General features: G+C 36.9%; 1 protein-coding gene across 2 annotated transcripts; it reads right to left on the bottom strand.

The window, feature by feature from the left end:
• Window positions 1–64,106: 64,106 nt before the first annotated feature.
• Window positions 64,107–119,805, bottom strand: WASHC3 (WASH complex subunit 3). Of its 2 annotated transcripts, none has more exons than XM_003771077.4 (7): window positions 119,641–119,805; window positions 115,958–116,056; window positions 106,492–106,557; window positions 100,387–100,509; window positions 96,463–96,573; window positions 77,895–77,959; window positions 64,107–66,505 (listed from the first exon to the last, which is right to left on the bottom strand). In XM_003771077.4, the coding sequence occupies exons 1-7, from the start codon at window positions 119,689–119,691 to the stop codon at window positions 66,421–66,423; spliced, it is 600 nt and encodes a 199-aa protein (XP_003771125.1). In that variant the 5' UTR covers window positions 119,692–119,805; the 3' UTR covers window positions 64,107–66,420. The 2 variants fall into 2 exon arrangements, with proteins under 2 accessions (XP_003771125.1, XP_012406059.1); XM_012550605.3 differs by having other exon boundaries at window positions 96,463–96,570.
• Window positions 119,806–122,773: the final 2,968 nt, after the last annotated feature.

The raw sequence follows: 122,773 nt of genomic DNA, 5'->3' as shown, positions 1-122,773 counted from the left end.
ACAATAATATTCCATAACATTCATATACCAGTTTACTCAGCTATTCTCCAACTGGTGGACATCCACTCAGTTTCCAGTTTCTGGCCACTACAAACAGGGCTGCCACAAACATTTTTGCACACATGAGTCCCTTTCCCTCCTTTAAGATCTCTTTGGGATACAGACCCAGTAATGAGACTGCTGGATCAAAGGGTGTGCACAGTTTGATAACTTTTTGAGAATAGTTCCAGATTGCTCTCCAGAATGGTTGGATCTGTTCACAACTCCACCAACAATGTATCAGTGTCCTAGTTTTCCTACATCCCCTTCAATATTCATCATTTTTTCCTGTCATCCTAGCCAATCTCAGAAGTGTGTAGTGGTGTCTCAGAGTTGTCTTAATTTGCATTTCTCTAATCAATAGTGATTTAGGGCACCTTTTCTTATGATTAGAAATGGTTTTAATTTCTTCATCTGAAAATTGTCTGTTCATATCCTTTGACCATTTATCAATTGGAGAATGGCTTGAATTCTTATAAATTTGAGTCAATTCTCTTATGTATTTAGAAATAAGGCCTTTATAAGAACTCTTAAAATGTACAAATGCTTTCCCAGTCAGATTCTGAGACAAATCTGGAGGATTCGGCTGGGGGAGAAAGCCAGCCGAGGATATAGATCAGTAATGGGTTCCATCATCAGGGATGTGGTGGGCTAGGGGCTCTATACAGGGCCTTTTCTGATACCTGTAGTAACTGACATTGTTCTGGAATTGAGCCATGGCAAAAAAAAAGGGAATCCAAGAAGCAGCTCTTATAAGACAGTGGCAGAAATCACTTAGAGGGAGGGCTTAGAAGGAATAGCTTGGAAGCTTTCATTGTATGAGGAATACAGAGAAAATAGAGGCTAGGTAATTTTAGGGATCATGAATCAGAGAATGAGGTTCTAGGGTAGACAGAAAGGGAATATGGAAAATGGAGAGGGAGAGAAATCCTATTTTGGAATGGGGTGCAAAAATGGAGGAGAGGAAGGGGGAATCTACTTGACTGAGAGGAAAAAAGTGATGGGAAAGAATTATAAAATCAAGAGAGAAAAAAGAACTAACAAGCAAAACCCCAAAGACAAAGGGGTAACAAACAAGAGAAGGGCATCAGAGATGAGGGGAAGAGCCAGTGGGAATAGAAACACCTTAAAAAAGATTAAGGTAAAATAACTGAAGAAACATAACACTTTCTAGCAGAAGAGTTGTAGAGAGGATAATTCAAATCCAGGACCCAAATAACCCAATGTGGATTCTGTCTATTTACAAAATGAGAATGTGGAAATCAAAGGATCTGAGATTTGAATGGGATCCCTGAAGTCAACTAGTCCCGATAATCATGAATCATATAATCCTTTCTAAATTGACAAATGTTCAACCATCTTTTGTTTGAAGAGCTTGGTGAAGTGATTGAGAAGTCATCATGTACTGAACCATAAGCACTCTTCGAAATAAATGAAGTGCAGGTGGATGCTGGTTTTCCCATCACCATCAAAAGAACAGGCTTAGATTCTATTTTTCTGTCTATCAATGTTTTGTTGTCAAATTTTTAAAAACTTAATTTTATTGATCTTTTGTTTTTACATTAATCTAAACCTCTTTCTGGGCAGCTGGGTAGGCTTGAAAGCAGGAAAACTCATCTTCCTGAAGTCAAATCTGGCCTCAGATACTTCCCTTCTGTGTGAGCTTAGGCAAGTCACTTAATCCTGTTTGTCTCCGTTTCCTCATTTGTAAAATGAACTGGAAAAGGAAATGGCCAACCACTCTAGTATCTATACCAAGAAAACCCCAAATGAGGTCATGAAGGTTTAGAAACAACTGAACAAAACAGGAATTATTATTAATGTGTGTGTGATAGACCCCTCAGGAAATCTGGTCAAGTTTGTGAATACTTTCTCAGAATGATGTTTTAAGTGCACAAAATTAAATAAGATTAGAAAGGAAACCAATCATATTGATTATCAAAATATTTTCTCATCCAAATTTATGGACTCCTGGATTAAAACTCTCTAGCCTTATAACAAGGAATTTGTTGCTTGCTTCCAATAACAGATCCCATTATAAAATTGCCAAATGCTTTATATATGTGATCTTTTTTGAATCGCACAACCACCATTGAGACAGAAACGATTATCTTCATTTTCCGGATGAAAAACTCGAGCCTAGGTTATAAAATTAGTAACTAAGCTAAGTTTCAAATTCTGTCTCTCTAACTCCTGCGTCCAAACACTATCTCTTTACTACCCATCTCTTTCTGAACTCCCTCAGTATTTTTTAATCTCCATGGTGACACTAAGAGGTGAGTCTCATGGGATAAAAGACCAGGGGAATATGGTGGGACAGACCTGGTTTGACTTAGGCACTAGGAACAAGCAAGGAGAGAAGTAGGAAGCAATAGACCAATGGGAGCATGGGAAAGTAACTTCATAAATTCAACAATTCTCTTGCTTAAGGTCAGTCCTGCCTAGAAGGTAACTGATACCAACGGAGGTATCTGATTTAGGATGAAGAGTGATATGTTTAAAGTTGGCCAAAGTTTTGACAGATGTTAACATAACCTTTAACTTGTGTATTAGAATTAATTCAAAGCTTAGCTCAGTCTGTCATTTCCTATTAATACTTGTCAATGCCACCGTTTTCTTTTTTAAAATTCCCTCAAAAGGCTTTATTGGAAAGATTTATCCTTTCACTTCATTGCATTTGGAGCCTTGATTCCAGGTAAGATCCACCTTGAAGATCCAGCGGAGAAAACCTGGGTTTCTCTGGCTAAGAAAAGGAAATGTGGGCAGGTTTGGAGATTGATTAAATAATTAGAGTTGTTGACATAGTGTGGAGAAAGGGAGTTGGAAGTAGTTGGCCAGGATGGAGGAGAGTGTTAGTAAGACTCTTGGGTCATGAGAATGAAGAGGAGTAAGAAGGCATTGAGGTGTTCTTCTGGCCTCTAGATCAAGGCAACAAAATCCAAGGTCATGTGCCTCCAAATGGATTAATCCAATCTTGAGATGGAGCAGACCAGTGGTTCTCAAACTTTTGTTTTCAGTATCTTTATCCTATTAAAAATTATTGAGGATCTCTCCAAAGCGTTTTTGTTTATCTGGATTATATTTATAGACATTTACCATATTGGAAATAAAAACTATTTTTGAATTTGTAGACCCTCTAAAAGGGTTTCAGAGATCCCCAGGATTCTCTAGACCATACTTTGAGAACCACTGGAGCAGACAGTTATTGTGAATGGCCAACTGCAACACAATTCATAATGATGAAGTCACGTCTTCATGGGATGGAATGGAGAGTCAAAATGAGTGGAAGATGAAAATTTAGGGAGAAGGTAGCAATAAACTCCCTAATGAATTGGATTTTTCAATCCCTTTAGTTCAGAAGGTTTGTATAGCATTATTAGGATAAAATTCTTAGCTCCATAAGTGATTCTGAAACTACTCAACTTCAAGTGCTCATTTAATCATACCTTAGGTCACTGGTCTTGAAAGTGGTGGCCATGGTATAAACGCAAGAGGTTGTGGTTCACTATTAAAGGGGTAGCAAAATGTGATGGCTAATTACATCGATTGTTTTCAACCTCATCACGCTGTATCCTCCTCCTCCTCCCAGCTTTCCTTATCTCTAATGCCCACTCTGCCCCACTGTGCGCTATTAAAGCTCCTACTCTCTCTAGGGCAATTATAACCTAACCTTGACCTGGGCATCCACAGCTATCAATCAACAAGCATTCATTAATGCAGCTGCCCAGTAGCTATCAGGAAAATAACCTCCTTCCCTTTCAGGGCTTACACCCTGAGGCCCAACAGCTCACAACAGATAGTCTCAATCTTTTCATTGAAGAATAAGATAAGGTCACCTAGTTAGAGAAAAAGAGGGACAACCTGAATAGGTCTTTTCAGAAGTCATCAAGTCCAAACTACAGAGAAATGGCTTATCTAAGAGCATACAAATAAGTAGCAGAACTGAGATTTTGTCCCAAATTCTCAGGTTTAGGTGAGACACTTACCTAAGGCACACAGGTTATAAAGTGCTCAGCACATAGTGGGCACTTTCTCCCCCTTACCAGAGCTTAGATTCAATATTGAATTCTCTTACCCTGTATCCAGTGTCCTATCCAGTCCACTGTACTGACTCTCAGAAGTCCATCCATCCATCCATCCATTCATCCATCCATCCATCCAAGAAACATTACGTGCCTACTATTAAGTCACTGTCATTGCAAAGACAAAAAATAAAACAATTCCTGCACTCGAGTTTATGATTTAACCTGGAAGGTAATAAAATATACTGTCAATACAAAGGAATTTATAATTTATAGATTAAGGCAGTAGCAGCTGTGAGGAAAGAGGGGAATAATGAAAGACTTCATGGAGAAGGGCATTTCTGAGACCCTGTGAGTGACTCTCAATAAAGTTCTGAACTTAATTCTGCTTCAGACTATCTCTTTAATCTCTTCCTTGTCCTTGTCCACCCCTAATCCACTATTTGTGGATTAGATGGTCTTTGAAGTTTCTTCCAATTCTGGATCTAGGGTTCCATGATCCGTGGGCCAAATCCCTCAACTTGAACTCCTGCAGGGGTCCTCAAACTACGCGGGCCAGATGCAGCAGCTGAGGATGTTTATCCCCCTCACCCAGGGCTACTCTTTATTTAAAGGCCCACAAAACAAAGTTTTTGTTTTTACTATAGTCCGGCCCTCCAACAGTCTGAGGGACAGTGAACTGGCCCCCTATTTAAAAAGTTTGAGGACCCCTGCAGGGTATTCTACAATGATTCACTAAGGGCAGCTTTCACACCTGGAGTTCTCCACACCTGTGGTAGTGGGACTGACATTAGAGAAAGAGGATCTGGGTTCAAATTCTACTATTTGATGCTTACTAGCTGTGTGATCTTGGGCAAATAAATCACTTATATTCCTTGGGACTTGGTTTCCTCATCTGTCAAAATTGAACTTTATGGCCTCTGAGTCCCTTCCTGGTCTAAGACAACGAGGCTATGAAATCATAGGTCTAGACACCCCCAAAATGAGATACTTTGCTGCCTTTCACTGTTTCATTGGGGGATTTTTGAGAATTCTGGAGCAGGGAAAGGAAAAGACTTTACTCCGACTTGCCCAGAGCTGGTAAATAGCCTTTCTATTAAGTCACGTGAATTTGTAGTTCAAATAATAATATTTTCCAGAAATATGCTTTAGGGGGCACTGAAGGACTGCGTTCATGTTCAGCAGCTTGCTAAGTGTTCCTGGCTAAGTCAGAAGGACTTGCTCAAGTCTTAGTAACAGCTGTGCCGGGGATTTCTTTAATAACGGAATGGAAATCTACTGAGATGGAGCTCTCCTCCCACTTTCTTAGCTTCTCTCTTCCTTCCCTGATTGTTCCCCCAAGACTCACTCAGCCCCTTAAAAAGAAGGCATTTTCCCCTCTGTTTTTCTCCTTCCCCCCCAGGCAAGGGTAGGATCTAGGCAGTTGGCTCCCAAATCCCCAAACATGCCAGTGTCCACATACCTGCTCTTGAAATTTCTCTTTGACTCAGGTAACCAAAGGACATCGAAACTGCTCTTTCCAATATTCCACATTGTCAGTCAATCAGCAAGCATTGAAGTGCCTACTATGCTAAGCACTGTAAATAAGCCACAATTTCTCAGCTTCTCATAATATTCTTTCTTTTGTGCTTCAATGATGGTCCTGGTCTATAAGAGCCAGAAGAAATCTCTGAGATCCACCCCTCTTACTTTAAAATTTTATTTTAACATATAATTATTATGAATTTATATTTCTTCATTATATATTACTTATTAATATATGAATATATGATTTATTTATGGTTTTCAATTTCATATCTTATTTTACAGATGAGGAAACTGAGGCTCAGGTAGATTTGGTTGCTCAAGGTCTCATATGTAGAAAAGTGGGATTTGATTCTACCATCCTTGTGATTCTCTCCTCAGATGGTGCAGTGGATAGAGCACTGACTTCAATCATTTAACACTAGCTGTGTGACCCTAGGCAAGTCACCTAACCCCAATTGCCTTGCCAAAAAAAGAAGGGAGGAGGAAGAATATGGTCTATTGAACAGGTAGTTAAACTAACTGGTCTCCTGCTTCCTAAAACAAACTCTACTGCTGATCCTGGCTGATTGAGTCCTTTTCACCCATTAGTCATCTCACTCATATTAGAGAAAATTAGATAATCAGACAGCAAACATTAAGTGCTTACTATATGCCAGTCCTGCTCAAAACCCTAGGGATGCAAAGAAATAGACAAAAATTGTCCCCTTCTTCAAGGACCTTACATTTTAATAGGGGAAATAATGGATACATGCAAGATATATACATATGAATGAGAGGTGATCTCAGAGGGCAGCTAGGTAGCACACCTTTATGTGATCATGGGCAAGTCACTTAACACTATTTGCTTCAGTTTCCTCAACTGCTAAAATGGAAATAATAGTATCTACCTTACTGAGCTGGTGAAGATCAAATAAGTTAGTATTTGTAAAAAGCACAATATTTTGCACATAGTACTATGTAAATGCTTATTCCATTTCTTCTTATTTCCTTCCTTTTCCTTTTCTTCCCTTTCCTAAGTACCTTCTTGGGGCTCAGTTTCCTCATCTGTAAAGTAAAGGGGTTGGACTAGATGGTCTCTGAGGTTCCTTCCTGCTCCAGCATTCAATGTATTTTACAACTATGGAACTGAAAAATTCTCCCTACTGGCTAATCTAAATCTCTGCAGCTGCAGTTAAGAGCCTATTACCCTTTCCTCAAGGAACATGGAAAACAGTTCTCCCTGCAGCCACCAGCAAGTCCAGCTGTAATTCCAAACTGCTTCTGCTACAAATATTGTTCATTCAAAACACCTGCTGCCATTGGGAATCATTGCCATTGTGGGACTATCAGCTCTAACTATATTTCCTTCTTTCCTTCCTTCCCTCCCTCTTTTTCCCCCTGAGTTTTAGATTCTCTTCTCTTTTCTCTCCTTGCTTCCTCACCTTCCATCCACATTCAGCTGTCAAATCTTGTAATTTCCTTCCTTCCTTCCTTCCTTCCTTCCTTCCTTCCTTCCTTCCTTCCTTCCTTCCTTCCCTCCTTCCCTCTTTTCTTCTTCCTTCCTTCCTTCCCTTTTTCCTTTCTTCCTTCCTTCCTCCTTCTTTAGGTACTTTCATTGGGCTCCAGATCAAATCTCACATAGACTGATTTGCTTCACATAAAGAAACGCTATTCTGTAGTCATTGAAGGCCCATAAATTTCTTCTTCCTTCCTTCCTTTCTTCATTAAGTGATTTGCCCAGGGTCAACCAGCCAGGAAGTGTTAAATGTCTGAGGCCAAATTTGAACTCAGGTCCTTTTGACTTCAGGGCTGGTGCTCTATCCACTGCACCACTGACCTGCCCCTAAATCTTATAATTTTCTCTACAAGTGCTCTCACACACATTCTCTTCTCTCTTTTCCCACATGCTTCATTGCAGTTTAGACTCTCCCTATTTCTGGCTGGGACTATCACACTGCCTTTCCAGATGATCAGAGAGAAACATTCAGAAACAAAAGGTAGTTTAACAATATGAAAGGATGTTGCCAGGTCAAGGAGGAGAAGTCCTAAAAGAAGAAAATCCACTGGATCTGGTAAGCAGGAGGTTGCTGGTTATAGTAACAGTTTCAGCCAAGTGGAAACCAGATTTGAAGGAACTGAGGAGTGAGGGAGTAAGATAGTCATGGTGGGTGTAGACCATTTTCTAAGAAGCTTGATCATTAAAGGAAGGCTGAGAGGTTGAAAATTAGTGTGGAAGGCTGGAAGAGAAACTTTTTTTTGAGGATATGCATAGGCTTATGGGAAGAAGCCAGTGAAATGGGAGAAATTAAATGAGTTTGATAACTGGTGCAAAGACATAGAGATGGGAGGCTTGGTGACATAGTGGAAAATACGCTGGCTATGGAGTCAGTGACTTTGTTCATAATCCACTTCTAATGCTTGCACTGTCTGTCACTTCATCTCCCCATCTTCTGTAAGACAAGATGTTGACCTAGAAGGCCTTCCAGGTCTCTTCCACTTTAAGATCTATGATTCTCATGAAAGATGACGGAGTCTAATGAGGGTCTGTCGTTGTTCACTCATGTCTGATTCTTGTAACCTTGGCACACCAACATTGTTCATGGGATTGTCTTGGCAAAGAGACAGGAGTGGTTTGCCATTTCTATCTCCATTGGATTAAGGTAACTTGCCCAGAGTAACACAACTAGGAAGTGACTGAGGTTGGATTTGAACTCACAAAGATAAGTTGTCTTGACTCCAGATCCAGGGCTCTGTCCACTGAACCAGCCAGTTTCCTCCAATGGAGACCTCGATAGTCTTTCTGGTGAAATTCTTTCCAGGTCTGGGATGTTTCCTGCCCTTGGTCAGATTAGACAAAGTGTTTTGTCGATATGGTCTGGTCATTTCTGAGCTTTCAAAAGAGATTTTATTCCTCTTCTGCTGGTGCTCTAGCTGGATCTCCCCCAAAATGTATGAAATGCTATCATGTAACAAGACATCAAAAGCACCCCAAGAGGCCCTCAAGGAGCAAACCAGCTGTGAGGGCATGGATAAAGCCCCCCACACAGCTGGGAATGCCAGTGGGAGCCCTTGATTGTGCACTCTTCCTTTCCAGCCTTCTCCCTCCACTCCTATCTCCACTTTACTTCCTTCTCACACTCACACTGGGCTCTTTTCAGTCACAGGTGGGAAATGTTTTCTGGTTCCCTTCTCTGTTCTTTGTTGACATTTTCCAGTCGACACACAGAGCATCCTAGTGATATATTTATTTTAGCATTTGTTCTTGAAGTTTCTAATCTCTTCTTCTTCCCTTTATCTTTGGGATTGAGGTCAGAAGCCATCCATCCAATCATTCAATTGACCAATCAGTTAATCAATACATGTTTATCGAACCCCTGTTATATACTGGACACCATGTTATATGCACAACAGTGTGGGTGTAAATAGAAAAACAAGACAACTCCCACCCTCAAAGAATTTATATTCTGAGAAGACAAAAAAATAGAAGGTTTCAGCTGTAAGTCAGATGAAAATTCTTGTAGTTCTTAGGGTATAGTGGCAAAATAGATGAGAATATTGCTTTTTCCCTCCTTTGGACAGTGGGTTTCCCTTTCTCACCCAGGCTAGAAGTTCAGAGGGCACCCATGGGATCAACAGCCTAGATAACTTTGATTTCATTCTATTATCTTCCTCAGAACAAAGCCAGTAGCTCTTTTAAAAGATCATGCATTGACTTTTACAGTTGTCCCACCTCAATCAATCATTTGATCAACAAGCATTTATTAAGTGCCAACTCATGGGATCAACAGCCTAAATAACTTTGATTTCATTCTATTATTTTCCTCAGAACAAAGCCAGTAGCTCTTTTAAAAGCAGAGATCATCATTGACTTCTATAGTTTCCCTACCTCAATCAATCAATTCATCAACAAGCATTTATTAAGTGCCAACTCCATGCCAGACACTATGGTATTTTGGACGGGCTAATGGACCCATAGCACATACATATGTAAATAAATACAGAATAAATAAGAAATAAATATGATAGCTTAGGGAGGGACAGCTATGTGGTACCATAGTGCATAGAGCATCATAGTGCATAGATTGTAATCAGGAAGTCATCCTCATGATGACTCTAGGCAAGTCACTTAACCCTGTTTGTCTCAGTTTCTTTTCTATAAAATAAACTATAAAATGGAAGGAAGTTGCAAACCACCCTAGTATCTTTGCCAAGAAAACACCCAATAGGATTATGAAGACTCAGACATGACTGAAGATATTACAATAATATATTAGAGAAGATGAAAAGACCTCAGAAAAGGCTTCATATTGATGAAATGAAACCTCAGAGTTGTTTTGATTTGCATTTTCTTCTTTATTACTGATTTAGAGAATTCTTTGTTAAATATACCAAGAAAGCTAATTTGACTAGATCTGAAAGGCAGGAAGGCAAGTCAAATGATGAAGTGACATCCTGGAAAAATAGGCTGTAGCCAGATTGTGAAGGGTTTTAAAAGGCAAATAGGAGTTTATATTTGATCCTAGAGGTGACTAATAGGAAGTCATTGCAGTTTGTTGAATAGGATCGTGAAATAGGTGAGACCATACTGTTTTGGAATGTGAGTGGAAGGTGGACTGAACCGGGAAGAGGCTTGAAGTCAGGAAGTCAATTAGAAGGCTATTATGCCTGGCAACAGATGAGATAAGCCCAAGCTAGTGGGGGTGGTTGTGCTTATTAAATTTGGTTGATTGACTGATTATTCTTGTAGTACTGAACAAATGACAAAAATAGTCCTTTCTCTAATTGTAACTTCACTTCTTCAATTGCACAGATAAACCTTTAGTTGTTTTTTATTTTCCTGCTCATTGTCTAAGGCAGCAAAATGTCTGCTGATATAAATGATGTCCTAGCTCTGAGATCCAATGGACGTCCCAAATAGAAAAAAACATGCTTATTCATTCATTTTACTTTGATTGTCAAATTTAATGGCACACAGGCAAAATAGCTCCTAATTATTGCTTTAATTTCCTCTTCAATGGTAGGGAATTCCCCCTTTTCTTTTTTTGGAGAGAAGGCAGTTGGTATTCCTATTCTCATTCAGTTTTCTTCAGAAGTCTATGATACCTAACTTTAACTTCTTTCTTGTTTATATTGTGGTTAAATTTCTCTAGTTCTGAAGGGGGAAGTTGAGGTCCCCCACTATTATAGTTTGCTACCTATTTCTTTCAGTAACACACTTAATTTATCCTCTAAGAACCTGGATACTATGCCATGTGATGCATATATATTTAGTATTGATAAGACTTCATTGTCCACGTTACCATTTAGCAAGATGTAGTTTCCTTTCTTGTCTTTTAATTAAATTTTTTCTTTTTCTTTTTCTGAGATCAGGATTGTAACCCCTGATTTTTTTTTGCTTCATTTGAAGCATAATATATTTGGCTCCAGCCTTTTATCTTTACTCTGTATGTGTCTCTCTGCTTCAAATGTGTTTCTTGTAAACAGCATATTGCAGGGTTCTGGTTTTTAATTCCCTCTGCTATGTGTTTGGTTTTATGGAAAAGTTTATCCCATTCACATTCATAGTTATGGTTCCCAGCTGTGTATTTCACTCCATCTTATTTTCCCCCCTGTTAATACTTGTCCTCTTGTCTCTTTTCATCCCTCCTTACCAGTGTTTTGCTTCTGATTACTGCCTCCCTCTATTTGTCCTCCCTTCTATCATCCCATTCCATTCTTCCCCCCCTCCCCTCCTATTTCCAAATAGGATAAAATGGATTTCTTTATCCAACTGAGTGTGATGCTATTCTCTCTGAGCCAAATCCAATGAAAGTAAGGTTCAATAGCAAGGTAATTCAAGCCAGTTCCTATAGTCTTGTGAGCCATCTGTACCCAGAGAGAGGCCTGTGGGGACTGAGTGTGGATCACAACATGGTATTTTTACTTTTTTTCTTGTTGTTTGCTTGCATTTTGTTTTCTTCCTCACTTTTTCATTTTTGATCTGATTTTCCTTTTTTTTTTTTAATTACAAATTTTTTTTTTTTAACTGGGGCAGCTAGGTGGTACAATGGATAGAGCACCAGCCCTGAAGTCAGGAGGATCTATCTGAGTTCAAATCTGATTTCAGGCACTTAATGCTTCCTATCGTATGATCCTGAGCTAGTCACTTAATTGCCTAAGCAAAAAATAAAAGAAACAATATGAACATATCTAAATAAATATGAAATCTATAAAAAAGTAGTATTAAAATTTTTATTAAATCTTTTTATTTTCAAAACATATGCATGAAATAATTTTTCAATATTGACCTTTGTAAAACCTGTGTTCCAAATTTTCCTTCTCTTCTCTGTCCCCCTCACTCCCCTAGATGGCAAGTAATCCAGTATATGTTAAATATGTTAAAATATATGTTAAATTGAATATCTGTATATATATTTATACAATTATCTTGCTGCAGAAGAAAAATCAGATCAAAAAGGGAAAAAAATGAGAAAGAAAACAAAATTCAAGCAAACAATAACAAAAAGAATGAAAATGCTATATTGTGATCCACACTCAGTCTCCACAAACCTCTCTCTGAGTTTAGATGACTCTCTTCATCACATGATTATTGGAACTGGCCTTAATTATCTCATTGTTAAAAAGAGCCATGTCCTTGATCTGACTTTTCTTGTGCAGAATGATAAATGTGAAAATATATATAAAAGAATTGCACATGTTTAACATATATTGAATTACTTGCCATCTAGGGGAGAGAGTAGGGGAAGGAAGAAAAAAAATTGAAATATAAGGTTTTGCAAGGGTGAATTTATTTTACTTTATTTTTTGCAAAGGTGAATGTTGAAAACTATCTATGCTTACGTTTTGAAAATAAAAAGCTTTATTTAAAAAAAAGAAAGGTTCAAACAATACTCATCCCCTCCCTTCTTCCCTCTATTGTAATGTCTTTTATGCCTCAACATGTGATATAATTTATCTCATTGTCTTCTCTCAGCACAATCTTTTTTTTACCCCTTAATAAAATAAAATTTTTTATCACCACATCAAAGCCAAAATACCCACACCTATTGTCTAAGTATGCTCCTTATAACTGCCCTTATAGAGATACGGTTCTTAAGAGTTACATGTATCATCTTCTCAATTGTTTTCCAATGACATATTTTACATTTTCTTCTATTTTTCATTTCTTTTGATTTTGTTTGACTGGTTCAAAAAGTCATTAGCTTCAACTTGTCCAATTCTATTTTTTAATGAATTGTTTTCTTTGGTTAGCTTTCATTGCCTCCTTTCCCATTTGGCCAATTTTATTTTGGAGTTGTTTTCTTCAGTCTTTTTTTCACCTTCTTTTCTAAGCTGTTGACTCTTTTTTTTTTGTAATTCTCTTGTTATAACCCTCATTTCTTTTCTTAATTTTTCTTCTCTCTCTCTTAATTGATTTTTAAAATCCTTTTTGAGGTCTTCCAAGGAGACTTTTTTGGCTTGAGATTAATTCATCTTCTGCTTTGAAGTTTTGCATGTAGCATTTTGACATTATTGTTCTCTTTGGAATTCGTCTTTTGATCTTTGCCCCAGTAGCTTTCTATAGTCAGGGCTCTTTTTTCCCCTCTCATTTAAAAAAGTTGAGCTCTGCAATTGGTGTTCAGGGATCACTGCCCCAAACTTCTTGCACTGGGGAAGGGGGTTTTCAGCTCTAGAGCCTCTGGGATGGCGGTTTGCCCACTGGGCTAGAGTGGCCTGGTCTAGTCATGATTACTGTGCCCTGGGTTCTGGGTCTGGGGGCCTCCCAGCTGGCCTGCTGTACCACTGGCCTGCAGAGCTAGAACCACAGGTTATTGTGTGCTGATCCATGCTGTGCTTGTGTTGGGCTCCACTCCCCTTTTACCCAAGTGACATAGACTTTTCCTAAAGTCCTTCTAAGTTATCTCAGGCTGGAAAACGCTTTCACGCTTGTCTTTTTGTGGGTTCTGCCATTCCAGTGTTCTTTTACAGGCTTGATTTAATGTTGTTTCTGATAGAAACTGGGGAGAGCCCAGGCAACTTCCTGGCTTCTCTCTGCCATCGTGGCTCTATACAGTTATGTTCTATCCTATTTTATGGTGAAGTAGCAATTGGAAAGAATCCTCTAGGAGGCATATGGTCAATTATCTTTTTAATGTGCTCCCCAGAACAAACTCTCCTTCTTTAGGTACTTTCATGGGGCTCCAGATCAAATCAGAGAATGGATTTTGTTGGGGAAGGGGAGCATATGCTCTTACCACAACTGTGGTAGCATTTATGCGTATTAATAATCACAAATCTCAGGCTGGGCTTTGCTTCATAGGACCAAATGTTTTCCTCCTCCTCCTCTTCCTCTTCCTCACTCCATCCCATTTCTCCAAAAAATACTTTCCTCCATCCCCATCCCAATTAGAGACCAGTTTTGGTCACTTGCCACTTAAAAGTAATGGGCAAATCAGAAAGAAAAGGCAGTCAGTTTGAAAAGCCTTGTGTTTGCCATCTCATTTGTCCTTTCCTTGGGATTCATTCTTTATAAAAAAATTTGTGTGTCTGTATATGCACACATACACACATATGTATATATACATCTTTATATGTAGACATATATGTATTTATATAATGTATAGATACATATAGGTATATAGTTAGAAATGCATACATGTATATATAAAAATATATGTATATATACAGATATGTGTATGTATGTATTAGACCATGTTTACTTTAATTCAAATGTAATACTACAAAAGAAATGTAGAAAAATGCCTACCAACTTAAAAAAAAAAGATCTCCATATATGTTGCAGAATACAGTCTCCAGAAGATTTCTGCAATTCCACCAGCAGCAGGAAAATATTTATTTGACTAGAGACTTATGTGGAGAGGTTTATCACATAAGAAACACATTTGGAAAAAAAAATAAAACACATTTGGAAAAAAAAAATACATTTGGCTGAGTTACTCGCTGTTCAAATGTCTGTATATGCACACATACACATGCAGATATGTATATATACATCTATTTGTGTAAGCATGTATATATAGGTAAATATATACATGTAGGTATATAAATATACATATGTATATGCATGAAAATATGTGTATATATGCAAATATGTATATGTATGTATAGACCATGTTTAATTCAAATGCAATACTACAAAAGAAATGTAGAAAAATATGTCTACCAATTTAAACAGAAAAATATAATCTTATATGTTGCAGAATATAGTCTCCAGAAGATTTTTGCAATTCCACCAGCAGCAGAGTGAATCCACAAAAGGAAAATATATGCTGGCAAACTTATGTAGAGAGACTTATCACATAAGAAACACATTTGGGGGAAAAAATTGGCTGAGTTACTCACTCTTCATGTGCTGCATATTGACTTTTAGCATATTGACAATAGCATCATAACAATGCTGTTATTCTCCACAATGAATTAATGCCCTCTTCTGGGTTTCTCCTCTGAGTTCTGCTGTTTTCTGTTCATCTGTTCAAAACCAGAGTCCTTCTGTCTTTTAGTGTTGTTTTTATTCACATCATTGTGTACGTGATTCTCTGGATTCTGCTTCCTTCCCTCTGTATCAATCCATACGAGTCACCCTATGTTTCTTTGAATTCTTCCTATTCATTCATCATTTCTCATATTCCAATATTCCATTACATTTAGATATCAATATTTATTCATCCATTTATCAATTTATTGTTTTTATCTTTTGCCATCATGTACTTTTGTGAATACTTTGGAACACAGGAAATCTTTCTTTCTGTCTTTGACCACTTGGAGCATATGCCCAACAGTAGTGGTGATGGGAAAATGAACATGTCACTGAATTGAATTTTGGACTTTTTATGTATAATTTGAAATTATGTTCCAGATTCTTATTAAAATAATAATAAGTATTTTTTTAAAAGTATAAAAAATTTTATAGGGGCAGCTAAGTGGGGCAATGGATAGAGCACCAGCTTTGAAGTCAGCAGGACCTGAGTTCAAATTTGGTCTCAGACACTTAATATTTCCTAGCTGGGTGACCCTGGGCAAGTCACTTAACCCTAATTACCTTAGGAAATATATATATTTGGGTGTCTACCATTCCACAAGCCTTGCACACTGGCTATTTCTGCCTTTTATCATTTTTCTAATTTGACAGATGTGAGGTTAAACTTCAGAGTTGTTTTAATATGCACTTCTCTTATTATTGGTGATTTGGCACAGTTTTCACATGGTGTAGATGGATTGAAACTCTTTTGACCCTTTGTCTAGTAAGGAATGCACTTATATATTCGTGTCTTGAATGAATTTTTAAAAAAACATGGATCTCTATAGAAAGAGAGACACTGAATTCTTTAAGACCTGGTCATGAATAGCTGCTTTCTCCTCTTTTCCAATTGCCTTGCTATCCCTCCCATCTCCGAGTTCCAAGGAGTAAAATGTCACCAAGGCAGATTTTTCCAGGAGTGAGATTTTCTTTCTTCAGTGGTAGAAGTGTGGGCCAGATCATGAACTCTGAGGTGAAATTTCTGCCTGCCTTAAAACACCAGGCTTTATTTTTGGCTTTTAGGTAACCTCCCCCTCTTCTGGACACATATTAAGCCTTTTGGCCCAAACGCAGGTAAAGATGACAGAACTCAGTTCAGTTCCTTTTCCAGAGCAGAAACTGTGTATCATTGTAGGATAGCATGTCATGGCTCAGAATTCCCCATTCAACATGGCTTCCTTTGCCTTTCAGCACTCCAGGAGATGGGCTCACTGGGGATGTTCATAAACCATAAATTTCCATTCAAATGATACTAATCTTAACTCAAATCATGTGGGCCAGATAATTCTCCTCCTGACCCTGTCGAAAACGGCTCCTCCTGCCGAAAATTAGGACGCTGCTATGGGGCCAACATCATGAGTTTAAAAGGATATGGCCACTGCAGGGACCTTCCAAATGGTAGTGGGAAGGCACCAGGCCCGGAACTTAGCAACATCTAGGCAGGAGTTGAAAAGCTGAATTATATTACCCGAGATCATCACATTATTTGTGATCTCTTACTAGATAAAAGAACACACACACACACACACACACACACACACCCCTTCTCAAAGTGAATGTGAATGGAACGTACTGTAAACTGAATTTCCAGAATTTCAGAGCTTAGAATCCTAAGTTCAGAAACTACCTCAGAGACCATTTGACCCAAGCCCCTCATTTTATAAAGGAGATGCTGAAGCTCAGAAAGATCAAGAGATCAAAAGCTCTGGAGCTTATTTTGATATTTTTCTATAAATATAATGTAGAGAGTCAGCAATGATGAAGGGCAGATAACTAGCAGGCTTCAGAGTCAAAAAGGTCTGGGGTCAAGGCTCATCTCTGATATATTGAGATCCTTGGCAAATTCCATAACGCCTAGTACTCCAGTTCACTACAGTGTAGACAGTAGACTTACCTGCTTTGACAGAGAGTTTATGTCTATCTATCTTTCTATCTACCTACCTATTCATCTTCCCTCCTCTCTCTCTCTCTCTCTCTCTCTCTCTTTTTCCTTCCCCTCATCCATCCATCTATCCAAATATCCTATTTCTCTATTTATCCATCCAAACATTCTGTCTTTCTATTTCTCCATCTATCTACCTACCTATTTATCTACTTACCTACCTACTTACTTATCCATCCATTCATCTATCCATCTATCTGTTCAATCATCTATCTATCTATCTACTTACCTACTTACCTACCTTTCCATCCATCCATCCATCCATCCATCCAATTTGCTTATCCATCTAGCTACCAATTTTCTTTCTTTCTGTCTATCTATCTATCTATCCATCCATCCATCTATCATCTTTCTATCTATCCATCCACCTATCTACCTCCCCTCTCTTTTTCTCTCTCTATCTGTCCATCCAAACATTCTATTTATCTATTTATCCATCCATCTATCCTATTTCTCTCTCATCTATCCATCCATCTATCCATCCAAACAGTCTATCTTTCTATCTGTCCATTCATCTGTCTGTCTGTCTACCTGTCTATCTACCTATCCATCTATTCATCCATCCATCCATCCATCCATCCATCCATCCACCTACCCACCTACTTATTTTTTCCATTTCTAATTCCAATTCTGAGATTGCAGAGGTGTTAATCTGCATTGGCAGAAAATTCTTATCTGGGAAGTTCCCTATGGAAGACCCAGTCTTCAGTCTAGCTGCATTTTTTATATTACTTATATGAGTAAATATTTTTTCACAGCAGATAGAATTCTGGCCTTTGAGTCGGGAAGACCTGACTTCAACTCTAGTTCCAGACACTTGCTACTTTTATAACCCTAAGCAATTTACTTAACCTCTGTCTGACTCATGTAAAATATAAAATGAGGGATAATAATAGTCGACTCTCAGAGCTGTGAAGCTCAAATAAGATATTATATATAGAGCACTTTGTAAATCTTTTAGGCATGAGATATAACCATTGACTACTGTTACAGCAATATTAATATGAACAATTATAATAGAAGTGAGTTTCTTGAGGGAAAGGACTGCTCCATTTTTCTTTTTATATTTACATTTTATGTTTTTTATATGATATTTTTATTTTTATCTTTAGAAGTTAACAAAATGCTTAACACATAGTAGGAGCTTAATAAATGTTTGTTAATTGAACTGTTAATTTTCTGTCTCTCAAGAGGATGATTTATATTGATTAAAGAAGGGAATGATTTAGGATAGATAGTTTTCTACAGATGTTTAACAACATTAATATGTGGATATTTCTTGCTCTAAGAAACAGAGTATGTCAGAATTCAAATTCCTAAAACTCTTTAGCTGTATTACTGGGAGAGCATTAATAGTCATTCCCATTACAGAAAGATCCTTTCTCTGCATAAGGAATCAACATGTTTAAAGGCTAGAGGACTAGCTCTGGGGTCAGGAAAACCTGAATTGAAATCCTACCTTTGATGCAGACAATAGATGTAAAGCTGAATGGGACCTTCAAATTTACCTCATTTAACCTCTTAATTTTACAGATGAAGAAACTGAAGCCCAAAGAGATGAGAAAGTGGCAAAGCTGTGATCTGAATCCAGATTTTTGGAATCTAAATTGTAAATCTAAATTTGGAATCTAAATGTTTTTCTATGACCAAAGGGCTATAAAACCGTGCATACCCTTTGATTCAGCTTCTATTACTGGGTTTGTATCTCAAGGAAATCATAAAGAAGGGAAAAGGACCCACATGTGCAAAAATGTTTGTAGCAGCCCTCTTTGTGGTGGCAAAGAATTGGAAAATGAATAGATGTCCATAAAGTTGGGAATGGCTAAATAAGCTATGATATATGAAAGTAATGCAATATTGTTATATAAAAAATGATAAACAAACTGATTTTAGAAAGACCTGAAAAGATTTATATGAACTGATGCTGAGTGAAACAAGTAGAACCAGGAATACTTTGTACACAGCAATAGTAAGATTGTGCAATGATTAACTATGAAAGACTTGGTTCTTAGTGATTTAGTGATCCAAAGAAATCCCAATAAACTTTGGTTAGAAAATGCCATCCACATTTGGAAAGGGAATTATGAAGACTGAATGTAAATCAACACATGCCATATTTGGTTTTTTCTGGTTTTTTTCCCTTCTCGTGGTTTTTCCATTTTGTTCTGATTTTTTCTCTGAACATGATTCATAAATGTGCATTAAAAATTAATGTATATGTATAACCAGAAATAATAAAACAATAAAAAATAAATTCAATGTTCTTTTCACTGTTCCACATTGTGTCCATGAGAAAGTGACCACCTCTCCATGCCTTGGGTCATTCTCTAAGACTCTAAGATAAGAAGAATTGTTAATATGTATTCTTGGGGAGAATTCTCCATAGCAATGAAACCATAGGCCAATAAAAGGTTTAAAAAATTAATGAAAGTTTGGCTATTTTTCTTTTCTTCAATAGACCATCAATGAGGAAAATTGAAAAAGTGAGAGATAGTCAAGTAATATTCACCCTTAGAGTGAAACTTGGAGGGAAAATAATTCAAAAGGTTTATTTATTTATTTTTTTTACTATCAAGCCACTTCTGAAATGTATAATTTGTGTAATCTTTGGCAAGTGATTTAGCCACTCTGGACATCAGTTTCCTTATCTGTAAAGGAGGGGATTGGACTAGATGGTCTTTGAGGTCCCCTCTAATGTTTAAAGATATCACTTCAGCAGGGGTTCACCATATACAGGGAATCTCTTTTCCATGAGAACTTTCCTGTGGACCACCTCTATGATGGTGGCAAATACTTTTGGTGAACATGTACCTCCATGTTTATATCTTGTTTAACATTAATAATCAGAAGGTCATTAAACAAAGCTATTCCTCTATATACAATCTGCACAGCTATTAGGGAAAGCACTTTAGAATCATACCCCCCAAATCACTAAACTGTACATGCAATACCCCTACTAGTTCTAGTACCCCTAAAGAAATTTTAAAAAAGGAAAATAGATCCATATTTAGAAAAATATTTATAACAGCTCATTTTGTTATAGAAAAGACCTGAAAACTAAGGGGGTGCCTATCAATTGGGAAATGGCTGAGGAAATGGGGGTATGCAAATGTAATGGAATACACCATTGTATCATAAGAAATGAAGGAGAAGATTACAGAGAAACTGAAGGAGACTTGAAGGAGGGATACAGAGTGAAGTGAGAAGACCAAAAGAATAATTTATATACATTAACAACATTGTAATAAGAAACAAATCTAAGAAATCTGATCAGTGCGATGATCGTTTCCAGAGGACTTGGGATGAAGCAATATACTCACCTCATGACTGAGAGGTAATGAGCTCAAGATCCAGAAAGAGACACACATTTTGGGGCACAGGCAACGTGGAGACTTTCTTGTATTCTCTGTACTTTTCAATTAATTGTGAGTGATTTTAAAGTTTAAAGATCTACTGTTGAATGCTATTTATAAATTCTGCCTGTTCTTTCTTGAACTTCACCATAGGATTATAACCCTAGAACTAGAAGGGGCTTTTGAATTTTGCAGATGAGGAACTTGAGGCCCAGAAAGGTAAAGTGTTTTGCCCAGATGTGATAATATTTATCATAATGATAATTTTTTCAGAGTTAAGATTTGGACTTAGGTCTTAAGGATGTCCTTCACGCTTGTATGGACTGGTTTCAAAAAGATTTTGTAGAGATGGGAAAGAAGGCTTACGTATACATAATTATTGATCCTTTCTGTCATCTTATTTTCGAGTGATAATAAAACTTCATATGTTTTCTAGGTAATTAGGATTCTCCCCTCTTTCACATATCTCCCCTTTAAATCTTATCATCATCATCCTTGGTCTTTTCCAAGAATACTTGGTCTAGTCTAGCTTCCCATTTTTGTTTTCTTGAGCATCTTTTCTACTTCATAACACAGCAAACATATTAGGGACTATTATGTTAGTGTCCGGATGTTGCAGATCCACTATCATTGATGGAGAAGAGTTTGCCAGAGGAATCTTTATACATCTGTTTCACTTTTGTCTTTTTGCTGTCATTTTTCCAGTTTCATCCTTAAATGTCCATGGGATGTAATTAAGTCTTAATAGATTTTCAGTAAATTTGTCTTTTCTTTCTACTCCTTCTCACTATTTTATGAGGTAATACTTTGCAAAATCTTCCATTATCCATTCTACTTTGTTAGATTTTACAAACAAGTTTATATTCTAAACCACTGTTGACCTTGGCTGCCATCTCTCACCACTTGGCAAGGAGATCAAGTGTTTCATTCTGAAGTGATGTCTAGGCTCTTTTAATCTCGTCATTGTGGTGTTTGATTTATATTGGCTAAACTTCCTTAGAAAGTAATGATATTCTGCGTTGATGTCTGTTCTTTCACTCATTTCCTATTTTATAGGGTCAACTATTTGTTTAGGTCAAGATGAAGTTGTCTCAATTGCAAATCATGTTTTCTTCTTATTTTTTTTTTCTTTCTTATAACTTGGTATTCATTTTGATCTTTGCACTAACAAGTTGTTAGTTCAACTGTACAGTTTTCTCTGTAATATTCTCAGAAATAACTCCAAAATTAGTAAAGAGTAATTTCCTGTCTGTTTAAATATAATCAGCATAATTTTTGGTGATTTTTTTTTTCTTTGTGCTCACTGTCCACAGAATCCTGACTCTCTTCTTGGAAAAAGTATTCAAACAATATAAGTGTATAGTTTCTGTAAAGTCTATAAGCTGTTGACCGCTTTCTTCTTTTACTCATGAGCAATATTTTCCTACTTTTTTTTTTTTGTCATTCTTCCCTATGCCTTTCTTTGTAATGAAATTAAGATAAAGATAGAAACTGAACTTGTGAGTTTATTTATATGAAGAAACTTTCTCTCTACTAATAGAGTCAGTACCCTCTTGGCAACTTATAGTCTTAAAGACTTGCCTACATCACTGAAAGATTTAGTGATCTTCCTAAAGTCATAGTTATTTGTTGAAACAGGATTTGAATCCAGTTCTTGGTTTCAAAGTCAGCTCTCTAGCCATTAAACCAAGTTGTTATTCTTACACTAATATTCCCAAGTATTAAAGTAAACTTGAATAATTAGAGGCTCTATGGCTTAATCAACATAAGAAAGTCCCAGTGTGGAATCTCTTTCCACCCACAGATTGCAATCTGTCTATGATTTAATAAATGATTCATAGGGAGTTGCCTAAGGCACGTAATGAGTTGACCAGGGTCACACAGCTAGTAATTATCATAAAGCAGGATTTGAATCAAGTTTTCCTGGCTTTGAGTCCAATATTCTGTGCTATGATGCTTCTTAATAAAATGCATATTTGCAAGACATATGTATGTGTGTCATGTGTATTTGCTATTTAATACAGAAATGCAGGTAGCTGAAGGATGACAGGGATGGATATAATCTAGGATCTGGCCCATAATTGTAGAGAGTAAGAGTAAGATCATACCAGTACTTCCAGCTGTCTAGCAGGAAGAGTCACTTCCTAGGACTAACTGAAACTAGGCAATCTCTCCTGTTTCCAAGAGGAATATCAGGCAAGATTTACAGCTATCCATAACTCTCAAAGATCTTATTCTAGAGGATCTGAGTCTGGGTTCAGAACAAAAGCCATTTCTTTGCATTCAAAGGAGACACTAGCCTTTACCTTTACATTGACCAACTTAGCTCCTCAACAAAAGCCAGTTAAACAAAAGCCAATCACAAATAACTAATAAACCTTTTTGTTTAATCAAAGAAAAAAGCAAGTGGAAATTAGAGAAATAATAGATTAGAATAAATCAAAGAACACATAAGAATAAATGAACTCTACTCAAGTCAGGAGTAAGAACAATTCCAATGAATAGGAATCCACTTTCTTTAGAATTGTCAACTCTGGAAGTCAAGGGATATAAGGAAGACTGCTCTCTCCAATATGTCTGCAACTCAAGGGCTCCATTCCACTATCCAAAAGTCCATACCTCAACTCATATTCTCACTTTCAGTTCTCTGAGAGCTTCACTGCTTTTTAAGTTGCTCAATTTCACTTTCTTTTAGGGACTTTTTCATTTATATTGCTATAATCATTGTTAATATTGTTCTTTTGAGACCATGTGTAAGGAACTTTTTTTCTTTTCTTTTTCTTTTTTTTCTTAGGCAATTGGGGTCAAGTGACTTGCCCACGTTCACACAGATAGGAAGTGTTAGGAAGTCTGAGGTCATATTTGAACTCAGGTCCTTCTGATTTCAGGGCTGGTGCTCTATCCACTGTACCACCTAGCTTCCCCCTCCAGTCTACTCACTATTATCAAATGCCAAGTTGAAGAGCATCAACCAAAGATGAATGATGATATTTATGCTTTAATCTGGGTTCCATTATTGGCCAGGGAAGATCAATGTGATATGGCCATCTATTCTGTAGTTCCCATGAAACTATGATGTAGCCCATGGAGTAGATGAAAGTAGATGAACGTATGACATGAAGTAAGTACAATTGCTAATCCAAGAATGTGTTGTTGACACAAGTAAATGATGTAGTTTTGAGACTTGATTGATTGTGGGTAATCAAGTGGGAGCCCAGCCACAGGATGAAGGTTGGGAAACAAATATATAAAAAAGTACGTCCTTGAATTCTCTTAAGATTGTAAAGGCAATAGTGGTCTAAATTGATCTATTTTCTTACACAAAATATAAGGCAGTTAGTACAACTCAAACTCTACTGCTACAAGGCTGTAAGGGCTCTCCATAGTGATTTTAGAGACCCAATCTAAGAGCAAATCTCAGGTATTATGTCAAACAAGTTTCACTAGCCCTGTAGACTAAATCTGATAGTTTCTTGAATCTTCATTCTTCTTGTGATTGTGACATTTGACATTGAACTGCTTCACCCGTCTAGGCTTTCATAACTCAAAACTTCCCTGGTTCTCCTGTTGCTTGTCTAACCATCTCCTTTTGTTGGAATCCTAGTGTCAACTCAACTTGAAACAAGGTGAAAACTCAAGGGAGATGTCAGAATCCTGGTGTTAACTCAATAGAATTGATACAGTGCTTATTGGTTCACACCTTAGAGGAATCCTTACAAGGTGATAAGTTGCTAATACTGATGGAAACAATGCTTGTGTTTGATGATTTATTATTCATATCATATCCCTTAACAGTGGATGTTCTGAGAAAACCATCTTACTTAGACTTACTCATTCTCTCTCTGTGTCTCTCTGTCTCCTCTTTTCTCTTTTAATCAAAGAAAAAAGCAAGTGGAAATTAGAGAAATAATAGATTAAAATAAATCAAAGAACACATAGGAATAAATGAACTCTACTCAAGTCAAGAGTAAGAACAAATTCACTTTCTTTAGAATTATAAACTGGAAGTCAAGGGATATAAGGAAGACTGCTCTCCCCATTATGTCTGCAACTCAAGGGCTCCATTCCATTTTATTCTTTCTCTCTCTCTTTCTCTCCTTTCTGTCTCAGTCTCTCTTTGCCTCTTCTCTCTCTGTCTCTCTTCTCTCTTTCTCTGCTCCCTCCTTTCCTCCTTCTCTCTTTGTCTCCTCTTTCTCCTTCTCTGTCTCCCTCCTTCCTTTTTCCTCTCTCCCCACTCCTATCAGCTTCTATGGATTTAACTCATTTTTATGTGAGCTTTAATGCTCTAAAACTTTTAGAATGATGTGTGTGTGTGTGTGTGTGTGTGTGTGTGTGTGCTTGTGCTACCACTTACCTCCCAGGATTGGTATGAGGATAAAATGAGATAATATTTATTAAGTTCTTTGTAAACCTTAAAGTGTTATATAAATGCTAGCTTCTATATCTACTCCCAGTATATCTCCCAAGCTCTAGTCCTGAATCATCAATTGCCTATGGGATATTTCAAATACAATAAATATCCCAGAAATATCTCAAATTCAACATGTTCAAAACAGAACCCCTTCTGCTTCCCCTTAAAGTGCCCCCCATTCCCAACTTCATTATTTCTTTTGAAAGATACTGCCATTCTTTCAGCTTCCTGGGTCCATAACTTTGCCATTAAGCTCAACTCCTCCTTCTTCCTCATCCAAATCTTGACATTTGTACTTCTGTATCTCTTATGTCCATCCCCTTTATACTGCTCATATAAACTTTACCTTTGTCAGTGAGTTCTTATTTGGTTTCATTGCATCAAATATTTCTCCAATCCATCCTCCCCACCATTGGAAAAATTATATTCCTTAAGTGAATTTAAAAATTAGTCATTAATAATATGATATCAAGTTAAAATGAGATCTTCAGTAGAGTGTCCTAGAGTACTCTGGCCTTATGCGATTTAACATTTTTATAATTAATCTCTCTAAAGGTGTATTCAATCAACTCTAGTGGTTCCCAATTACCTCTCAATTAAACCAAAAACCACTCATTCAACTTTTTTTCCCCTCTGAGGCAATTGGGGTTAATGACTTGCCCGGGGTCACACAGCCAGGAAGTGTTAAATGTCTGAGGCCAGATTTGAACTCGGGTCCTCCTGACTTCAAGGTTGGTGCTCTATCCACTGCACCACCTAGCTGCCCCACTCATTTAACTTTTAAAGGTATTGGTTGTCCCAAATTCACTTTCTAGCTTCATTATATATTACTTTGTTTTCCACACTCTACAATTCAGTCAAAATGGTCTTCACACATAATATTTCCTTTTTTTTTTTTTATTTTTATTTTTTTTATTTTTATTTTTTTATTTTTATTTTTTTATTTAATAGCCTTTTATTTACAGGATATATACATGGGTAACTTTACAGGATTAACAATTGCCAAACCTCTTGTTCCAATTTTTCACCTCTTACCCCCCCACACTCCCTCCCCTAGATGGCAGGATGACCAGTAGATGTTAAATATATTAAAATATAACTTAGATACACAATAAGTATACATGACCAAAACATTATTTTGCTGTACAAAAAGAATCAGACTCTGAATTATTGTACAATTAGCCTGTGAAGGAAATCAAAAATGCAGGTGTGCATAAATATAGGGATTGGGAATTCAATGTAATGGTTTTTAGTCATCTCCCAGAGTTCTTTCTCTGGGCGTAGCTGGTTCAGTTCATTACTGCTCCATTAGAAATGATTTGGTTGATCTCGTTGCTGAGGATGGCCTGATCCATCAGAACTGGTCATCATATAGTATTGTTGTTGAAGTATATAATGATCTCCTGGTCCTGCTCATTTCACTCAGCATCAGTTCGTGTAAGTCTCTCCAGGCCTTTCTGAAATCATCCTGTTGGTCATTTCTTACAGAACAGTAATATTCCATAATTTTCACACACATAATATTTCCATCATGGCCAGAAAACCTGAGGTTCTTCCCATCCCAGATTCATTCATTCATTTAGATCTTTTTGGACTAGGCTAAAGAAGAGATTCTTTGCCTCAATTAATCATCGAATGGGTACAGCCTCAATCAGACTGGGACTTGTTGAAGACCTTAGCTTAAAAAGAACATGGTCTCCCATTTTATCCAAGGCCATTTCCAGTAGTCTTGATCTATATCTGGCCACTGGACCCAGATGGCTCTGGAGGGGACAATGATGCAGGTGACCCTGCTCAGCCCTCCCTCACTTAAATCCAATTCATTTGCATGTCATGGCATCCCCTCCCTGATGTCATGGGTCTCTTCGAGAACAAAGGACAAACAAGAAAAACATTATTCCTGGGATACACCCCTTCCCTGCTTGCATCTCAAAGAAGCCCTTTCCCTTTTTAAAGGCATCAGAGACACTTGGTGGTGCAGTAGATAAAGCGCTGGCCCTGGAGTCAGGATTTGAATTCAAATCTGATGGAAGACAATTGACACGCTAGTAAATAGATTGCCTTCTTTTCTACCCCCGCCCCTCAAAGACATAGCTCCATCACTGCTATCTACATGAAACCTTTCCCAAATCTCACAACTGCTGGTGTTCTACTAACCACCCTGAAATTATCTACTTTGTATTTATTTGTATTTACTTATTTTAGATTCATTTTGTACATACTTATTAAACATGTAATTGTTGTTTCCCCCTCTAGAGTAAAAATCTTAGAAATTGAGATAGTTTCATTCTTTGTTGTAGAACAATCAAGCTCATCTATCCATCCATTCATTTATCTACATACCTACCTACCTATCTACTTATCCATCCATCCATCCATCCACCCATTCACCCATCCACCCATCCACCCATCTACCATCCAATCATCCATCCATTAATCCATCCATGCATCTATCATCTATCTATCTATCTACCTACCTACCTACTTATTCATCCATCCATCCATCCATCTATCCATCCACCCATCTACCCATCCAATCATCCATCTATCCATCCATCTATCTATCTATCTATCTATCTATCTATCTTTAAAACTCTCTCCTTTGGAGCTGGGAGCAATGTCCTAACCATATCCCCATTCAAGTTAGGCTAGTTTTTCCTTAAACGCCATTCACACCATCCTCCAGACTTAATTGGCTTTTGTTGTTGTGCAGTTGTGTCTGACTCTTTATGACCTCATTTTTGGGTTTTCTTGGCAAAAATAATGGAGAGGTTTGCCATTTCCTTCTCTAGCCCATTCTCTAAATGAAGAAACTGAAGCAAATATGGTTAAGTGATTTGCTTAGGGTCACACAGCTAGTTAAGTCTGGATTTTAACTCATCAAAATGAGTCTTTTTGATTCCAAGCCCAGTACTCAATTCACTGTACTATCTAGCTGCCCTCTTAATTGGCTTAGGGGACTAGATTCTCAAGCCCTAGACAACATTTCCTGGTTGCTAGAGTCCAAAATAGTCATGAGTCAAGAGCTTCCTGATACTTGGCTGGTAAACTGCCAAAAACAATTCACAGGCAAGGGGAAGTCTGTTCAATCAAGCTGTGAATCAATTGTGTCCCGTGTCCTCAATATCATTCCTTTGCTATGGCTAAAATATCTCCTTTTCTGAATTGCTAAATGGCCTTCACAGTGTTTCATTTTGCTCCAATTTTGCATAATTTCTGGGGGGGGGAATAGTTTCAAATTACTTTTTAGAATGGTTAGACCAATTCTACCAACAATGCACAGGTCTAACTGTTTTCTCACAGCCCCTCAGTTTTCCAATCAATTGTTTTGGCCTGTGCATGTCTCAGAATAGTCCCTGACAATTTAAGTATAATTTGGGATGAAATAAGATATCTATAAGCTCGTCAACAGTTAACAAAAAATGTACTTAGATGTAAGCGGAGAAGGATATTCAAGAAGGATATGCTTCGAGAATATCATGAGTCGATTGTGATGAGTAAAGTTCTGTTGCCTCTGAATTGACCATCCTACTGTATTCCACTAACCATAAGTGAAACAGCTCAAAGCTGATTTGTACTTAGGTGACTAGGAAATATTGACAGCAACAATCTTTAAAGTTTTGAGGAAGGTTTTAATAACTTTTTGAAAAATATTTTAATTTTTCTCTATTACATATAAAAAACAATCCACTTTTCATTCCTAGTGTTCTTTTTAAAAGGAATTTAATATTTTATTTTCCCCAATTACATGTAAAAACAATTGTTATTATTTGTTTTTTTTAATTGAGTTCCAAATTCTCTCCTTTCCTCCCTTCATTTTTCCTGCTCTTGAGAGTGCAAGCAATTTAATATAACCTATACATGTGCAATTGTGCAAAACATATTTCCACATTAGTCATTGTGTGAAAGAAAACAGACAGAATCAAAACCCCCAAAAGGAAAATAAAGTTTTACAAAATGTGCTTCGATCTACATTCAGACTCTACTAGTTCTTTCTTTGGAGGAGGATAGCATTTTTCATTGTAAGTCTTTGGAATTGTCTTGAATCATTGTATTGCTGAGAATAGTCGTCATTCATAATTGTAAAATATTGCTGTTATTGTGTACACGTGCTCTTGGTTCTGCTCATTTCACTTAGGATCAGTTTATGTAAGTCTTTCTTTATTGAATCACTTATGGTTTCTCTTTTATGCTTACCTTTTTCTGCTTCTCTTGATTCTTGTATTTGAAAGTAACATTTTCTATTCAATCTGTTTTTTTCAACAGAAATACTTGGAAGTCCTCTATATTATGGAATATTCATTCTCCCCCACACCCTCAAAAGATCATACTCAGTTTTGCTGAGGAGGTGATTCTGGTTGTAATGCTACCTCTTCTGGAATATCATATATCAAGCCCTCCAAACTTCTAATGTACAAATTACTAAATATTGTGTTATCCTGATTGTGGCTCCATGATATTTGAATTGTTTCCTTCTGTCTGTTTGGAACATTTTCTGCTTGACCTGGGAGCTCTGAAATCTGGCTATAATATTTCTTGAAGTTTTCAATTTGGGATCTCTTTCAGAAGGTGATTGGTCGATCCTTTCAATTTCTATCTTATCCCCTGATTCTACAATATCAAGGTACTTTTTCTTGAAAATTTCTTGAAAGATAATATAGCTAGGCTTCCTTTTTTTGTTTTTTTTGATCATGATAGTCCAATAATTTTAAAATTATCTCTACTGGAATCTATTTTCCAGGTTTTTCCAATGGGATATTTCACATCATCTATTTTTTTTTCATTTTCTTGATTTTGTTTCATTATTTCTTGATGTTTCATGGAGTCATTAGCTTCCACTTGCCTAATATTAATTTTTAATGAATTATTACCATTTCACCTATTCTGTTTTTTAAGGTGTTATTTTCTTTAGTAATTCTTTGGGGCCTCTTTCCCCAAGCTGTTGTCTCTTTCTTCCATGATTTTCTTGTATCACTCTCATTTGTTTTCCCTGATTTTTCCTCTATCTGTCTAATTTGATGTTAAAAATCCTTTTGGAGCTCTTCCTAGAATTCTTTTTGGGCCTGAAACCAATGAACTTTTTTTTTTAAAAAGGCGTTAGAGGAAGCACTTCTAATTTATTTTCCTTTTCTGAGTGTGTTTTGATCTTTCCTATCGCCAAAGTAACTTTACATGTTCAAAATATTTTTTGTTTGCTTGTTTTTCTAGCTTATTTCTTGACTCTCAACTTTAAATTAAAGAGTTAGGTTCCTAGAGCAGTTGTTTTTGGAGTTATTTTTGTAGTCATTTTCTGGGGGTCTGTAAATTTTCAGTTCCTCCAAGGTGGTATGCTGTAAGGAGAGGTGCTGGGCTGTGTTCTATAAGTGACTACAAGCACTCTTTTCCTGTAGTCCCTGGTGTGCTAATGCTCCTCCTTGCCCCATGAATGGGACCCAGAATTGCATATGGCTAATGCAGCAGAGTTTTGCCCCCAATGCCAGATAAGGGATCCCTGTAACCTCTTGCTGACCAGTTGTCTGATCCCCCCTTCCCATCTGTGAGCTGAGACCTCTGAAAGATGCTGCTGCTGATGATTCAGTTGCCCCTTGGAATTGCTGCTGGCTTTCAGGACATTTTGCCTGTGCTGGTCCAAGATCCTCTCTCATTCCAGTGGGACAGATCTTTCCTGCTGACCTTCTAAGTTGTCTTGTTTCACCTTGTGCTTTTGTTAGTTCTGCTGTTCCATAATTCCTTTTCAGGAATTATTTTAAAGTTGTTTGGAGGGGAATTTGGGAGAGCTCAGTCAAGTCCCTGCCTTTTCTCTACCATATTGGTTATGTTTCTTTTTTCTATAATTTTTAAAAAATAGCTTTTTATTGACAAAACATACACATGGATAATTTTTCAACACTGACCCTTGCAAAAACTTCTGTTCCAATTTCTCCCCTCCTTCCCTCTACCCCCTCCCTTAGATGGGAGGCAGTCCCATACGTGTTAAATATGTTAAAGTATATGTTAAGTACTATATATATATATATTTTTTTTTTATACAGTTATCTTGCTACACAAGAAAAATTAGATTTAGAAAGAAGGTAAAAATAACCTGGGAAGAAAAACAAAAATGCAAGCAACATTCTATAACGTTTAAGAAAAAACCTAGTAACTTACACAGAGGTCAAGGGAGTAGAGAGTTAGGATAGTTTTTCTAAATTACCTTCCATTGAGAGTTTCAATTATGAGGGGCTACCAGGACTTTTCACTTCCAGGGTGATAACATTAGAGGACACTGAAATGCAAAGTTTACAGAGCATTAATAGCACTTACAAACCTCCAGCAGAGCTTAGCACATAATTAGCAAAAAATACAGGAAGCTATCCACTCTTCTTCCTCTCTGTCCTAGTCTGCATTTCCATCTATGTAACTGTAGCAGCCTTGGAACCACTTTTCCAGGACTTTTGTGATTTCTCTATGACATTCTTATCCCCTTCAAATGAGATCCTATCTATGCTATTTCCCTGAAGAATTCCCAGTTATCCTATTCTGACCCTTAGATCTATATCTCTCTCACACATGTAGGTGCTTGTGTTTTATTTTTTCATTTTTTTTTTCAATTTATTTATTTATTTATTTTGTTACACTATAAGTTCTGAACTGCCCTTCCTCACTCTATATTCATAATATTTTAAAGAGTTCAGGCCCAGCCCCATAACCTTTATAGGACTCTAATTTGATTTAGGACATTTTTCTTATGACCCTTTCACCAAACCCTGCTAAGAAATATTTGAGAGATCTGGGGCACATTTCTGTTTTTAGCCCATAACTAGCAGTTTTTGGTGGTTCTCTTTGCTAAAGACAGCATGGAAGGCATCCCAATATCAGGTCACAAGAGGGGAAACCAAAGCTGCACAGGAATATTTGCACTTTTAATATCCCAAATGTAACCTGAGCTTCGGATAAAGATCCAAATACATTACCCTGACATCCTATCAAATCTAATCAGTCTTGTCTTTATTCTGAAAGTTGGTGGTACTCTGACTTAATAAATTGAAGTAAACAATAAATTCCACTGGTCTGTCGAGACTGCGGTTAGGTTCCCTGGCCAGAAATGATTTTGATTATGGAGTTGGCATCTTTAACACTTCCTCCATCCCCCCACCCCAGCATTCCAAAATCAGTGGTTGGCAGCGATGGGATTCCAAAAGAAATCAGGGAAACAACAACAACAACAACAACAATAACTATATACAAAATCCTTGCATCTTCAAAGACCTTTCCACGTTAATGGATTCCTTATGGGTAATATATCCAGAACTGTCAACTAGGACAAAGAAGGAGAACGAACCTTCTTTCTTAAAAGAAACAAAAAGGGGGAAAAGGGCTGCATTTGAGGGGAAAAAAATCATTTTGAAAAGAGAGCAGGAAAAATCCCAACAGAATGGAACTCTTCAAAATGTGTTTCAGTAACACAACAGGAAACTGGGCTGAACATGGGCTAGGCAAGCACACAAAGCCAGTAGTAAATGCCCGTTCTCACTCGACACAGCTGACAAAAAACAAGACAACTAGTAGTAAGAGTCCAAATGCCAGTTCATACTATGGGGGAAATGAGGTGGGGAGGGTGTGGAAAGAACATTTAAAGGCTCACAACAACAGGCTGCTCGTATCAAATTCACAAAATCGGGAGAAGGAAGTCTGCTGATGTTGTTGTCAGATTCACCCTAAGACGTTCAAATTTCCATGTCCTGGCCAGTGACCCACAAACAATTCTCTTCTTCATAACATTCTCCTTCCATGGTCACTTGAAAAATAAGGAGTGAGTTTCACAGTTTATAAAACCCCCACTTACGTCAGAAGGGCTCGAGAGGTCATATTGGGACATTTCAAGTAATTGGGGGCAAGGTCTGGATTTACCCTTTGGCTCTGGTGTTCTGAATGTGAGATGGCTCTTGATCCCATGAACTGATGGTTGGCTGACATTTTGGAACGAGAGTTTGGAGGAGATTGGGGGTGGGGAGGGGAAGGAGTTCTGATGCAAAAGAGGCACTTTTAACGGATGGGGGAACAGAGGATTGAAACTGACAGCTCCTAAGTTTAAGGAAGTTTTATTTTTAGAGGCAGGATTAATGGTAGAGGTTGGAGAAAGATTTCTGAGACCTGGTTTGAGGAATTGAGACTGAGATGGTGACATCTCCCATCTTAGGCTTTAACTGATCTGGTCAACTCAACTGCCACTAAGGATAAATAATAACACACAAATACATGTGTAGATACTTCTATATATATATATATTTCTACACATACATATATCTACCTAAATATAATAGTAACTACTTACACAAATGTATGTACATATTCCTACACATATATGTAGATGGAATTATAAATATAAAAAGCTATAGACATAGATATACTTTTTTATCATTTTATTATCTTTTGTTTTTATATTATTTATACTCATCCCAATGCTTGAAGTTTTTAACTCTTTCCATTCCACATCTGCTCTTCTGCATGGTTTCAACTCCATGGATGCCTCTGGATCTCTTCCCCACCCCTGCTTCCTACCTCCTTTTCTGTGCTGCCGCTTTTTCATTAGATTGTAAGCTCTTTGAGGACTTGGACAGTCTTTTTATTAACTGTATCCCCAGTACTTAGCACAATGTCTAGCACATAGTAGGTGCTTAATAAATGTTTATTAAATTGGATAAAAATGAAAAAAGAGAGGAAAATATTTAGCAAAAATAACCAATATATTGGAAAAGTCTGGCATTATACGTAGTGTTCAATACCCATAGAGAAGCAGGGGGATGCTTTTCATCTCTCTTTTCTGGGGCCATTAATTCATCCTAATTTTTGCAGCTTTCAATTTCAATCATTCTATTGTTTTTGCTATTTTGACTTATATTGTAGTTTTTGCGTTAGGTAGTTTTCCTGATTCTGTTTCTTCACCCTGTGTCAGTACACGTAAGTTTTCCCATGCAGTTCTTAATATTCACCATATTCATCATTTGGTACAATCCAATCTTGTCCATCACATTCATGTACCACAGTTGGGTTAGCCATTCCTCCAATAAATTGCCTGCTTACATATGAAAAAGAATTACATGAGAATGAGGGGGACTGTTGTCTTGAGGATTGAAGACAATGAAAGCAAAGATAACTGTCATTCAGATAATATATTATTATTTTGGTACAGTGGATATTAGAATTATTCTATTATTTCATACCTGTGGATTCTTCTATTTGAAAGTATTGTATTCTACTTCCTTATTTTGTAGTTGGCTTCTATCCATGTCCCCTGATAAGTCCTCCAAGCAGGGGTTCACAGATAATAGTATTCTAACATTACTCATAAAAATAACACTTTTTATGATACATTAAGCTTTTTAAAAAAGGAGAAGGGAGTGGAGTCTTAAGTGGTGAACTTATCTTTAATTACTGGCAAAATTCTTGCACCTATTGCCTCTATTATTAAAGAGATGCTTAGTAAAAATCCAGAAAAGGAAGTGGTGAGCATCTGGAGCCAAAAAGATTTCATCATGAATAAGTAATGGCAGGTTAGGTCAAAGGAATGACATAGTTTACCTAGATTTTAGTAAAGCATCTAACAGAGTCTCAAATTCTATTTTTGAAGATAAGAGAGATGGACGAGAGGATTCTGTAGTTATTAAAAACTGCTAGATTCAGATCTGGTTAAATGGGCAGATTCTGAGAGTGTCACGCCAGCTGGGAATGTGATCTTCAGTGCGATGCCCGAGGAGCTGTGCTTTGTATATTCTGTCAATCATTACTTTGTAAACAACTCAAATAACCCTTTGATCCAGCAGTGTTACTACTGGGCTTATATCCCAAAGAGATCTTAAAGAAGGGAAAGGAACCTGCATATGCACGAATGTTTGTGGCAGCCCTTTTTGTAGTGGCTAGAAACTGGAAACTGAGTGGATGCCCATCAGTTGGAGAATGGCTGAATAAATTGTGGTATATGAATATTATGGAATATTATTGTTCTGTAAGAAATGACCAACAGGATGATTTCAGAAAGGCCTGGAGAGACTTACACGAATTGATGCCGAGTGAAACGAGCAGGACCAGGAGATCATTATATACTTCAACAACAATACTAGATGATGACCAGTTCTGATGGACCTGGCCATCCTCAGCAACGAGATCAACCAAATCATTTCCAATGGAGCAGTAATGAACTGAACCAGTTATGCCCAGAGAAAGAACTCTGGGAGATGACTAAAAACCATTACATTGAATTCCCAATCCCTATATTTTTGCCCACCTGCATTTTTGATTTCCTTCACAAGCTAATTGTACAATATTTCAGAGTCTGATTCTTTTTGTACAGCAAAATAACGGTTTGGTCATGTATATTTATTGTGTATCTAATTTATATTTTAATATATTTAACATCTACTGGTCATCCTGCCATCTGGGGGAGGGGGCGGGGGGGTAAGAGGTAAAAATTTGGAACAAGAGGTTTGGCAATTGTTAATGCTGTAAAGTTACCCATGCATATAACCTATAAATAAAAGGCTATTAAATAAAAAAAAAATTAAAAAATAAATGACTCAAATAAAAGCAGAGACGCCATATTAGTGAAATTGGCACATGACTTTAGTTTAGGTGGCAGAGTATGAGTCAGTTATGCTGCCATAGTGCCTTAAATATATCTTCATTTTAGTTCATTTCCAACTTAGTTGCCAAAGAAATTTTTGTACAGCATCGATATAATTATAATATAATTATAATCTTATTATTACTCAATAAATTCCACTGGTTCTCTATGACTTCCAGGATCAAATATAGTCTCCTGGCATTTATATCTCTTCATAATCTATTTTTCTGGTCTTTCTACTCTATACTCTACTGGCTGATCCTCACACTTGACCTTCCATCATTCAACTTCATATATTTGATTGGCCATCCCCATCTCCAGAATTCTCTTCCTCCTCCCCTCTGACCCTCAACTTTCCTGTTTCCCTTCAAGATTCAGCTCAGATCTCACCTTCTTCAGGAGGACTTGCCCAGTTGACTCTGTTGACCCCTTTCCTCTGTCATTATCTTTCATTTACCCTGTGTAGCTCTTGCACATACATAATTGTTAGTACATTGTCTCCCCCACGACACTGGAAGCTCCCTGAGAGCGAGGATCACTTCTGGTCTTTCTTTGAGAAGCTCAACCCTTAGCACAACCCTTGCACTTAATAAATGATTACTGACTGACTGACTGTATGGGAGAATCAAGATTCTAAAAAATTATGACAGAATCTAAGATAATAAAATTTACTACTGTTACTACGACTGCTGCTGCTACTACTATTACTACTACAAATATACTGCTGCTGTTGCTATTCGTACCACTATTACTACTACTGCTGCTGCTATTACTAATTAGCAATTACTACTACTATTATTACTATTAATACTACTACTACCACTATTACTACTACTGCTGCTGCTATTACTAATTAGTAATTACTACTACTATTATTACTATTAATACTATAATTACTACTACCACAACTACTGCTGCTGTTATTACTAATTATTACTACTACTATTACTATTGCTCTTATTACTATTACTAATACTACCACTATTACTACTACTGCTGCTGCTATTACTAATTAGTAATTACTACTACTATTATTACTATTAATACTATAATTACTACTACCACAACTACTGCTGCTGCTATTACTATTACTATTGCTCTTATTACTATTACTACTACTACCACTATTACTACTACTGCTGCTGCTATAACTAATTAGTAATTACTACTACTATTATTACTATTAATACTACTATTATTACTACTGCTGCTGCTATTACTAATTAGTAATTACTACTACTATTATTACTATCAATATTATAATTACTACTACCACAACTACTGCTGCTGCTATTACTAATCATTACTACTACTATTACTATTGCTCTTATTACTATTACTACTACTGCTGCTATAATTAGCAATTACTACTACTATTATTACTATTAATACTATAATTACTACTACCACTACTACTACTGCTGCTGCTATTACTAATTATTACTACTATTATTACTATTGCTCTTATTACTATTACTACTATCACTGCTGCTGCTGTTGCTACTGCTACTGCTATTACTAATACTACTGCTGCTGCTTATTACTAATTACTACTATTACTACTGTTACTACTATTAATATTACAGTTACTACTACCATTACTATTATTACTGCTGCTGCTGCTATTACTACTATTATCACCACTATTACTACTACTACTGCTGCTGCTGCTATTACTAATTACTACTATTATTATTACTATTGCTGTTATTACTATTACTACTACGATTACTATTTCTGTTATTACTGTTACTACTATTACTGCTGCTGCTATTACTAATTTTCATTACTGTTATTTTATTACTACTACCGCTACTATTACTACAGCTACTGCTGCTATTACTACTTTGATGGCGACTATTACTACCACTACTATTATTACTACTATTACCAATGATAATGACAGCTAGCATTTAAAAAAGCTATTTAGTATTTGCTAAACCATTCACAAATATCATCTTATTTGATCCTCATAACAATCCTGAGAGGTAGGTGCTATTATTAGTTCCGTTGTACAGATGAGAAAACTAAGGTTGTGGTTCAATCTGACTCTTTGTGAGCCACTTCAGGTTTTCTTGACAAAGATACTAGAGTGGTTGGCCATTTCCTTGTCTAACTCATTTTATAGGCAAAGAAGCTGAGACAAATAGGGCTAAATGACTTGCTCAGGGTCACGTAGCTAGTAAGTGTCAAGCTAGACTTGAACTTGGGTCTTCCTGACTCCAGGCCTGGTACTCTACCTACTATGCTACCCATCTTGCTCCCACAGAAAATTGATATACAGTGAGGTTAAGTGGATTGCCCAGAGTCATACAGATAGTAAAATCTCTGAGACTAAATTTGAACTCAGATCTTCTTCATTCCATACCCAGCCCTCTAATACTTAAAGATAGAAAAAATAAATATATGAATAAATAAAAATTAAAAAAAAATTTAAAAAAGCAACTTCATGTGTACAAAAAGGAAGAGGAGTTATTAAGTGGTAATTCAGCTAAAAAAGATCTGTGGTTTCTAGTGGTCTGTCAGCCCAATGTGAGTCATCAGTATGATAAGGCAACCAAAGCTCATGCAGTTTTGAAGTATATTAAGTGATACGGTGTCCCGAATTAGAAATGTCATATGCCTCCTGAACTCTGCCCTGGTCAGCCCAAGTCTGGAGGACTGTTTTTAGTGTCTGAGCACATTTTAGGAAGGAAATTGATAAAGCAGAAAGGGGCCAAAGGAAATCTGTGGGGATGATAAAGGCAATGGAGGACACACTACTTGTGAATTGATTCAAATAATGGAGGATTTCTAGTTTGGGGAAGAGAAGACTTGGAGTGAAGGTGAGGTAACAAGGGAATTGTCTTCAACTGGCCACACAGAAGAGATTACAGGAGTGTTGTGTGAGAGGAACAAAGAGACAAGGCCAGTTTGACTGAAACTCAGAGTGTATGTGAACAAATGATACCCTGGAAAGTGGGTTGGGGTCGGGTGGTAAAGGTCTTCAAAAGCTAAAGAGAAGTTTACATATTTTTCTAGATGCAATAGGAACTCACGAGAGTTGATTGAGTAGGACAGTCATATATGATCAGATCTATGTTTAAGGAAAATTACTTTGGCAGTAGTGAGAAGGAGGGAATGGTGGGTAAAGAGATCTGAAACAGAAATCCAAGTAGGAGATTGTTTCAATAATCTAAGCAAGAGGTAATGAGGGCCTAGACCATGGTGGTGACTTTGGGAGGAGGTCTCAAACATCATATTGGTTGTTCCTTACCTGGAAAATCCCCTGTCCAGACTCTATCCCTAATATTCACATAGATATTTCACAACTGCCTGCTATTATCATTAAACATAGATGGTATAGTGGATAGGGCAATGGACCTGGAATCAGGAAGGCTCATCTTCATGAGTTCAAGTGGGCCTCATATACTCTCTTGTTATGTCAGTCTTGGTAGTCATTTCCCCATATTGGCTCAGTTTCCTCATTTTAAAAAGGATCTGGGGAAGGAATATATGAGAAGGAAATAGCAAACCACTCCAGTATCTCTGTCAAGAAAACCCCAAATGGGGTCATGAAGGACTTTCCTATGGATTAACTGTCCCTTCCTACATGAATGCAATAAATAAACAATGATAACAACAATAATAATAACAAATCAATAAATGTCCAGGGATGCCCTGAAGCCAGTTCAAACTAAATACAAAAAAAACTTGTAGAATTTTCAGTGGGAACATTCATATTTTGAAAATTAGAAATGCTACAGATTAGAGCTTGATTTTTGTTATATTTATCATCTAGATTTAAAGTCATGGGAAAAATGCTAATAATATGGCATCAACTTAAAAGTGTACTCAGTGTTTTGGAATGTCAGTTGTTAGACGTTTACCAGGACGCCTCTGTATATATCTCAGCTCTCATACATGATGACTGTGACTCTGAGTAAGTTACACAATCTTTGCGTGTGCTAGGCAACTCTCTAAGATGCAGAGAAAGGACATTCTGCTTTGGTCTGGAGTTTCCTATTCTGGAATATCAAGGAAATCACAGCTCCAGGCTTATCCTGATTTACGTGGAACAACAGAGGATCCTATTTTGGAGGATTGGAGGTGGGAAGGGACAGTTAATCCATGGGAAGTTCAAAATGATATTTTAGAAAGAGAAAAACATTAATTACACACGTACACAGAAAAAGTGAAGAAGGTGAAAAGAACAGGCTCCAAGAGAGAGGGTTTGGGGTCACCCATGAGTAGGAAACAGGAGGTATTGGACCAACCAACAAAGGAGATTAAGAAGATTTAGTCAGACAGGTAGGAAGCTAACCAGAGTAGCTGTGCTTTCAAGAACTAATCTAGTAGTTAATCTTCTGGTGATGTAGTCTTCATGAATAAGGGGCACTAGGTCTTTCCAGCTTGGAAACACTTGCCAGGACTTGGAATTCTCTACCCTACCCTTGCAGTATCTAAGGTGACCTTCATATAGGATCATAGATTTAAAGCTAGAAGTGATTTTAGAGATCATGGAGCTCCACCCTCTCATTTTATAGAAAAGGAAACTGAGGTAAGTCACTTCATTCTCTTTCCTTATCTATAAAGGAGATAGGAGAAGAAAATGGCAGTATTTTTGCCATGAACACGCTAAATGAGGTCACAGAGAATCAGAAACATTTAAAACAACTAAACACAATCGCAGACTGAGAGAGGCGATTTGTTCAGGGCTGTACAGTTAGTTAAGTGACTGAAATGAGATTCAGATCCATCTTAGTGATTCTAAATTCATTTTCATAGGATCATAGGTTTAGAATAAGGAATTAGAAGGAATAATAGGATAAAGAAACTGAGAAAAAGAAATAAAATGACTTATTCTGAGTTGTACAGTTAGTATCTGAGGTAAGATTTGAATGCAGGTCTTTCTTACTCTGAAGTCAACCCCAATTCAACTTTACCATGTATGGCCTCAATCCACAACATGAGGTGAGTGCGAGAGATTCATAGCAAGAATAATGTGATAGTCTATTTTCACATGCGTTCGGATCAGACATCGGGAATGTTCCAAGACCTTACAAATATTTATTTTTGGAAGATTTTTTCATTGAGAGTTGAGCGCTCTCTCAGTTTTCTGTTGTGTTATTCCTGGTAGTCTGCATAAGGAAAAACATCTGCTTTTATTTCTCTCCTTTGACAAGGTTTCTAAATATTTGTACGTTAGAGAAAATGATGATAATTGTACAAGGTTTTGAATGTGAAGGGGAAAAAAAGAGGTTTTGCAAACTAGCCTGATAATAGTTATTGTATAGGGAAACAACTAAAAAAAAAAAACCCTAGAAAACAAAAATCAGGGAGATTTCAGGGATCAGATAGTCAAACCCCTCATTTTACACATGAGTAAACTGAGACCCAGGGAAATGGAGGCAGTCACAATTTGTATTCCAGTCTAATGATGCTTTTTTTTAATAATTAGAAAAATAACCATCTTTTAAAATATTTTAATAATCTTTAAAAAATTATGTAATATTTTGTTTCACCCCAATCACACTTAAGTATTTTTTAATCCTTATAATCGTCGACAAAAATCAAATAAGTATATGAACATGCCAAATATGGACTTGCATCTTCATTGTATTTAACAAAATAGAACCCAAAAATGAATGGGCAACAGGTGAAAGCAGCATCTGCTGATTTTTCCTTCTGGGTTGGTCTGGGAAGACAGAGAATGATGCATACTTTCCTCATTTGGGCAAACAAACACATACAAGGGAAGAAGGATTTTGACGTTGCCAGATGTAGGTGGTGCATTGTTTGAAAATAGTTGATTTTCCTTGTGGCACTTCCCCCCAACTCAGAGGATGAGTCCCCCAGAGAATAATTACACCTGTGGGGTTGGATGGACATTCTGTAACACCTATAAGATGAGGTTTGGGCCTAAATAGCTTATAAAGTCCCTTCCAGTGTTAAATCTATGTTCTTATGATCCTATGATTGACCATGTCTGATAGTTACATGCATGATTCCATATCCATACTTCCCCATCTTAGCAAATAAAGGAGTTGCATTTTCTCAATTTTCCCCCAGGGTCAAGCTTTGTCATAAAATCCAGTAGATTTTTTAAATATACAAATAGACATTCATTTATTTCATCAATTCAGTAGCTATTTATTAAGTTGTTACTATGTCCCATATATTGCTCTGGGAAAGGTAAAAAGAGAATTACATGGATCGAACAACTCTCTTGGATCTTACATGGATCTTAAAATTCAAAAACTGATGAGAAATAATTTTATAGATCAGAGGTTACTACCTGGGCTACTCAATCCAGTAGTCTACCTGTGATAAGAACACAGAGGAATCTTTTGTGAGAAAAAAAGTTTATCTTCAAAAATTAGGGATATATCCCAAAATATCCCTCATACTTCTTAAACACATGTGATGGATCTGCCATCCATAAACTTATCTAAACTCTTCTTGATCCTAGTTCCATTTTTGTTCTGGACCATCTCTCAAAGTAACTGAATACTTTATAATATTATATAAATAAAACAAATATAAGTAAAGAAACAAAAGAAATGTGATAAAATAAATAATTGTATAATAATTTATAACATTTAACAAATAATAGAATAAGTTAAAGCAATAATATTCAGTAATTAAAATAAAAAACAATTAGCATATATATATACATATATATATGTAATATATATTGAGGCAGCTTTAAGATTTGCAAAATGTTTTTTATTATCAAATTTTTATCCTCACAGCAACCTTCAGAGGTAGGTGTTACGATTTTCTCCATTTTCCAGATGAAGAAATGGAGGCAGATAGAAGTGAAATTATTTGCCAAGGCTTACACTTAATGACTAGTGAGTGTCCTATAGCAAGGTTCAAACTTAGGTCTTCTTGACTCCTAGTTTAGAACTCTATTCATTGCACTGTCTAGCTGCCACTGGGTATATTATAGATTTTCAGAATTAGAAAGGACCTTGAGGTCCATCTAGTCTAACTCATATGTGAAGAAGAATCCCCACTACAACATAGCCAAAAAGTCAGTCTTTATCCTTTGCTCAGAAACTTATAAGCAGGGAGAAAACAGCTACTCCCTAAGATAGCCCTTCAAATTCCTGGATGCATCTGTGATTTATCCCTTACATCTTCTATTTACTAGGCTATGTATCCCTAGTTGGAGGGCATTCTAGCAATACAGATGAGTAAGACATTTGTAAAAGCTCATTCACCACCTCAAAACAGCTAGAAATGTGCCAAAAAAACTAAAAGAAAAAAACAACTAAAAAAGAGGAAGTCAAGTAAATTCCCCATAGACGAAAATAACAGAGTGATGGAAGACATAAGTGAGCAAAGCCAAAAACAAAAAGGTCCCAATACAATGAAGAAATACCATGGGATATAAGAATGTCAGTTCTCCAGTAGAACTCAATAATTTTGCAATAACTAGTTCTAGAACCCAAAAAAGAAAAAGGACTGGCTATAAGAACTTTTTAGCAGGATTAGAAGACCCAATAAAAGAATCTAAGGAAGAGTTATGGACTGAAATGAGAGCTCCTGATGAAAAAACTCAAAAGGAAAATAAACATTTTACAACAGAAGCTGGAAAACCCTAGCAAAGCAGTGAACAGCATGAAAGGAAAAATAACAGAGGAGCTGTAAATCAAAGATGCAATGATACAAGAAGAATCTTTAGCATAAAACTGGAAGAATATATATTTACTATCAAAACCTATTTGCCTGGAAAACAAGGCTGCTAAGGAAAACCTATGAATCATCAGCCTCCAAAAAAAGCTTGTTATAAAAAACAAAAACTTGAATACCACATTATAGGAAATCATAAAAGAAAATTGTCCAGAAATTTTGGAACCAGAGGGTCAAACATGGAAAGTCTGGTACAGAGGAAGCAATACTGTGCTTGGAATCAGATGATCTGTATTCACCTTTATGACTTGAGCAAATTCTTTCCATTTCTAGTGACTTCAATTTGCATTTATAAAATGAGGGGTTTGGACCAGATGATTTTTAAGATTCCCCCCAGTTCTAAATCTATGATCCTAGGGTCCAGTCATCTAATCCATATGATGCTACCCCAGAGGAATCCCAGTAGATTAAGATTAGAATGTTAGAAGGAATATAAATTATATAAATAGGAAATATATATATATATATATATATATATATATACAATTACCTAGTACAGGTTTAATTTTTCAAAAGGGGAAAAAAGAAATATAACAAGATTTAATGGATTAAGCAAACTTAATAGTTACAATCATGAAATCAAGTGGTTTAAATTTGCCTATAAAATGGAAGAAAGTGGCAGAATGAATGGATTGCTATGCGGAACCCCATAGTTTGCTACTGATGGACTAGAAACATATTTAAAACATCAAGATTCAAACTTCCAATTCATAAAGATTCAAATTTCAAACTCAAGTTATGAACACCAACTATCTCTATCATATCATTGGGGATGACACATTTTAACCTTGAAAGCCAATACAACTCAAATATTATGAAACAACAACAAAATTCAAACCTTCATGTCTTCCCCCATTGGTTTTTTGAACCCAAGTTCATTTGTCATAAGGGGCTTCTTGGAGGTAGGAACCATCCCATACAGCAGCAGTTCTCAAAGGCTGCATCATGAGCTCTTACCAGGTGTCCCATAAATCTCATGGAATATGAATTCATGTGTTTTAAATCTCTTGACCCTCCTGTAATATGCCTCAGTTCTCCATGGCAAAGAATAACAATTTCCTGAGGGGGAAAATGTTTTAGAACCACTGCTGTGTAGTATCACTGGAGGCAGAGGTCGGTGATTGCATCAGAGCTCAACCCCATTGTCTCTTCCAAAAGAGATGCTGGTAATTACATGGGTAACTCTGCCTAGATTGCCAGTGCTTTGATGTCATTTCTTGTCTTTTCTCAGAAGATCTGGGGGTCTGTGGGTAAACTAAATGAATTTGCCTCCAGTCACACACATGCTTGTATTCTTCCAAGCCAGTAAGAGGGATCAGGGCCAGTGGATGAAGCAAGGGTAGGAAGGGTCAAAAGGTTATTGTTAATGGGGAGGGGAACTGCTAGTAATTTGGCTAGCCCTGCGTATTTTCTTGAGGATATTTCTGAGGCTGGATTCTCTCTATATAAACCCACCAAGAGTATGCACATACCCCAACCATCATAACAGACCTGTTAGAAATAGGGTTATTTCTCTAGAACTTTGTATGTCAGCCATAAAATTTATTGTGCAATATAGTTTATCCATCTGTTTAAACCATCCTGTTGTAAGCCCCTGGACACACTCCTTGGGAATAGAAAACATACTCAACTAATTTTCAGTTTCACATAAATTCTATGAAAACAAATAAAAGAATGAAATCTCAGAATTTCTCTATTCTTTTCTGCCACATGTGTTTCTTTGAGGTTTAATAATATTATAAATAAAGCAGCTTCAAGAGGGAACACAAAACAGTGAATACCGATTTAAAAGAATCTGGAAACAGTGAACTTTCTCCATATACCACTGTGCGGGGGATGGTAAACAGAGCAAAGATTCTTATTAGTTGTATAGAGAAACCAGAAATGCTGGCTTGGCATTAAACTGATTTCTTTACAGCTGTACGCTGGCATTCAAATATTTTTTTAATTCTTAAATTCCCAAGGAACTGAAAAAAAAAAGTGAATTTCAGTCATATATACTTATATACAAATCTGCTCTACCTTATTCCAAACATTTCCTAAACCCTTTATGAAACAAGTTTTTCTCTTTTCTCCTCTCCTTTCCTTTTCTCTTTTCTCTTTTGTTTTTCTTTCTTCTTTTCTTTTCTTTTTCCTTTTCTCTCCTCTCTCTCCTTTTATTTTCCTATTCCTATTTAAAATAAAAAAAATCAGTCTATTCATTTCACCAATATAAACATTTGAACAACTTCGTACACTTTCACTTGGATAATCTGTTTTCTGACTTCTTTAGATGTGTCAAATATGTTTTAGCATTCCTTTCGATGAGATTTGAATCATTTTGAAAGACATTTCACAGTGGGATACTGGAATGCTGGGGACACTTGCAAATATTGTCTTATAGTTTAAGTCACCATACAATGTAGTTTTCTGGCTTATCTCAACCTTTCTGACTTAAGGGCAGGTACTAGTTTCTGTGATCATGTTAAACACCTCCTTTAACCTTGGAAGTTTGGACATGAGTTTAATAATCACTCTTCTAATCTCGGATTATGTGATATATTATGGAATAAGGTCTTTAAATGAGTCCTTGATAGTATTGTGCTGTAAGAAATGATAAATAGGAAGAATTCAGAGAAACATATGAAGATTTGTAAGAATGATGCACTGTTATACTCCCTGTGTACAAGGAGAAAAAAAATATACAATGTTTTTTTAGGGATGCTCTGAACTGTGATTTCATTGGTGTGGGGAACTTTTGATGTGGAAATTCTCTCCACCAATGCAGATCAATGATTTTTTATAACAAAGTCTTAAAGTGATTTGTATAGGGAGATACAGACAACATGTGTTAAAGGTGGGACTTAGATACAGGTCTCTCTGACTTAGAGGTCAGTTCTCTGTTCATCACACCATATTCCTTTTGATAATAAAGATGAAAAGAATATTAAAATGAAGCCAGGTACCATATAACTGTAATGAGGTATCTTGACTCAGGAGAGGAGATGAAAAAGTAACTTTGCCTTTTGGTAATGAGATTATAGGATCACAGGATTATGGGGAGGGAGTCTGTGATTTAAAAAAATATTTTGATATCTGAAAAATGTTTTAGGTCATTATTGATTAGAGAAATGAAAATTAAAGCTATTCTGAGGTACCTCTCACACCTATCTGATTGGCTAAAATGACAGAAGAAAATGACTCATTTTGTATGGGATATAGAAAAATTGGAACACTGATATACTGTTGGTGGAATTGTGAACTGACCCAATCATTTTGTAGAGCAACTTGGAACTATGCCCACAGTTATAAAATTGTGCATACCCTTTAACCCAGCAAAACAACCATTAAGTCTATTTCCCAAGGTGATCAAGAGAAAACAACCCATATATTAAAAAATATTGATAGCAGCTATTTGTAATGTCAAAGAATTAGAAATTAAGGGGATGTCTACCAACTGAGGAATGGCTGAACAAGTTTTGGTATGTGATTGTGATGGAAAACTGCTGTTCTGTAAGAAATGATGAACGGATTGGTTTTAGAAAAACATGAAAAAAATTGCATGAAATAATAAAAAGTGAAATGAACAGAACTAAGAGAATCTTGTAGACAGTATTTTGTATTATTTGAAGAGAAATGGTTGAGGACTAAGCTATTCTGAGTAATATAATCATTCAAATCAACTACAAAGGACTTGTGAAGGAAAATCTTATTCACCTTCAGAAAAAGAACTGAGATATGGAAGTTTGTATGGTACATACATCAATCAAATGATGACCTTCTCTAGTGTGGGGAAGGGAGAGAGATAGATAACTTACTACTCAAAATGTAACAAAAATCAATAAAACTATTTTGATAACTGCACTTTAATATAATTAGTTTCCTTTTATTACTATTTTATTTTATTCATTTAAAAACATTCCAAAAAGAGGTCAATAGGCTTCACCAAATGGTTAAAGGAGTGCATGATAAAAAAATGTTAAGGCCCCTTGGACTAGACACTTGAAAGACAGGTAAGTTCAGTATTCTACCAGGGCCATGACCTTTAGAACCCCACAAAGAGTTAAACCTTAGAGGAATTTCATGAGGATTCCACAAATGACTTCCAGTGATCAAGAAGATTTCCAATAATCAAGGAACTGTGAGAGTTTACCCTTTGGCTACATGAACTTTGTTCATGTATTTTCCTTCTTAAGGGAATGTGTATACAAGGGAACCACATGGCTTTGGTTTGGAGGTAATGGTAACAACTGTCCTTAACTGTATTTGTATCATAAATAGCTCTTTGTAAAAATTAATTAAGTCTGTCAGGTAACGTGGTCATCAATAAAGACTCTGCTCTGGCTTATGAACAACTGTGATATGCACATATATGCATATTATATATGTATATATATATATACACACATACATATACACCCATACACACATGTATATATGTGTTTAAATATGTATATAATGTAAATTTTATTTATACTTTATATATATATATGGGGGGGTATGGGGATACATACACACACACACACATATATAATCAACCCCACAAGGTTCATTTTAGAATCTGAGGGGAAAAGTAGTCAGTTGTTTCAGGGAACCAAATCAATCACAAAGTTAAGAGTTGGAAAAGTGGTCACAGATTGGGTGCTGCAGAATTTTAAATTTGTAACTGGAAATAACCTTAGAAATCATCTAGTCCACCCTTCTCATTTTACAAATGAAGAAAATGAGGTGCAGAAAAATGATTTACATATGATCATATAGCTAGTAAGTGACAGAGCTGCCACTCACTAAATTAGTTGGGTTCATAAAAATTTGTTTTGTTATAAGAGAGGAATCATTTGGTTGGGCATGGGATGGAATCCTCATCTAGAAATAAATGGAAAGACAAAAGCTAGAAATAAAACATTTTCTCTTTTTCTTAAGAAGAAAAATAAGAAAGCATCCCAGTCAAAAAGAAAGAATACATCATCTACCTTTTCTTACATGAAAATTGTAAAAAGTTTTATCCGTTCTCCCCCAAATCCATTGAATAAACACAATTAAAAAAAAAACAAAGCCAAAAAGAAAACAAAATGCCATAAAAATTAAGGTCCCATAATAAGTGCCCCTTTTGGCTACTCCTTGATTCATGGTATTCATAAGGTCTTCTACCTCAATCCATAGCTCAGAAACTTCAACTGAATCACCTGATCCAAGTCAGAATAAAACAAAAGACAGAGATAAATAAAGCAAAGGGCATGTTCTTAAAACAGCATTCAAGATAAATAACTGAGAGAAAAATCTCTCTTCACATATCCAGTGGTGCAAAATCTTTCAGAGTTCACATTTCTAGGCTTATATCCATGAAGGGGCACCTCTCCTCCCCTCCGGCTACTTCCTTGAAGAGCTGTTGATGTCATTTGCTGGGCTGCTTCCTCCACTGAGCTTGAAGTTGCTGATATCATCTACTGGGCTACATTATCCACTGAGATGCTACTATCATTTATGGCTTTCCCACTGAATCTTAGTTTTTAGGGTCCCCCCCAAAAAAAGAGTTTTTATAGCTCTCAGGGATGTCTCTTAGACCCATATCAAAAAACCACAGCAAAACTCTTTATGTCAAGTCTGTCTTTTTTAGTAATTTTCCTTTCTTGGGAAGAACTCTCCATACCTGCTTAATATTTCTGTTGGGATCAGTACATTCCTATCTATAACATCATACTCCTGACATCTACTACCAGGGATACCCCTAAAGGAGTCAAACATCTTTTTTTCAGGGCTCTTGCTATAAAAATAATGTGATTGAAATATATTGCAAAATTCATAGGCCTATTTGAGGGATACTGATTTATCAATAAAGATTTAGAGGAATGAGGAGAGAAGAAAGACTTACATATTTGTTTATTGTCCAATTTGTGTATGCGAAGATTTTTTTGTAAATTCCAAGCACCATCTCTTTTGATTCAAGTCTAAGAACTGTTTCTCCATGTTCTTTATTATCAAATTCACCACTCCTGTCAAATTTCATCTCTCTCACGGCTTAAGAAAAAGGTAGGAACACATTACTTATGGTTCTTTTCATAAGAAAAATATGATTTAAAAGACTGAACTGTACAGAGCCAAAATAGCTATCAAAATTTGAAATATTATTATTCACTCAACCATTTACATTACTGTGCATCCTGTATAACTGCTGAGGTTTAAAGAGTGAATGAATGTCCTCACCCATCTTCCTGGCTAGTCAAAACATTATTCATCAGATATTCCAAGAAAATAAGTTACAGACTGAGAATTTACCACATTTTCATGTTATAATTTGAAGTGACTTGTGATATCAACGAATGATAAATCTAGATGTACTTAAATGATTTGATGAAATCTGGGACAAATGGTATTGCTATGGAGAGGTAGGCAAATGCAGAACATTTTCTGTGACTCTATCACACAGGTATCTGATTATTGGAATTCAGAAAAAACACCCTCTGGGTTCTTGACTTTTTCATTTAGGTGCGGGGAGTAGAGCTTATGATCTTAGGAGTTTCAAAGTTTAGGAGAACGAATCACAGGAATCCAGGGAAGGTTTTGTAGTCAGTCCATCACTAAGCAAACATGAAATTATTCCCATTTTGCCAATGAGGAAACGAGGCACAAATTTTCCCAGGGTCCATGCAGGTGGGATAGTGAACCAGCTTTTTCCTGACTCAAACTACATTTTATTCTCTGTGCTAACTGCCTAGAAGTTATTGCCCATTATTGAGAACATTATTTCCAGTGAAATACTTTTGTACAGATTGGGCCTTTCTTATTATTATAATTACCTCAGGGCATAAGCTTAATAGCAAGAACATTGTGTCAAAGGGCACGGACATTATGGTGACTTTTATTCTATGATTTCATACATGTTTCCAAAATGATAAGATCATTCCATTGCTGATACTTTTGGTTTTTATTTCAGTACTAAATGAGCTTTATCTTTGAGGCTGATTTTGTATATTTTACCAGCAAGATATAATTTATCATTGTCCGTAGTCTAGTGTTTTTGTTCATTTTATCTCCTCAATGCCTGCCAAAACTTGGAACAATATAGGATGTTTTCTACGCAGGAACCTGATGTCATGGTCTTTGAGAATGAAGACACAATAACAAGTTGATGTATTTAATAATAACTAAGGGAATAATGTGATAAAGTGGGCTAACACCTAAAGAAGTGGGTTCTAATCTCAGCTTTGCTTATTTTGACAAATCACTTTTCTTCTTTGTATCCTTGACTTTGGTTTTCTCATCTGTCGTGTTAGATTTATTCAAGAATCTCCAGGAACTTTTCTATCTCAAATTTGGAAAGTTTACATGTATATGATGACTTCACATTTGCATATCATCTCATCATCAGCATAAATTTGTGAAGTACAAAAATATGACGAGCTGCAAAGTTAGGGAAGCCACCCCGAATGTTCACGGGAATTATTTGTGTCCGACTGGTCTGATCAGCCACGGTTGGATTCACTTGACTCTAATATAGTGATATAATTTTGGTCCTCTTACAGAACAAAGGGCAATAGCCACCACCAACACTAACCACTAAACTAAGGTGGTAACTGAGGATTTGGGCGGTAGCATGACTCTCTTGCTCAAGTAACTTCAATGCCTTTTTTTTTGGTAAACACAAACTCTTCAATTTGTCATTTAAAGCCCTACTCAATCTGACTCACAGCTACTTTCTTTAACTCATGCAACATTACTTTCTCCCCCCATTTTTATTTCATTTATTTTTAATAATATATTTTTATTTTCAAAATATATGTAAAGATAAGTTTTCAATATTCACCCTTGCAAAACCTTGTGTTCCACATTTTTCTCCCTTCCTTCTGCCCCACTTCCTTCCTTCAACAGCAAGTAATCCAATATATGTTAAACATGTGCAATTCTTCTATACATATTTCCACATTTATCATCAACATTACTTTCTTTCACATACTCAACAGGCAAGTTGGTCTGACCCATTGGTCATTTCCTGTTTAATATTCCTTCTATGGATCTTTGCAAATGCATTCCTTCCTGACTTCTACTCTTAGACTCAGCTCAGGGGGCAGCTCCTATACAATATTTTCCCCAAATCCCTTCCCCAAATTTCTCTCACCTCCTCAAATCATTAGATTATATAGTTAGCAGTTGATTTGTTGTATCCCCAAAAGAATATACCTACCTTGATGGCAGATACTGTCTTCCATTTTAATTTTCTATATCTATCATCTATCATAGTACATCAAGTGCTTATAAATCAATGGACAAATGCTGATTGGGGATCACATATAAAACCCTCTGGCAGTCAAAGTCCTTTTGTTCTAGTCTTCTTCCTTTACAACTCTTTGATAAAGCTGATGTTCCTTAAATATGATTCCACATCTTGAGATGGATGTGCCATTTTTATTGGCAATCTCCCACACCTGGAATACTCTCATTCCTTCCTTCTGTCTTGCAGCTTTTATGGCTCTCTTCTTTTTTTTTTTTTTATTTTTTTTATTTAATAGCCTTTTATTTACAAGCTATATGTATGGGTAACTTTACAGCATTAACAATTGCCAAACCTCTTGTTCCAATTTTTCCCCTCCTTCCCCCACCACCTCCCCCAGATGGCAGGATGACCAGTAGATGTTAAATACATTAAAATATAAATTAGATACACAATAAGTATACATGACCAAACCGTTATTTTGCTGTACAAAAAGAATCAGACTCTGAAATATTGTACAATTAGCTTGTGAAGGAAATCCAAAATGCAGGTGGGCATAAATATAGGGATTGGGAATTCAGTGTAATGGTTCTTAGTCATCTCCCAGAGTTCTTTCTCTGGGCGTAGCTGGTTCAGTCATTACTGCTCCATTGGAAGTGATTTGGTTGATCTCATTGCTGAGGATGGGATGACTCTCTTCAAGTCTCAGCTAAAATCCTACTATCTTTAAGAAGCCTTTCTTGGTTCCCTTAATGCTTCCATCTTCTGGGGGATTCTAATTTATCTTGTCCCTAGATTGTTTAAGTAGTTGTCTTCTTATTTGACTCAGAATTCTTTTGAGGGCAGGGACTTTTTTTTTTCTTGCCTTTCTTTGTATCTTTAGGGCTTATCAGAGTTCCTGGCACACAGTAAGTGCTTAATTAATGCTTAGGTTAATTTTTTTTAGTTTATTTATCTTTAATACACATTATTTTATGAATTATGTTGGGAGAGAAAAATCAGAGCAAACGAGAAAAAACATAGGAGAGATAAAAAACAGAAAAAAGAAATGAATATAGCATGTGTTGATTTACATTCAGGTCCCTTAGTTCTTTTTCTGGATGGACATGATATTTTCTGCCCAAAATCTATTGGGATTGCTTTGAACCAAGGTTTTCATAATTGATCATTGCACAATTTTGCTGTTATTTTGTACAGTGTATTCCTGGTTCTGCTTGTTTCACTCAGCATCAGTTCACCTAAATATTTCCAGGCTTTTCTAAAATCAGCTTGTTCATCATTTTTTTTTTATAGAACAATAATATTCAATTATTTTCATGTACCATTAATCCATGCTTGTTAACTGACTTATTAAGTACTTATTGTATGTCAGGTATTGTGGTCAACAGCAGGGTTGCAAAAAACAAATAAACAAAAAACAATCCTTGTCCCAAGAAGCTTGCATCCTAAAGGGGATGACAACTTGTATATAAAGTATAATATATATATACATATATATATATAAAATGTATTATATATATATGAAATGTATAATATATATATGTGACCTTGGGGAGGAGGCACTAATAATTAAGGGGACTAGGAAAGGCTCCCTGTAGAAGGCTGCATTTGAGCTGAATCATATTGAAAAGCAGGATTCCTAGAGAGAACATGCTGAGTGTGAGACATCCCCAGTACAAAATTGAAAGATGAAAGATGAAGTGCTGTTTGTGAGGAAGAATAAATAAACCAATGCAGCTAGACTATAAAGTTGGGAGGTAGGGAGTGGATCAGATTATTGTTGTTGAGTTTTGTTCAATTCTTCATGACTCCATTTGGGGTTTTCTTGGCAAAGATACTAGAGTGATTTGCCATTTCTTTCTCCAGCTCATTTTACAGATGAGGAAACTGAGGCACCCAGGATGAAGTGACTTGCCTAGAGTCATACAGGTAGGAAGTATCTGAGGTTGAATTTGAATTTAGGACTTCTTGATTCTAGACCTGGCACTCTTCTCACTGCACCACCTAGTAGTTTCTATCTTAGAGGTAATAGTGAGCTACTATACCTTATTTAATGGAATTCAAGTTGTCCAAAGTTAATCCCTAGTACCTGGCAGAACCTGGAGCTTTCTGACTACAGGTCTGGGAAGGGGGGGGGGGTCTTTTCACTCTGCCAGGAAACCTCTTAAAGGCTAAGATTTTCTTCTCTTTATGGGATTGACCTGAAGACATACTGCCTCAAAGCCTGTTGTGTTTTGCAAATCATTTATTCTTCTCATGGACACATTATGGGATTATTCGGTGATTTTACAAAAATAAGTAAATAAGCCCAAAGGGTCTCCTTGTTTTAATAGGGACAGAAGCATCCCGTGCCTGGATCAGGAATTGTTTGAACTGGAGTAGGGGGCAGAGGGAAGCTTAGCAAAACATCCATCCTGAAACCACCAGAACTGAGTGACCTTTAGGAATAGACTCTGTATGGAAAGTCCTAAGCAAACACTATATTGGAGATTTATTTTGTCTCTACCTCACTGGTGGCTTTTCTCTTGTTTAAATAGCTTTACACATCCACAGCTCGGCCTCCTTAGGTATGATTAAGTTTGATCTTTTAAAGAACAACATCAGTTTATTTTCAAATTCAGGCTCTGGTCTTTGGAGACCAATATCCTTTTCCTTCTCCATATTTTGCCACTGAGAGGCCTGGGGTTCTGCCAAAGAAATGTATTAATAAATTAAAGCCTGCGATTTTCGTTGTCATGTGAACCAGAAATTGGCTCTCAATGAGATGAAGCAGCCAATTTAACAGGGCATGTACGTGTATTGGATTAATAATGAGCATGTCTCCAATAGAATGACTGAGCAATCTGGGGTTTTGTGGTTTGTTTTTAATTTGTAAAAAAAGTATGATCTACCAGGCAGAAAGGCACTCAGCCGACTCAGGGTGGGTTTATTTGGAAAAATACATGATTTTACTTTTATCAGATGTAGCGAATTTATTTGACAAGGACCCTTGGTTTAATGCTGTAAGGGAGTGTTGAGGGAGTTCCCTGATTGATCTGATGAGCTTTCAGAGTGGTAGATTTTATAGGGAAGTTTGATGGTCTTCTTCCTATGTGGGGAAGAGGCCTGACCTTTGGCACCTCGGGGAGAACGGGTTTTAGTAATTAAGGAATGAATTTATTGGCTCAGATAGTTAAGGGAGAAGCCATTGTTTTGTGCGGGTAGGATAAAAGGAAGTTTTCAATTGCAAGTTCACTCTTTTCCTCCTCCAAACCCCGCTTTGTGGAATAGGATAGAGTACAGCAGAATTAAAAATATGACAGTGGACTGGGACAATTGGTAGCTCTACCTGTAATTTGTATCCCAAACCAGGAAGAGCTTGCTACATGAGAGCCACAGGTAATTTTAGCTCTATAGCCCAGGAGTAGAATTCCTGGTCCTCAGCTCGTATAGTAGAAGATAAATTTCATGAATGGCTGAATCTTAGAATCCAAACTTCAAGCAAAGAAAAGGGGACTTTTTTTTTTTTTTTTTTTTTTTGCCAGCTTGCAGTCTTGGGATTACTTCACTAGAAGCTCCATGTTATCAAGTACCCTATATTCCGTTACATAGAAAATGCAAAAATCACATAAAAAGAGTCAAAATAGATCCATTGCTCTCCATATATAATACAGTGCAAGGGTTGTGACCCCATACAGGGCCATGTAACTGAATGTGGGGGTTGCAAAATCATGATTTATTAGCAGTGAATGTTTGATTTGCATGCCTATTTTATAACCTATATACCCAGGATGGTGTAAAAATTTCTCAGGCAAAAAGGGGTCCTGAGTGGAAAAAGGAAGTCATGGTTATATATATATATATATATATATATATATATATATATATATATGTAGTTTACAGTAGATATAGTATATCATATATATATAGTTATATTATATATATAGTAGATATAATATATATAGAGAGTAGATATAATTTTAGTATAGGAATATAGAGGCATAAATATCTAAAATAAGAATATTGCATTTGTATTAAAATAAAGTATAGGTATATATAGAGAGGTATAAATATATAAAATCAAAAGGGCCATACAAAGCTCTTGAGCACTTTTCTTAAACATTCCCTCAGGCAAAGTAGTTTAAGGAGGTACGGTCAAATCTCAAGTTATTCGGAACCCCTAAGAAATAGATTGTTCTATGTAACCAAGTGGGATGGAACTCTTTCTACATTTTTTTAAGCATTCCCATGTCTTCTAACACAGTGTATATAAACATTATTTAAGCTGTTCTAGATGACTAAGGGTCACTGATCCAAGAATAAACCATAGCCTGGTGTTCTAATGTCTTCAGGGTGTATGGAGGTATTTGGGGCAGTTTATCCCAGACTGCTTTGCTTTTGTTCTTATTCTGTCTTATTTTTATAGTTGCTCTGTCTCCTCTTTTGCTGTCAGGTATTTCCACTTATTGGCACTTATCACTCCTTTCAATGTGTCCATTCATAAGACCCTCTCCCTTTTTTTCTATTCTACTGTGTAAATATTCATGGTTATTATGTACAATGGGTCAATAAGCTCCCTATACACAGATCTATTCATGTCACTCTTATACTCAAAACCCTCCAACATCTTATTGGTAATTCAATCAATCATAATTTATATGCTGCTTTAGGGTTTGCATATATTATCTCATTTGATCCTCACAGCAATCCTACCTAATAGGTGAGTATTATCAATCTCATTTTAAAGATGAAGAAACTGAGGCAAAGAGGTGAAGTCCAGAATCACATGGCCAAGAAGTGTCTGAGGCAGGAATTAAATCAATCCCCCTCCCTCTACAGCTATATTATTATGAAAGTCACTTATCCTTCCGATTGAGCAGTTATCCATTGAACACTTAAGTAAGTGTGTATTAGTTTCTCTTGTCAGTTGGAAAATAATATATCAGAGAGATGTGAATACCAGTGACCAGTGTCTAATGATTGGGACTTGCTCATAGCAACAACAATTTTCTCTCATAACTATTTGCAAAAAAACATACACACACACACACACACAAAAACCCCTTTCAAAATCATATGGAATGATTTTTCTTGTGCACCAAGATAACTGTATAAATCTGTATACGTATATTGGATTAACATATATTTTAACATGTATTGGATTACCTGCCACCAAGGGGAAGGAATGGGGGAAGGAGGGGAAAATTTGAAACAGAAGGTTTTACAAGGGCCAATGTTAAAAAATTACCTAAGATTCATAACACAAAATTGTGGTGTTTTCATCTTTCAATTTTCAAAATTGTGCAGATCCTCTAACAGGGAGAAAAACTAGGGCAAAGGTCCTTAATTTTTTTTTTGTTGTTGTCTTGGATCCTAACCCTTTTGTCAGAATTATGTTTTTCAATGCATAAAATAAAACAGGGTTACAAAAAAATCAATTATCCTGAAAGGTATCAAAATTTATTAAAAACAAGTCTGGATACCTCAAGTGAAGAACTCCTGGAGAGACAAAACAATCACAAGAAAATGAAAGGTACATCGCAATAAAGACTGAGAGCTGAAATCATTCCAAGCCTTCTGGTTTTTCTGGAGGCTGCTGGTATTACAATTCCCCTTTCTCTAGAGCTCACAAATAAAGTCCTGCTTGTCCCTGTGGAGAGACAGAAGTCTAAGGAAGAGGCAGGAGTCTTGGCTCCATGGTAGCCACCGGTTCTTTGTCTTACTCAAAGAGGTTTTTGAGGTTGGGGTCCAGGTATAGAGTGTTCCCTTGTGGCTGATCAGTTCACCCTGAGCTCTAAAGGCTCCACCACAGGTCAGGCACAGGGAATGGAGGTTTCTCTAGATTTGTGCATCTTGTGTTCCCTTTGTGCTAGTGGGATTCTGCTTTGCTCGTGGAGCACAGTGCCCTCTTTGGCATGGGCAAGCCATGCTGGACAGTCCTGTGCCAGGGCTTCACAAGCACAGTCCTGAACGCTTTTCTTGTGTGAGTTCTCCATCAAATGGTCTTCTAAGGAAGTGGTATTTGGGCCATGTGGCTCTCTGCAGTAGAATGTGAATGCTGGGTTCACTTTGACTTGAGGGCTTCAGTCTCCCGGATCTTATCTTGCCAGGTTATCTTGGGCACCTTTCTAAGACAATTCTGATGGAAGCAGCTCAACTTTCTGGCACAATGCTGACAAACTCTCTAGGTTTCACAGGCGAACAACACTGAAGTCAGCATGGCAGCTTTGCAGAGCGTCAGTTTGGTATGTGACCTAATTCTACTCCCTTCCCACACTTTCTTTTGGAGTTTCCCAAATGCTGAGCTAGCTCCGGCAGTGTGCACATCAACCTCATCCTCCATGTGGACACACTGGGACTACACCGCCAAGGTGAATGCACTTATCTGTAGACTTCGAAATGTCTCCATTTGCTGGACAAATGGATGGTGTAGTGCTGCCAAGGGTAGAACCTCTATTTTCTTGGTATCGGCTGTCAGGTCAAAACCAATACAATAGGCAGAGAACTGATGCACACTTTGTTGTGCCTCACCTCGGAGGCTGCACTAAGTACACAATCATCAACTCTCCTTCCCTTTTAGTCTTGGCTTGCAGCCTTGAAAAGGCTGGATGGAGTGGCTCTATTTTTTGAAAAGGTTAGTTTGTCATCAGTGTGTCAGCTGACCTTGATGCATTTTTTTGTCTTAGTTGAAGGTACCTGACAACATCACAGAAAACATCATGCTGACAGAGCATGGGAGCAAGCACACAGCCCTGCTTTCCTCCACCGGTGACTGGAAAGGCACAAGAGCATCATTGTTTGTCCAGAACCTATGCAAGTATGTCAACAGGAAATTTGCAAGGCTGATGAACTTCTCTGGGCAACCAAACTTTGCTGTGATCTTCCCCAAGCCCCTACAACTGACAGCCTCGAAGGCTTTGGGCAGGTCAATGCACCCTGTGTACAGAGCTCTGTTCTGCTCCTGGCATTTCCCCTGGAATCGCCAGGCAGCAAACACCATGTTACTCATTCCTCAGCCCTTTCTGAAGTCACACTGGCTCTTGGGTAGATGGCCATCTTCCAGGAGGAGCAACCAATTAAGTAAGACTTGGGCAAGAGTCTTACCAGCAATGAGAGAGAGAGAGAATGTTCTGTGATTGTCACAGGAAAAACCTATTTCCTTTTTCTTTAAAGAGATGGACAGTGGAGGTCATCTTGATCTCCTGGGGGATGATGTCATCTTACCATAAAACTCAGAACACTTTAGCCAGCTTTTGTATGAGCAGTGTGGACTTCTTGCCTTGTAGATACCTGTTGGAGTGCTTTGCTATAAGAGGGGAGCCTAATGCTATTCAGTACCTCTTTTTCCATTGGAAATTCAGCTTGAGAAGGATTTCAACTAGAGGTATGGTCATGGCTTCAGCATTGGTTGATGATGGTGTTAAGATCGGTATGGATCATGGGAGGGATCCAGAAACGGGGAATATTCAGAAAAAAATATATAGATTTATAGCTCTCTATGAATTTGTGATTCCCTGGAGGATGACATCTTGAAGATAGATGGTAACCCCACTCATTTCTTCTCATTCTGTGTGATTCTTTCCCCTTCATCCTGAAATATTTTTATGGAAAGTTTAGGCAATTCCTCACTGACTGATGTTGAGATACCAAAATAGAGACTCTTCTGACAAAATGTAGAAATATGGTGTCTAGGATGAAGTAAGCTACTATCCTATCCTGTGTCTTGAGAACTATAGCCGAGAGGTTTGAGTCCAGTTTTGGGAACATTTTAGGAAAAGCATTCTAGGACACATGCAGAGGAAGGTAAATGGGATGATGCTGGGACTGGAAGCTTCAGTGTGTGTGTGTATGATTTATGGCAGAGAAAGTATCTGGCCTGTAGGCAGGGGATCAGGAGAGATCAGAGCTCCAGAGAGCACTGCCCCTACCTAATTGTGCGACTTCCCAGAAGTCACTCCTCTCTAGATTGCAGTTTCATGATCTTTTAAGAGGTCAAACTACATGTTCTTGAAATCCCTTCTATCTCTCAGGTTCTGTGGTCCAAGGACTGGCTCTCTTTGGCTTGAGCCCATAGTTTAACACTTCTGTGGTCCAGCAAGACACTACTCCTTTGGGGAATTTCAACTCCAAACTAATGAAGTGCACGGAGAACTGACTTTGAAATTGGGACAACCCACGTCCAAGTTCTGACCAACTATGTGGTCTTGATCAAGTCGGCCCCAGGTCTTGTGAGGACGTCTGTTGCAGAGAAGATGCTGACTATGCTTTTGGGTTCTCTGCAACCATGAAATCACAAATCCAGTCTTTATCCCTTCCTTATACAGGCTTGGAACAACTGGGGGCCCTTGACCAAAATTCTGACCTTGAACACATTACAATATAGTTCTTTTGGCTCTAAGCCATTCATTCTTTAAGGAGGGGAGATTTATGTATCTTATAAGATCAGGAGACAGTGTAAATGGGGTCACTGATAAGTTGGGGGAGGCATTTAAGGTTTTTCTCTACTGTGCATGAACCAATGGAGAGTCCAGGGTTTTTATCTCAAAAAGGGATAGAGCGGCTATTTTCTGAAATATTTCCCAGTCGATACCTTGCCAACACTTTCTACTTGCAGAGAGGGGAAAAAAATAACTGTAATAAACAGGTTAAAGTTTGCTTAGCTATTGCCTGGGATTGTTTATCTACATTCCATTGTTTCTATGGTGATGGCTGAAACTGAAGGCTTGTTTTAATGGCCTGTCCCGCACGGTTTGCATATTATAAAAATCAATAAAACAAAAAATAAAAAGTTCCATTATTTGGGGCCATTAAGTGGGGGGAATGGAGGAGAGCCCATTATAGTATGCCTGATTTTAGAAGAATATGTATTCTGACATGCCCAGATAAGCTGGAACCCTTTTCAAAAGAGGAGAATATTACAAAATATCCTTCTTCCAGAATGAGCTTGGAGCCAGCCCCTCTTTGTTAGAACATCAAATAATGACTGAGAATTCTTAAAAAACCAGAGCAGTTGAAAGATCATTTTCCTTTCAAATTGGAACTGTTCTGAAAGACAGGGCATTCCTGGATTCAAGGGCTATTCGTTCTTTTTCTTATAAGCTCGTGGAAAGGATGTGTTTGAATGTATGACTGACCTTGATTTTAATTGCTCTCACTTTACAGATCCTCCCTTCTTCACACCAACAATCCACTTTTACAAACCACCAAATTTGGTGCTAGCTAGCGCTGAACCGAATATGAAATAGCCTCGAGGATTCTGCAACCAAATGGAACTGATTATACAACGAAAAATAAACTTGAACAGGGCTCTGGGACATCATGTAATGTATTTTACTATGTTTTGCGAAGTTATATGCATTTGGAAGCAAGAAAATTTGTTTTCAAGTACAGTGCCCTTCCTTTAGAAAACCAAAACACAATGCCTGTTTTGGAAGAGAAAAAGAGCAAATAAATGAGAAGATCATTATTCAGAAACTAACCATTTGTTATTAACTATGAAATAAATCTAAAGGGGAGAGTTTGAATCAGAGCATGGCCTACCACACAAAGCGTGTGCTTAGCTTCAAAGTGGTTCTGATCTGTTTAACTATGTGCAAAGAGACATTCTGATAGCACTCAGCAGACTGTGAACCTTTTGGAGGGGACAGACAGTTCTTAAATACCTGTCATCAGTATTACATCGTAGACACACTAAGATGGAACAGAAAGATTCTCATGTCAAGCCTTCACTATTACTACAACACAAATGACTTCATCTGTGCAATTAGTGAACAGGCTGTTCCCGCTTGGGAAACAGTTCCAGAAGGAGAAGCTTATTTGGGGTTTGATTTGTCCATTTTTTCTGTTGTGAATGTTGCAACTTTAGGCCGACTCAATCTCTCAACTTAATGCTTGCTGCCAAAATGAGAAAGCTCTGCCCTTAAATGATTAAGACAAATAAAAAAGAGGGAAAAGTAAATTAAACACAGTCTTTCTATCCCCAAACTACAGATTATATCTACCTACACCTTATTATCTCTGTGGTCAAAATGTTTTAGCACTTTCACATCTGTAAAGTCAAATTAAATGGATTTCTACTTAATAATTTGGCTTTTTCCAAAGCCATGCTTTGCTACTATTATCATTACCTTATTGAGCTGTTTTAGCAACTAATTTTCGAAAGCTGAAACTAATTAAATTCTTTTACTTAAAGGAAATCAAAAGCAAAGGGAAGAGAACCTTTTCTTTCTCCAGTTTCTACTATCTGCAGAGAGTAGGCTGTAGCTAAAGGCAGACCTTTGGAGATTTAGAATTACTATGATGGTAGCAGAAATGAGAAATACCTCCTTTAATGGTCGTGTCTTAAGCTTCTAATAACATAAAAAGGTCACATTATTTACACATTCGAAAAAGGAAGAAACTCCCCGCCCCCCACCAGAAAATGGAGGTGTAGAGATTGCTTTCTTAACTTTTGACTCAACAGTGAGACTGAATAAGTATTCCCAAAGCCCTACTTAATAAAGGAAAAAAAAAAAAACCCTAAAAGGAGTTTCCTGTTTTTTCATATAGGCCCTTCTTCCAATCCTAATATATCCTACATGTTGGCAGACACTGGGGACTATCAGCAAGTTATTAAAGAGATACCAGTTTCTTCCATTAGCAAGTAAAAAGTGAATGTGGTTGGTAGAACAATAGATCATGGAGTGTTCCCATTAAAAAGTTATTTATGTTGTTGTTTGACTGGTGACCTTATTATGTATTACATCCTCATCCCATTTGAGAGTTTGGGGGAATGTATTTTCTAAGCAAATAATTTTCACTTAAAAAAAAAGACATTTCATTCAATTCCAGACCTGATTTTAAAAGAGAACAAAAGCTATTATTTTATAACTTAAGACTCTTGTATTGTACAGTTTGGCTTCTGTCATGCTGTAAAAAGAAAGTTTTTTTTTTTTTTTTTAAATCAAAAATGTTAATAGAAATGAATCAAAGCCAGGATGCAGCAATGCTGTGATGGGACTGTGCAATCACATCTGTTATCTGCTTGAGATAGAATTTAATGAACTTGATTTCAATGTACAATCCACAATATGCAATATGTTCTTTTAGACACACTAGGAGAAAGCAAACAGGGGAACTATGTGTGCCCAACCATAAGTGTGTAAGACATTCAAGAAAGTGGTGTGAGTTCAAAGGAAGGAGGATGGCTTCTGGTAGGGGCAGCTGGGAAGATCATAAGCGACTTGGGTCTAAAAAGATATTTGGTTTTTTGCCAGAGTGAAAGAAATGGCAGAAATGGATATTTTCAAAGATTTGTTGGGACTTGATACCACACAAAGGCATTCTCCAGCACAGGCAGCAGGATGGAAGACAAGACAAATGTTCCAGCACTGGCCAATTTCAAGTACTTTCCAGGTTTTTTATTGTCAATGATAGCTCTGGACTTAAGCCAGAGATCACTAATTTGGAATACAGAAGACATGAAAATGCATCAAAAAAAATGTACCAGATTCCACAGCTGTTCAATGGATACAAATTGATCAGAAATCTTATAGCCACCTGAGTTATTAACAGTGAGTTGTTGGGCATGGAACATAAATATTTCTCAGGACATTGGTTTGTTAAACATTTTCATTAAATGTGGGTAGTTCTTCCATAAAACCTTTCTAGACTACAGGAATGAGACTCTTACCTGAAATCAGAGCCTTCATTATCTATACTATTCCTTTGACAATGAGTCAGATAAGATATCTCGCAGCATTTTTTTTTCTTGTCTTCCATTGTTTAATGTTTATATTATCAAACATAATTTTTAAGATTTTCGATTTTGTCTCCGTAGATTTGGAGTTCTCTGAGAACTTCCTTTTCACATAGGAAAGCCTCAATATGTATTTGATTAATTTCAAGATGAAATTTCAGAAATGAAACCCCAGAATTTACATCAACCACAGAGGAAATCATCTCATCTCTTTGTAGCACTTAAGAATGTGTAAGGTTACACATCGTCACCCAGTTATGAAAAGATCAGATGCTCACATACCTATGAAGGATCAGCTCATGTAAGTAGGGATTGTTGAATCCATGAATTCTCTTTTTCTCTACTTTTCTGGAACCACTATATATTAGGTGGTGGAAAAGGAGGAGTGGATTTTTTTTTCCACCTCAACTGGGAAGGAAAAAAATGGGTTTAAGCTGAAGCATTCATATTAAACACAATGCCTTTCTATTCTAAACTATTTCTGAAAGGTCATTTGACACTGGAACAAGGAAGGGATACTGGGCAACTTTCTTAGAGGCCTTTAACAGGGCATAGCATTTTACCAGAGGAGTTCTGAATATGATAATTTACCTCTAAAGGAACTTACCCACAACATAATCTAAAGGAATTTACCCACACCGTAACTAAATGTTTTTAGAGCCTTTCAAGTTTTTATTCTTCTTTAAATTTCCAAGATGTTCCTGAAATGGGTTATGTCACCTTGATTAATAATCACTGTATTGGCTTATATCTCAGCTTAGCCGACTGTTTCACAACAGAAATGATAAGTCCTTTCTTGTTTGTTCTTTTTTAAGGGTCCATCTAATCAGGACAAACTTTTCAGGGAGATTTAAAAAAAAAAAAAAAAAGAATGAAAGCTTAGCAAAGAATGATCAATGTTGCCAGAAGCTTTCTTACCACCTGAAGAAAAAAGAGGCAAAAAACCCTCAAAAGGTGTTTAGGCAGTCCACTCCTGTTTTTAACAACTGCTTTTGGAGAAACAATTGGTTACTACAACAACACGGCATCACACAATTTTTGTTTAAGTGAGAAAGTAAAGGAGAGAAGTGAAACAGATGTTAGACTATCCTTAAGAGAATTCTGAAAATAACTTGACTCAATTTTTCATCTCAAAGGAATCAATGCGTAGTTTATAAAAGACAAGTTTAATAAGATTATTAAAATCTACTTTTTAAATTCTTACAAAGGACTACTATTTTAATACATAAGAATATAATGGTCAAAGTAAGCATTTCTCATTGACATAAATGAAATTATTTTTAATTTCTTAAACAAGTCAACGTTAACCTTTCCTGGTATTTACTGCTTCACCTGTTAAGACAAGGAAACTGGGCGAGATGATGTCCATGTACTAAAAATATTTTTATTCTTATTTGTGAAGATTGCTTATTGCTGAAAATGTACTAATAAGATTAACCATGTAGCAAAAATATGTATTCTATCTAAATCCTATGATTTAGAGCTAAAGAAACCTCAGTAATCATCTCATCATCTGGTTCAACTCTTTCCCTTTATGAATGAGCAAACTGAGGCTCAAAGAAGTCAGCTGATTTGCCCAAGATCAGAAAGATAGTAAGAAACAGAACTGGGATTTTGAACCCGTTTTACAGTAAATTGTAAGATGTGATATTTGTCAAGCTACATTTTAGTTTTCTAAGCTGTTCACTTTGAAGTGTTGAATAAGATCTAGAGAAATACAAGGTCAATTTAATTTCATCAATATTTATTAGCTGCCAACTATGTGTAGACTCATTACCAAGATTTCAATGGCCAAAAAAAAAAAAAAAAAAAAAAGACGGCCTGTCCAAGCTCTAAAGACTGAGGTAGCCATCACTGTGTCACTCATTTAAGAAAAAAGAGGCTAAATAAAATTTTTAAAATGACTGCCACACTGGTAATACTGTAACATTTGCTACATTACAAAAGTAAGATTTGGGAATTTCCATACTTTGTGAGCTGAACTCTTGGAGATGGAACTGGTGATTTTGAGCAAATTGCTCAGAAACAAAGTAGTTTTACTACTTAGTGCTGCCTGAGTGATGCTTCATAAGAGCACAGGGACACCATTCATCATTTAATAGAAGCCATGTTCTACTTACAGATATGAGCAAACTCAGTGGGTTGTGTGTCAAGGGAAACATTTAAAATTTATATCATAATTACAACATACTATAAAGATATAGACTTGTTTATTGTTAATGCTTGATTCATTTTTGGTAGATTTTTAAAAAATAAAATTTTAAATAGAAAAAATCTGGAAGTCTTAAGTATGGCTTAGCATCAAATCTTGTTTCAGCTTGAAGGAGAAATAAAACAATTCTATAAATCTAGGGTAAAACAGTAAATCTAGGTCAATGATTGGGAAATAGCACCATCCAATAATATCCTCAATTTCTCCATGTAACAAATGTTTTAAAGACTTCTTGAGTTATTTCCTATTGTGCACCATTTTTATGGAGGATTATCTCTAAATCTGAGAGACTCCTACAATATGTGCAAATTAATTGCTCTTTTTGAGTAGCTAGTCAGAAGGGGTAACACGGATGCTTCACTAACTCTTTCAAGAGGACACTATAAATGGCCCACGATGACCATTACCTCTGACCGGGGTAATGTATAATGACCAAGTGCTGAAAGGTGCTCTCTTAGAAAGAGAACCATCTTCATAACCACCCCTTAAAGTCTCCATAAGTAATTTGGTAAATTTGAACTATATATATTTTTTGGCCCAAAAATTATTTAGTAAATGTTTTAGAAGTGAACTCATATGAATGTTTTCAGGCTAAAAATCTTAGTACAAGTAGCCTCAACAATCTAAGTTCACTGTTTAGATAAAATCAATTAGGAAGTATATTACCTGCTATTAAACTCAAAGTAAGTGGGTTTTTTCTTTCAACTTACATTGCATCATTCAAATTTCAAAGCTTAGTGCTTATATTAGCATTATGCTTTATTTTAATCAGGCTATTCACTTTTTTTTTTACTTATTCAAGTACACTGGGGTTATAGATATTTCCACGTGGTAATAAGATGCACGCTGTCAAAAGTGACTCATCTACCATGATAATAAAAATTCCTTTGAGTTTTTAAAACACAGAAGTAATTTTTGGCTATCTGTGTAACTGGTTATTAATTTTTTTATGGGTCAGAAAAAATTCAAGTTAGTTATTATAGAAAACTTTCATAAATTAAGATGATTCCTAGACATTTTCTTAACTGATGATCAGAAACCATTATGAAGAGCTGAAAAATCTTAGTCTAGTAAATATTTTGTAGGAGAGGTGATCTCTGAAAGTTGTCAGCCTCCAATATAATTGAAATGGATTTCACCTCCGGTCTAATGCATATAAGCTGTAAAAACATCCTTTTTCCTATGCAGGTATATATTATGTAGATATATAAATTCAATAAAGTCAACATGGAGTTCAGTCACTAAAAGAAGATTCACTATCTGAACTTTCTTTGGCATTTGCTTCACCTTCCCCATCAGGCACTGGAGCATCTGGCCTCCTGAAAGAAAAAAAGGGAAAAATTTTCAAAACGTTTTTTCCAGTTGAGCAAAGAACTTACTAACTGTAAATGAAATTCATCTTAAAATACAATATTTCTAGTACCAAGACTGCCAAGTCTGCCGGGCTTAATTGTGGGAGTCTCCCCCTCTACACCACAGAGCTGTCCTCTCTGGCACCTCCAGCATCTCAGGGATTAAGTGCAATTCCTCTAGAGCCCACGCATTCGACTTTCTTTCGCCAGTCCTTCTATAGTTTGCTGTTTCAGCACTTTCTGCCTCTCATTGCCATGGAGACTGGGTTGCAGACAGAGATGGGAGCTTGTAGGGGCAGGCAGGGCAAGTGCTTGATGTCAGCAGGCTCCAAGTGAGGGAGAGGTACCAGAAAAGGGAAGGAAAGGAGGGATGTTCAGGAAAGATGGAGAGAGGCTGGAAGATAGAGAGCAAATTTAAAGAAGCCTCAAGGAGCCATGGATAACAAAGATGCTGATGAGGGAAGGGAAAATAAAACCCTCAAGACAGAGCATGGAAAAGAAAGTTCACAGGGACCCCATGATATTTCCTAGGAGTACTACAAAGACACAAGCATTCCTGCAGATATTCTTCTGCATCAGTTCTGATATTTTTAAAAGGTCACGAAAACAGCAACTGAGGCGGCTTAGAGCCCTGTTTTGGCCTGGCCCTGTGATAACATAGTCTATACATTTTCATCAGGCCAGTAAAATTCCAAGGGCAGAGGAGAACAGGAGTGAGGGGGTCAGCAAGAAGGGTGGAAAGGGTCTAATACACAATTACCATCTTTTAAAAGTCAAAAGGAACCCTCCCAATTTTCATTTCTTCCTAAAAGTTTCTTCAAGATCCCTGACTTCTGGAGACGTAGTGTCTCCAGTAAATTCACTTCTTTCCTTGGGTGAACTCACAGGAGTCTGGATTTCTTTAGAAAACCTTATCTAGAAGCCTTCCTTTCCAGCAAAGGCATTCTTTGAAGACTTAATGAAAACCCCACCTACTACAGGAAGCATTTCTCAATCCCTCTTCCCTTTCTGCAGGTAATTATTTCCTATTTATGCTCTAGGTAGACTCTAGGCAAGTCTCCTATATGCTATAAGATTCTCCTTGAGGGCAGAGACTGGTCGACAGTACGTGCTTGATAAATGTTTACTGACTGATCGAATGCACAATATGCCAGGTAGATATGTCAGTACTCTGCTCTCCCAGACTGCTCTCTGCCCGTGGCCCTTTGCTACCTATTCTCAGCAGCTTCTTCTCTTGTGCTGTTTACTCCATTCAATGACATCATCTTCTTCAGCTTCTTGCTGCTTTCTTCTTTTGTCCAGATAATTTTCTTTCCTTTCTTAAACCGTTTAATGACTGGCTTACAGCGTTCTCTTTGGTCCCAGCTGCTACACTTCTATTCACAATTGTCAAAAACTGAGTTAATGTTTCTCCTAACACCCTGGCCTCCCAGAGTACGGGTCCCTTCAACTTCTATGGTCTCTCTGTATCTCTCGGCTTAACCATTAGCCTAAATTGTTTCATGTCTGTGATGCTGAGCTCTGAAATTTCCCTTTCTGATGAGAATTTTCTATTCTACTGCCTCATGTCTCTGACCACCATTTTTCCTCCCTGCCACAACATTCACTCCCTTCACATCTCCCTGTTCTCTGGATGCAGCACCTCCCGTTCTGGTTTTATCTTCCTCCAACTCAGCAGTTAGTGAGTTCACTTACGCACCATCTTTGAGCCTCAAAAATCCTTTGCCCCTTCTTCTTCTGCCTTTCATACTCAGCCAATTCTTGACCTTGGATCATTCCCCCCAAGATGCTCTAGATATCACTGAAGGAAGTTCTGTAACTCTAAATTGGGTCCACTACAAATTCATGTTAAAATAATACCATCTGACATGACACTCATATAGTGCTTGAGATTTGTAAAACTCTTGAGCTAATTTGATTATCAGAGTAACCATCTGTGTGTGACAGGTGCTAGGCCACCTTATCCAAACTGACTAGTCCGAGCATCTTCAGATATAAACAGGAAACATGTATTTGGTCCTTAGAAGGAGAGGCCCAAACACACCTGAGCAGACCCAGAGCCTCACAGCCCTCATCTCCTAGCATGTGCCTGGCCTAGCAAGGCGGAAATAGTGAATTTGGTTAAATAGTAGAAGACCTAGGTTCATTTGATGGATTGAAAAGGGAGTAACCCTTGACCAATAGACGCAATGCTGTCTACTTCCTGTGGGTCACAATTTCCTGAAGCCTAGGCCCAGGCCCTGACCTTTCCTGCCCTACAGACCCCTGAGAATGGGGATCATGTGACTTCCTGAAACTTAGGCCTAGGCCCTGACCTTTCCTGCCCTACAGACCCCTGAGAATGGGGATCATGTGACTTCCTGAAGTTAGGCCTAGGCCCTGACCTTTCCTACCTTACAGACCCCTGAGAATGGGGATCATGTGACTTCCTGAAGTTAGGCCCAGGCCCTGACCTCTCCTGCCCTACAGACCCCTGAGAATGGGGATCATGTGACTTCCTGAAACTTAGGTCCAGGCCCTGACCTTTCCTGCCCTACAGACCCCTGAGAATGGGGATCATGTGACTTCCTGAAGTTAGGCCCAGGCCCTGACCTTTCCTGCCCTACAGACCCCTGAGAATGGGGATCATGTGACTTCCTGAAACTTAGGCCCAGGCCCTGACCTTTCCTGCCCTACAGACCCCTGAGAATGGTGATCATGTGACTTCCTGAAGTTAGGCCCAGGCCCTGACCTTTCCTGCCCTACAGACCCCTGAGAATGGGGATCATGTGACTTCCTGAAACTTAGGCCTAGGGTCTAATCCACTCCAGCTCACAAACTTGGTCCCATTCTACATGTGAAGAAGACACTATTATCATCCCCATTTTACAGATGAGGCTCTAAAAGAATTCTGGCATTTAATGGGCCTTAGCCACTGCAGGACAATCCCTTTATTCTTAATGGGTGGCTTTATATCACACTTCCCATGGTGAATATTCTAAAACTTCTCTTGCTAAATCACTCATCCCTCTTTCTTTCTCTCCCAGTAACTTGGGCCATTTACCTTGATGTGGGGAACCCTGATACTGTCCTGACTGGGGGGGGGGTGGACACCATCAGGTAAATACTTGAGAACTCCTTGAAGGGGAGAAACTCCTTGAACTCTGCCCTGAGAAAGACCCGCCTCAGGGAATCAAGATAAGTGGTCTCATTCTGTTTATCTTGGTGGGAGTAGTTGAGTCCAGAATCACTCTTACTTGACCTGGAGAGCTAGATTTCTATCTATTTCTATCTATCTAGATTTCCTCTATTGAGTTGGAGATTAGTCCAGGGACACTTATTCAATTGGAAAATTTCTATTCAATTCGTGAAAATTTCAGTCTGATTTCAATTCAAACTGCACCCAGCTCCTAGCTAAAGTTTCAAATTATAAAAAGGGGCAACTTGGGGCGCTTCCTTGCAGAGGGCCAAAAGCAGGAATCATTCCAAGGAACCTCTCTCTCTCCTTGGCATAGCTGCCTGTGAGGACCCTCTGCCGAGGAGAAGATATTCTCTTTTCAGCATTAACTCCTCTTTATTTCTCTCACCTATTTCCCTAACAGGACCACTCCCCTCTTTATCTTTCTGTCGGGATTTCTCTACTAGGAACTTTATCTCTCTCTCTCTCTCTCTGCCAGGACTCCTCTGCTAGACCTTTACTTCTTTGTCGGGACTTTGCCACAAAGGAAGTCAGGATCCTAGCAAAAGCTGATGTCTCAGTACCAATAAACTTCTTTTTGCTGGTCTAATTTTTCGGGTTCATAAGTTCTTTTACGAAGGACTTGCATAGACCAGAAGGGGTTCCCACAATTCTCTGCCCTGTGCCGAACCTCATCAATCCCACCTCCTTTTCTCTGCTCCTGTACCCATCATTGCTTCCTTTGTTCTAGCCTTAGAAGCAGTCTCTTTTCCTTGTCAAACTAAAGCATTCTCTCTTTGTGTCTTAGTCTTAACCCTCTCTCTTCCCTAGGGCAGCTTGCCCCCAGGATAATCATTATGCCTTCATATCTGGTTTGCTATAAAACAGAAAAGTACTGGCACTGTTCCACAGCTTTCAAATATAAACTAAGATGATGTTTTGGTGTAATGTTCCTGGAGGTCTGCTAAAAGGTTTTTTGCCTTTCTGCTTTTGCCTGCCTCCCTGACTAAGAAATAGTTTGCCATAAGTTAGAAGTCACAGAATTTCAGTGTTGGAAGGAACCTTGGAGATGAGCTAGTCTAACAGGGGCCTCAATAGTAATCCCCTCCAGAACAGCCCCAGCAAATAGTCTTCAAGACTGTATTCAAGTATTCAAGACTGAAGACCTACGCCAAAAGGGAACCAGCTACCCTCATGTGACAGTCCACTTCACTCTTAGAAAGGAGATCGTAGGAGCAACAGAATCTCCATGGGCCATTTTCCCAGGTTCTAATCTCCGTTCCATTTGCACAGGATATGAGTCATCAGCTAGAATCAGCCCCAACTATGACTGGATCCTAAGGTAACATAGCAGTACGTGAGGCCTACACAACTGACACTAGCCCAGTTGGCTAAATAAAAATTGGCCATAAGACTGGAAGTAGCAGGCATATTTTCTCCCCTGGTTCTCCTTAGATGATATAGATATTTTCTTATTGATTACAACTGGAATAAAAGATAAATTCCTGGCAAAAAAGCAAAGATACTAGAATATTCTATTTTTCAATTATGGGCCACATCAAAATTAAATGATTACTTAGGACAATCCAAACAAATAGAAATTAACATGTTTCAAAATAATTTTAAAATAATATAAAGTCTAAAATGATTAAGAGCTTGAAATTAGGAGAAAAGGTTCATGAAACACAAAGGGCAGGAAACTAAGGAAGGGAAAAACTTCCTTCAACTCTACATACCCACCTCTAAGTAAGGGTCAGTCAGGTTGCCCTGCCTAAATCTTAAATTTTAGCCCATTTGCTTACTTTGGGGATTAAAAAAAAAAAAAAAAAAGGCCTCAGGACAGAGTATAAGGGCATTTTCTAAGCATTCTTCTGTTATTTAATGGCATTCCCTCCTACAAACTCAAGGCAGAAAGGAAGCTTGCTTTTTAAATTTCAGGATGTTGCACATATTGGAAAATTTAATATATGTTGAATCAAGAATCATATTCTATACCTTAATCCTGAGTCCATGAATCAATGTTACATTTAAAACTTATTTTAGTAAGACAAAAATATCTTTAAAGACATTTGTTGGGTTGAACCAGGATGATAAAGTTCCCCCTTCTATGGTTTAAAAGAATATTTTTAATTCAGATAAAAAAATCAAACAAACCACAACACTTTACTGCTAAAATGTGGAAATGAAGATATCACATTTATGTGTCTTATATTTTAAAATATTTGAATGGCATTCATCAAAAGGAACAAATCTCAACTTTTAAGTTTAGTTACAGAATCTGTAGCTATTATCATCACCAGAATCTTGTTTACATATAAATAAATTCTCAGAGTAAACTAAAAAGATAACTTTTAAGCTTGAATCTTTTAGTGAGGCTAAGTTTTCTTAAATGAAGTTAAATTCATTTTCAAAGAAGGAATTGATACGTACTTGATTGAACAGGACCAAAAACTGGGAAAAAGCCACAAAAAGAGCACTTTGGCTGCATGAAATATAACTTCTCTGACTTGTTAAACAAGACAACATCTTCCTTGTTATATTTAAATGGAAAGCTTCAATCATTTTAAGGGCACGGAAAGCATCTGAACCATTCTTAGTAAGAAAACATATTTATGTATGTAGACACACAGTTAAGAAAAGTTCCTGTCTGCTTTTTAACTCAAAACAGTTGAACAGCCTGTTCTAGCTCCATAAAGAAGTAGTTTTAAAATCATTTGGAGGCTCAGACTAAGTAGACTAAGTATGAACATAATTTTTTAGGATATCATAAGTAATATGTGATAGGGCTACTATGAAAGATCCTTTTCAAACTACACATCAAACCTATTATACATTTTAGAATAGCAATAAAAGAGTAAGACAGCAATAACAGCAAACATATCCCACTTCATTTGATATGTTATGACTGAACTGTCCAAGTTCTCAACATAAGCCTTTGAGCAGTACTGAGAACTTATAGAAAGTTAGAAAGCTGACCAGGGAAATGGGAAACAGAAACCACATGAAATCCTCATTTCACGTATAGTGGCATTCCATCCAAGCTCTATCCAGCCTCAATAGGTGGTCTTGAAGAAAGATCAAACCACCAAAACTGCTGCACTCAGTTTGCATTGGCTATCTGATGATCTACTGGGAGCCCAGAGCCATTAATTTCTATTCTCATATCAATGGAGTTGGTTTTGCTGAAAGGTTTAAACTAAGGCAATTATTAAAATGTATAGTAATAATAATTCAATTATAGTTCTACTCTGGATTCCAATATGCTACAAAACAATCCAGGTTAAGAAGTTCTGCCAAATTTCAATTTCAGAAATCTGTTCTTACAAAAGCAGACAAAATATGCTATTTTTCTCAATAGTTTAATAAAATATAACAGCATAAGAAAAAAAGGACTTATTTTAAATAGCAATATCTTCATTAATGACAAAGATAGATAATATATTTCTGAATGAATTAAAATTAAGTGAAGTTTTGGATAAGATCCACTGTAAACGTTCCATTGTCTCTTCTTCTTACTATCAGTTTAATATCCACTAATATATCCTTCTATATTCCTTTATATATCAGAGTCAGTGGGGACTAGGTTTTACCTGGAATATTAAATCAATTTCACATTATGGAAAAACAGGAGATAATTTTGCTTAAATAAACCAACACAACACAAGCCTGAGATTTTTGCAAAATTCTATCTTCACTCAAAAATGTCGCCAAAAACCCAATTTAGCAAATGAAACCGTATGGTACTATGACAATTTTTTTTTGAGAAAAAAGCCAGATCTCTTTTCTACTGTCATGCTGACTTTGTTTTCAGGCTGAAATTCAACACGATCACCTGATTTTCAGTAGTTTGTTTTTTTTTTTTTACAACTGAATCAAACAGAATTCTTGGACCACATTTATTGTAAACCTTAGTTTTGTCCTTTTGTTTCTTCATATGGGTGGAGCAACACTGTTTCTACCAGCAGTCATATGAATCTGTAGAGATACACTTCCCACCTAAAGCTATAAAAACTTTTGTGTTTAAAATTTTAAAAACAAAATACAAACAGAACAATCTCTACCCAAGTTCTTGGCTGAGGCTTCTTATGTACAAGAGTCTAAAGGAGAGATGAGAAGGAGACTTTCTTCAGTAAGCACATGATCTGACCCTTCATCATTTCTTCTGTGCCAAAAACAAGGTCTTTAACTTTTATGTAAAAATGATTTACCAATTGTCAGAGCAGCTCCATCTATCTAATGTTTGAGTCCATTTATCACCACATTTAGCTGTGCAATGTACTTTAAGTGACTTTTCCAGTAGTGACTAGATGTACCGAACAATCCACATTCTCTCACCCGAACCCCCTTGTGACAAATGGCATGCGTTTGTGAGAGAGCTAGCCAGAACTGAGGTTGTCCATTGTGGTTGAATAACAATTTTTCCTCTATGCAAAGCTAAATGGTTACTGGAATTCGACCCTAAAACCTTGGCAATCATCTTCCCACCCAATGTTTCCCAACTTTCTCAGTCATTGACATGCCTATGAACACACCAAAAAAAGGGGAGGATTTTTTTCCTGGCTTGGAATCCATGGGTTAAACTGACTGCCACACTATTAAAAGCATTTATAAATGTAGATAGCACATTATCCAGATATTCTTGTTCCCTTCTCTTCAATGTTTCCTACCATCATAATTCACCTAATCTTGATCAAAAACCGGGAAAACTGGCAAAAAACAAAAAAAAGAGTCGGGAAATCAGAAACATCATGACACATCGATTCCAGTCACATTTAATAAAAAAAAAACAACCCTAGTCAAAAGGCAGACTAAGAACTACACTAATTCAGAACTTTTTCCTTACAATGATATTTAAATTTATCTGCATGGTGCATATTTTCAAAATGTTTTTAAATGTATTATATCTCATTTGATTCTCATAATAAGAAAATATAATTTGTATGGGAATTGGAGTCAAACATTTTTTGTAAAGATATTTTTGTACCATTTATCTAGTATGCAATATGTCTAAAGAACAACTCATTTTACCCCCCAAACCCACGTCTTTCCCCAATTTCTGTCAATGACAATGCTACTTTTCCTATCTTCCATGGTCATAACCATAACATTCTCCTTGACTCCTTAATTACCCTCAATTCATACAGCCAATGAGTTGTCAACTTTTGCTCTTCTTCCCTTCACAATATCTCTTGCTACCGATCCTTTCTCCCTCCTCACACAGATATAATTGGAGTCCAGGATCTCTAGATTACTTTGATGGCTTCCTAATGGATTTCCCTGCTTCAAGTATCTCCCCACTCCATTCTATTCGCCATACAGCTGTCAGAGGGATTTTCCTTAAGCACAGATCTGCCTATGTAACCACCCTCTATTCAATACACTCCAATGATTCTCTGTTGCTTCTAAGATAAAAATAAAAATATGAACTCTTCTGTAACTTCCTTAAAGTTCTCCATGACTTGTAGTCAACCTGTATTTCTGGGTCTCACTCTATGCTACTCCCTTTTGTGCACACTATGGTCCAGCCAAATTGGCCTTCTCTTTGTTCTCCCTCCTCAGTCTTCATGTCTTTTTGCTGGCCATCCTCATGCCTAGGATGCACTCTCTCTTTTCTTTATTCTCATGGAATCTCTCTTTTCCTTCAAGCACCATCTTCCCACAAAGCCTTTCCTTATTCTAGCTGCAAGTATCTTCCCTTCTGCCCTATGTGTATATGTTGTCTCCCTTGCTAGAATTTAAGATCCTTCAGAGCAGGATCATTTCAGTTTTGTCTTTGTGTCTAGTGCCCAGCAGATAGCAGACACTTAATAGATGCTTGCTGGCTGACTTGGCAAGTTTTCCAAAAAATTTTAACCTCTCAAAGAGTATGTGAAAACATGTTCCAAATCAGTAATAATATAAATGCAAATTAAGTTAACTCTGAAAGTTTCACTTTATACCTGGCAAATAGGCAAACGTGAGAACACTAGAACCCTAATTCCAAAAGTTGTAGGAAGGCAAGTATATTGACGCACTGCTAGTGATATTTCAAGGAGTCCTGTATTGGAAAACAATTTAATCATGCAGGAAGAGTAAGTAAATTCTTCATACTTTTGACTCAATGATCCTGAGAAATTAGGCAAGCTTGCCCTCATTGAGTTTAAGACAGAAATAGCTACAATTATATATTCAGAACTTTCATTAATTTAACCTAATTTCTCCTTTCCTTAATCAAAACACAACAAATTTTAGCTAAGGTCCTTGAAGATAGGAATCCTGATTGACTTCCCTCTGCATCTCCTTTAGCAAATAGGAGAGTATACTGTACACAGTGGGCACTTTATGCAAGTCTGATACAAGGATTAATAAATATAAACTGGTGAAGTTTGTCTAAACTGCAGTTTGCTAACACATATCCTCTTTCAAATTCAAATACACAAAACCTTACTTTAAAGAAATCTGCATGGAATAGATTACATTCAAATAATTGCTGAATGAAATATTTTTCAGAGCACCAATTTATAGGAAAAATAAAAGTATTACTGATATTTATATTATCATCTATTAGTATATTATTATTACTATTTGCACAGATCTTATACCTTAAGAAGCATGTATAATACCTACTGTTAAAGAGAACCACTGTGTAACAGAGGCTAAACAGTGGAAGGCATGGTCATTACTGAATATATAATATTGTTATTATGTATATTACATATCATATTTTTATGATTACCAACTAGAAGTTAGACATATTCAACTCTCATTAAATCTACATATGAATCCAGTATGGGGAAGGGAAGGTAAGGGAAGGGAATAAGAGTGTTATAAAGTTCCTACTATGTGCTGGGCATTATGGTTAGTGCTTTACAATTTTTTACAAAAATTTAGTAAATTTTTTCAATTTTTACACTATAACCCAGGGAGGCAGGTGCTAGCTATTATTATTCCCATTTTGCAGTTGAGGAAATTGAGGCAGACGGCAATTAAGGGACTTGCTCGGGATGACACAACTAGCGAAGCGTTCTGAGGCTAAATGTGATCTCTGGTCTTTTTGACTCCAGGCCTGGTCCTCTGTCCATTATGCCTTAAGCTGCCTTTAAAAATGTACATCAGATACAGATCCAAGGACAGATGTTACATATTGTACTGATGCTTTAGTGGAGATACGGAATTAGTTTGGATTACTGAATTATTGAACATATGCCAGTGTTTGAACTGTGTGTTATCTGGAAAATATTGTGATTATGGAGCCAAACATGTGGCTTTTTTTCTGAGTCTTCCATTTTGCATTTTGGTGGGTAGAAATAACAGAGAATTTGGAATTTGACACATGCATACCCATTCCTAATAAAGTCGAGAGCCATGCAAAATTCCAGGGTCTAACAGCAACAGCAGGATATAAGACACAAACGATGACTATGAAAAAGCCCAGAATACCAGGGTGAATCAACGCTCAAACCTAGAAAGCCTTTCTGTAAGAATTCAGAGCAGCTCTGAAGTGGCCAATGAGTTATACAGGCCTAAGGATGAGAAGCTGCCGGATTCCTTTGAACAGAACAGACTCTATGAGGGTAGGGACCGTCTTTTATCTTTCTTAGTATCCCTAGTGCTTAGTATAATGCTTGGTACATAATGGGCACTCATTAAGCGTTTGAGTAGAAGAGAATCTTGTTAAAATTTTTAAACCACACATTTTTCTCATTTCTACAAACAAACACATATGTTTTATAAAACTCATACAAACTAATACCTGGTTTCTGTTTGTTAATCACTGTTTTGGAGACCCAATAAAACCAACCCTATTATTTCTTAATTTGGTTCAACCGAAGATTTGGTAAAATTCACATTTTCTGCACTCTAAGGTTTTCAATAAGACATTTCTAAGTATTACGAAGATTAAAAGAAAGGAAGTTAAGGGGAAAAAAATAATAGTTTGCTCTTCTATACTACCTTCTCCTTCATATGTTTTACTTTTGGAAAATCCATTGGCTGTTGACAGCTATATTTATCAAGGAAGTTCCTAAAATTCTTCTCTAGATGATCTAAATTGGTTTAACATTTAACTTGTCCTACAAGTGTAACTGCAAGAGACAACTTATAAAAGAAGCTTCTTTATCCATAACAACCAACAAAGAAATGAAACACTTTTCATTGCCTATGATAAATTCATTTCATAAATAACGATCTAATTAGCATTATATAGGAAGAGTTACTTACTCAAGAAGATCTGGGTCCAGTCCTTCAGATATCATTTTGTTTCTTATTGCCATTACAGGAACACCCTGAACCAAAGAAACATGGAGAGAATAAAAATATCAGAAATGTCTATTTATATAATTTATACCTCACTTTGGCTACCCACTCCATATGTGACCTGCAGTTCTACCCTTTGTTAAAAATAAACTATATAAAAACAGGGGAACCATGAACTGCCTTTTAAAAAAAATTATAATAACTATATTTCAATACAATTGATTTCTTTTGTAATTCTATATATATTTTTAAATACATTTAAAAATCTAATTTTGAGAAGAGCTCCTTTTGGTTAGCCTGACAAAAGGAATCAAAATCCTAAAAATGTTAAGTACTCTTTGTATAAATCTAGGCACTAATAAGTACTTAAATGCCTTCTGAGGCTACTTAGGACTCATTTTCCACCTTGTTCTTACAAAGTCTGGGTTCTTCCTAAAGCCACTGTTGGATGAATGATAATTCATCTTATTAAATCACAGTACCAAGTGTTGATACTATTCAACATATCCAACTGAAACTGAAAATGTCCAAGTAGATAATCATTAAGGGTGATTTCTGTGTTTACTTTTTCTTTTAACTAGACCTGTGATTTTATCTACATAGGGAATTTCAATAAGGAACCTCATTTACTAATGCATATGGACACCTGATATGCAACTTCGGTGTTTAGGGAATTAGAGGAGGAAAGTGACTTGCTTAGAGTCACAGAACCAGTAAATGTCTGAGGCAAAACGAACTGTTTTTCTGGACTCTGGACCTTGCTTTCTCTTCAGTGAGTTCTGCTTTTCTACAATGGGTTCAAAAGAAATCTAAGTCAAGAAGGAATAAAAAAGCTGTCTGCTGAGGACGTTTTATATTAAGTCACTTCAATTTTAGTCCTGATAACAAAGAACCTGGATCATTAGCGACTTCTTCCAACTACTAATGCTTAGGTTTATCACTGTGATTTAAAAAAAAATACTTTATTTTTTAAATAGTATTTTATTTTTCCAAATACATGCAAAGATAGTTTTCAACATTCACCTTTGCAAAACCCTGTGTTCCAAATTTTCCTCTCTTCTCTTCCTCCTCTTCCTCCAGACAGTAAACAATCCGATATGGATTAAAGATGCATCAATGTGATTTTAACGATCCATGATCAATAGGGAACAGTAGATTACTTGAGGGAGGTATCAAGAGTGCACCGAGGTCATTGGCTGTCACACAGCTATTCTGTGAATGAGAGCACTTGGTCTCTGGCACCTTGAGAATGCCAAACTTAATTTTGAAATGTATTAGTAGGAACACTGGAGAGCTTACAGAAGAACTGTAAGTTAATGCCATATTTTAAAAAAGAGACCTCTCAGCATCTTTAACCTTGGCCTGATGAGAGGAGGGCTTTCTACAAATCCAACTGCTAGCATTAACTTGACTTTAGCATATTCCACAGACTATCACTGGAAAGGTTATACAAACAAGGTACAAGTCCAAGAAAACAGAAAGGGAGGGGGAAGGAGAAAAAGGGAAAGAATGTTTCCTAAAACATGGCAAAGAGAACGAAAGGAGAGATAGGGATTGACAGATTAAGGAGCTTGGATTCATAAGCACCTTATATTAACATGTTTCCCAGAAATGGTGAAAAGCCAGTTCAGTAGAGATGTGCTTGGATGATGGAAGAGTTTGTAGTGGTTATGGTTATAGGAAAACACCCCAACCAAATAAGCCACCTTTTTAGCATCTTTCCTGCTAGAGACATCATTATGATCACCATCTTGACATAATGCACAATCCATAAGAATGCCTATGGATTATTTGCCTTTCGAAAGGACATTTTGAACTGTCACTAACGCTGCCCAGAAAATTTGTTCTTGTGCCCTATTCTGCTTCAGAGGTCGAGAAACACTACCTGGTTTGTTAAACACCTAAAAGAAAAGAGTCCCATTTCTGATTTCCAAAGGATGGAGCTACTGGTGGCCTAAGGAGGACATGAGAGACCTCAAAACCCAAGTATACTGAGCTGTGGGATTTTTTTTGGCATGAAACGACTGTAGCAGTTCCAAGGTAAGTAAAGAGGGGGAGAGAAGGCAGCCATAGGGCTGATGTTCCAAAAAATCCCATCTGCACTTGCGTCACTGAAGAAAGTGTATAAAGAAGCCAGACTACTGAGATTATGGCTGCAGCACCAAGAGTTAAATATAAATTCTCTATTGCATCACAAAAACTTATGTTTGGGAGTTTCAAATTTGCCAAGACATACGGTGATTTGTTATTAAGTGTTAATAGGAAGTACCCTGCTAAATCCCTTTATGCTCTGTTCAAGTTTTCCTAAAAGTTTAACCTCAGAGTAATATCTGCAGGGAAATTTCATAGGACTTCTATCTGCTTTAACTTAGAGAGAAATTATTTTATTCTCTGTTCAAGTTTTCCTAAAAGTTTAACCTCAGAGTAGTATTAGGGGGGAAATTTTATAGGACTTTTATCTGCTTTAAGATAGAAATTGTTTCTTTTCACAGTATCACTACACAGAAAAAAGCAGAATCACAGAGTTGAAAGGGATTATAAGTATTTCAATCAGCACCAATGAATGATGATCCAATCACTGCTTAAAGACTAGAAATAAAGGGCATCTTTTCCCTCCCTCAATAGTATTTCATTTTTCTAAACACATATAAAGATACTTTTCAACTTTCATATTATGTTTCAAATTTTTTCTTCTTCCTCTCTTACTTCCCCCCTCCCCAAGATAGCAAGCAATCTGATATAGGGCATCTTCTGAAGGCCGCCCATTCCACTTCAAAACAACTCTTAATTGTTAGGAAATGTTTCTTTACACAGAGCAACTTCTACCCATTAGTACTGGTCTTGCTGCCCAGGGCCAACCCTTCCAGCACACAATAACCCTCCAGATACTTGGGAGTCTGCTACTCCCTCCTCGAGTCTTCTCCAGGCCAAACATCTGAAATTCCCTCAGTTGTTCTTCCTATGGCATGGTCTCCTTGCCCTTACCATGCACGAATGGGCGTACTTGAGCTTGGCAATGTCTCTCTTCAAATGCAGTGCCCAGAAATGAACACATACTCCAGATGTGGTGGGACCAGAGTAGAGTGCAGTGGGAGGATCAGCTCTTTTATTGTGCACAAAATGCTCCTCTTAATGCAATTTAAGAAATTGGCAATTATTCTGGCAGTCATGTCACATTGGTAACTCATGTTGAATTAAGACCGTCTTCTGCAACCCCTGGGTCTTGTGCCCAGGACCTATTGTCTAACCATGCTTCTCCTCCTCTCTCTTCATGTAGTTGATTTTTTTAACTCAAGCATGCAGTACATTTTGTGATTTTTCTTCTAGATTTGTGAACTTAAATGACAACAATTTAATTAACAAATAAAGAATGGAAAATCTGAAGACTATTTACCCTATTATGTTAACAAAAGAAGAAACAGCTTGTAAAATTGATGGGCAGGATTTAATAAACCTTTGCAGCCCATCTTTTGAGGGCAGTGGGAACTCAGTACTATATCCAGATGCTAGAACATAAGTTCTATGCTTATAAAGCATAAAGATTATTAAGAAATTATGCCTGTCCTGACCTATCTTTTTTTTCTGGTTCTATACATGCTAGCAACCTAGTCATATGTGAGATGGTGCCTGAGTATTATGAAATGCTGTAGCAGTTTTTCATCAAGACTGAAGATTTTTATATAAAATATTCTACAGAGTAGAAAGGAAATCCTTTATTGACCAAATCATGATATGCTGGCACAAGCTAGTTTGACAACTTTCATTGGATGGATAAAAAGTTTAAAACTTCAAAATGAAATACTCTTCAGACACAAACCACTCGGACATGGTTTTCCAAGTTAGTTATCTAAAACAGTGATGTTTAAAGAACAAGTAAATATTAGTCTCAGGGCAGTGAGGTGGCACTAGAGAGCATAATGTGCTGGGCCTAAAGTCGGGAAGACTTACCTCCCCAAGTTCAAATTTAATTTCACTTACTACCTGTGTGACTCTGGGCAAGTCACTTAACCCTGTCTGCCTCAGTTTCCTCATCTGTAAAACAAACTGGAGAAGGACACGGCAAACCATTCTGGTATCTTTGCCAAAAAACTCTAAATGGGGCCATAGTCAGACATGACTGAACAACAACAAAACTATTACACTCATCATGATCAACCTATTATTTGTCTAATTTCTAATCTCAAAGACTCAGATACTTGACTTGAAACTAACATCATTCAGAATATGGAGGAAAAGGGGAAACTTCTAACAGAGTAGTTGTTGCATTTGGACCAAGGGCAGGCTTCTAAGTAGTTCAGTTCTCAATGGCTTGATCTAACTTTAAAAATTACCTTCATATATAGGTGAAAAACTTAGAATTTAGGAGGGTTTGGGTACCCCAAAAGATGAGATTGTGGAGATTTTCAAATTCTACCTACCGATTTAATATGCTATTTCTTCCTTTGGTAACATAATATGGTAAATAGTCTTCAGATGTTCCATTCTTTATAATTTAAATATCTGGGTGACACTTTTTTTTTTTTTTGCAATGTAATTGAGGTTAAAGTGACTTGCTCAGGCTTACACAGCTGTTAAGTATCTGAGGCTGGATTTGAACTCAGGTCCTCTTACCTACAGGATCTGTGCTCCGTGCACTAACCTGTGACACTATTACTAGCTATATGATCAAAAACAAATGCCCAAGTCTCAGCCTGTTTTCTCATCTGTAAAATGGGATAAATATGTGTGGGATCTACTTAATGGGGATTTTGAAGCTTTAATGAGAATCTCTGTAAAGTTTTTGCTATATTCTCAACATCATCAAATATGTGTGATGAAATCCAAAGGTGAGGACCAAGAAACCATGAAACTGGTCAGACTATTATTGAGCTTATTTATGCAAAACAAAAACTGAAACCAGATTAGCAGTCTAACCAAATAATTTTAAAGACCAAGAACCAAAGTAATAGACTCAGCTAATACATGAGAAATTTGCTTTTATTCTGAACTCTTTTAATAAATAATGTCATGTAACAGGGATAAACTGGAATCATTCCCAATAAGATCAAGGGTGAAACAAGATTGTCCACTATCACCATTGCTACTCAATATTGTATTAGAAATGTTAGCTTTGGCAATAAGAGAAGAAAAAGAGATTAAAGGAATTAGAGTAGGTAATGAGGAAACCAAATTATCACTCTTTGCAGATGATATGGTGGTATACATAGAGAACCCAAGAGAATCAACTAAAAAGCTATTAGAAGTAATCCACAACTTTAGCAAAGTTGCAAGATACAAAATAAATCCACATAAATCATCAGTACTTTTATACATCACTAACAAAATCCAACAGCAAGAGATACAAAGAGAAATTCCATTTAAAATAACCATTGATAGATAAAATATTTGGGAATCTATCTGCCAAAAGAAAGTCAGAAACTATAGAGCAAAACTACAAAACACTTTCCACACAAATAAAGTCAGATCTAAACAATTGGAAAAATATCAAGAAATAATGTCAACTAAAAAGTTCAGGGCAGAATATATGTAATCTGGCAACTTGAATAATTACTGTGACAGTTTTATTCTGTGGTTTAATTTTTAGGGTAAAGTACATATTGCACAAAATGCAGAAAAGTACACATTGCACAAAACCTTCAAGTGTTAAAATTTGGACAAAAAGACACAGCCCCCCAGCCCCAGGCAAGTCCTCAGTACTGACTTATTTGAGGGAGTGTGGCACACTGGAAAAAAATATAGGACATGGGGACAGAAGGACAAGTTCAGATTCTGCAGGCTCTTGGATAAATCATTTTTGATGCATTTGTTCCTCATCTGTAAAATGGGTACAAATAATGTTTGAACTATTTACCTCACAGTGTTATTATGAGAAGCAAATGAAAAACAAAATGCCTGAAAACTGATCGGCAAACTTTAATATGCTATAGAAGTAGTCATTACTTGAAGAAAATGGACTTGGGTCTGTGGAAGACAATTTTTCTCCCTTATAAGATACAATTCATACTTGGCCTGGTAAATAAGAAGACTGTATTTTTGAAAAAGCACAATTTTGTTTTGTTTCTTTCTTACAACATTCCTTACAGTTTAAAAAAATAAATTGTTCCTGAAAAGCTGTATATAGAGTAAAGTGTTGTAAACTGATTTTGGACACTTTGAGGGAGTTGATTATTTAATGGAACTTTGTGGAGATTCTTTTGTGATGAAAATACTCACCCACTGAATTAGACATTGTGTAAATTCTGTGCTTCTCATATCAGGTTTTCTTTAAAGAAGGGTTCACTTGTCCAACAGGTAAGGACCTGTTCCTAATATCTTAGTATTTGAAAGCATCTGAAAAAAACACCACACAGTTCTGCAGTAAGAACTGTGATGAATGCACGATTGTTCTCTTTGGAAGGTAATCCTATTCCACAGCACAGCATTCACTTTGAATTGCTTTTCAAAGAATATTTCGATTTGTCCCTTTCAATTCTCTCACTCCAAGCCTTTGGTAAGCAGTGGGCCCTTTTATGGACAACCATCTGGGGAGGGTGCTACCTATGGTCATAAGACAGAGTACAGCTTGCTGACCCGTATGGAAAATGAATTTATGACCTTTGTGTCATCCATACAATAATATTCTCTGCCCAATGGAGTTAATAGCAGGCCAATATTACAAGATAGGAAAAAAACAAGCAAGAAACGTAAGGGTCTATCACTAAATCATATAAAAGATTACTCATTAAACTCTACTTGACATGAGCGCCTGAAAGCATTAAAGCAATAACAGGGAGGTATTAAGATTTAGGCAGCTTATGATAGTCATGGGCAATTTCTCAATTGGTGACACTGACCTCACATCAATCAAAAACATTGTATCTCAAAAACTATAATTACTTTGACAAGCATCTTTCCTTTAACATAATAATTTCTCTTAGATTACTACCAGAAAAGGAAATTGTTAATGAAGATCTTTAAACATATCTTTTGTTGATGTGGTTCAATCAAGACAAACTGGCTTATACTTCATTGTGACTGTGTACCATGTCATGAAATTTTCCAGTAATAAGAATCCTGGCTAGAGAAAATGGTTTCACATCAAATGGGAGTGGGGAGGGGAAGGTGGAGGGAGGGATAGGTGGGAATATCTTCATTATCAGGACTCCTGAATTCACTATTTGAAACCTATTCTCCTTTGATTGTTCCTCTTATCATCACTTCCTCTTAACCTGAACCTCTGAGAGGCTGATAGACTCATTTTTTAAAAATTATAGCTTTTTATTTACAAAACATATGCATGGGTAATTTTTCAACATTGACCTTTGCAAAACCTTTTGTTCCAAAATTCCCCCTCCTTCCCCTTTCTCCCTCCCCTAGATGGCAGGTAATCCAATACATATTAAATATGTTAATGTATATGTATATGTTACATCAAATATATGTATACACATTTATACAGTTACCATGCTGCACAAGAAAAATTGGATCTAGGAAGAAAGAAAAAAAACCTGAGAAGGAAAACAAAAATGCAAGCAAACAGTAACAGAGTGGAAATGCTATGTTGTATTCCACACTCATTTCCCATAGTTCTCTCTCTGGGTGTAGATGGCTTTCTTCATTACTGAACAATTGGAACTGGTTTGAATCATCTCATTATTGAAGCGAGCCACATGATAGACTCATTGTTAAGAAAATATTTAAATTTATGGTCAATATAGTGGAGTAGCAGAAAAACATGCAACCGAGCTCTTTCCATAATACCCCCAACTCCTTCAAACAGATCTAGAAAATATATCAGCGTTTAAGTCTTGATTAGGAAGTCCAAGAGAAAAAAAAATCACTGTGAATCATTTCTAGTCCAGGCTGGTACAGGGAGAAAAAGGAATTTATAGATGTTAGGGAAAGGATGGATGGGATCAAGTTAGAACAGCCCCATGGAGCATTTCAGAGCACAAATACAAGAAGTGTTCCCAGACCCTAAAGAAAGGGTCCTAACTTTGTGCAAGGTACAGGAAGAATGTCAACCTGGCAACACAGCTACTCATTTCCTCCTTCTGGATCATAGGTGTGTGAGGAGGGAGAGGGCATTCCAAGTGAGAAGCAGTTGCAGGATCTAAGCTGAATACCGAGGAATGACAGAAGCAAGCTGCAGCTGTGTGGCCAGGACCCCTGAAGCTGAGCAAGGTTTCAGTTCTACCTTCCAGCCTCGTGTAAAAGCTTCAGGGACAGAATCAGGGCAAGAATCCCAGACCAGAGGGTCATTGAATCAACAGAGCTTTCTGCTAAAAGTGGATGAGTCCAGCATAAGATAATTAAGTCCACAGTTGTGCTGATCAGACCCAAAGTTGGGTTCAAAATTTGAAGAGTGCAGGAAGTAATCAGAAACTACCCTGGATCAAATCATTTTGAGAATATTGAAAATTTTCAAGTCCCTAGTCTGAATTGTCCCTGAGAATAATATGACATTTAATACCCTAAGAAAGCAGTAGCAAGACCAGTCCAGACATTTTCTACATGGAATCTGGCCTTAAAATAGTCTTAAATTAGGGAGTAGGCTGGAAAAATAAGCAAACAAAAAAAAAATCCCATAATAAAAAAGTTATTATGGTGACAGGAGGAACATTTTAAGACATAATCCAGAAGAAGAGAATGACTCCAAAACATCTACAAGCAAGAGCCTCAAAGAAAAACAGTGCTTGGGCACAAGTTCAACTTGAATTTCTGGAAGAGCTAAAGCAGGACTTTAAAAAAAGAGCTAAAATGTTTTTATAAATGAAATGATAGTACTAGAGGAAAAAATTGGAAAAGAAATGTGAGTCATGGAAGAAAGAATTGTAAAGAGGAATTAACAGGCTGGCACAAGAGGTATAAACCTTTGCCCAAGCTGCAAACTTCTTGAAAATTAGAATGTTCCAAAAAGTAGCCAAAGACACCATGAGGGGGAAAAAAAAGAGAAATTGTCCAAAAGTCTTAGTGCAGTTTTAATGACTTGCCTTTTCCCTTCCTGGTATTAACTTAAAACAATGCTAAGACTTTGGGACACCTTGGATTAAACCAATGTCAAACGACTGGAGGGGAAAGTGTAGGGTATCTCCTAGTCAAAAAACTGTTCTGGAGAACAAAATAATTGAAGAAAGCATTAGACTACCTGAAACCTATGAGTAGAAAAAGAGCTTAAAATGTGTTATTTCAAGAGATCATTAAAGAAAAGAGCTCATATTTCTTGGAACTAGAGGGACAGAAAGAATCCACTGGTCATGTCCTAAAAGAAATCTGAAAATGAAAACTTTCAGAAACATGATAATCCAAACTCAGAACTTCCAGGTCAAAGAAATAATACTGCAACCAATTGGAGAGGTTTTTAAGTCCCAGGAAACCATAGTCAGGATCTGTAGAGGGTTGAAACTCTGAAAAAGGTATGCCTGAATCAGACAACAGAGCACTTAAGGCTAATCACCTATTCCTCTGTTTGGATAAATGGCTCTTCTCACAGTTGATGCTGGCTCAATGTCTGATGTTAAGTAGGCAAGGATTAGAGAGTGGAGGGACAGAGGCCAGACTCACTTTGCAGCAGGACGAGAAAGAGAGAAGTTGGTGACTGGACTCTAGAATCAAGAATACATCTTTGGCAAGCCTATAGCAGTTTGCCTGCTTCTTTCACTTCTCCCCCTAAAGACCAAGGACTTTTACTTATCCTGACTCTGGCTGATCCTGAGGTCTCCAGGGAGCTAGTCCAGACTTCACAAGGATCCTGCATGATTGAGCAATCACCACTATAAAGGAGCAGAGAGCTTGGCACAGATTATTCCAGGTGGCAAAGGATATAGGTTATATATAGGCAAAGGATATAGAATAAATTATCCAGGAAAACTGAGTAATTGTACAGGAGAGAAAAAAAAAATGGGCCTTATGAAATAGAAGCATTCCTGATGAAAAGATCTGAGCCATGTAGAAAATTAAAAATACAACCATGGGAGTCAAGAGAAACAAACCAAAAAAAAGTGAATAAATGATCACAAAGAATTAAATAAGAATAAACATTCAAATAAGGGAGAAAATAAATGTTTTTCTTCAGAAGCCTTCATCATCAAGGATCACAGAGAAAGTCTAAGTAGATTTAGTGGGTCCTATATCACTGATCTTAAATGAAGAATGGAAAAGGAAGGGGAGAAGAGAGAAAGGTAGAAAGAGGATTGAGCAAATTATCTCCTGTAATTGTGGTATACAAGCAGAAGTCCATAAAGACAAAGACAAAGGGATAGATGAAAAGTATCATAACTGAAATAGTCATTTGAACTGGTCAAAGGAGAGAAGAATACACAAATACACATTTGGGTATAGAAATACATGTCACTCAACAGGGAAGCAGGAAGTAAAGGGAAAGGTAAGAATGAAAGAGAGGGTAGATTATGGAAGGGATTAGTTATAAGCAAAACAAACCTTAAGGATTAACAAAAACAGTTATAGCAGTTCTTTTCGTGGTGACAAAGAATTGGAAATTAAGGAGATGTCTATCAATTGGGGAATAGATAAACAAATTATGATATATACATGTGATAGAATACAACTGTGCTGTAAGAAATGATGGAGATAGTTTAAGTGAAAGCTGGGAAGATGTGTATGAACTGCTATAGGGTGAAGTTTGCAGAATCATGAGAATAATTTATACAATGACAACAATACTGTAAGAACAAATAACTTTAAAAGACTTAGGAACTCTGATCAAAACAATGACTATGACTCCAGGGAACTCATGATGAAACATCCTCCAGAATTAAAAGCCTCAGTGGAGACTGAAGTCTTTTTTTTTGGAATACAATTAATTTGTTTCTCTTGTGTTACTATATATGTTTGCAACAAAAGTTATGCTTTTTTCTTTCTAAAGGTAGGACATGGAGGGGATGGGGGGAGAGAGACAAGGTACATTTTTGCTGATTAAAAAAAAAAAAAGTAATTAATGAGGAGCTCCAATGTGCCAGGCACTTTATCTAATACTGCGCACCTAGTATTTCTGATATGGGTGAATACAAATAAAGACGTTATCACCTTATCCTCAAGATAAAAATTCTATGTGTTTGCTTTTTCTTAAGCAAGGGCAAGATCAAGGGAAAGAAATCAGAAGGGAGTTAGATTAAAATTTGAGAACCACTAAACAAGAGTATAGTTGTTAAAAAGGAAAAAAAAAAAAAAACCCAGAATATGTCATTTAACTCTATTTAAAAAAAAAAGAACAGTATGGTACAACTTCAAAGGGACTCCTTGGTAGCTAGGAAAGCACAACTTTGTACTGATGCTACCAATAAAAGATGGCAAAAGAATTGAGAATTTTTTTAAAGGGCCAAATGCAAAAGGTGCATAATTAGAGTTAAAATCTTTTTCTGTCAAATCCTTTTCTCATCGCTAGTTGTGACTTTTTATGATATTCAGAGTAAATCAAAGTGAAATTTAAAAACTACTTTTTATGCCACTCTCCTGCTCAAAGCCCATCATCTAAATTGCCTTAAAAAAAAAAGTCTAAAGCTAGCTCATAAAACAGTTTAAATAAATTGTGTTAAAGATTGGCAATCACCTCCCCCACCCAAAGATACATAAACTAAGAATGAAGTTACAGTTTGAAGGAATATTTCTGCCAAAACTTCTGAGTGAATACATACATATAATATTCATTGTCCTTTCTCTTAACCTATTACCTTTATAATATCATTGGTACAAAAATGTTAATTATTTCAGAAACATATGTTCTCTTTATGCTTACTAAGTTTTGTTCTTAAGAAAACGTTGAGTGTTTTGTGCTTTGAATATACAAAAATATATCAGCATATTCACTTCTCATTATGTGTAAGTGTGAATGTGTATGTATGTATGTATGTGTGTGTGTATATTATAGATATATATTTAATAGTTTGTGTTTTTAAATTATTTTTAAGTGCTGGGAGATGTTGCTCACACCTATAATCTTTGCTGGGGCTGGGTGAGTGCTAAATTGTAGAGGGTCACAAACAGTAGGGAAACTCTGGGTGAGGTATAAGACTCTTCAGCCCAGAGGGAACCTGCTGACAATGTCTGGTTTGGCTCCCCATCTCCCTTTGGTGTTCTCACCCTTCCTGAGGAGGGTGTGACCCCTGTATTCTACTTGAAGCAAGGGATACTTACTGTAAAGATGCATTTACATATCAATAGCAGGGTGCTTACAGTTAGCACTTGCTCAGTGTGATGTGGTGATGTAATCCTACTAGGATATTTAGGGGCCGAGAGGACTTGAAATAAAGGACTCTATCTTTGACAATCCTCATGGGTTGTCTTACCAGCTTTCTTCACTCCTCCATTAAGACCAAGGACTCAGACTGGTCCTGAGATCCTCCAGAGAACTAGTGCCGAACAGTATATTTTGGTACCCCAGCATGGGGGCTCTAGAAAGCACACTACAGTAGAGCACACTTGAGCTTGGGAGTTTTGAGCAGAAGTCTGGCTTAAGCTATTCAAGTATCTACATTAAATGCAACATCAATATGCTAAGTGCCAATTCCACCGGGCTGCCTAAGGAGAGGCAAAGTGGTCCGGGGCAGAAAGGGACTAATGGCATCAACCTGGGAGTAGCTATTGTATCTATAGTCTGGGTGAAATAGGGAAATACAATCTCCCCTTCTACAGACCCTTCTAAAATCTACCATTTTTCTGTACTCAAATTTCCCTTTAAATGTTTACTTAATCCCCTTATCAGATAAGCTTATACATTATATTATGAAAACAAAGAAGTTTAGAGAGAAGTGCCTTGAAATTCTCCTGAAATTCTAACTTTAGTAGGGACTGGTATTTCCCATATCATGTTGCTGGTATGTGACTTTTTTTTGTAATATAAAAAAAAATTTTGGGTTTTCTTGAAGTCTATAAACCAAAAAATAAACCATAAATATTTTTCACAGATTAAAAGCACTTCATCTGCCCCAGCTATGATTCTACTCTTGATTTTCCTTTCCTTCCCACCCTAATGTCTTCTTCCCAATTCTCCCATCTTCTAACAATCATTACTTGATTCTAAGTATGAGATAAAAATAAAATAAAATTCATAGTCTTAGCAACTTAATTGTTAAGAGATGGGCATCTATTTAAGATGAGAACCCGAATGTTTCTAAAACTCACCATTACATGTAAGAAAAAATAAATGTGTTAAGATGAGTATTAAAAAATCCAAGATTCCTAAAACTCTGAGCTGCTCATTGTCAAACTATGTATAATATATATTTGCATCTGGAGTGTTTAACTTTTTTTTTTTGCTGAGGCAATTGAGGTTAAGTGACTTGCCCAGGGTTACACAGCTGGGAAATGTCCACTGTGCCACCTAGCTGCTCACCCCACCCCATCTTTTTTTTTTTTTTTTTTGGAGTGCTTAACTTTCAAGGACACTTTGGACAGTGTTCAAATAGCAGCCACAATTGTGACTGAATATAGCTGGAAATTAATCCTCTGTAAAATGAATATAAGAAAAAACTATTTAAAGGTATCAGATCTTCGTCATTCTTTTCACTCATATGCACAGGAAACCAAGCCACAAGAAATTACAATTCTTTAAAGATCTACTACAGAGATTCTGTGAAATTATAAAACATCCTGAGAACTTGCTAGAAAAATCCATTTAAAGTAAAACAAGAACATTCCATATTTATATAGCATGTTACAGTTCTTGGGATTTAGGAATCTCTACATCTTTGAAATAGGTGAACACATTAAAATAATGAAGACAGGTGTGTATTAAAGAAAATCCCTGTTACTGTTAAATTAAGTTAACAAAAATTTTTCATAGTTTCTATCATTAATTATTCCTCAAGGCTACTCAGGCCATCTAAAAATCTTCTAACCAAAGTGGGATTCTTACAACACATCTGCTGCATTGTGGGATCTAAGGGTAATTGTACTTGTGTCCTATGCCACTAAAAGTCATAGAGGGATGATCAATTAGAAATATTAACTAAAGTCAATGGCCTTTCTTAATAGTTGACTTTAATTTAAAAATTTTCCCCACTTCTAAGTCCTGGAATTTCCTTACTTGGGTTGGGGGTAGGGCCTGGACTTGCAGGTTCATTCGTACAAGGGACTCCCAGATGACACAGATGATAGACAATACAGATGAACATCTTCTTTGCAGTTTATAATTAGAGAGTTCATTTGTGCAAGGGCACACAGGTTTAAAATCAGGTCTTTGGGAGCCAGCTTTTCATCATCACCTCCACCACCCCTCTGACCAATTCTATTCCTTTTGAATAAGATAAGTCCTTCTGTACCATATTTTAGCCACAAGTCTCAACACAATAGTCTTAGCTACAGCTTTATGGCTAAATTTGCCTTTTTGTATTTTCTAGTTTTTCAGGTTAATTTATCATAATTTGTATTCCTGTGTTATAGCTATATGAGGCCTGGGCTTCCTCCTGATTCTATTCTTGAATACTTTCACCTCTGAATCACAGGCATGTCATTTCTTTTTCTATTCTTCCTATGTTGTACATACTGAATCTCTCTATGGTATGTGGCTGCTAATAAATCTATCCTACTCTTTCATTTTCAGTTTAGAAACTTCTTGGTCAACTCTAGTGGAATCTAGGCAATTATATTTTCTATACCTTAGTAAATATATTCTGCACTTGCCTAAAGGACCGTCATCTTTGTCTTCAATTTCTTACTCAGAAACCTTACAATTCTAGCAAGCTGGTTTCCTTCTGATGATATCCTTTGTGAACCAATAGGAGTGGGAGGTTTTCCATCACATCCAAGACAATGAACTCTAATGTCAGACTGAAAGTTTGTTCAAGACTCCTCAACAATGAGTCACCAATGACCACTTTCATTTCATCTATTGCTGTCCTTTCTTTACAAGGTACCTTTGACAGTGGAACCCTGAAACTGTCCTGACTGGGGAAGAGAGAGGGGGAGAAACTCTCTTCTGAAACAGGCCCATCTCAGGGAATCAAGATAAAGTAGTTTCATTCTGTTATCTTGGTGGGACTAGCTGTACCCTCTATTGAATCGAGGAGCACTCCTACTTAGCCCGAACTTAAGTGGTCTCATTTAGCTGGAGATCTAGATTTGATATTTCTATGGACCTCTATTGAGCTGAAAATTGGCTCAGAACCACTAGCAGTATGTGGTCTCATTCACTCAACTGGAAATCTAGGCCTGAGGGCAGTGACAGCATTGAGGGAATCTCCTTTGATTGAAAACTTAAGTCTCAGATTTCCTTATAAAAACATGCAATTTTGGGCTCATTTCTTTGCAGAGGCCCAAAAGCAGGACCATGCCTTGTCAAAGAATCCCTCTCTCAGCATAGCCGCCTTTGAGGACTCCCTGCCCGCTGAGAAGACATTCTTTTCAGTGTTAACCCCTCTTTATCTCTCTCTGCCAGGATTTCTCTGCTAGACCTTTACTTCTCTGTCAGGATCTTGCCACTGAGGAAGTCTAGCCTCCTAGCAAAACCTGACTTCTAACTACCAATAAACTTCTTTTTGCCAGTCTAACTTTTCGGGTTCATGAATTCTTTCACTTTGGACCTGTGCCAACCAGAAGGGGTTCCCACAACTCTCTGCCCTGCGCCAAATCTCATCACCTTCTCTCCTAATAATATCCATGAATCTATATCACCACTCCCTGGACCATAAGAAATTATTTCTTCCTCAAAGTTCAGCCCTTTCTCTGTGGGAAGAGCCACACTCCAGTTAGTCTAAATATCTATATATCGACCAAAAAAGCTTTCTTAATGGGAAGGACAGTAAAGAATGCTTTGCTCTTGTGACTATGGACCCTGGTACCTTTCCATAGGACTGGAAGTAAAAACTTCTTCCAATGTGTGACCTTCTTCCATAAGAATGTGAACTTCTGGAGGAGGAATGATCTAGTTTTTCTGTTTGCATGCCCAGGGTTCAGAACAGTGTTTTGAAGTAAATAAAGGCATTTCCATTCATTTGGGCCTCCTCTTCCTTAAGGCATGTCTTCATTTCTCCACCACCCCCCCCCCAAAAAAAAAGATTTATTTTCTTCTGATAACCTGAAGAGTATGGATGCAAATGAGGCTTTCATGGCTATGATGTCATATGACTATTACAGAAACACCAGTGATGATACCATTCTGCATCTCCTGGTAATAAACTTGTTCTTCACCCCCATGAGACCCAAGATCTGGAGCCCCACTATGGCCGGGAGCTGTGTTGCCGACCAGTCCCTCCTTGATCCGCTGCCTTTGAAGGGCAATTAGTTCTCTTCTGCCAAGTCCACTGAGAAACAAGTTGTTCCTTGGCAGTTCTCTGAACAAGGTGAAAAACAAGCATTGCAAAAATAAAGTTTGAATAGAAATGAAAATGCTAGAGATTGTCCTGAAAAACAATGGGAAATGGAGCTTGAGAATGGCTGACCAAATTGTGCTACAGGAATGTAATGGAATATTACTGTACCATAAGAAAGAATGAAGATGAAGAATTATAGAAGCACAATTAGATTTATAAGATGTGGCTACAGAGTAGAATTAAGAAAGCAATGTACACAATAAGTACCAACACTAAAAATAGAATGATGATAGAGACGCTATTTAATTATAGAGCAGCCAAGTGATGCAATGGATGGAGCACCAGGCCTGAAGTTGGAAAGACATGTTCCCAAGTTCAAATCTGGCCTCAGATAACTTGCCAAGAAAACCCCAAATGGACCAAAACGTCAGATATGACTGAAATGACTGAACAACAAATGTAATTATGGTCAATCTTAGCCCGAAAGAAGACATGATAAAGTATATTTTCCCTCACTTCTTTGGCAGGCATTGGGGGGAAAGGGCAAAGGAAACAGAAGATTACATACATTGCAAGAAATGGTTAGTTTTCAAAAACATTTTTAAAAATATTTTTTTGTTTCTGAATTACCTTCAACTCCCCAAAATGTCCTTTCCCTACGCTCACAAGAGAAGAGGAAAAAAAACCACAGTTCAGTAAAACAAGAACATCAACTAAGTTCAACAGTAAAAGCAGGCTTCCCTTCCTAAATCCCTCCTTCTCAATAAGGAAGGAGAAAGGGGGTTGGTTAGTTTTGCTGGATCCACTGTCTCCTTTTTTGTTACAATGAATGGTGTACAAAATAGGAAAATGAAAGGGACACTCAGAAATGAAAAACATGCACAAAAACAAACAAAAAAAACAACCTAACAGGATAACTGGAAAATATTTGGTGAAAATTTGTCTAAGTAATGAGAATAAAAACAAAACTCTCAATTTTCTTCTGCTGTTCCTTGACAGAAGGGATTGTCTTTCACTTGTCTTTGTATTTCCAGTGGTTAGCACATTGCCTTGAATACAGTAGGAGCTTAATAAATGCTTACTTATTACCTGAGTACACTTAAGCTGAAGTAAAAAAAAAAAACCAACCCCCAAATCCCCCTAAACCCAGAAAGTTTTAGATGTTCATGGCAAATGTGAGGTAAATGGGTTAACGTCATAGGATCATAGATTTGAAGCTGAAGGGACCGTTATTGTTATCTGGTCCAAATCCTTCATTTTAGTTAATATGACCTGGATCTATCCATGAAAAATTATACTGCACTTCTGGGTATTTCTCCACAGGTTTCATCCTCTGGCACACACCATCAGAATTTGTGGGTAACAAATATGTGGGTTTTCAATATTACCTTATTTATATGAAAAATCTCTTATTTTTCTACAAATACTGATAGAGGAGCATGATGAAAGAAAAATAATCATCACCAAAATAAAGGATATGATTCTTACCAGCTTATGAAAAATTTAGCAATGAATTCTGTACAGTTCTCTACATACTAATTTTCCTTATACCTTCCACCTATTTAAAACCACTGGATTAACCAGTTTGAAGAAAAAGGGGGGGGGGGGGGGGGGGGGGGAGGAGGAGAAGTTTTATAAAATTTTTTCTTTAATCACAACTAAAATCCTATCTTCTATAGAAAGCTCTTCCTAATGTCTCTTAATTCTATTGTCTCTCCTTTGTTAATTATGTTCTATGTACCTTGTATATAGCTTATTTGTACATATTTCTTTGCATGTTGTCTCTGCCATTTGATGTAAGCTCCCTGAAAGCAAAAAGTGACTTTTGCCCTTTTTTGTACTCAGTGCTTAGCATAATGCCTGGCCCACAGCAGCTGCTTAATAAATGTTTATTAATTGTTAATTCTTCCCTTGAGAAATAAAAGTTGACATAAAAATCTACTAGGAACTTGACGGTTAATATGAAAGATTTGAATCTTGAATAATTTTTTGAGTGTAGGTATTCCTACTGACATAAAAATATCCAACTAAGTCCAACAGTATAAGGAGCCTTCTCTTCCTATATCCTCCTCAACAAAAAAGGAAAAAGGGGCTTGGTTGGTTAGATTGAGAATTATTCTGAATCATAAAACAGAGAATTAATTAAATAAAGTCGGGAATGGGAGATTGGAAAACCTGGCCATTCAGTTTAGCAGTTTTTCTAGATAGCAAACAAATAACCAAAAAAAATCTGAGAATTTTCAAAAGCTGCTGCTAGACAGAGAAGACAGACTAAATCGGCTTACCACTTGAACCATTTTGAGATATCTGGCATATCTTGGATCCTTGGCTACAGTTAAGATATTTTCTGCTGCCGCTTCACATTTCTGTGGTCCAGTGTCTTGTATACTGTTCTGCTGTAGAGAGTATTGCGTATAAATCTTTATATAATTCAGGAAATTCATTCTATTCACAAAGGATGCTTTTTTGTAATTCTAAAGCATTTAACAAACTCTAATCTCTGGAAGTAAAAAATAATTAATTCAAGATTTGGCTTAAGAATAAAATATTTATTCAAAATATTTATGCATATCCAAATAACATTTCAAAAGAGGCCAATTCAAAGTTTGATGTGCTGTTTTTAGAAAGAGAAACTTATTTGTAGTAGGAAAACGTTTCAAAATCGGAAAATTCTCATTATTGTTAGTGGATAGGTCTTATATATGAAAAATAGAAAGACATCATTTTAATGACATTTTAGCATTTCTTTAATTATCAAGCTAATTTAAATTGTTGTAGGGGCAGTCAATGACATCTATAAGTATCTAAAGTTGGATTATGTGAATCCCTTATTAAATATTTCCATTTAATTATTTAAAGATATTTCCACTTCTTAGAAAATGGTATTGGGAATATCACTGTATGGTAAGCAGAAAGCTATCTCAGATAAAATTCTCCAATTTTTAACATTTTACATACATGTAATTGTTTCTAACTTAGGAGAAAAAAATAAAAATATTTGGATCTGTGTTTTCAGCAGTAGAGATCACTCCCAATATATAAACTCCTTTCACCATTATAGTCTAGTAAATGTCATTTATAATCTTAGAGAGCTGAAAGGTTAAGTCACTTGCTTATGGTTACAGGATCAATATGTACCAGAGAAGGAAAATGACCCAGGTCTTTATCATATTAAGGTTGGTTTTCCTTTCATTATGTCATACCAATTCTCTCAATATTTGCTGTATTTCACACTGATATAAGACCTTTAAAATTTATATATAGACTACTTTAATTTTCCAGTACATCGAATGCTCCTGCTCAAGTGAACATTTCAGATAAAGTTAATGATTAGGATTTTTAGCCAGTATTAATAGTTAAGTTTCTGTTCAATTCTCTAAAGCAAATTTAGGCAAATTAAAAAAGGACCATGTGATGAGTCACTGGCTCTTGAAGGTCTAGTACAGGGAGTTCTATTCAGGCACAGTATGCTTGCCTTCTGCTCCCTGAGAATCCAATATTTGTTTCAGATAGTATATGGAAATATAAACTATAATCAATACAATTTAAACCAGAGCCAAGTCTGACCAAAAGCCCAAGTCAGGCTAACAATAAATGTCCCCAAATCTCCTGAAGTTTCAAACTGAAATGTTTAATAGTGCTAAATGCATTCCTAAAAAATTCATGCACGTTTCATATTTTGTCCACATGTAGATGTACACGTTGAATTGAAACCACTAAATTTAATTTTTAAAAAATTCAAACAAGTTCCCAAGAATATATTTTTATTTATGGACAATAGATTTGCACAACAAAATGGAGCAATTTCAGTGAATACACTTGCTCAATAAATTTCAATTTATAACTCTTAACTCATATGGTAACCAAGACTTCAATAAAGATATGTAACATTTTGCATTTTTGTTATCTAAACAACTGTCTTGGATCACCTACCATATCTCTCAACTGGCCCTAATTTTATTTCAAAACTCACCTCAATCTGCATGAGTTAACTACTGCTCCTGTAACAAATGGTAATATCTGATCCATGAAATAAAGGTTGCCCAAAATCAGTGTGACATTTTAATTTAATGCTTCACAGCTCCAAATCATTAACTTAGTCCTATATTTAGGCCATAGGTTGAGAGGTATGGATCATGAACACAATGTACATGATTACTCATCACAGCAAAGTTTTCCAAACAAATCTGGAGATGTCTTATTTTAGAAAAATACAGATTTATTAATTCAGTTAATGATGGAATCAATGGAAAATGAAAATGTGTTCATCAGCATAGCAGCACTATGACACTTTACATATATACATCTATTTCAAGATTATGTTGAAAAGATTTTAAAAAATTAACCCAACAAGCATGCAATATTATTACAGTCTTGCAATACATGCAATGGATGGGTAAACTTTATACACATTCCAATTGAACTGATGCACACTTTTTATATAAAATGGCAATACATTGTATATTCATTTGATCATAAATACATCTTTTGGTCATCACCCTGAGTATGCAAAACATGTTAGAAATCTGGCTGAGTAGTGCTGATCAGTGTTTTTGCTAAGCAAAAAAGAAAACAACAATAAAAACAGTTTTTAATATGCTAGGACTACATTAATTTTTCATTTACATTTTGTAGCTAACATTCCACAGCAGCACTTAAAAGGTCTAAGCCACATTTCATCCCTGTGTTGTTTTTAAGTTTATAGGTAGAAACAGTATAACAGGACCAGGTATACCCTGCCTAATGATAAATTTTCCCATGAAACCACAACTTTCGACAGGATAGAAAGTAGTCAGTTGCTATAGAAATAATGCTATGAAAGTGAAAGACACTCTCTGGGGGTCAGGCAGGGAGGGGAGATAATGGCCCTGGTCCAAAGCCTAGGACACTGGGTAAAAAAGCTAAGCCGTAGACATCTGGACCTTAGGATGGCTGAAATGAGTAGAAGGTTTGAGATGATCTAGACATAGTGTAGGAGGAAGGCTTTAGCAGGGGAGAAACAAGTGGGCAGAGATTTAGGTGTGGGGGAACACTGGTCCAGAGTCTGCCATGATATTTCAGCTCCTAGAGGCTGAGATGGGTTCAGGTTTACATTAGAACAACTAGGTTCACCCAAGATGAGGGGGTTGAGCAAGGCTGACCAAAGAGAGCTAGACTGGTCTCTTGGGAGAGAATCAGCTAAATTAAAGTGGAATTTTCCACTATTCATGTTGGTTAGGGCAAATTTAGTGTAACATGTCTGTACAACTAAAGATAATTACTAGGTAGAACATAAAGGAGACAAATGTAAAGATTTCAGAAATCTCATTCAAAGAATAAGAAAATTTAGTTTGATTTAAAGAACAAATAATCTTCTAAGGAAATGAAAATTACTGTCCAACAACTATAATTTTAAAGTTTTATCCTATACATATTTTTTGGAGGCCTTTATGATAGATGGAACTATACACTGTATACCAAATGAATATAAAATTACTCAATTGCAGGAAGTTGCTTCTCTAATCTGTATCCAAAATACATATCTGAAAATATACATCACAGTAAATACTTTGTTCACAATAAGTGCAAATAAATGTATAATTAAATATATTTAAATAAAAGTCTTAAAAATCAACTACAGAAAAAATACATCATTCCATAGAGGTGAATGGATATTACTATTTTGTTATCACAAAAAGCTTTTTAGAAGATTATAAAAATAATCTTGTTTATTACTTGTTGAACTAAATACCTTGCTGAAATAAGTATCTGAAGGCTGTTCTTATCTCAAATTGTCCTTAGTGGTAAAGAAAAACCAACCAACCAACCAACCTGAATAACAGTTTAAATTAAATTCACAAATTTTTTTGAAAAATTAACTATAAGAAGTGATGGGTAGAATAATATTAGAGATTTTTCCCCCTAATTCCCAATACTTCATGTTTTCCCTTTTAATAGTTTTAAGGAAAAGATAAAAAAGCTCAACTTTAAAACTAATCTCGGAAATGAACACCTTCAGAAAGCAAGCCAGTTGAACAAATACAGTAAATAGAGGCTGACAATATTTTTACACTTCTTATTTTATCTCATTTGAAATCTAGAATTTGACTCAAATGTTTCCATTTTTCTTTTTTCTCTTCTTTCCACCCTAGTTGCTCTTCCATCAGGTTCAACCATGAAGACACTTTCTTTGGCAAGTAGACATTAGTCCTCGGTACTTAAATACTTACCTCAGATTGAGGAGACAGAGATGACTGTTGACCTGAGGGAGCTTCAGGACCATTTGTAACACCATTAACATTTGCAGTCGGTATTTCAAATTTGACATCTTCCAGACCCGGAATAGATGATAGCTGAATATTAAAAATCAGTTCCAACATATGAGGATAATGGTAAAAGCACATCAAGATCTAGCTATTATTTTTACAAATGCTTTATCAAGTCAATACTTAGGCCAAATGTTTTACTATGTACTCTTTGGGTAATGCAAATATTTCCCTTTTCAGAATAATGATTTTAAGAGCATAAAATAAAATACACGGGCTTATAAATGAAACCAATTACACTGAAATGAAGTTATAAAATTAAAAAACAATAACAACAAAAGCATTTAACTAGATTATGACCTATCTAGGCCATAGAAATCTATGGATATATAAAATTTCTAAGAAATTCAACCTATTTTCAAATAGAAAAATATACTAAAATATATTTGCAGTTGGATTTAACATCCTATCTTATTTTGTTTATAATTTGATTTCCTTTCCATTAATGGTAAACATCTTCCAAGCTGAAGTACACACACGACACATTTCAAATTTACAAAATGGTCACAGTGAGGTAAGAACATGATCACTATTAGAAGATATGGATTTAGAAACATTTTTAGGCCACAAGTTAATTGAGACAGTGATGAGGTCTGAGGAAAAGAGCAGCTTCTCAGGAGAGGGCCTAGTGCAAGGCCAGTAAGCTTGAGAGTCTGTAGCAGAGCCTATTGAGTCTCCAAGATTCCATCCAGAGGCAGTGATTGAGTGGCCACCAACTTTCCTCAGGATTTGTAGAAGTCAAGCTGTATAGTGAGCCGTACAGCTGTGTAGTGAAGAGGGATCTATTTTCAGGAAAGAAAGGAAGTCACTGGAGAGTGACACTGATATAAAAAAGAAAATGAACTTCCATAATATATTTTAAAATAAAAAAAAGTAAAATGGAACTCAGAGGTCAAGTGGGCTAAATAACCTTAAGTTCAGTATTATGTAAATATACCTATTCTAATTATTAGAAGATAGTGGTAATTCCAAATGAGAGCATAATCAACTAAGTAAGAACTGAGATAAAAAAAAAAAAATCACCTTTATGAGAAAACTAATGAAATTAGACCCCAAGTATATCTACATGGAAAGGGGAATAGTGAACAGACAAGTGACTATATGATGATCTCTAAACCCATTTTCACATTAACTGAAGTATTTGGGGATTTTTTGGCCTAATCTGATCTAACTGTTCAATTTAATTTTGTATTTATAAACTCTTCTAATATCCATCACTAGATATTGCTGATATAGTAAAAAAAAATTATGGAAAATTAGATAACTCATGAGTGTGAAAAATTTAAGAAAAGATCTAAAACAATAATCTTCATTTCATGGAGGCCTAGAGAGAAAAATGGAGCTGCTTTTAATAGGTTAAATATTTGGTTGATTTTAGATCAACTGCTTTTTATTAGCATTTTGCAAATGCCGTTTTATAGGATATTAAAAATACTGTTATGAGAAATGGCTAGAGACATTTCTCTAAATACTGAATATAAAAAATTTTACATGTACACACACATGCACATATAAATAAAACACATGTGTGACAAATTTTTTATTTAAAAAGAAGCATAATTTCATCTCTTATGTCCCCAAACTACCCTGACTGGTTTATTTTACTCCAGTTATCCAAAACCATTGCCATATCTTATTACTTCTTCCTCTACAATCTCTCTCACATCCTTTCTTTTTCTCTCCTAAAATGGCTGCCTCTCTAGGCAGACCCTCATTCTCACTGTTTTGGATGACTACAATAGCTTTCTAAGGTCTTCTAGTCAAGTGTCTCTCCTCTCCATGTAGTTACCAAAGTGACTTCCCTTAAGTGTAGGTCTGATCATGTAATTTCCCTATTCAATAAACTATACTGGCTTCCTCTTTCCTCTAGGATCAAATAAATACTCCTCTGTTCAGCTTTTAAAGTCTTTCACAACCCTGCCCACCCATCATATTTGTATAACCTTATTATGTGCTCTAATATTGGGGTATGTCAAAAAGGCTGGGATACCAGGGTGTGGGGTATAGCACTGAATCTGAAAGAATTCAGGCTCAAACCGTCTCCAAATTAGGCAAGAGCATTTATGCCCAAGAATTTACTTAGAGTAAGGGGGGATGCACCCTGTGGACCTCTTCCAGAAAGGAGAGGGGCACCGCAGCAGTGTAAAGTGAGGGATTTTATAGAGAAGGGACAGTAAGAAATAACAAGGAAATTGGGCAAAGCAAAGAAACTAGGACAACCTCAAGGGAAAAAATCCCTGTGATTAGATGTATCTCAGATAGGATATGCATGGAAAAAGTTCTTTTGTTCTAGAGAGAATCAGGACATATGAGCTAGGTATGCAAGGTGAAAGGTTCTTTTGAAGAATCAGGATATTAGGGGCTGGGGGAAGCTAAGATTCCATCATCCCAGCTTCCCAAACTACAATTCAGCCAAAATGGCCCAGTTGTTCCTTACAAATGATACACCCCCAGTTCCCCTTCCTTTGTGCTATAAATGCCTGGGAAATAGTTTTACTTTATGCTTAGAATCTGTTTCCTCCAGAACTCTGTTCTAGGGAGACCTTCTAGTTAAAGATTTTCCTGAACTTCCATGATGACTGGTGATAATGCTTCCTTCCACAAAAACAAACAAAAACAAAACCCAAAACAAAACAAAAAATTAGTCTTCCTCACTTGAACCTAAACTCCTAGTGAACATTTTTGTCTTCTTGACCCAGTCCCTAATACAGTGCAGCACAAATCATCACCCTAGTGATGCCATTGGGCCTCTTCAAGAAGGAAGAAAGAACAACCATACGCCAAAAGCATGACATCTTAAGGACAGCAGACACTTAGTCAATGCTTGCAGACTGACTGATATGTCCATATCCCATTCCCCAAGAACTACCAGTCTAGCTCTTCTGGGTTCAGTCAATCTGTCTCAACTTGTCAAATGCTCTGTGGTCAAATAAACTGAGGAAATACTATTCTTTTTACTCGCCCTTGCTCCCTTGTTGCAATCACTGGCCCACACATGAGACATGTTTGCTTTAATTTAGAGGGATGGCCAGGACTAAGTAACAGAGTTTCATATCCATTCTCTATCGTGTCTTTTCTAAACATTCTCATTGCCTTTCTGAAAAGACCTCCTTGCTTTTGACACAATTGAGATCCTGGATCCTGGATGGGAGATCTTCAATTCCCTCCTTTTTTCCCCTGAAAATTCAGTATCATCATCCATTCTCTCTTTCCATTGGGTCTCAGAGGAAGAAGTAAAATCTGTTCCTTGTAAAGACAGATTTTCTGCCAGTGTCCCTGGTTCCCTATTCTATGGCCTTGCTAACATAATTGTCCTTCTCTAAAGCACCTTTATTGCTTGAGATGATTCCTTCCCATTCTACCTGCTCCATTTATATCTTTCCCTTTACTGAACCAGCACAGCATATGGCTAGAGTGCTAGACTTGGGGTCTGGAAGACAAACATTCAAATTCCATATGTGATACTAGCCTTGCAACGCTCACGGATAAGTCACTTGCTAGGTCTTGTTTTCTCCGATGAAAATTGGTAGAAATAATCCTACGGTCCAAACCTCACAGAGCTGTGGGGCTCACAGGACATAATAGAAACCCAATGCTTTTGCAAATGTCAACATGTTATGGTCACTGTAAGCCATTAGTATTCACCATCAAATTACATCTGGGGGCCCTACTTCTTTATGATGGTCTGCACTCTCTTTACAAACCCTAGTCATTGGCTTTCATTCCTCACCCATTCTCTGGGAAGTCACCAAGGACTGTCCAGTCCCAGAACCTCAAGACTTTTTTCTAGTCTTCATCCTCTCTAACCAGTTTGGAGCTGACTTCTCCACAATCTTCCCCACATTTCTCCATCCTCTCTGTTCCCTTTGTCTTGATACCATCATCACAGTAGGACCTGCCTCTCCTCCTAGCACTATCTCCTACAAGTTCTTTCCCATCTCAATTCTCCATCTTGCTCCAAACCACTTGTAAGCTGATGCCAGACTTAGCTTCATCATGCAGAGGCTTAAACATGATCCTTACTACTCAACACCTATCAGTGGCTCCTGCTAAAAGCCCAAATTTCTTCATCTGGCATTCAAGGCCCACACATCTGCCTCTCCAGCTGACCAGTATCCTATTTTCCTTTCTAAAATCTGCTCTACAGCAGGGTTTCCTAAACTTTTTCTACTCACAACCCCTTTTCACTTGAGAAATTTTTAATGTGACAGTGGGTATAGATATATAAAATAAGTATACAAATCACACATTTACTGATCAATCACAATTTCATGATCCCACATTCAGTTACCTGACCTTATGTGGGATTGGACCCATAATTTAAGAAGCTTTGCTCTAGAGAACATGGGATATTTTCTACCTTCTGAATATACTTGAATATACCCTTTCCTGATTGAATTCCTAATACTTTAAAAGTTGATTCAACAATACTTCCCCCAAACCTTCCCTGACTTCCTAGTTCTTAAGGACTTGCCACACTTCTTACTGTATTTGTTTTCATCTCTCTATGGCCATTTATACATGAGTAGTGGGTAAGCTTCACAAGACCAAAAGCCACTCCTCCTTGAGCTTTCCATTTCTCTCCTATATACAATAAGCACTCTAAAAACCAAGAAACACAAAGCCCTTCAGTTGTGGAACTGAATTGATTTCAATGGACTTAAGGAGATCAAATCTAAGTCTCTGCCTTCAATCAAGGGATCAGATATTTATTGAGCCCCAGCTATGCCATGAGGTACAAGGAACCTTGTATTTTTTATACAAGGACAAAATGAAAAATCCCTATCCTCAAGAAGTTTGCATTCTATTTTTGGAAATGTATACATATAATATAACTGCAGAGAGAGAATAAGAGTAAGAGGGGAAATGGAGCTGAGTTTCTGAGAGGCACTGGCGATACTGACAAGTGAAGCTCAGTAGTCACACATTTCAGATGTGGGGAGTGACAAGGAGGAATGTTCTATTCAAGAAAAAGTAAGTTGACTTTAGGGCTGGATTATAGAGGAAATGGCAGTAATATGTAATAGCATGGATCGGCGAGCTGGGGTCAAATTGAAACAGTTTTTGAGTGCTGAACATTCAATCTTGGTAAAAAGGGAGCCACTAGAACTTTTCTGAAGAAACAGTGATACAGCCAGACCTGAGTTTAGGATTTGGCGGCTTTGTGGAAAATGGTCCCAAGAGGGAAGGGACTTTATAGAGGGAAGCTAACATTAGAGTGTTAAAACAAAGACCAATTCCATTAATGAAACAACCAAATCTCAAGAATATACACTGAGAATTTGTCACTAATGAAGGCAGAGGGACTGACTCCTAAGTAGCCTTGTGTTTTAAAACTGAGGGCACAACAAGGAAATATTCAAGGCCATATTCTTTTATTTCCCCTAACTGTGGAATCAGCCTGCTCTTACTGCTTCTTACTGAAAGGGGAAAGAAAGACCATAAATTTCAGTGAATTTACGTCAAAGAGTACTTTTTCCAGCAGGGAAGATACCAATCTACACACACTTTTCATTTTCTGCAACCATAAATGCGGGGTGATTGTAAAAACAAGGTCCATTCAAAGACTGGACATAGCACTACCCCTTAATTTTGAAAAGATGTTGGCCAAAGCAATGATATGCAAGATATGTTATATATATTTTATCCTGTTACATTATGATTTGGTGATTATTTTAAAATTTTTATTTTCATCCAGTAGTTTAATTTGACAAATGTGTCACCTATCACTAAGATTCTGAATATTTTAAAGAAATAAATATTTTACAATGGTTACTGAAACAGTATTTTACATTTTATCATAATGAAAATAATGAAGTTTAGAACAAATCTCATTTCTCCTCCAATTTTAGTTTTTGAAAACCAACAGTGTTGTAAAATGTTAGCTGTTTTACTATACATAAAAGCTAACCTGATTCATCTTGAACTATGATCAAAATAGTGTCACTTAAAAGTCTTAGGACACTGAGAAAAATGTCTGAAAAAGATAAATTGTGTAGAAAGACAAACCTTTGCATCCAAAATATTGAGAGTTGTTTCAATTTGTTGAATCCGAAGAGAAAGAGCTGACAGCTTCTAGAAAAGAAAGAGTTGAGACATGAGAATGAATTTTACTGGCAACAATGGAAGACCAAAGGGATGCTGAATCAGTGTAGGAATGAGGGGGAAAAAAAAGCATTCCCCCATGTAAAAAGTGTGACAATCGTTTATAGGATTTAGCAGAGGCAGGAAAGCTATGTGTGCTGCTCATGTGTATGTATGTATGTATGTATGTATATTTGTAAATAAGAAATGTTTTTAGTCTTATTAGAATTTCTTTAACAAATAATTCACAATAGGATACACATATAAAAAAAACAAGGGTAAGTGATATAAACCAGCTACCTAGAATTCATTTGGAATAAGACCCTGTTTTATTACCTCAATATGTAAGCTTATTTTACTGGCTCTCACCTTGACTTTCAAGATTCAGAAGTCAAAAGGTGAAATGAGCATTTGGGAGATGGACAATTCTTGTTGGGAAGAATTAAGGACAAGGGAAAAAAAATCAGAACATGATGAAAAAACAAAAGGAAGCAATCTACCATTAAAATTGAAGATAAACCAGAACTAAGAATTCACCATGCTCTAATTATTCTGCACAATTAAATTATATATACATATATAAACAAACAACAGTATCATCATCGTAAAATTTGATCCATAAGAACATTTTTTTTAAACCCTAACCCTAAACATTACCATATTCAGTCAGACAGTCCAAGACTAGTTGGCCAGGTTGCTTATTGGCGAGTATTTCACATTCTGACTGCTTTCTGGCACATTATCAGGATTCTGACTGGCTTATAAGCCTAACTTTAACACCCTGAGAAATGGTCAATCTGCCAATTTTATAGAGAAATTTTAAAAAATGAATATACAACCACAATGCAGTTAGTTCTCTTACAGAAGACAGTTATTTTTAAGATGAGATTCTTGAAGTCTAGGAGGACATTACTTGGAAAAAATCAAAGACATCAGAATGTGATTTACAATGACTAAAGCCAAGAAAGAAATTCAATGTCAACAAGAAAACCAAGTTGAACCTTAACCTGCTAGGATTTGTTCACTTCAGTTATTCTGATTGTAACAAATTTAGAGCATTTTCAACAAATTCAAGGTAATAAAAACAATCTGTTGAGATTTATCAGGTCAGTGATTCAATGTCCAAGCTCACATAAAAATGTAAGTGGTTTTTGCAAAATACAAATATGTGTGCATCTCTTTTTAACACAAAAGATTTGTTAAAACCTTAAAACTCTAATTTTGATCAATGAAAACTGTACTATATAACAAAACAATATTTAAATAAACCCTATGATGAATCATTATACAAAATATATCTATGAAATACCTAATGTGTTAATTCTCTAAATGGAGATGTTCATCCAATGGGTAAGACCAAGGTAAATCAGCAAAAATGAACCTCAGAATCTATCTTACAAACAAAATTGAATTTAATCTGATGCTCATTGTTTGATTGTAATTCAACTTTGTCTTTAATATAAAATTCTGTCGACATTTTATAGGTTCCTTAAATATATGAATGAAACAATCAAGAAGTAGGTATTTAGGTGCCCACAATGTGCTAGGCATAAGATACAAAAGCAAAAATGAAACTCTAATCTGTTTGTAAGGAACTCAGATTCAGTTGTAATGGACTAGCTTGACCTAAAACTATATCACTTTTGAAAATTCATTTTCTTTTAAAGTTAGATTTTTGACACTAAGATTAGAGAGAAAATTTATAGTATATTGTCATACAGATATCCCTATTAATATAATATCTAAATTAAATTCATCTGCCCCAAATGGCAAGTCATAATGAGGTCAACCTTTTATTAATCCTAATAAACCTTTAAAGAAACTAACTTTTAAAATTTTGGCAATTTAAAGCCTTTTAGGCTTAACAATCCACAAGGATTAATCCATTCAATTCAACAAACATTTATTAACAATTATCATTTATTAACAGTCCCTCCTTTACAAAGTCACTCAATGTCAGCCAGCAAGCTTTTTTCTTTCTTTTGTTAAATATTTTCCAATACATGAAAAATAAATTTTAACAATCATTTTTGAGTTCCAAAAAACCAAAAACAGACAAAAAAAATTAAAAAGAAAAAAAAGGAAAAAAGAAATTTGAGTTACAAATTTTCTTTTTCCCTTCTGCCCCTTCCTCTTCCTTGAAAAGGCAAGCATTCATGAACTGGTGCTAAGTGAAATGAGCAGAACCAGGAAACCATTGTACACAGCAACAAAAAGATTATATGATTGATGGATGTGGCTCTCATCAACAATGAGGTGATTCAGCAGTTCCAATGGTCTTGTGTTGGAGAGAGCCATCTACATTCAGAGAAAAGACTGGGAACCGAGTGTGGTTCCCAACACAGCATTTTTACTCTTTCTGTTGTTGTTTACTTGCATTTTATTTTCTTTCTCATTTGATTTGATTTGATTTTTCCTGTGCAGCAAGATAATTGTATAAATATGTATACATACATCGAATTTAATAATTTCAACCATGTTAAACATATACTGGACTACTTGCCATTTGGGGGACAAAGTGGTGGGGGGAAACTGGAACACAGGCTTTTGCAAGGGTTAATGTTGAACTTTCCATGTACATATTTTGAAAAATAAACAATTTTATAAAGAAAAAAAAAGACAAGTACTTTGATTTCGATTATATACGTATAGTCATGCCAAATGCATTTCCATATTAGCTATGTTGAGAAAGAAAACACAAACAAAATGGAATGATGAAAATAAAAGTTTACTTCAATTTGCACTTAAGAGATCATCTAGAACCTCTCTGACAGTGGATAGCACTTTTCATCATGGAATTTTCTTGAATTATTGTCTTGATTAAAGTAGCTAAGTCTTTCATAGTTGATCATTCTTACAATATTGTTGGTACTGTGTACAATGTTCTCCTGGTTCTGCTAATTTCATTTGCATCACTTTATATAAGTTTTCCCAGATTTTTCTAAAACTGGCTTGTTCATTATTTCTTATGGTTGTTACAATCACATACCCCAACTTGTTCAGCCATTCTTCAATCGATGAGTATCCTCTCAATTTCTAATTCTTTGCCACCATGAAAACAGCTTTTATAAATATTTCTGTATGTATAGATCTTTTCCCTTTTCTTTAATCTCTTTGGGACACAGACCTAGCAGTAGTCTTGTTGCTCTCTTTGGGCACAGTTGCAAATTGAGCTCCAGAATGGTTGATGGTACCAGGTCAGATGATGTTCACAATTTCACCAACAACGCATTAGTAGCTCAATTTTTCCAATCCCCTCTTCTCTTCCCCCTGCCCCAGAATTTGTCATCTTCCTTCTCTGTCATATAGCCAATCTAATGGATATAGAGTGGGTACATCAGACTTGTTTTAATTTACATTACTCTAATCAGAAATAATTTAGAGCATTCTTTATGTGGCGATTGACAGCTTTGATTTCTTCTTTTGAAAACTGCCTGGACATATCCTTTTTCCATTTATCAACTGGGAAATCAGCCAGACAATTCTTAACAGATACAGGGTTATGGAATAAAAAAGATAGTTTGTCTTTGGTTTTGTGGTAGGGAATGCAGAAAACAAACAAGTAACTCTCCCCATGTTTTCAGATGATAGATTTTGGTAGGAATGTCTGAGTAACCTACCTCACTCACCCTAATATGCTACTAGAAATAAAAACAACTTACATTGATATTGAAGGCCCAAGGCTTTCCCTGTTATTTCACGACTCTTACAACAATTGTGTGATCAGTGTTACTATTGTTCCCATTTTCCCTATGAGGAAAGTGAGACTTCAAGTTGTCATCATAGCTAGTAAATACTGGGATTTGAAGTCAAAACTTCCTGACTCTGAATTCATCCCTATGTACATTCATTATACTACATTGCTTTACAAACACAAACTAAAGCTTTAGCATTAACAGACTTATATGAATGAATTACTCCTGTCATCAAGGGAAAAAAAGATTATAAATAAATTCATATGAGAGAACAGACCACTGAGTACTAGTGATCAGTGAACAGTTAAGAACTATTTTTCTAGACAACAACTTGAATCTGCTATGGTCGTCTTCTGCCCACTAGTCAGTTAATTTAGCAAAAGAATAAAAGTTTTAGAAACCATGAATTGTTTAAATAAACTCAGCCTTAAATCCTAAATCTTATACCTTTCTTTTTGACAAAATATATGTACACACATGATAAACTGTATTGTAACAAATAGCTAAGTTACCATTTTTGCAGAAAAACAACCTTAAGTGATTCAAATATTTATGCATATGCATTTGTAATGGGATACTGAAAGAAGAGAATACTTTACGATTTAAATAATGTGCTGACAATAGGGAACGACAAAGAATTTAGAAAATGATCCAGTTGTTAGTCCACAAAGTCTGGGAAAGAATGCTGGTTTTGTTAACCAGTGCTTTTCATAGATGACATTGGACCCTAGCAGAATCACATAAAAACCTCATCCCTCCAAAATGATTATCATTTAGAAGTTCTAAGTGGTAAGATTTCAATTCCTGTAGGACAGGAATAACACAAGAACAAGCGGTTAATTTAAACAGAAATAATGTAAATGCTTATCAAATGGCCAATGAGGACAATTCTTTCATGATCTGGTTATCAACAAATTCTCTACATAGAATCACATGGTGCAATCAATGGGCGTGAATGACAGTGGATTTTTGTTGTTGCTTTTCTGCATCCATATAAATACATATATTTATATTCATATGAATATATCTTTTTCTTTTCTTTTTTTTTTAAATTTAATAGCCTTTTATTTACAGGTTATATGTATGAGTAACTTTACCACATTGACAATTGCCAAACCTCTTGTTCCAGTTTTTCCCCTCTTACCCCCCATCCCCTCCCCCAGATGGCAGGATGACCAGTAGATGTTAAATATATTAAAATATAAATTAGATACACAATAGGTATTCATGACCAAACTGTTATTTTGCTGTACAAATAGAATCAGACTCTGAAATATTGTACAATTAGCTTGTGAAGGAAATAAAAAATGCAGGTGGGCAAAAATATAGGGATTGGGAATTCAATGTAATGGTTTTTAGTCATCTCCCAGAGTTCTCTGGGCGTAGCTGGTTCAGTTCATTACTGCTCCATTGGAAATGATTTGGTTGATCTCATTGCTGAGGATGGCCAGGTCCATCAGAAGTGGTCATCATCTAGTATTGTTGTTGAAGTATATAATGATCTCCTGTTCCTGCTCATTTCACTCAGCATCAGTTCGTGTAAGTCTCTCCAGGCCTTTCTGAAGTTATCCTGTTGGTCATTTCTAACAGAACAATAATATTCCATAATATTCATATACCACAATTTATTCAGCCATTCTCCAACTGCTGGGCATCCACTCAGTTTCCAGTTTCTAGCCACTACAAAAAGGGCTGCTACAAACATCATATGAATATATCTCAATGGATAATTCATTGCTGACTTTCTAGTGGCAAGATGGCAGTACCATTAGGCTTCTGTTCTGTATGAATCCCCAAAATGTAATCCCGTAATGATTTTGCAATTTTTTGCAGCCATCATGAACTACTCATTAAATGTTGCTGTGGGATGCTTGAGTATATATGATGCCTGTTGCTGAAGTTTTGATAGAAGACAAGAGGATGGTAAATGTTAAACTTTATATAGTACTTATTTTGTACAAGGCACTGTTATTAAGGACTTTATAATTATCATCTCATTGGATCCTCACAACAACCTTGAGAAGCAAGTGCTATTATCCTCATTTTACAGGAGAAAACTGAGACAATCAGAGATGAAATGATTTGCCCCGTGTCACACAGTTAGGAAGTGTCTGACGATGGATTTGAATTCAGATCTTCCTGACACCAGGTCAGATGCTCTATCTGCTAAGAAGATCTTGGGCCCCTTCTCCAGTGGTAGTCTTCTTCCTCCCTGACTCCAACGAGGCTACAATAGTAAGGCCAAAGTGGCAGCAGCATCAGTGAGGGGGCTGAATCTCTCCCAGATCTACTGTCTCTGGAGCCTCTGAAATATGTTACTGGGGGCAATGTCCAGCACTGAGCAGCGGTTCCTTTCACTCTCCTTTTCTTCTCCCCATCAAGCATGGATTGGAGATTTGAAGATTCATCTCCCAACCATTTCACAGATGAGATTATTTTGGTTGAGTGAGCAATTAGAATTTAAACTCAGGTTCATCATCTCTAAATCTAGTATTCTTTCTGCTGTGTCTGCCAAACTATCAATCAAAACAGTAAATATGCTAAAAAATGCAACTAGAAATATTGACATTCTTTTGAAATGCTTATCAATTTGTTCTTTCTTTCTCCTGTGCTCAGGCTACTTTAAAAATCTTATTAATTACACCTTCCTCTCAACTGAGAGACATTTTATTTTTTCTTCAAATGTATGATTTTTAGATTTATGAATTAGGTCAATGAAATTCTGGTCTGGAAAAATCTAAACATTCATAGAATTCAGTTTAGCCAAAATTGACCCACAAAGACAACAAAAAAGGGACTAAAAAAGGACCACACAGTACAGCCCAGGAATTGTAAGGAAAAAATTAACCAGTTCAAGAATCTAAACTATAATGAAGAATATACCTCTAAATAAAGACCCATAAAATCAATTTTTCATCTCTAACCCAATGATCTTCCTTATAACTATAGATATAAGATGACATTTTAGCAGAACATTATTCATGGCTATACTGTAAATGAAGAATAATTTTTTTAAACAGCTTTTAGGAGGCAAGTACAGTGTTATAATATTATAATACATAATAACATCTTCATCTTGTCTCCACTGTCACTGCTTGGGTTCTAGGTCTACTCATGCATTTAAACAGTGAGAGTAATTCCTCTCCTTTTTAGAAGTGGCTTTTTCAGAACAATACTGACAAGGGCCTAGAGTGAGTTCACGTGGTACCTGACAATTTTCTCCCCCCCCCCCCCCCCCCTTTCCCTCTCCCTCTTAAGAGAACCAATACATTTTTTTTTAATGCAACACAATAAAGGACAAAACTTTACAGGACAAAGGGAGAAATAGTTCATGGCTGAACATATTATACAAACCCAAAATGTTGTGGCTTTGGGTACTGTAAAGTATCCATTGCTTACACATTCCGTATTCTAAAAGAGAAACATCACTTAAAAAATGGGTCTGCTAAGGGCCCCCCCAAAACACTTGGTTAAGTCAATGGATATATTTAAGTTTATGTTTAAGTGGATCCTTTTGAAATATGATGAATGATGTGAAAAGTGCAGGGTTTTGCTAGTCAGAAATCCAATGTATTTGAAGACTATCAGCAAAAATGTATATTGTGAGGGCAACAATAGTTAAAATGCAATAATATTCTATTTTGTGTCTAAAAAGAGATCATAGGGTAGCAATATTTCTTTAATTAGTGATCTTTGGGGAAAAAAAATAATTAGTGAACATTGAATGGTTCTAGTGATGAAGGGGAAAAAAATGATTTTTTCCCCCTAATTCAATTCCAGTTTTGGTTTAATTTAACTGAATTTGTTACAGTTTGGTTTGGGTTCAAAATAGTTCACATGGAAAAACAGATCTTTTTTCTTTTTTTCATGAATCCCACTTCAAAAAATAGCAACTAAGGTTCATTTTTCATTTGAGGGGGGAAAAAAGTTGTTTGAACCTTGTTTGATGGGTTCTCCTGAAAAAAGAATCAATACATTCTTTAAAAGTGCAAGTAATACATTTAAAAGTTTCAGGTAACCAAACCAAAAATTCTCCAGGTTGGAAGATAAATTACTCCATATATTCTTTGTATACACAGTCTTTCTGAGGACAATGACTATCAGATTTCCTAGTTAAAAAGACATTATGTGCATATCTAAGTATGTATATTTGTGTGCATGCATATTTATACATATACATGTATACACATATATACATATTAATACACATGGAGAGAGAAAATGAAAAATAAGTGTGATTTAAATGACTCCATTTGTTGCTCCATTAGTCAATGGAGCACCCTGTATTCTCTTACATGAAAACAACTTAAAATGTCTCTTAATTCACTTAGCCGCTATCTTGCAGATATCCAGCCTGGTAATAACCAGGACATTCTAATAGCAGCAAAATGACTTATAAACATGACTTGGGATTATTATCTATATTAGTGGAGATATGGAATATATCAAATTTTCTGTCAATGCTCAAATTTCATTTTTATTTAGTTAATAATTGCAATCATATGCTATCACAAAAATTTTGGCAGTGAGAAACTCGGGAAAAAAAAAATTGAAAGTAGAGAGAAGAAAGAAATCATGGGACCTAGAAAATTCATGATGCTTTTAAATCAAATCTGCCAATGACTAATTGGAAGATAATTGTAGCTGCTTTAAGTGTATTACCTGTTAGATACTTTTTTCTTTTGTTTTTTTTTGTTTTTTTTCTGGCAGTACATGTAGATTAATTTTTAAAATATACATTTCTTTATGAATCATGTTGGGAGAGAAAAGGGAAAAGCAATGAGAGGAAAAAAAACAGAAAGAAAAAAAAGCGAACATAATATGTATTGATTTACATTCAATCTCCATATTAGATACTTTCAAAAGTGATGAATGAAGGTTAGGGAGACTTACTAGTGGCTAATCAACAAAAGCATTTTTGTACATAAAGTAGTAGAAAGTTTCTGTAATATAGTAGGAAGCCAGGAATTCTTTTTTCCTACTCCTAGGGCTTCCTCATAGTAGCTTCTTCATCCATTCCAGAAAGATGGATTTTGCTGCTCCCACCTGTCATGGAAAGTCTGACTAAAATTACTTGAGCGTTGCTTAAAAAAACTAACTCTAAAATAAGCAGGAGGAAACAAGATCACCATTCCTCTTGGGGGAATCTCAGTTTTCTTATGTGTTAAGTGAGGGGTTTGGGGCAACTTACTTCTTAGATCCTTTCCTACAAATTTTGGGAGAGCTATCTTCAAGTATTTAAAGGGTTAATAAATGGAAAACAAATTCTACTTTCTTGGACTGGTCTGGGAAACCAAATGAAGGGCAAAATGTAAATGTAGATCTTGGTTCCATAAAAGAGGATGCTTCCTAAAAATCAGAGACATTCAGCAGTGGAATGGATGCTTCAAAAGGTATGCAGCGTCATTTCATTAGTGGAAGGAACCTTAGATATCCTAGTCCAATCCCCTCAATTTACATTTAAAAAAAATCCAAAACTCTAAAATAAGCAGGAGGAAACAAGATGATATAAAATGGCTAGGAAATTACAATTTATGAGAATCAAATTCAGGTGATTCTAGGTGTATAAGATCAAAGAGGTCAGAACAAATGAGTATTGACCTTGATAACCAGAACCAATTACAACATATTTTTCCAGGAAAAAAAAATTCATACTAGTGTCTCTGCCACTCGGAGAATAAACACCAAAAACCTACCTCTTCACAGACTGTAGAAAACCGGTTGAGGAATTGTACTGTATGTACCACAAACTGGTTTAGAAATGCAACAGTTCTTTTCTGTTGAATTGCTGGCACCTGTATTAAATAAAAACACAACATAATTCAAATAGGAGAAAAGGCTTCTGATGAATGCTATATGTGATTCAGTACTTTGTGTGAGATTCAGGACATTGCCAGTGGTGGAAAGAACACTTATTCTGGACTCAAGAGGGCCTGGCTTCCAGTCTGAGTTTTACAACTCACTATCTGTGTCATTTTGGGCAACATCACCATCCCTCTTGGGAAAATCTCAAGTTTTTTTATGTGTGAAATGAGAGTTGAAGTAACTTATTTCTTAGATTCTTTCCCACAAATCCTGGGAGAGCTATTTTCAAGGATTTAAAGGGTTAATGGAAATGGAATTCTACTTTCTTGGATAGGTTGGGAAAACTAAATGAGGGGCAAAGTATAAATACAGATCTTGGTTCAATAAAGGAGGTGCTTCCTTTTAATTAGAGACATTCAGCAGTGCAATGGGATGTCTCAAAAGGTGTCAAACATAGTGGAAGAAATCAAAGATATTCCAATCTAATCCCCTCATTTTAGATGACAGAAGTGAGGATCAGAGGCAGGAAGTATGTCATTGAAGGGATTCAAACCCTGAACCCAATGTTTTTTCCCTTATACTATACAGCTCTGTGATGAAGTCTGAAGCTGACCAAGAGACGAGCTTCAGGGAATGAAGAATTTGTATTGATGAAAAAAAATTTTTTTTCAAGGGGAAAACTAAAATGGGGTACAAAGGGAGACTGGACTAAGGTATGAACAACCTTTACCACCAGTCTCTGCAGTTCATAGAAATGGGGAATTCTGGGAAAAATTACTTTTCTAGGAGTCATCTGAGGATAGACATAATGATTTTTTTTTTTAACCCATGCAGGAGCTTGATTATTTATAATTTAAAGGTGTCATTTTCGGACTGGTTATACTTTGTGGCATTTTGTTGCCATGAAAAAAGCCTAGACCTGGGTTTCAATAATCAATAAACACTTATTAAACCCCCTATATGTGCCAGATACTGTGCTAGTGCCCAGGATAGAGAGAGAGGCAAAAGATAGTCGCTGCACTCAAAAGAATTTACAAGAGATAACATGTAAGTAAATATATACAAAGCAAGCTATATACGGGATAGCTAGGAAGTAAGAGGGATGGTAGACTCCATAGGAAAATTGGTGTTCCATATTGGGATTTAACATATATTTTTTTTACATTTATAACATATATTGGATTACTTGCTGTCTAGGGAAGGGGATGGGGGGAAGAAGAGAAAAATCTGAAACATAAGGGTCAATGTTAAAAAAAAAATTATCTGTGTATGTTTTGAAAATAAAAAGCTTAAAAAAAAAAAAAAAAAAGAATTGGTGTTCCTGCAATAGGGGAAGGAGGGGAGACAGCCAACAAAAATGCCCAGAGCTGAGAGATGGAGGGTCGTAAAAGTTCTAGTATCAAACAGGGGCAGGGGTCAGTTTCAGTCTTAGGACTGCTGCTGTGTAAACTTGGGTTAGTCACTTCTCTGGATTTAGTTTCCCCACCAGTTAAATGAGAACATTCAATTAAACTTCATAAGCACTGAAAAGCAATCAAATAAAATGGACAAGAAAACAATTTTTTCCCCCAAACTTCTAGACTTGAAGCAGGAAAAACCATGCCAATGAGCAACCAATCAATAATCAAAGACTACGTTCACTGTCTCCTTCTAGGCGACATCAAGTACTGGGGCCATATTTGTGAAGCCGGACATTGTGGCCATGTGTCCTTCCAACTGACCAACTAACTCAGTGATGTTCTGCTTCTGGAGGTTGCTCCCACTGCAATAAAATAACTTTTCCTATTCTAAATGGTGAGAGGGGCACATGAGTAACCATTTAATGCAGAGGAAGGGTACAACTCTATCACCGTGATGTGACCAGAGTGATTCCTGGTCACTGAAAGAAAGCACACTGTGTCTGTGACTCAAGAGTGCCACGAACCCTTTGTGGGCTTCCTCCGCTGTAAAGCAGGGAGGGCCGGACTAAATGTCCTCCAAAGAGTCTCCCACCTCTGAATGTGCGAGCTGTGACTCCCGATCACTGAGAGAGCAACAGTCAGACAGAACACCAGATCTGACTGGTAACCACCCCTCTGCCTTCAGCTAAGCTGCTTATTTTTTCTGGAAGCCTTTTTTTCTTATCAAGAAAGGGTTCTTCTAGATGATCTGGGATGAAAGCGGGCTTGGGGATCAGGCCTAAAACTAGAGGAGCCTTCAGAGGCATCTAGTCATTATACAGACGGGGGAAACTGAGGCACAGAGGGATCAGAGATTGAGAGCTGGGACCTCAGGGACATCTAGTCCAACTTATTCATTATACAGACGGGGGAAACTGAGGCACAGAGGGATCAGAGATTGAGAACTGGGACCTCAGGGACATCTAGTCCAACTTATTCATTATACAGACGGGGGAAACCGAGGCACAGAGGGATCAGAGATTGAGAGCTGGGACCTCAGGGACATCTAGTCCAACTTATTCATTATACAGACGGGGGAAACTGAGGCACAGAGGGATCAGAGATTGAGAGCTGGGACATCTAGTCCAACTTATTCATTATACAGACAGGGGAAACTGAGGCACAGAGGGATCAGAGATTCTTATTCATTATACAGACGGGGGAAACTGAGGCACAGAGGGATCAGAGATTGAGAGCTGGGACCCTCAGGGACATCTAGTCCAACTTATTCATTATACAGACGGGGGAAACTGAGGCACAGAGGGATCAGAGATTGAGAGCTGGGACCTCAGGGACATCTAGTCCAACTTATTCATTATACAGACGGGGGAAACTGAGGCACAGAGGGATCAGAGATTGAGAACTGGGACCTCAGGGACATCTAGTCCAACTTATTCATTATACAGACGGGGGAAACCGAGGCACAGAGGGATCAGAGATTGAGAGCTGGGACCTCAGGGACATCTAGTCCAACTTATTCATTATACAGACGGGGGAAACTGAGGCACAGAGGGATCAGAGATTGAGAGCTGGGACATCTAGTCCAACTTATTCATTATACAGACAGGGGAAACTGAGGCACAGAGGGATCAGAGATTTACAGCTGGAGGAGACCTTGGAGATATTTAGTCCAACCTGCTCATTATACAGATGGGGAAACTGAGGCCCAGAGGGATCATAGATTTAGGGCAGGAAAGGACTTCTAGTCCGGCCTCCTCATTATACAGATTGGGGAAACTGAGGCATAGAAGGATCAGAGATTGAGAGCTGGAACCTCAGGAACATCTAGCCCAATTCATTATACATGGGGAAACTGAGGCACAGGGGGATCAGAGACTGAGAGCGGGGACCCCAAGTATCTAGTGCGACCCCCATTACACAGACGGGGAAAGCGAGATTCAGAGAGCAGCAGTCACTCAGATGCTGAGTGTTCTTCCTGGGCCTCAGTCTCCCCTGCCGTATAAGGAACGGGGTTGGACTCGAAGCTTCCAGTCCCTTCCAGCTCTAGGTCCGGGAGCCTAAGACAAGGAACGCTCCCCGCCCCCCGCCCTGAGCCTCAGTTTCCTCCTCCGCCAACGAGAGGGCGGGTCTCCGTGACCCACGCGAGCGCCCCTCCGGCTCCCGCCCCTACCAACCTTGGTCAGGTCTATGCCCGACCCCATCAGAGGCAGCCCGTCCTCGTCCATGGCCCCGGCGCGCGGGCCCCACGCCCCCTGCTTTCCCAGCCCGGACCCCGGGAGCAGCTCCTGACCGGCCCCCTCAGTCTGAGATCCCGCGGCCCTTCCTTCCCGGAAGTGGGCCCAGCGGCTAGCCTCTGCGCCTGCGGGAAAGACTGATAGAGGCCTTCCCGCAAGGCCTTTCGGGAGTTGTAGTTTTGCTCTAGAGCTTCCCATTGGCTCTGAGCCCACGGAAGAAACCAACCTCCCTGGGCCCTTCCCCACGGCCTTCTGGGAACTGTAGTTTTGCCTCTACTCTCCCTCCGAGGAAGTTGATAGTGCGTGTTTAGATAAATTAAGAGTAATAAAAGTTGGGTGAAATTTAGAGCTAGAAAGTGAGCTCAAGTGGTCAGGTAAGCAAGCGCACGTGAACTTAGGGTCATAGCTCCGGAGCTGAGAAGTGACCTCAGGTGGCCAGGTGATCGCACCTGTGCTTAACTAAGATCCATAGGGAGGGCGCTCAGGTGGCCAGGTGATCGCACCTGTGCTTAACTAAGATCCACCTAGGGAGGGCGCTCAGGTGGCCAGGTGATCGCACCTGTGCTTAACTAAGATCCACCTAGGGAGGGCGCTCAGGTGGCCAGGTGATCGCACCTGTGCTTAACTAAGATCCACCTAGGGAGGGCGCTCAGGTGGCCAGGTGATCGCACCTGTGCTTAACTAAGATCCACCTAGGGAGGGCGCTCAGGTGGCCAGGTGATCGCACCTGTGCTTAACTAAGATCCACCTAGGGAGGGCGCTCAGGTGGCCAGGTGATCGCACCTGTGCTTAACTAAGATCCACCTAGGGAGGGCGCTCAGGTGGCCAGGTGATCGCACCTGTGCTTAACTAAGATCCATAGGGAGGGCGCTCAGGTGGCCAGGTGATCGCACCTGTGCTTAACTAAGATCCATAGGGAGGGCGCTCAGGTGGCCAGGTGATCACGATAGAGAGAGCGCCTGTAGCCGGGTAAGAACACGTGAGTTTGTCACGGTTCCAGAGCAGAAAAGTGACCTCAGGTAGCCGGGTGATCGCACCTGTGCTTAATTAAGGTTAGGGCTCCAGAGTAGGGGGCTAGGTAATCACACTTAATCTTGACTGCCTTCTTTGCCCTTGCCCACGATCCACTGATCATGTAACCAGTTATAACTGGTTTGCTCTAGAGCAATCTAGTCCAAATCCCCTCATTTTACCACAGGTGTGTGGTTCAGAAATGGTGAGGGGTCACCATTTAATAAAAAAGCTGGAGAGATCTCTAGAAGCAAAGCAAAGTTTATTATACATTCTCAGGAGAAGGGCATCCCATCCATCCAGGAGACAATGGAAGGGAGGAAGCACCTTAAGACTTTTTATCCCTAACGCAAATACCCCCTCCCACCACTGACCCTCATTCTCATTGGCTGAGGATCTTACATTCTAAACTCGGGAACTACCCAAGAAATTGAACTTGACCAATAAGTACATAGTTGCCCATATTTGGCTGAAAAAGGGAGAAAATGATGTCATGGGAGGATAGCAGGAAGGGAACCTAAGTATGCCCTTGACTCAGTCTTCAAAGTCCTTCAGGTCTACTCCAACTCTGAAAGCAGATGAGGCCTTACTCGATATTCACAACCGTCTTGAAAGATTTTACCTCATCTCGTTCACAGGGAAACTGAGATCCAGGGACATTGAGTGACTTGCATAACATTCGCAATCCTATTGGGTTGATACTTAATTGAAATCTCTGTCAATAAAAAGTTATTTAAAAAAACAAACAAATAACTGAGTTAAGGTATTATAGCATCCAATAAATGGTCAAACCACAATAACATAAAAAAAAAGGTATTTAATTGGAATCGAGTATTATTCACAGGAGAGTAGATCTATGCTCTGAATAATGGAAACTGCTGTTACATCTTTGTAGCTCGGAGAACAGAAGCAGTAACTACTATGCAGTCGTTAGAATAGAGCTACTGTGTTGTTCTGTCACATCCAATTCTTCGGCACTCCATTTGGGGTTTTCTTGGCAAAGATACTCAAGTGGTTTGCTATTTCCTTCTCCAGCTCCTTTTACATATGAGGAAACTGAGGCAAACAGGGTAAAGTGACTTGCCCAGGGTCACACAGCTACTACGTGTCTTGAGACCACATTTGAACTCATGAAGATGAATCCTCCGAATTCCAAGCTCAGTGCTCTATCCACTATAGATATGCTGTCCATGAAACTAGTGAAGAATGCCAAAAATTGGTAGATGAATAGAATGGTTTTTCCTCATAGCTAATTTTCAATGCTTTCAACTGGATTAATGTTATTAGATTGGTAATAAGTTTTATATTTATGTTTTAAATCTATAGGTTTGCTGTATGTTAGTATTAAGGTGGTAAATTATAAGGTTTTTTAAAATTGTGACCGGAAATCATATAAAAGTGTTGTTTTTTTTTTTATTTTGGAATGATATTCAGAAGTATGATTTCTTTGTAATAGTAGGACAGATCTTCCTTGGCAAAAAAAAAAAAAAAACAAACTGATTGAATAATGAATTAATACCGTAACTTTACTAGTGGTAAAGAAAGAGTCCTTTTAAGTATTGAAATATGTATATTTTGGTTTGTCAAAGAGTTGATCTATATTTGGTAAATTGTGCAACAGCCTTTGGGAAATTGTGATGGAATATGAAGTTAGCAAGAGACAATTGTTTGACAGACTGTTTCTCTGGGATATGAAACAACATTTCATTGCTGGAAGTAACTAGAGGGCTCCTACTTAAACTCCTCTTTGAATGAACATCAACCTGTTCATAGGAAAACTGGGTTCAGAGAGTGAGGGAGAATGTTACATGGAATAATCATGCCTCGAACAAACTTTAGCATCTTTGACCTGTAGATTTCAGAAGTAACCATCCTGAGAATAGCAAGGCAATTGGGAAAAACTAAACTAAACTAAACTAAACTAAACAGAGCAGTGGAGAGAGAACCAGATCTGGAATCAGGAGGACCTGAATCTAAATTGGGTCTCAGACACTTAACCTTTCCTATCTGTGTGACCCTAGACAAGTCACTTAACTCCAATTGCCTGTCCAATTAAGAGAGA

This window comes from Sarcophilus harrisii, chromosome 5 (assembly GCF_902635505.1).
Source record: "Sarcophilus harrisii chromosome 5, mSarHar1.11, whole genome shotgun sequence".
In the NCBI taxonomy this organism is placed as follows: Eukaryota; Metazoa; Chordata; class Mammalia; order Dasyuromorphia; family Dasyuridae; genus Sarcophilus; species Sarcophilus harrisii.
The sequence above is the reverse complement of the archived record's forward strand: the minus strand, read 5'-3'. Positions and strand labels throughout refer to the sequence as shown.

Bases quoted from the DNA above. Each gene is read 5' to 3' on its own strand.
- WASHC3 (XM_003771077.4), bottom strand. From the start codon at position 119,691: ATGGACGAGGACGGGCTGCCTCTGATGGGGTCGGGCATAGACCTGACC. The intron at 106,558-115,957 runs GTAGGTTTTTGG...TTTCTTTTCTAG, and splicing joins TTTCTACAGTCTGTGAAGAG to AAGCTGTCAGCTCTTTCTCT. The intron at 100,510-106,491 runs GTTTGTCTTTCT...TTTAATATTCAG, and splicing joins TCAATATTTTGGATGCAAAG to CTATCATCTATTCCGGGTCT.